The 144,179-nt window shown below is 40.5% G+C and overlaps 4 protein-coding genes, 1 long non-coding RNA gene and 1 pseudogene across 10 annotated transcripts in view; all 6 read left to right on the top strand.

Moving 5' to 3' along the window:
* The window catches only part of LOC145494683 (uncharacterized), a 34,623-nt gene extending 30,101 nt beyond the window's left edge, over nucleotides 1-4,522 (top strand). For both annotated transcript variants that reach the window (XM_081474231.1, XM_081474230.1), the window contains exons 13-14: nucleotides 677-923; nucleotides 3,841-4,522. In XM_081474231.1, coding sequence (XP_081330357.1) covers nucleotides 677-708 — 32 coding nt within the window. In that variant the 3' untranslated portion in view covers nucleotides 709-923; nucleotides 3,841-4,522. The remainder of the gene's footprint in view (nucleotides 1-676; nucleotides 924-3,840) is intronic.
* A 5,444-nt stretch (nucleotides 4,523-9,966) lies between these two features.
* Nucleotides 9,967-18,019, top strand: LOC145494172 (uncharacterized; annotated as a pseudogene). Its single transcript, XR_014050242.1, has 8 exons — nucleotides 9,967-10,059; nucleotides 10,265-11,950; nucleotides 12,945-14,622; nucleotides 15,187-15,235; nucleotides 15,462-15,684; nucleotides 16,380-16,724; nucleotides 17,189-17,413; nucleotides 18,014-18,019. The product of XR_014050242.1 is annotated as an uncharacterized LOC145494172 (transcript).
* Nucleotides 18,020-56,267: 38,248 nt separating this feature from the next.
* LOC145495100 (uncharacterized) lies at nucleotides 56,268-84,802 on the top strand. Its single transcript, XM_081474672.1, has 11 exons — nucleotides 56,268-58,083; nucleotides 59,110-60,446; nucleotides 60,605-60,668; nucleotides 61,328-61,556; nucleotides 62,603-62,940; nucleotides 63,124-63,371; nucleotides 63,647-63,939; nucleotides 64,618-64,956; nucleotides 79,293-79,452; nucleotides 80,014-81,229; nucleotides 82,427-84,802. The coding sequence occupies exons 1-11, from the start codon at nucleotides 56,385-56,387 to the stop codon at nucleotides 82,447-82,449; spliced, it is 5,946 nt and encodes a 1,981-aa protein (XP_081330798.1). The 5' UTR covers nucleotides 56,268-56,384; the 3' UTR covers nucleotides 82,450-84,802.
* A 9,221-nt stretch (nucleotides 84,803-94,023) lies between these two features.
* Nucleotides 94,024-116,669, top strand: LOC145495097 (uncharacterized). 4 transcript variants are annotated; one of them, XM_081474669.1, is made up of 14 exons: nucleotides 94,068-95,212; nucleotides 95,321-95,785; nucleotides 104,106-105,775; nucleotides 106,212-106,260; nucleotides 106,342-106,405; nucleotides 107,096-107,442; nucleotides 108,535-108,770; nucleotides 109,045-109,337; nucleotides 109,778-110,116; nucleotides 111,868-112,033; nucleotides 112,603-113,830; nucleotides 114,179-114,301; nucleotides 114,671-114,916; nucleotides 116,351-116,669. In XM_081474669.1, exons 1-12 carry the CDS (start codon nucleotides 94,126-94,128, stop codon nucleotides 114,247-114,249), a joined length of 6,015 nt encoding a protein of 2,004 aa, XP_081330795.1. In that variant the 5' UTR covers nucleotides 94,068-94,125; the 3' UTR covers nucleotides 114,250-114,301; nucleotides 114,671-114,916; nucleotides 116,351-116,669. The 4 variants fall into 4 exon arrangements, with proteins under 4 accessions (XP_081330796.1, XP_081330795.1, XP_081330793.1 ...); XM_081474670.1 differs by having other exon boundaries at nucleotides 94,024-95,785; nucleotides 116,351-116,668; XM_081474667.1 differs by lacking the exon at nucleotides 114,179-114,301 and having other exon boundaries at nucleotides 94,068-95,785; nucleotides 116,351-116,668.
* Nucleotides 98,717-102,846, top strand: LOC145495101 (uncharacterized). The gene is made up of 3 exons (XR_014050373.1): nucleotides 98,717-99,568; nucleotides 100,389-100,466; nucleotides 101,431-102,846. It is a non-coding gene; the product is annotated as an uncharacterized LOC145495101 (long non-coding RNA).
* Nucleotides 116,670-123,661: 6,992 nt separating the features above from the next.
* On the top strand, nucleotides 123,662-140,634 carry LOC145495099 (uncharacterized). Its single transcript, XM_081474671.1, has 11 exons — nucleotides 123,662-125,595; nucleotides 126,602-128,271; nucleotides 128,832-128,880; nucleotides 129,094-129,337; nucleotides 130,027-130,373; nucleotides 130,870-131,096; nucleotides 132,105-132,394; nucleotides 134,355-134,675; nucleotides 135,203-135,359; nucleotides 135,867-136,155; nucleotides 137,111-140,634. Exons 1-11 carry the CDS (start codon nucleotides 123,930-123,932, stop codon nucleotides 137,440-137,442), a joined length of 5,592 nt encoding a protein of 1,863 aa, XP_081330797.1. The 5' UTR covers nucleotides 123,662-123,929; the 3' UTR covers nucleotides 137,443-140,634.
* Nucleotides 140,635-144,179: the final 3,545 nt, after the last annotated feature.

The raw sequence follows: 144,179 nt of genomic DNA, 5'->3' as shown, positions 1-144,179 counted from the left end.
GTTGACTCCATGGGCATTTCTAATTCTTTCCTTTTCTTACCTGCGTCAATTTAAAGAAGATTTTCTTGGGCACTCTTCTACTTATACCGTGTACCGAATGTATCGCGTCGAGTCATGTGTCTTGTACTGTAAACTAAGCATACTTCAAACCCTCTGGAAACCAATGATACAAAGTTGTAAATAACTTACAGGTGGCTTTCGAAATATTCGCGTCCCGAGCAGGATTCAAACCCACGTCTCCCCGCATCCTAGTAGGGCATGATATCTGCTACCCCATCACGGGGCAACCACGTTGGATAAGTGGCAACGTATGGATGTGAGTAAATGAAGGGCGGCCAATCCAAGGGACATTTCTCCTTCTTGTCTTGAAGCCAAAATATATTGCTCTTCGGAAGAACTTTTATGACTTTCAATATTCTTTGGATGCAAAAAATTCTTAGCGGAACATTATACGCTCGTTGAAAATGAACAACAACAAAAAATAAAACACGCAAGTTGTTTTACAGTTGGTGGTTGATAGAAAAATTTAGGTGAGAATTGCTTGATGTAAGTCATTTGGTGAGTTTTTCAGCTGATAGGAACTTGAGTAGTTTATCGATTTATTAGCAGTCCCACGTAGGAAGAACCATTTGTTTCTCAAGTGACTACGTAATCATTGCTTCGTGCTCTTTCTTAGGTACAGCCACACCCCAGACCAGCCTTAGTTGATAAAGTCGCATCAACTATGTTACAGATGGACGTGTGCATGTATTTGCAGCCCTCGGCACCGTAGCAATGCACAACTAAGCACACGAATAGCGGATCACAGTAGATGCAGCCTTCTGTCCATGTGCAGCGACCACACCAGTAGAACATTAACAGACGTAACCTTGAGAAGAAGGAGAATTTTGTGTCAACGCAACAATGGAGTACCAGCAGGCAACGTAAGTGTCATGCTCGCCAATTACAACAAACGAACATTTTTGTAGGCGAATTATTTGAAAATACGTGGGAGGGGTGATGGTGGTTGAACATGCACCTTTTATGGTGTAGTCTGTGTTAAAAGCAAAGTTGGGATAATTCCTTTGAATTGCTTCACGCATCCCGGCTTGCTGTTTATGATTATAAGACTTCTCCCGTTGTTAGTTCGTCAGTGACGGATTTCCTTCAATTTAAGCTCAACAGTAAAATAAATGGTAGAACAAATATGCCGTCGCATGTCGTCGTTTTCAAAACGGTAAATTTTCGAACTTAGAACCAAAACGCACATTTAAGGTTACCGTATACCTTCAGGGGTGTCTCGCGTCCAAGCGATGCAGCGCGTCCGGTTTAAGCTGTAGATACCTAAGCCCCTATATCAAATTAAAGCTTATAGAGCTGGCTATCAAACCATACCAAAACTTTTGAAATAAAATGAATTGCCAATTTTTTCACGGCCACTAAATGCAAGCGTCCTAATCACTATTTGGAAGCTACAAGTCAAAGCGAATTTTGTTTTTCGCCAATTTATATTTTTCCTCGGTTTCAGGACAAAAAGCGCTAAAAAAGCGTGTCTGCGTTTTTCCATATTCAATTGTAGTAAAAAGTTACAGAACATTTTCGAAATAGGATTTAAAAAATGTGAAGTGATCGTACAAAAATCGCTCTCGGAGAAAAAATATTTCGAAATAAACAATTCGCAGACACGTTTTTGTTTTTTATATGTTAATCTAGCTACTGTCCAAATTTGAGGGCAAACAAACAAATTCCGTTTGAGTTGTAACTCTGTAAAGTGTCTGCTTCAAGCGAAAAAATTTATCCGAGAAAACAGCGCTAAGAAAAATATCTTGCTTCGCAAACAAACCCCGCCCACAAACGTCTTCAACTGGGTTCTCAGATCACTGAGCCAATCAGGGCTTAGAAAATTTACTACCAATTAACTCGCGGTGAAATTTACGCGTGAATCTGCAAAAAAACCTTGCCGTTTCGCAATGCGCTCAAGGCGGAGAGATAATTTTTCTGCAGCTGGGTTTTTCTTGAAGCTGGTTTGGCAAAATGGGGAAGACGAAAAAGGATACGAACGCTAGAGTAGCTGGGCGACGAGAACAAACAAAAGAAAGCGCGGCAGAGCAAATGTGCATGGATAATATTCCAGTGGATCTCGATGAGTTAGACGATTCATCGGTATCGATCTCAACAAAAGAGTCACTGTAAACATCGCTGTTATCGCTGTCGAGTTCCCAAATTTTGCACAACCTTTCTCTTCTCTTGACTCGATCTTTTTGCCCGCTTGATACGTCCGTCGCTTCACCCGCGAGGCCAACTTTCGCTTCTTCACTCATTGATGTATTTTCATTCATTCTTCGCTTTTTCGAACTGGTAAACGGAGTTTTCCGTGGTCCATGTTTACTTATAACTTAACAGAATTGCATCTAATGCGAAAAATGCTTGGATTAACAATGCTGATTAACTGAGTAGCCAGCCAATTCGTGGTATCCATATCGGTAATACTCCCGCGAAAGGTAGTCTCGGTTGATTGCATACACGTTATAGGGCTGTCAATCAAGAGGGAACTTTTACTTCCGGCCATAACGTAAAACATCCATTTCTCCGCCAATATTAGGTTTTTTTCAATTTTGTTTTCAGAAATTAGAGATTACTCTTCGACCATTAGTTTGAACCAAAAATCCAAATTTGAAGAAAATTGCCGATCTGAAGGTATACTGTAACCTTAAAGAGTTCGAAATGGTAAGAACTAAGACAGCACAAAGAGTCCACCGATGATAAAGAGGGTAATAATAATAATGACTTAGAAGCAATGATATCGTGCTTCGGGTTCATGACAACCTTTCATTCACAAGAAAGTGTGGACTTTGAGGTCCACGGTATGGAGATATCGCTTTTTCAACCGAATATATCGCTTGTTAAATTACATGTAACATCAGTCGTGTAGAAGAATTGTTTTGGTGTTATAACCTGCGGTTTCAAATTCCCAGACAGACAACAATACGAATTTGGACGGCACAGATATACTTTTAGAAAAGGCCACGCGCGTAAGACAGTAGTCTGTTATACGATTTTCAGTTCGCCTTCGTCTATATTGCAATCACTTTTTTTTACCCACTCACACGCAGGGCGCATCAGAGGGGGCACGATTTAGGTCTTTTCTCAAATTTTTTTCCCGGCAAACAATAAATGTGAGTTGTATATGTTATTCCCGGGTATTTCTTTTATTAACCAGCGAAGGTACTTTGGTTTGTTATGAGGTCTCCTCCTCCTCCTCCCGTGATGAAAAATAAAACAATAATAATAATAATAATAATAATAATAATAATAATAATAATAATAATAATGATAATAATAATAATAAATAATAATAACAAATAATAATAATAACAATAATAATAATAATAAATAATAATAATAAAAATAATGGTAATGGTACCACTCCCACTCCCACTACCATTCCCATTACCATTAGTGGCAGTGGCAGTGGTAATAATGATAATAATAATAATAATAATAATAATAATAATAATAATAATAATAATAATAATAATAAACGTTAAAGGAGCTACGTCAAAGTCTAAACTAAATATGTTCATCGTTTGTAATCCGTCTTGATCTTCTTCATCCTTGTTCATTTATGGTTCATTATCTTCTTTTTGGTGTTTTCTATTTCAGTAAACTACTATTTTCAGGTTTCCTTCAATTTGAAGGTGATTTTTTTACATGGACAAAATAATTCAAAATACCATGAGTGAGCTCCTTTAACGATGACCAGGCGTAACTATTTATTCCTTCCTGCCTGCTAGCTCTACCTTTCCCTTACTGTTTCATTTATTTATTTATTTTCAATCATTTCATTGTTTCATTCCACAGATACAGTTTTGAAAGACTGAAAGACTGTTTTTGAAAGTACCCTTGGCAACGGCAGTATGTCATTTAATGCATACGTCCAAGAAAAATCGGCTATCATGAAGTTCAACGTTTAACGTTTGAAGCTGATAAGCTGCAGTTAATATTAATTATATAGGATATAGCCCAAAGGTAGTTAAATCTAAGATGTTCATTCTTGGAAAGTAAATAGACCGAGAAATGATTCACATTGAAGCAAAATGAATAGACGATGAGAATCAAAGTATATTTCGTATTGTTTTTGTCCTATGAGTATCGCTTCTTTTGTCAGCTTATATTTGATATTATCTGTTTTTGTTATCAAGTGATTACGTGAATACATCAATAAAAAGAATGAATTAAAAATACTCTTTATTTATGGCTAGCTCTGTGAGTGGACAAGGTAAACCAAATCTTGCGTTGTGATTGGCTCCCCGTGAAGGTAACATGACGCTATCTTGATTACTCACTGTGTCCCGCAAGAAAAACTGTTCTTTTTCCCATACAATAAATCCCTTACTGACTAACTTCGCTCGGTCAACATGGCTAGATATTGGTCTCGTTCTTTTTCTTGCGTGTTTATGGATAATTAAAAAACTCATTAACAATTCATGAGCCTAACACCCTATCATGTTCTCTAAAATCACTCACGTGCAGATGTTTTATACCCCGGCAAAACACTGTCTAACTAAAAAGCCTCAGGGTGAAATTTGATTTCAGTCCCAGGGGAGAGCGGGGCTGATTGTATTTTGCGGCATTGGCATTCTTTATATTCAAATTTCATCCTCATTAGAATTCTTATTATCTTATTCTTCTTTATTTTCGCGGGACTTAAATTTCGCGAAAATTTTATGTCGGCACATTTCGGGGTTCTTTAATTTCGCGATCGAGGAGAAAAATTGTGTTTGTAGGAAATTAATGTCGCGAAAATTAAATTGACTTTTCAATGTCTATTTATTTTTCTTTTTTACAAAAATTACGTTATTCAACAGTTGCAACAAAACCCATGTGCTGTTTCTACTAGGAAACTGTACTCCTCTTAAAGTCAGTCTTACAGTAATAAAAAAGTCTTCTCGTTCTTCCGAGTCATTATCGGGTATCGAGAGTATCGTTACATGTCCGCTCGAGGAGATGTCAATAGAACCTTCAATCTCTTCAAATGGTTGCTTAGGGGGAAGACATTCAATTTCCCGACATCAAAGTTCGCGGTCGTTATTTTTCGCGCGTCTTTATATTAAGTTCGCGAAATTCAAAGACCCGCGAAAATAAAGGAAAATAAGGTATAAAGAATACTAATATAAAGTAACTGCTGTCAAATCCTTCATTTCAGCGTCTAAAACCCGTTCAAATGAGTTCAACCTGCAAAATAATACACGAACATCAGACAAAACTGCTACTAACACACCAGGAGAAAGCAAACGAAATTTAAAACGACTACCTAGCTATGTACTCATTCTTGTCCATTAGCAGTGAGTCATCACTACCATTTTTCTCTTCCAGAAAGCGCTGAATTCCACACACCATGATGTACAGAGACCGGGAAGGATACCTTTCACCATTCAGTTGTACACACGTATTTGGGGTAGCATTTTCGATTAACTTCTTCTCTTCCTCGGCATTTTCAGGTTTCCAAAAACCTCTGGAACAGGACGCCATGTTCTCTTCCGTCAGTAGAGGAAAAGTTCCAAACAAGTGTGAGATTTGATTTTCTTGCATAATGATATCCTACGTAATATTTTTTCGTATGTTTATTTTCATCGTTGTTATCATCTCTACTGGGACACGCTTTTCTAGGAATGTATTTGGAGAAGTTAAAAAAAACTCGCAGTCACGTTTTTTATCAGGTCTAGAATCACTCGCCTTCCCCTCGTGATTTTGAAACACTGCTGCTCGTTTATTAAACGTTACAAAAATATAACTTTGCAGCCATCTTAATTAATTTTACCCTTAGTCAATAATATAGGAGGAGCATTAGCAAATAGAAATGTTACGTTTCCATTCGCGTTATCGTAAACGTTTAAATCATTCTTGTCTTCTAACTTTTTTTCGTCGAATTATTTGATGAGTTCAAGTTTAATTTTCCTCGTTTCTTGGAATCTGTAGGTTGTTATTTACCTTTTTTTTCTTGGAATTGGTAACCACAAACGGCGGATACTGTGCACATCTTTTCTTGAAATTCGTCGCTTCATCTGATTGGCTGATAGCTTGGCCTGACCTCGCTATGCGCCTAAGATGACCAATCACACAATTCTACATGTACCTGTCAATCATATTTAGCTCGTTTCGAAACAATACTAAGGGCCTCTTCATATGAGCCCGGTCAACCGGGCTGGCTCGGTTTTCGAGATCTCGCCTCGCTAATCTTTCCTTCGTAAAAATTTCCATGTGTTCATATGAGAAGCCGGGCTGGCCCAGTTACCGAGATCTCGGGTTTTGCGACCAAGATCTCGGTAACCGGGATGAAAATTTTCCCATATGAACACTCCAGCTCGGGTAACCGGGACGCAACTTTTTAGACGAAATAGCTTCGCTTTCGCAACATAGCGGCCAAAATGGCGTAATTTTTGCCATGTATGTATTTCCACTTTAGGAGTAGGCAAATTAGCTTTGTTAGTAAAGTTACTAGAGTCCACAAAGCTGCGACAGCCGCGAACGATCCAAGTTTATGTTCCACCATTTTGGTTGTGTTTCTTGGATTTTATCCCGGTAGACCGGGCTGAAATTTCGCATATGAACAGACAACAAAATTCGTCCCGGTTACCGGGCTCATATGAAGAGGCCCTAAGAAATGAGCATTGAACACAACAGCAGAAAAGATGCTGCAACCCACAAAATGGCTGAAGCGTTCGATAAACAGCACCCGAAATAGACCGACCAGACAACTCTTGACTACAACCAAGCCGTAGAAAACTCGATACGCAGTCCTCTACTGGGCTATGTGGTCAACAGTCATCACGTCAAATATTTGTATCTTCCCAACGAAGAGATCAAAATTTATGATCCACTTATCGACAGCCTGGAGCGCACTTTAACCAAACCCTTGTTCCATTGTGGAGGACGTTTCGGGCCATCAGTCCTGGACAACTGCGTTGTCAAAGTAAAGCCGAGAAATTCTGAAGCAGGTCAAGATAATTGGCAAGAATTTGCTTTGTCTAATCTTAGCTTAGACGAGCTTCTAGAATACTGCACCGCACTGTTTGGACACAAAGGAAATGAAGCCAGCCCTTGATCCCGAAATTCGTCTCGCCTAAGAGATCGAATCGGCAAGGCTTGAAGTGCATAGATCTCCTGGAATGATGTTTATCAGAGCACACATCGAGGATAAACTTGTAATTACAATTACACCCGGCAGATGTGTAAAGCTGGATCGTTACAAAGACCCCCTGTCTACAAAGTCAGCTTCTAAGGTGCCGGATAATTTTTGAAGCCGTACGAAAAAAAAATCCGTCTGCATGATCACAATATGATAGGACCTCCGGTCATTTGTCTTCCTTCACCTTTCATTGAAATTTACAGGAAGGCGGACATTTATACACAGATTGTTTGTCACGCAGGTGGCAGCTGGAACGGAAACGAAGTGGGAGATTTATATTGGAGTAGACATGATTTAATTAGATTCCGCGCCATCGATGAAGTTTACAGGGAATGATTTTCACTAGTGCATAAGTACCACGACCTACTAAGTATCTTAGATCTAGAATAACTGTGCAAGTTTGTTTTTTTGTATTCTAAGGCTAATGTATTTTCACAAATGAGAACATTAACTACTCAAGCGTAATAAGCAACATTTCCGCTTAAGAACAATGTTGTTGAAAAATATATATGTGTTATTTGCCGGCTGGGAGGTCCGTATGGTCAAAAACTGTGACCGAGGTCTTGAAAATGCTGCCCGAGGTCTGCTGCCTCGGGCAGCATTTTCAGGCCCGAAGTCACAGTTTTTCACCATACGGACCGACCGTAAGCCGGCAAATAAAATGTTCATTTTTTTTCCTGCAGAAAATTGGTTTTACAGATTACAAATGGGTTTGTTTACGCAACCCTTGTCATTGAATCGGCTTCCGCGCCGTCTGCTAACGATTTGAAAAAGATCTTGGTAACGAGTAAGTATCTCAGATAGTAGACAAAGACAGACAGATTTTTTTTTCTAACTAATATATTTATGTTAGTTGCATTTATTTCACCAGTTATGTTCTCCAAAGTTGTTTTTGCGGTGTGAAATTTCGTGCGAAGTTTGAAGTTTTACTACAAAAACAATTTCTGTCAGTCGTTGCTTTTAAAATCACTTCGTCATTTTTTCTACCGTAAATTGAATAGCAGAAAGCGAGGAAATTCGTTAAGTGTATTCCACAGAAATTCTTCTAAATACAGTAACGATCAGAGGTAAACTCGACTGAAATTGACTCAAATTTTACGACGAGAGAAACACAGGATTACGCGCCATTACAGCGCCAAGCTACAAACAATTATAAAGCAAACTCTTACAACTTCAAAACACTCTACTGAATTTACTTACAGTGACTTTCCTTGCCATTTTAAAGTGAACAGAGATAAACTTGCGTTGACTAATCGTCGATGGATGCGTGAAAAAGGCAAAAGATTGACGATTGCTGCTAACTTTTAGGAGCGAAATTTAGGCAGCGGGAAAAAAATCCGGCCCGTGGGCCGTATCGTAAAAAGCTGGACCGGTCACGTGCCTAAGATTAGCCAATCTTACGCACTAACTTTTAGGAGCGAAATTTAGGCAGCGGGAAAAAAAATCCGGCACGTGGGCCGTATCGTAAAAGGCTGGACCGGTCACGTGCGTAAGATTAGCCAATCAAATTCGAGGATTTAGGATTCCGGCCCGCTCAGATGCTTGAGAAAAAAATAAATATTTTTTTACGCTTGTTATCATTTGTCGTAAATTGCAGGCTAACGTTACCTCAGGAACCTACCATGTACTTTTTAACTGTAGTTGTTGGAGTAACTAGTAGTAAGCGATTTTACTAAGGAGGGGGGTGAATAGGTTTTCGGATCGACGGATTTGGCCTTAAAAGGCGCACGGATTGTGGATTTTTGCGGTAAATCGAGCGGATTCGCGGATTTTGAAAACGCAGTGGATCGTGGATCACCTGTGAATTTTGGCGCGGATTCCGGATTGTGCGTGTATTGATGTTCGAATCTGGGTCCTAAACGAAATTTGGATCATAGATCTTTCTTCAGCCTTGGTCGGTGTGTTAATGAGTTCATCCAAATTATTTCTTTTTTCAAACGAAGTTCATTTAAACTCAGGTGTGATTCTTTAATTGGAATTGTACTGTCTTAGAGTCATCAAGCATATTGCCTTCTTTACTATTTGTGCGAAATTAACACTGGTATTCACATTTACCAGTCTACAATTGAAATTTTACACTTCTGTTTCCGGATGTGGTTGTGGTTTCGGATTTGAAAAAAAAAAAATTGGCGGATCCAGGGATTTGGTGAAAATAAGGCACGGATCGGTAAATTTGCATACCCCTATTCACCCCCTCACTAAGTCAAGACCGCTACGCAATCGTTTAATTTGGAGCGAGAAAATAAGACATTGTTCACAGAAATAATGCAAGCATTCGCCACGACAGCTGCCTTTTTGTACTGAAGTAAGTGATCAGAAACTTCCAGACCAGTTTGAAGAACGATGTGACATTGTGCTTTTGAAAGATAAACAATTAAAAAAGAATAATTGTTGTCTTCTCCAAGACCCTTGTAATAATCTGCCATATTTTGACAAAGGGGCTAATTAAATATTGTTTAATTTTGTGTTTATCAACAACACTGAGCGACTTTGGACAATTGTCATTTTGGACGGAACAGGATTCCACAATGTCCTGTTAACAATTATTAATAAATATTCTAATGTGAATAACAGAAATGATGCAAAGTCCCGAGATCAAGAGCCCTCTTTTATAGATTCGATTCCGGGGAGTTGGTCACGGATTCTAAGAAATCTTTTGTCATGCAAGCTTTCCAAGATCAAAGAAAGGGCCATTCCTTTCATTGCGACAGATTAAATTATTCATTGTCGTGACATCGTGATATTCGTCTTAATTCGATTCATTTCATTGCCAGAATACGGTCCGAATACAGTCCTACATGACACTTAAAAAAGGTTTGACGATCCGATTTGGACTGTTGAACGAACCGATAACCGTCTTGTTTACAGTCTGTTGGACTTACGGTCTGTATGTATGTATGTATGTATGTAACTTGTAGCGTCACGCAAAGCTGTATTTTCAGGCGTATCAGTATCTCTATATGGGAAGAAAATGTTTCCTATGTCAAGTTTTGAAAAGCAGCTGATCGCACTCGCCAAAAGGCGCAAGTGCAGAGGCTGCTTAACTATTTCTTCCCTCCGCCCACATGACGTTTGTTTGTCCGCTTTGCGGCTCAGGTATTTCGGTCAGCAGTACGATTAAACGTGGCGGCAGTCATCGGAAGCCCACCAGAGTTTCAAGAACTCTTTACAAACATATCTTCCAAGTTTAATCCAGCAGAATCAGAACATGTATTCCGATCACTGAAAAGGAATTATGGAGGCAAATTTAATTCGCTCGATAATCAAGACTTGTTGTCAAGTTTGCAACTTTTGTGGAAGCATGGATTTGTGTCCGACAACAAACTCACGCTGATCGAAGAGTTTGTCGCCCCGAAATCGAAACAGAAAGAACAAATCAAGGAAATGATCAAGAGTTTCAAGGACTCTCGGGAGCAAGAAGTTGATTTAAAGAAGGAATTGCCGGGGCGACAAGATGAAGTCAAGAAAATTACGAAAAAGCTTGAAACTAAAGAACAGTCGCTGGTTGTGAATTTGTTTGGATCAGCAGGAGTAGGAAAGACAACACTAGCGAGGAGCGCTTGTTCCAAATGGGAAAGAAAGTATTTCGTTTGTGATCTAAGAGAAGCTAAAACTATGAAGGACATTTACCTCAACTAGATGAGTTCCCTTGGACTAACTGTTCCCATCGACTACGTTGATCAGAATTCTGTTGTTACAAAAATTCATGAGGAACTTCAAGTGTTAAATCAGCCAGTTCTCTTCTTACTCGATAATGTAGAACAATTCATCGCTGGACAAGGGAAGGAAGGCAAGAATTTGAAAACGGCTTTTGTGCAATTTCTAGTGAGGCTTTTAGAATTTGATGAGAAAGACAATAAAATGTCATTTAAACTGCTCCTGACAACTAGGAGTCATTTGCAAGGTGCCAGACAGGTGGACAATTTTGAGGTAAAACCTCTTGAAAGTTCCTTTTCAGAGGAAATCCTGAATTCCAAGGGAATGGTTAATGTTAATGCCCACCAGAAGAATGAACTAATTAACATCTCCAAAGGAATACCACTTCTCTTGAAAGGTTTAGCAGCTATTTTGTAACAAGAAAGACAAGCTGCCGATGATCTCATTGCTGGGATTGAGAAGGGGAAAGGTGCCACTCCAAAGAAATCAAAATTGAAAGAAGATGCTAAAGAAAAGCCATTCAATTTTGAAGAAGAAGGAATAGATATAGCCAGTTTTCCACAATCAGAGAAATGTTCAATTCCCTTCTCACTGATAGGTTGAAAGTGTCTGCTGTATCAATTTCATTGTTCTGTGGTCCTTTCTCTGTTTCCACAGCTGCTAAGATCCTTGGTATAAGCCCAGAAAATCAGGCAGAGGCTCTAGCTCAGCTGGAGGGGCTGGTAACTAGTGCAATCATTTGTTTAGTTAATGAAGAAGAGAAGGAAGTGATGTATGACATTCACCCACTTTTAAGAAAATATGCTGAGAGTATCAAGGAAGAAGCAAAATTCCACATGGCTTACTTGGAAGCCAAGGAACGATTCCATCAGCACTTTATGACAAAGATGGAAAAGATTGCAAAACTGATAGGGCCTGAGTATGTTAGAGCATTCCAATTTTTTGAGACTGACAGAGCAAACTATCAGTTCACTGTTGAGATCTCCTTGCAACCACCCTATTTCAGTGTTCCAGGAGAGTTTCGTGAGAATGCCTTAATTGCATCTCTTTTCAATGCTATGCTAACTGAAGACAAACAAATCCAGCTGTTTCATTCCTGGGCTGAGATGTGTGAAGATGACGGACTGTCAGGTAGGGGCCAGTAGTCTCAAAATGAACAATATTGCTGATTCGTTATCTTTTGTTTTGGAGACCGTTTCTTGCTACGAATGTTATTTTTATTGTCATTATCATGGTGATTGTTTTTGTTTTATTGTCGTCTTAAATTACTATTTTATCATGAACAGCAAGACTCTCTTACCCTCAAGAATAATGAATTTTATAATATAGACTGGTCTTTCAAGATTCATATAGCTAAAGGTGGCAGCTGGGTGGGAGGGATTGGGGCTCCCAAATAAAAGTGGTAGTGGTCTACAGATCAGGGAATAAGCTGATGATGAAGTTAGCTGGTATGTGGCTCTTTCAGAGCGCTACATCACCGAGTGACTGCTTTACCTTTTAGTGGTTAAGCTTGTGCCTTGGTTCGAATTTTAAGCCTAAATTTCATTTTTCGTGCGCTAGTTCCTTGCTTTTGAGTTGCTGTATAGTGGTAAACATCAGGAATTGAACTTAAGAGATGGTGCTCGGTAGAATAATACATCTCTAACTTTAAAGAAGCTACAGCGCCAGTCAGAATTTAAGGTTATGGTCCCGACTCGATACTCAATCCTTGTAATAATTGAGTTTTGAGGCTCAAGTTTTCAGTTTTTAATACGCTGTATCAAGAGAAAGTTCCCTATCTATTGCAATATTTATTTATATAATTGAAATGATGTCTCGGAAATGTAATTCTTTTATAATCCTATTTATAACTGATTACCTTAAGTATCATCCTGATTTTCCTGTATAGAGCAAAAGGTGATGGGATCACCTACACAGTAAGGACTTCTATGCAGTGATCTCCAGATTCAGAAATCAGGTTTGATCAAGAGCCCTGGTTTGAGTAGTGAAGACACCAGCAAAATGTATGTGCATCTGCTCTAAATTTACCTTTTTTTGTAAAAAAGGAAAACAAATGAAATGACAAAGTCACTTTTTTTGTTTATCATGATCTCGTCTTATATGCAGTTTATTTGTTCGTGTACGGGTTCTCTATCCCAGGCGCAGTTAAAATGCTGGGAAGCTCGACAAGTTTTAGATGTTGACGGAACTGAGCAAGCATTTGAAGCGTTGAAAGAAGCATCCTGCTCATTAGAGAAAGTTCAAGGTAAATCAAGTGCATCCTTCAGGCTTAGCAAAGGACTTCTCTTGTACTCTGAGGAGGAAACCTACTGGAGGAAAAGGGACTACAAGAAAGCACTAGAAACCTTGAGGTTATCGTTACAACTCATAGAACAACTCCTTAATGCTCATACCGATCTTGTAAGGTGTTAATTACAATGCGATTGGAAACTGCCATTTCCACCTCAGCAAACCGGAGAAAGCACTTGAGTTCTACAATAAAGCATACAACATGCAAAAGGAGTTGGCTGGTTCAGAGTACCACTTTGACATGCCAATGTACGAGAATCAAATTGGCACAGTGTGTGAGGGTCAAAAAGACTATGAGAAGGCAGAGCAGTGTTACAGAGATGCACTGAGACTTTTGAACGAACTCAAACTTTCAGGGTTTCATGACGAAGCTCACTTCTGCAGAAATCTTGCCAATGCTCTCATGTTTCAAAAGAAGCATTCAGAAGCAGTTGAACCTGCAGAAAGGGTTTACAGCACAAGGATGAAGCTTCTTGAGTATCACCCACTGACCGTGCGTAGCATCTTTCAGCGAGCAGTGCTTCAGGCCAACTTTGGAGAATTCGAGAAAGCCTTGAATTTGTTCCTTGAAGCATGGAAAATGGAGAAGTCGTTATGTGTGGGAAACCATAGTGAAGTATGACGAAAGATTATCACTGGTGTTGAGGACATGTATAACGAAACGGCGAGAGGGAGAAAGATGGAACGATACATCCCATCATTTCTTTCCAAAAAGGAACAATTTAGAAAGAATGCATTGGAATTTTGCCAGCGTTTTTCGGATGAAGAGAAACGTTCTGGGCATTTTAGTTTCACCGATTACAACAGAAAGATAATTGATGCATTATCGTACTTGGTTCGTGACAAGAAAGATAAGAATGAAACTGAAAAAGAGGCCTTGTGGTTCTAGGAAGGTATGCGGAGTGCAAGCGAGGACGAGTTTCGAGAGGAGTTTGATCAGGAAACAGATAATAAATTGCTTAATGAGATGCTGAAAGAAAGAATTTTGATCTTGGACAAGGTAATTAAACTTTGCGTTAACCTTGCCGAGCATGAGAAACTCGCGAAGCACCGAAACATCAAGTTGGCGCTGTACAAAAACGTCCTTGTAAGACCAGACTTGTCGGCGAGAAAGAAGATGGCTACGACAAAGCGACGCTAAAAACCAAGGTAGAACAGCTGTACCGAAATGCTGGTGAGGAGGAATTTATTCCAGAATTCCAAGAGAGCCTGTTGCGTACTTGGTAAACGCAGTGGGAAGAACGGAAAGGTGGAGAGAGGTTGAAGGAGTTTGGTGTGGCAAGGGAAAGAACAATCACTGGAGTCCTCCGGTTATGTAAGGAACTTAAAAAAGACGAAATGTTCAGAAGATATGGAAACGAAGCACTGAGTTTTATGAGAAAGTATAGGAGGTAAAGCAGGCTATGATGGAACCCCCTCAAATGAAACAGTTCCTCTTTGACGTCAAACAGCTAGCTTCGTCTCTTGGAGACCATGAAAGAGAGAACATTTACGGCAAGGCATTACAGGTAGGTTTTTCCTTACTTTATAAAGATTGGTATACAGGCAGGCTATACTTATTCTGCTGAATCTGTAAACGGTTTTGTTTCTTAATTAGAGCATTTCTCTTAAATTATAGCTGTACTAAATGTGTTGTTTTGTTTTTCTACTGCTTGTGTACAAATGTTCATGCAGGATATGCAAGATAAACCGCCTGGAGAGTGACGTCAAGAGTACTCCGAGACTTTGCAGTGTGCTGGCCAAGAAGGCCTGGTTTAGAACTAGAAGTTGTTTTTTTGGCCATTAGAGTGACTAGGAACCAAGCTTTCAGCTACATACATGGTCAGCGTATTTTGAATTGCACCACTCTATACGTTTTCCATCTGTCGTCATTACAATAAAGCAATTTTTCACTAATTACCTAAATTCTAGTGGCTAAAAAAGTGGTGGTTCTGCGTCGTAACTGTCAACGTCTTTATTGAACCATCAGGATCAATAATAATCATGTTGGTTAAAGGAGTGAGAATAAGCAATTAAACTTTTAGTATATCTCGGAAGTTATATACCTAACCGGTTACCTTTTTTTTGTTAAGACCCTGGTAAGGACTGGGAAACATCCAGGAGCCACCTTGCGAACAAAAGGTAATTTATCTATGAATTCTAAAAAGTATGTTTTAAAACCCAATGTTTTGAGCCTTCAATACGACTTAACTTATTTTTTTCTAGTAAAATTACGCGTTTCTTTGAGTTACTTAGATGAACTCCACTTGCGTGGGCATGGATTATTCAAGGGTGGAGCATCTCACTATACTTTCCAGTTTATTGGATTTCTTATTTCTAGTGTTGTTATCATTTTGATGTTCTTTAGTCAAACAACCTACTTCTAAATCAGCTGAGGAAGAGGAAGAAGAAGAAGAGGAGGTTGTCGTAGAATCTGACGAGGAGGCCGAGGACGTATCTCAAGAAGACATTGTTGTTGACTCAGAGGAAGATGTTATCGGGCCTGGCGAGGAGAGTGAAGTCGAATCCGAGGACAAAACAAAAGTCGGAGCTAAGGCAACTGAAACAGAAGACATAAGCTTGATCCTCGAGTAAATTTCTTTTTGTCTGACAATTTTGGATAGCCTTATTTCTGTGCACAGTTCACTTGAACATGTACATGACTGCATGAGAACGACGTTTTTCTATCAGTGTCAAAAGCTACTGAGTTCTGCCTGACTTATCCCAGCAGTATTCAGGATGGTTGACGCATTTGAGACTGATTTAAGAGCTCAGCTCCTACGAATGTCCCTTTGCTCAGTGGAATAAATCTGATCGTTCTTTTAGTAATCAATTATAGATTTAACTTTGATTAAAACTGATACTACGAATAGTTTTAATATAAAAGAACTTGTAAATGGGCTAAAAGCTGCCAATTCTGAATTCCAAATGCCCAGGAACTCACGTATAGGATTATTCCCGTTTTACTAGGGTGGTTTCTGTGTGTGTGTGTACTTAACGCACTCTTATCAGCCTTGAAGAAAATTTGCTTTGATTAATTTGTATTTTAGATTCAAATTTTGGCTACCAACATGAGTTGCGAATTTGATAGAAGGTAGAGCATAAACGATTAACCTTGTAGAGGAAAAACCTTCAATTTTTGGTATTCCGGATCAGTCTGTTCTTTTGAAAAATGTATACCTTTTGAACTAACATATACATCATACATTAGGTAATGCTCGACGGTCGACGGCAGATCATTGGGAAGCCTCATTGTGAGCCTTTTTTTTTTTTTTTTTTTTTTGATAGACACTGTATCCAAACAAGGCAGCCACTGGGAGCTTAAAGAGGTGGCGGCACACGTGATATTTACCTGATGCTGTGTACGAGGATAGGCTGATGACCCTCCACAGATGGGAGTCTTCAGCAGGTTTCCCTCCTCTCCAAGAAAATGAAGCCATAGTTAGCGATGTAATTGAACTATCAGCTGGCATTTCTGAAGGACTTGCATTCAATAAGGAGGTCACTTTGGCCATCTCTCACAGTGCGGCGGACCTTAAGGGGTATGAGGTGGTAGTGAAGAAGTTGATTGACAAGGACATCAATGAGTGGGTGGAGGTCGATGAAACAGTTGATTTTCGAGCCCTGTCAGGTAAAGGCTGCCCTTGATTATCAATGCATATGCATGTAAGATCATTACCTTAGGAAAAATACCAGGCAGTATTTCCTGCAAAATGGTATTTCACAATCCATCTAAATCTTTTAATCTAATCCTTTAATTTTCGACTCCTTTTTAACCTTAGTTAACTATCATTTGCTATCACAATGGAATTAGTGAAATATCTTAGACAATTTAATACTGCACAAATTATACTAAGGAAGTAGTACCTAACACCAACCAGCTGATAAAAATCCTGAACAAGGAAGGTTTTGAGATTGGGGAGAATTGAGCAGAACTTCAAGTGACGAAGTTTAAAAGTCATATCTTTCCGACCTTTAACATACTGTAGCACAGTTTAAGGTTTATATTTGTACTGTTTTGAAAGATTCAGATACCTTAGTATGGTCATATTTGTGATGTTATTAAACTGTTCTTTTGCGCATTATTTATTTCAGACCTCCAGCAAGCATATGGCAGTAATTTCCTGACTGTCTCCTTCTGTTGCTGAGACTAAGATTACTCAGTGCTCCACATCTGTGGTGGTTTGCCGTCTCAAGTCTTACATGTTCACCGTTACCACTGAGTCGACAAGCCTTTTCTTACCCGGCTATCCACTGGTCAAGGTTATCATTCCCGAAAATGCTGTACATGCAACAGAACAACTTGAGGTTACTGTTAAGGTACGTGTGTATTTTTAATGAACAACTGTGTGGTGAAGAACTTTCAATTGGGCTTAAGTGTAGCTGAGATTTCACCGACGACCTGCTCCCATCTGAGCAGGCAAGCAGAAACGAAAAACGAAAACGTACTGAGCAAGGCGGTAGTCAGGAAAATAAATTTTATGACTAAGGCGATGCCCATGGACAAATCATCTTCCTAGGTATTTTGGGGGTGTTTATGATGACTACAATTAAAAACAACACTGATATCACGCCAGGAAAAAATAAAGACTGAGGCAAGTGCCTCGGTTTGCCTGTTACTAGCCACGGCCCTATTAAGAGCATTCAGAACTGAAATAAAGCGTTATGTACATGTAGCTAATTTTGGTCAGTTTATACCCGATGTTTAAAGTTAGAAGCACGGTTGCAATTTTGATGATTATCGGTTTCTTGACGATGCTACTGTTCAGAGAATATTAAGCTAAGTGCAGTTCCTCATTTTTTTGCTAGAGTTACCTAAGTGGACAAGAAGACGAGCTGAAATATCACCGCGCACTTACTCGTGTACTCGACAAAACCTATTTATATATAGTGATTAGTGATATTCGGTCTCTTTTACAGGGATGACCGTTGCATTACACGTACATAGAGGTGTCTTGGTATGTAGGCTGGTAAAGTCCTCGTTCGAATCGAGCAGCCCGCGCCTTTCTGTGGTTACTAAAAATCATTCTACTTCTCCTTGTCTGTCTCTCTGTCTGTCTGCCTGTCTCTCTGGTTCAATTGTCGGTATCCATTTATACACTTGCATGGATGGAGAGAGGCACTGAGAGATAAAAGGGTCTTGTTCAAAAACGCAACACAGTGAACCCGGCTAGGGCTCAAACCAAGACCGTTGTATCCGGAGTCCAGTACACTAACTATCCGGCCATTTGGTCTCCCGCGTATTTCGGATGACGTCTGTAAAAAAAAAATATGTCGCGTTTTCTGTTTTCTATCCATTTTTATTTATTTATTTTTTATTTGTTTATTTTTTTTGGGTTAGGTACAAGAGTTTCCCCGGAAAGAAATAAAAGGCAGGGAGCTATTAGCCGGGCCCATCCAATCTGTTTCAGGGACCCAATTATCTGAAATGACCCAACCACCTCAAATGAACCAATCAGACCAAATGACCCGTTTGCCTCAAGTGACCCAATCCTTTCCAGCGACCCAATTATCTCAAATAACCTAGCCACCTCAAATGACCCAATCGGGTCAAGCGACCTGACTGCCTCAAATGAACCGATCTGTTCCATCGACCCAATTATCTCAAATGACTCAACCGCCTCAAATGACCCAATTGGCTCAAGTGACCTGACTTCGTCAAATGAACAAATCTGTTCCTGCAACCCAATTATCTCCAATGGCCCAACCTCCTTAAATGACTCAATTGGCTCAAATGGCTCAACCAGCTAGTGTGACCAAATAACTTCAGAATGACCCAACGGGTTCTAGTGATCCAGTTGCCTCAAATGTACCAACCAGTTCAAGACACTCAACTACCCCAAATGACTCAATTGGCCAAGTTGTCCAAGCTACATCAAATTACCCAACCAGGTCATATGACACAATTGCCTCAAAAGATCCAAGCTGTTCCAGCAGCACGACTAGCAGGTAACCCAGTTGGCTTAAATGACTCAACTGCAGCAGCTCATGCAAATAGCACAACCCGGTAAATGGGCCAGCAACCCCAAAATCAAATCATCATAATTCAATCGCGGATGGGTTCTAGTGACCCAATAGGGACCTTACGCAAAACACGACGGCAACGGCAACGAGAACGTCACCAAACAAAAGGTTTAATGAGGAGAACAATGGCTGTGCACGTGCATTATAATTCTTGGTACATTTCTTTGCCGTCCTCTGCAAAACATAAACGTGAAAAAAACAAATTCTGCGTTGTCTGGAGAACGTGAACCACGACGGCTAATTTTTCGTATTTCTATTTGGAACTGAACGTATCTGTAGCATATTCGGCAGGGGCAAGTTTTAATACCGACAAACACACTGAATAGATCTAAATAAATGAGAAATTCCAAAGTAAAATAGAAACACATTTTTTACTAGGCGTCGTCCTCGCCGTCGCCGTCGTATATGCGTAAGGTCCCTTTTCAATTGACACGACGGTCTCAAATGTCGACCCACATGCAACTTGCTCAAATGACCTAAACGGCTCCATCGATCAATGTAAAGATTTTTAAAGAGAGTTAAAGAAGCGTAAAGACTAGCTGTGCACAAAGACCGCTCAAGGTCCGTAAAGAGCAGTGCTTAAAGATTCGTACAGAAAATTAAAGACGTCTACAAAACATGTTATCTCTCGTAAAGGCCGTTAGAGGTCCGTAAAGATCAGAGCGTAAAGATTCGTAAAGATATTTAAAGACGCGTAAAGACTGGCTGTGGGTTAAGAGAGCAAGAGGTCGTATATAACAGTGGGTAAGAACCATTAAAAGTCTGTAAAGAACAGTTCGTAAAGAATCGTTAGGAGAATTCAATACGCGTGAAGACTAGCTGTGCGTAAAGAGCGTTAAAAGTCCGTTAGTTACAGTGTGCAAAGATTCCTAAAGAAACTTAAAGAAGCGTAATGACTTTACGAAGAAACACATGTAAATCACTGATGACCGATCAGACACATTTATTTCACATCTTTTGATAATTCTCTCAATAGTAACCCGTGGACCATTACGTATACCATCCCAATCTACGCCCTTTACGCGCCTTTAATATCAATTACAGAGTCTTTGCGCAGTCCCTGCGTTAACGCATGTTTACGAAACGCCGAATTTGTCTTTTACGCAAGAAATGAATATGGGTAAATTTGGGATTTCATGCTGTGTTATAATCATAATTTTATTACTTTGCAAGTCTTACCACCAGCCGGAGTTGCTAATTCATATATAAATTTTCTCAAGACTGTTGCTCTGAAAATCGATATTAATAATTTCATTGATAACTGCAGTTTCCTGACGTTTCAATTTTGTCAAAATTAAGATGCACAAAACATAATCGGTTTGTTTTCTTTGCAAAGATTCAACAAGGATAGCAAAAATCCGTTGGCAGAAATATAACGGAAACGAGCAACATCGGAAACGCCCTAACTTAAAGTGCACCTAACCCCAAAAAGTTTTTTTCGCTGAAACGAATCCACTTGTTATTCGAAGCATTTGGGCGAAAAAAATTTTGAATTTGGTTGAATCCTCGATTTTCTATGCCCTTTCAAAGTCGCGCCTGAAATGTTACACGACCGCGTTTTAGGGAGTCTGGGGCCGCGGTTGCTGATGACGTCTACCTAGGAACCAAACACAGTGGCGCCTCAGTCAGCTCTCTGTATTTCCTTGAGAAAATGGAAAACAAAACTAATCGTTCCAATATATTTGGGACTAAAACGTCCAAATTTTGTTTCAGAATCATTTCTTTTTGGTCACTGGAGTCAGAGTTAAGTTTCCACTGGGAAGAATCCGAAATAAACTTCGATCGAGTACGTACGTTCGACAACTGTGAACTCACTGCTTAGAGCTTTGAGAGCAATTTGCAATATTTCAAGCGACGACGGGGAAGACTTCTTTGCGGACGAACTGCTTGTATATTAGGAATGGAAAGCTAGATACGAAGTGGAGGAGCAGGCAAACGAAAAGCAGGAATGAAAACTCAAGGACTGCTTTGGATGGTAATTTCGTCACCTAAACACAAGACTCCCACGCGTGTTTATAGCCCGTTTACATTTGTCCTTCGCGAGATTGTATTTTGTCAAGGTATGGTTGTTCTTTTAAATCCAGTTTGTGTTTTCCTTTCTGGAATGCTTCATGTTTGTAAGAGCGACGTAAGTGTTGCAGTTTTCGAGACTTGATGACCTCCAAAACACTGGCTTCGATCGATTGAAAATCGTAGAATTGTTTGGGCCTGTATTTTTTAAGCCGCGGAAAGCAAGGCGGAATTGGGATGGAAACATTTCATACAATTACCGATTTCACACGTTTTAAGTCGTAACTCCAAATAACCAGTGTAAATTTTTTTCAAAGTTTGCAGTGAAATTTGTCGGATAAGCGAAAAGGATGTGTTCCCTAAGCGGTCCGCAGACATGAATGTTACGCCGTCATATTTTCGACACTATTACAGAGAATGTTTGTCGCACTGCTGATTTCCAAACTTTCGAAAAACTCTGTGAGTGTAACAATTTTGTTATCATGTAATTCTAAAAGATTAATCTTCGACTTTCATCTAAATCGAAAGAGAAATAAGTGTTGGTTGGCGGCACACAGTTGCGACCTATTTACTTATCAGGATATTTGGTCGTAACGCTTCTTGATCGATCACACAACTTTGCCGGCTATGTTATAAATACTGCGGGATTGGAAGATATAGGTTGTCGGTAGTATTTCGACAAATTGCTGGTTGGCTTTAAGCAGAAAATTTTGAAAATAGCGTTTGAAAGTGTGCGGAAAAAATTCCATTGAGAGTTCTTAAATGGCTCTCACAGACTCAGTTCGCTCGTTTCGGTTCAACAAAATCAAGCATCGTTTATGTCTTTCTTGGACCGATCATCGCCAGTAAGTTGTACGGTATATCTTTTTTTAGATCTGGGATATTGCTGCAGCAGCCAACAGCACTTCTGGAAGGCATTTCTGTTCACTTTTCGAATGTGTATTGCACCAGCCTGAACGAAATGAGAGGACGTGAGATATTCGACCTTCCTGGGCAGACGTCACAGCAGCCGCTGGACCCATTCTCCTCAAACTCGGTCGTGAAACAAAATGGCGGTGTTTTGGCGCTATTTTCGAGATTTCGTTGGGGAACAGAAAATCGAGGATTTAACTGAATCCAAAATTTTTTTCGTAGAAGTATTTCAAATAACAAGTAGATTTGTTTTAGCGAAAAAAAAAATTGGGGGTTTAGGTGCACTTTAAATATGACGGAAACACGACTTAACATTTCCGTACCGGGAACATGACGGAAACTTCATAGCATTGCCAAGACTTGGTATTTCAGGTTTCCGCAAAACGTAAATGTAACGGCAACATGAAGTTCTATGTTTCCGTCGCGTTTTAAGAAATGCGGAAACGTGGGGTTTCGTCCTGTGTGAGAGAAGGGTCAGACATTCCTGTTTCTTCCTTGGTCCGTACTCGGGTCGTACTTCAACAGACTGATGGCGAAAATCGTGAATGGGCGGAAATTGCAGATAGTTTGGAGTCTCCTCCAAGTTTTGATGAAACTGTTATTAAATTCAGTGTCAGGCACTTCTCTGGGTATGTTAAAGTAGCAGTTTTGTGTGTTTTTATTGTGTGCATTTTACACTTGTTGGATGGTACAACTTTGTTCGTGCACGTTATTTGATCGAGAAATGGACAAGTCTCTCGTATGTTACTGAGGGGTATTCACTATAGACAGTCATTGGACACAATCGAAACGACTCGGGACCCGATACTCCAAGTTTTCGAGTTTCCAGGATCGAGGATCTAGTAGAGTCGTTCGAGTTTCGAGTGATTGTCAGCTTATATTTGACCGGTAGTGCAATAACACCGAGTTCTGACAATAGCTAGGAGTCAGACCTTTGTCCTTGGACACGCCATTGGGACGGTGTAGTACTCATGCAAAGGTTATGCTGCTGCTAATATTAGTTTTGTCCATATGAGAGATACATGTATCTTAGTATGTATGGAGAGATATTTACAAAAGATAAAAGAAAGAGAAATATATTTCGACGGACTGGGTAGGAAAAGACAGGGTCAATCTGCCAAATACTCTCGACGCGCGCAAAACGATTCGTCCATTCACGAACATTCCTAGCACTGCCGCTGTTTTCTGTCATCGAGTATTAACGCTCTTCATTGTTCTCGCGTATTGCTTTGTTTGTTTGTTTTCCCTGATGTTTCGAAAACAAAGAGAAATGTTCAGTGAAAGAGTAACGCGATTTTGCGTGTACATTGTGCCTTGTGCTCCCGTACGAAATTAATTTTATGCTTTTTTGTTTTTGTTTTAGCTTAGAGGTTTTGGGGCTGGCTCGAGTGGTGCGCGACATCAGTCGTTCAGTTTGTAGCCCGCGTCTAGGCACCCCACTGAGGAATTAGGCAGGGGAACGGCGTCCAAATAAGAGAAAGAGAAAGAGAGAAGGAGAAGAAGAGAGACAAGAAATAGCAGGAGGAAGGGGAGAAAGAGAAGATGGAGGGGGTGCAGAAACAGAAATTCAGGAAACAAGAGCCAGTTCACAGACTATTCAAATAGCTGGTGATTACAACACAGAGTGTGTAAGGCTCGCAGTAGTTTTTACAGCTTGTCTTCCAGCAAATGCTCGCGTTTAGTCTACACCGAAGCTTAGTCTGTTTTGCAGTCCTAATGACTAAGAGGATGACGGCAGCTAATTGACAAAGAGGATGAAGTCTTGCTAGAAGAAGAAAGTTCATGGGAAACCATGCGGGATAATGATATGGCGTATGTGTTCCCCTCAGAAGGTGTAGTAAAGCCAGCCAATCCGGATCGTTTGAAAGACCTTGTCCTCAAGTAAGGCAATAGGGAGTGGACTTTTACGGGAATTTCTTATAACACAGGTTAAATTTATTTCAGGGTCATTTTGTTCCCTGTTAATAACTTGAAGTAACTCCTATGTAAGTGTTGCAAACCTCGAGGGGTTTGTTTGGATACCTTTGACAGGGATGGTCAAAAACGGTGTATTTAATCGTAAGTACATTTCAGATGTATCGTTAATTGTTATTTTATAGTGATCATATGTAACTTATATCACCAGCAGGAATGCTGAACTTCCTTGTTGATTTCAAGAGAACTAAAATCTAAACGTAGCTTTTGCTCCCAACCTTGCAGTCGTGTTGTGGGCGTTTTCCGAAAGCTCTTTTAAAATCAAACAAGAATATTTCTTATTATTTTTGTTAAAGAAACTCGAAGGATGCCTTCCTTTGTGATGATCCGGATCATGGTCAGTCATCAAAGATCACTCATATCACGGTTTATCAAAGGAATCGATGAATCTGCTCTGGTCAAGGATTTATCAACTCATTTGATGTACTGTGATACGAGTGATCTGGTATCGTTGATTCTGCCCCGGATCATATCAAAGGAACGCACCCTTTGGCATAACTTAGGGAGCATGGCATCTCCTACAGATCCACACCAGGGATGTGGAAGTTGTCGAAAATTTGTTTTAATTTCGCAGATTTGGAGTTCCGTACGCTCACGTGTTCCTTTGAGCACTCTTTTTGTGGTATTCCAAACCTGCAGTTTAATGTTGTCATATATGTTTTGTGTTGTCACTGTTGATGTCAATTTTCGATTCTCGTTAATAGTCCAAAACTTGAATAAGTTTCTGTGCCATCCTATTTTAACTGAGGTTACTCTAACAGGTTTCAAAAGGGCGATTCTTTCAAGAGAACTCTGAAAGTGCAAGTTATCGATCACGGAGAAGTGACTATCGAGCTTTATAGTAGTCAGGCGTTGGAAACAGGAAATTTGTTGTGCAGAATAGAAATGGACCTCCCTCCCCCTACAAGAGATTCAAAGGTAAGCGTTTCGATAGGGAAGTTTTTACTTTATTCATAGCCAGGAATACCGAACCACTGTGGACGGTGCTTAACTTGTCAAGGTCCTCGCTCATGACAGCCTGTCAATAAAAATGATTTGTTTTCCTCGCATCTTATTGGTCAATCAATTGAATACTCCGTTCAGTCGAATTTAGAATTCAATATGGCGGCTCGTGATCGTCCCGCGAAAGGATTCTTTAGAGCTTCAAACGTAGTTTTTACGGGGGATGCCGAATTTCTTCAGCCTTCTTCGGTTGCTGTGAAGAGAAAAAGAAGTAGTGGACAACTTTGGGAAGTGGAGAGGTTTGTTCAAAAGCGTGAAACAATCAGAGCGGTGAGTTGTTTACGTGTGCTTAATAGACCAATTTCGATATATTAAAATTTAGCCTAAAACAATAGACCTCAGTACGAGGCTCTGGGGAATAAATACAGAGTTTGTGGGGTTTATTCCCCAGAGCCTCGTTCTGAGGTCTGTTGTGTTAGGCTGAATTTTAATATATCGAAATTGGTCTATTTCCCGCTTTACTTCGAACGCGTTTCGTGGGCTTATGTTTGACAAACATTTTGTTTAAACAGATTTATTCTTTAGCTAAAGAATTAAGAGTGAAGAGTGAGCGATCACGAAACAGGCTTGTCGGGATGAAAGTGTAGTTTTTTTCTATTTTCAATATCTATATATTTATTTATTTCATATCACTGTGACTTTGGTGTCCTTTAAGCTGGAACTAAATAATTGTTTCAAGAATATTTTGGTGAAAGAGACACCGGCTTTTTAAAAACAGTTGTAGAGAATTTATAACAGCTTTTAAGTACAAATACCATGTTTTTCACTTTTTCTCCAAGAAGCAGTTTAAAAGAGTGCTGGGCACCAGGAGCAAGGCCAGGAGTTGTGGTGATTTTCACTTGCTTATTCAGATTGGATCTGCATTGTTTAATTAGGTAGGATTTGACTGGGAAATCTTCGATCACCATAGATAATTCGTAGACAAATTCATCACTGACTCCAAATTTATCCATTAAAAACAGAATACTTTCAACTGTAGTCTTGTACTCCTCACTTAAGGATTCATATTTTCACTTCTGTGGGTCATGTTCTATTTCACTTTGGGTGGTGTCCTTAAAGTCCACCGTGAAAGTCTGTGAACTTCCTGGGTCGTTTAACTTCAAAAAATGGAGATCCAGTCCAAATATTTTGACGAACTCCAATGCCTTTTGTGCCCTGGTTTTTAATTGTTTAGTTTTCTGTTTTGAGCCTGTCTTGTTTTTAATTCGGGTATTCCAGCTCCTCTAGAAAGAATCCCCAGGTTTTCGTTTCTCGTTTTTCGATATATTTCACAAGTTGATCATTTTCTAACTCTTTTGATTGTTCTCGTTCATAATTGCGACTTGCCAAAACTTCAGACATGATTTCATCTAATAGTGCTTCCTTTTCTTTCTCTAGATCGTCATGTTTTTTTCTCCAGTCGCAAACCTCCTCCTTGGCTTCATGCAGCCTTTTTTCCAATGTATTGAGATTAGACTCTCAGTGTTCGATAGAAATGATGTTATTTTTCAGTATTGCAACTTAACAAATTCTGTTCTCATGTTCCCTCCTTTTGGCCAAAGACCCCTTCCTGTTCAGCTAATTTCTTTTGGAAACAGCAGCAGCACTGTGGCATGCTAGCCTGCGTCGCAGACAGTCGAAACCGCCGATATAGTCCGCTTGCGCAACGGCTCCCAAAAGCTTGTTCTGATATCCCGCAGTTTGTGTATCCATTTTTGATTGGCTAGTTTCTTACGCGCTTTCTGATTGGATAATTCCTGCGAAAGCGATCACGCAACCATTACGTAATGCTAAAAATAACTTTGTGCGGGTTTCCCAAAAACATGTGTACATTTGTACGTTATTAAACGTCAAATCTACTTTGAGTTGGAAATAAGATGTCTGCAATTACAGAAGAAGGTTGGCAAAAAGCGTGGTAGGTTGGGATCACCTATTTCCAATCCACATGGGTATAAACGTCTACCATATGATTTGAAGGCAATGAAAACCATCTTTCTTTGGAATCCATAGAGTTTTTTTCTTGCGTGCGGCAGCAATTTTAATTCTAAGTATCAACACCAATTGCGCACGCACGCTTCGCAGATTTCTTGGAGGTCAAAATATTTTTGTAAATTTGCCGACGGGCTACGGTAAATCTTTGATTTTCCAGTGCCTTCCGATCGCTGCCGATGCTCTGTTCGAAAAATCTCGTAGTTCCAGTGTTCTCGTTGTAACACCGCCGTTGCGATCGCTTATGGAAGACCAGAATTTTGTCTCCACTCCACAACAAATAACACAGCAACGCTGAACCAAATAAGTTTAGTGGGAGGGCCTGGCGAGAACCAGCCCGAACACTATATAACACAAACAATTTACAATTTACATGACAAATCCTTGAAAAGCAACCAAGGATAAAGCTATCTCCACACGTACAAGTCACTTGCTGGAGCCAGTAGGGCTGGTGGGCCGCAACACTTTAATTAATACACAAAATATATGGCCTACTTCTCCGAATAAGCAATCAGTCTTGGTACCAGTTAGGCTGGGGGACATCAGCTCCGTCATTACATTTGACTATAAGATAAACAGGCCATCTTGGCCTACTTCCCCAAATAAGCTCTCATTACAAGCTTTGTGCCAGTTAGGCTGCCAGTTAGGCTGGGGAACATCAACTCGGACATTACGTTAAACTATAATATAAACAGGCCATCTTGGCCTACATCCCCTTATAAGCTCTCAAGTTTTGTGCCAGTCAGGCTGCCAGTTAGGCTGGGGATCATAACTCCGACGTACAATATAAATAAAATACAATATACACCTAAAGTGCAAAAATACAAGAAGAAAACGAACAAAAGTCTTATGAAACTAGTAGAGCTGAGCAACCGCTAACAAAGCAAATGCGGTTTGAACGGAGGCCAGAAAAAAACTTGCCAGAAAAAACCCCTGTGGGGAAAAAATGTGCAGGAAATCTGGGTAGGAACCAAGGCTCAAGCTTCAAGCGATTAGAAGCCCATCCTACGAAGGCTTTACAAAAATGAAATAAGAACAGCCCATCCTACCAGACTGGATGCATGGTACCTAGAAAAAACAGAACTAAACAAAGAAAAAATTAAACGAAACGAAAGAACGCGGTTGGTTCTGAAGCCTAGATGACAACCACGTGTTATACCCGGTCTTATATACCCCTACATCCCTACCCATGATGCCCCAGCCTGGAACCCAGGCCCTTGTTGTATCTCGTGCCGACAAAATAGTTATTTCAGCCTTATTCGCTAGCTCACTCGTCCGAAATAACATTTCTCTGGCGAAGCCGGACAAAGATAAATATGACACCCGTGATAAGAAGCAGCTCAGCATAACTTGCAACAGTTAATCAAACAGCCGGGCCCGGGGTAATACTACAAAATGCAAGTAACCAACATGTTCACGGAATATTTCAAACTTTGTCCCTCCAGAACTAACATTTAGAGAGCTTAAAACATATCCTCCAGTACAAATGAGCAAAACAAAAAACTAGCATGTGGCAAAATCAGAGGTGTCAAACACTACAAAGTGCACGCGGATAACAGCGGAAACCACACAGACCTATGACCTCTAACGGCTCTACTCTGGTGAAATGTCCTCCTAAAAACACAAGATTATTGCTTAGCGAAATATTCAAAGATCCCCCTATCGTATCATACAAAAGGGGCAGATCCTTAAAGATATACTAGTTCGAGCAAAACTTTCAAAGCGACTATTTAATACACGTGGATAGGAGTTGTGTAGGCCTGTCACTCTATTGTTAGCATTGCGTGATATATTTCGCAAGAATATGACCAATCACAAGGCGCGTAAGAAACTAGCCAATCATAAATGGATACACAGATCCGTGTATCCATGCGGGATATCAGAACAAGCTTTTGGGAGCCCGTTTCGCAGACGGACTATTTCGGGGATTTTATGACACGTCCGGCTGAAACGCAGGCTATGGCATGCGAGGCGATCTTCAATTCCCTTGTTCTCGCGGTCTATTATGATAGCACTTGCAGGAATACTTCCATTCAGCATGTCGATGTACTTGAATTCTTCCGTCAATTGCTTCATTTCATACCATTTCATGAGGGCTTTTTGTTTTATGCCAAGCCACAAAACCACTTCAAATCCTGCTTCCCGCTGCTTTTTCACATAGTTTAACTGATTTTCTGTGTGATCACAGATATTCACTAAAGGATCCCTTCTAGGATAAATATCTGACATTTTTTCTTTTTCTTCTTTTTTTTTTTTTGTTTTTTGTTTTGTTTTCGTTTTTGTTTTTTTAGGTATATTTTGCGCGAAACAACTTTTTTTCCAAATTTCTCCGCCAAAGATGACTTAGTTGCCTAGCCTTTTAGTTACCAGTCTTTAACGTTTTTTTTCTTCGCAAATGGCGGTAGCTTTGAGAATGTTTTGGACGCCAAGATTAACAGTTTTTTTTATGGTGTTTTATTCCCGCGCGATGATCTTTAACGACCAGAAACAGATGTGTGCTATATATGGATGCAAGTCTATATTTTGTCTAAATTTACACGAGAAAACCGCAACGACCTCGAGGAATACAAAGCCTTTTATATCGTGAACTGGAAGTGACATCTTCAAACTTTAAACTTACGTGGGTGTTAAGATCTATGAGGTACGGATTACATTGTGCTTGACAGAGGAGGTCACTTGCTAGCTTAGGTAAGCCTAGTTTCCGCCACTATCATTATCGTTTTTATTAGCTTTGATTCCCGATTAATTCGACATAAAAACCGCAACGATTATTTACATGACTGACGTAAGGTTATGTATGACTGGTAGGTTGGGATCACCTATTTCCAATCCACATGGGTATAAACGTCTACCATATGATTTGAAGGCAATGAAAACCATCTTTCTTTGGAATCCATACAGTTTTTTTCTTGCGTGCGGCAGCAATTTTAATTCTAAGTATCAACACCCATTGCGCACGCACGTTCGAAATTCCTGGGGGAGTTATGAGTAGGTGTCGCGGTGTGGCAAAACCGAATCTACAGTGATCACTCTGGCCAATCAAAAAGGACACAGACATTCCTCGAGAGGTATGAGCCTCGTAGATACGATAGTGAGTGTCGTCGCCCATGTCTCGTCCCAATTTCCTCTAGTCTGAAACATCTCGCCTTATTTTACCTGCCCGATAGACCGCCACTAGTCTAGTCCTGTTTATATAAGCTTCTAAACTGCTAATAACATGTTTCGTTTATAGAAAACTCCTTTGGAGTTTTTTGGTGTCCCTTTAGATGACAGTGATCTCACCAAAGCCTCATTTGACGGGAATGCTAGCGGCATGCAATGGCGTCTCACAGGCAATAAACCGGGGAGATATTTATGAACGTCATAATACGAGAAGCTCCATACGGGCTGATGTAACTGATCTAATCAAGGATCTCGCAAGGCTCTCTCTAGAGGATCAATAAAGGTGTTTTAATAGCATTGTTGAATTTCTGAAAGAGGGAAGGAAGTGAGCACGTCGCGGATCGTCTCCTAGTAGGTAAACGCAATTATTTTAGCGAGTTAAAATTGAGATATGCATACAAACAATCCTGCGCGTTATTAACCTCAAGGGAACACGAGGATGAATTAGGGAAACCTGTTTGCCATTTTGTTTCCGTAATGGAGGCACGTGTTACGTGTTTCATTAAGTATTCTCATATGACGAGTCATGCTATTCCATCATGTATTAGAGTTTATAGTTTCCTCAAACCGCCATGGGAATCTCTGTCAGCCTTGGAAAACACAAAGAAAAACCGTCCAATTCTCCTGTTTTTTTTTTTTACTTTAGTTTTCGTTTTTGATAAAATCAAGGCGAGGGAAAATGAGACAAGAAGTTTTTCTGCATGTCCATAGTCTTTTTTTTCGGTCCTAACTACAAAACAGTATTTAATAGATCGTATCCGGATGTTTGTTACTTATCATATCGATCCAGGATGAGCCAGCGCTATCGTTTCGATCCGCGATGACTTGGCATTAGGAAAACAAAATAACGGCTGACTGTTACGATTTCACAGTTGCACATTGTAAAGAATATATATCTGTCTGGATTCGCAAAAACATAGCCAAAGAATTTGACTTGTCACTGATAATCTTGATACAATTCTCTCCTAGAGATAGCTATCCACAAGGCTTACGTAACTGACATAAAAGGAAATAACTGTCCTGTATGCCTTTTGAGGCCAGGAAGACTAAATTCACCGTCTTTTCGTTGAATCGTGAATTGTACAATTTAATTAAGTTCCTTTAACACAAAATTGGAGTCTAAAGTCAACACGACCGTACAAACATCAAAACCGCGGCGGAGAGCTGATCTATAGTTTTAAAACCTGCACCGTCCTAAATGGACTGAACAAGAGTTTCCTACATCGAGAATCGATTGAACTTCAAACAAACTAGGCCATAATTATGAGTTAGCGAACATTCAACATGTTGTCGTTACGTCAATTATCGCCCGGAAGCCACGCAAATAAATTTCTTCCGCGCTGACGAATCACAGACAGTTCTGATAGTTAGCTAGACCGAGAACGCCTAAAATTGATAAAACAAGGAAATTCTACTCACGATCAGCGCTTGACCTCTTCACTCTGCTCGTGGCCATGTTTTGTTCGCAAATAGCAATGTCTCGGATGTACTTGAATTTCATCAAGTGCAAAATGGCATATCCCGACTTCGACAGATTTTTTCCTAAGTCTTTAACCGCATCAAAGTTTAAAGCAAATAACGCCAACAGCAGCTAGAAATGTCTGGCCCATTACACGTCTAAGCCCTAAATTGATGTGGCTAAGGCTTTTTGCTGTCTGAAGCATGAACGAGATTATTGCCACAGTACAAACGGCCTACTGTTGCGGGGCTGAATTTAATAACGCCTCGTTTAATACATCTCAGGACCGCTTCATATACGATAATGGACGACGCTTGCTAGCAAATCGTCAGACTTGCACCCTCATTGGACTTAATGATGTCCTCGGGCGGACATCCTTTAGACAGCAGTTATAGAATGCTAATCGGTCGGCTTCTTCTCAGAGTCACCACGCGAACTGAAATTCAGACGAGTGTAGCCTGGGCTAAACTTAACACCAACTGAAAAATAATAATAATAATAATAATAATAATAATAATAATAATAATAATAATAACAGAGAGAAGCTCTCTATATTTCATGCTAGGTACGCTCTACAAGTTGCTGCCAATAGGACCCCCCCTACCCCACCCCCACCCCACTCCCCCCCCCCCAAAAAAAAGAAAAAAATCGCCGTTACATGAATGGAGGAGTTCAAATCTGCGGGCATGGTTTTGGAAAATTGGACAGATATATATAGGCAATTTTCAATCCTGAGGTAACATTCCTAGTTTATCTGAGGTTCACTACTTGTCCGTAAACTGAAGTCTGCACCACTGACCAGTTAAAGGCGATGCTAATACTACACCATCGCAGGTGGTAAGGTAAAGGTAAAAGGTAAAATCTTTATTTAGACACGGTATTTCCTTCAGGACTATACAATATTTAGTTTAAATAAATCTAACTACCTAACTAATTTAATATTGTAAATAACTACTAGAATAAGAGAAATGATAAAAACCTGCTTTACAAGGAAGCCGTGTATAAAAAGATTGCAATGTGAAGATTGCAATGTGATGACTTCTTATCTTTTGGAAACGTTATCATGGGACACGTAATTTTAAATTGTTAATTTTAACTTGAAGTTTTATTTTTCGTTATTCAGCATTGTTTGCAAAGCCTGGTGAAAAAGAGTAGGTGGATTAGCAGTAGTATTATATGTAGACCAGTGTTTTGATATGGAAAATGTTTGCTTTCTCGATTATTTAGCTCAATTATTTTCCTCTCTCTATTAAGTCTCTTCGCCAACAATTTCCGCTAACAATAAAAAAGCAACGCCCTTATCAAATGAAAGCACTTTCCTTTAACAACAATACAACGTCCTTAACAATACCTGTATCAAGAAAATGTTCTTCAAAATATGAATAGAATACTCTTTAACAAAAAAGAAACACAATTTCGTTAACAACAAGCATGACTACATCATCGTTAAATGCCCTTAAAAAGTAAGAGTACGTCCTTCAGCCATATATCAACAATGTCATTTGACACTATTTCGACAATATCCATTCAGTAAAGGCTGGTTTTCAGTGGGCATACGCAAATGCATGAGTACAAGATTTAGCATAAGCACAATACCCATAGGTATACGCTGTATACAAACTGTATACAAACTGTTTATTCTTCTTGTCGTTATGCTAGTTGCACTTGAGGACATCATAAACAGAATGAGCATCGAGTGTATTCGTTCTTACGCCCTTATACTAATCATTGTACTTATTCCCAGTGAAAAACAGCTTTAAGAGGGCAGTCCTTTTCTATGAAGACAACTGCGAAGTTTTCAGATCAGATTCCCATGGTATCCTTTACAGGCGCCTGTGACTTTCTGTTAGGTTTTCTCTCAAAGATTCTTGGATCGATATGTTTCCAGGCCGGAGAGTAGGGTGACGAGCCCGTACGCAAGACATATCAAGGTGATAATAGAAGTTCTTTTCACTCACACTTTCTCGGATATCATTAAATTCACCTTTGAATGGATACTGGTATCGTTCCTGGTGCGAGAGGCAGAGGTTAAATGGTACATTGCTTCCTTTGTTGAACGCTTTCTTGCACGTGATACACTTCTTCTGGTTTGGGGTGATGAACATCAGTTGAAATGGCAATGCTGTCGTTCCTTGAAGAGGGATTTCTCTTTCTGCTACGTGATCTTTTTGCTCCAGGTTTGTGCCCCGAACTGCTGGGAGCTCCTCTTGTAGCCTCTACGGACAAATTTGGTTGCTGTTCTTACCTTTTAAACCACTGGAGATGTTGTGCCAATTTTCCATTTTGTGCGGACACAGCGATGGAATGGCTGCACCGACGGGTTTCCTTAAACTTTTCACAGTTGCAAACAACTCCACCAGTAGGCTTCATGACCACGTAATTGGGCTTGGAGGGTCCTCCACTCGTGCTTTATTCAAAAGAATGCTTCGTGCTGGTGGGTGCCTGTGCCTTAACCTACAGTACCAACTATTTTCAACGACTGACTCTGGAAAGCTGGTACACTAACCTAGAACAAACGCCTCTTAACAGATCTCCACAACTACCGGCGCCTTACAAACGACTTATCCATGACGGAAATCAAACCGACAAACGGACTTCTAACAGACCGACTTAATTTGACTAACAATAGACGGACCAAAACCCGACCAATTTGACTAACATTAGACGGATCGAAACCGACCAATGGCTGATGACAAACTTTACACGAGTCTTTCAGCCAATACCATCATGGCTAAACTGACCATTTACGTTCAACGGACCAGACTTATAACATCACCGACCGACAAACACTATCCACTTGACTATGAAGATGACTTCCGCTCAGGTTGTCGAAACGTCAGTCACCGAAAACAGTTCTATTCAGAACTACCCTCACCCGGACAATCACATTATACGAACTACTGATACTCCTGGGTTCAAACCATTTATCATGTTTGACAATCTTCTTTACCACTTCCTCAGTACTCTTCTCAGTGTGAAGGAAGGGCTTCTGTGTTTCTTTGGATTTTCCATGTGGCACAAGGTCAATGCCATGTTCCTCGCCTTGAAGGAGTACTCCACCATTATCTTCCAAGTTGGTAGAATGTTATTTAGCTCTGAAACCACTTGAAGGCAAGGTAGATCTTCAATGAAAGTCATCCTGTATCTGTACCATTTGAATCTGCACTTTAAACCTGAGCAACAGTTAAAAGTTCCTCCATTCCAGACGATAGAGATGGCTTTAGAGATATCTTTATCTTTAATACAAACATCAACGATTGAGCCAACTTTTTTAACAATTTCATTTGTATCTTTACCCGAAGAAGTTGGAACTCCTCTGACTTCCAGGCAATCACGCCTTATGTATTGTTCTTCTTCATCATGTGCTGACTTCATTTGGTTGAGAGCATTTGATACGCGGGAGTTCTCTTGCCTGAGAAACTGACTTTTCTTAGCTAATTCGGCGTTTGTATTTTCCAGAGCAGCTATTTTCTTTTTCATTTCGTCAAAGCCATTCGAGATGCAATCCATCGAAGACCGTAAGGGTTCAAGCTTCGAATCTAGCAACGAGGACAGCTTGGTATCAAACATATCATCCAATGCAGACTTGATTGCAGCTTTCAGCGCCATCTGTTCAATCACCATAGATAAGGGTTGTCAATTTAAACTGGTACCATTCTAAATAATCAAGTAAAGAACTAGTAAATTGAAGAAAACCAAAACATTTTCGGGGCGAAGTAGAAATCCGCCATGACAGCATAACAACCGCTGACCACCTCAACGGTAGCTTAGTATTTTTCTTTAAGTTACTATCGCTCTTAATTAACCAATGCTCTGTCAATAACTGGTACTGTTACTACTTATATTTCTTTCTATATATATATATATATTTTTTTTTTTCTACCTCTTCTTCTTTTTATTTTTCCTACAACCGATTTAAAGCGTAATAATCCTTGTAACTACTCAGTATGTTTAGTTCTTACTATTTTGAGTAGTTTTTTAGCTTATTTAAGTTTAATTTAATTTTTTCCTGTACGATACTCTATGTATTAAGCAAAATAAAATGATTGTTGTTGTTGTTGCTGTTGTAGAACGAAGTACGTGGGTCGTCATTCAGGACCTCTACCTGGCTGCGAACGTAAAATTAGAAATTCATAAAACTGAAATAAATTAGTATTAATAATGCGGCTGAATTCAGCGAAGCGATAATATCATACATCCAATACCGTAAACTGCCGCTCATAAGCCCTCCTGCTTATAAGCCCCTCCGGTTATCAGCCCATCTTTCTGAAAACAAAATATTCTCTCCGATTGTAACCCCCCCCCACCCCTCCCGATATAAGCACCCCTCGTTTAAAATAGAATGACATCAATTTGTGATTATGTTTTGAAGCTTAAGGAACAACCAGTATATGGAAAACGTATTTTGATCAACACTTCCGTAGCTCATTTCGAAAAGTTTTTTTTTTTTATTCTGCTTACTGGCCACCCCCAGATAAGCCCCTCCGTATATAGACCTATCCAAAACCCCGTCCAAAGTTGTGTAAGCCCAGGGCTTATAAGCGGCAGTTTACGGTACTATATTAATAATAAATTATTCCCGTAATACTTATCTTTCAATTCCATCATTAAACAAAACTTTACAACATCTGAAAACAAGCAAGAAATGACTGCTATAAGGGATGCATGGCATAAAATGTTTATCTATCACATAGTTTATTTACTTTGCGAAATGGCTCCAAATTCAAACCTTTTTTTTATGAAAGGGTTTTCTAGAGACCATTATCACCATGCTTTAAAAACCTAGATGGTTTGTGCATAGGGCAGTTAAGATATAGATAATTATTGGGTCTAAGTTATTCATAATTCTTAGTCCAACGTTGGCTTTAATCGAAATTCGTCGAAAAAGGCTGGATTTAATGAAAAACCGCGTTTCCTTCAGCATTTAAAGAAACCGGAAGTACGCCCAATATACATTGGAATTTACCCTATCAGAGCGTGCGCAATTTACACTACCAGCGACAAAGGAGACTTCTGTCTGATTGGCTGATTTGTTACTCTGGTACTCAGACTCTTACTGAGCGCGCTGCCGAAATCTTAAAAACAAAGATGGCGTCCGAAAGAGCGATTTCATCGTTGACTTTGCTTCATCTCTTGTTTTAGAGTTTTAGGTAAATGTTGCAGTTTTTTGCTTTGTCCTCTTTTTCAGAATGGCAGGAAAATGTAAGGCGGGAAAGCTCAAACTTCTCAAAGGTTACCGTTTTCGCTTTTACTGGCGAGCAACTGTTTCCCTCTTGGCTTTGCAGGGTGGAAAAATGTTCCACAACAAGGGCAAAAATAGGAGAATGGATAGTGTGTAGAAAGTGCTACTGTTAATTAACAAGAGTGCAAGGGTGTTTATAGTAAAAAAGGAGTTTGTAATATATTGCTAATTAATTCAATACATATATCGATCTGTAAAAACTTACTTTGATTGGCTTCCTTGGAAATCAATGTGATATTATTGTAGAAATTGCACTCTCCACTCTAAATCTTTCTCTTTTTTGTTTCCTGTCCTTTTAAGAATGATAAATGGATGTGATGTAACACAATTATGTTCAAGTCCAGGTTGATAGCTTTATAAAACAGTCTGTGTGAAAAAGGTACCATGCCACAAACATCAAAACAGTTGCCACCTCTCGAGAGGTTTGTCTTTCCAATGGACTAAATCATAAAAATTGTAAATTATGCACAAGTAAATGAGTGGACTGTAGTGATGTGATTATGCTTATGTCATTTGTGTCACTTGGTTTTGAGAAAAGTGGTACAGCTAGTGGAAGCTCTCATAAGTGGACACCCTTAAGACCCAGAAAAGGTGTACGTAACTGGAGCTGCCTGCTTTCAATAATGTTTCTCATAAGGGGCCACTACGGGTGTAAGGGATGGATAAGAGATGCCCAACTAACTACAAACATTGTAAATACAATAAATACTGCAATATGAAATGATCTTTTTGTTCTATTACCTTGTGCAATGCTGCGATTATGGCGATAACCCAGTGGCGGATGTAGACCTTGAGCTAAAAAGGGCGGGTAGGGGGACGGTTCTGTTTTGTTTGCCCTGCCGGCTTTTCTTCCTACTGCAGTATTAGGACTGACCATTAGTAATAATTAAGAGCAAATCATAATTGCAGGCAACATTAACAGTCTCACTGCAACAAAATGCAGTGATACAATTTACAAATGTCTCAGTATCAGGAACGCTCCATATTGGAACCCTATTGTTTCATTTTACATTAAGAGACTTTTAGTTATTACATACAATATTTACCATGGAAATAGCATCAATCCTCTAAAGGACTTACTAGTGAAACCCGAGTCTACTTATAGCTTTAGAAAATCCTTAAATTTTGAGGTGGATAGACCAAGAACAGAAGTGGGAAGATCTTCTTTTAAACATCGTGCTGCATTATCTTGGAATTTCCTTCCCGATGACATCAAGTCTTGCTCTAACCTTGATTCTTTCAAGAAAAAACTTAAGGCAAATAAGAGTCTCTTAAATTCTATCAGTTTCACTAAAGCGTCCTGCTGCGTTACTAACAAATCACTGGACTTCAAATATTTTTGATTAATTAATTAATTTATTTTTACTGTACATTGTTATTAATTCATCTATTTTACCTATCATTATTTATTCAGCTATTGTAAATAAATTTTGGATCATGTATCATGTAGGATCTTATTGTAATTTATTATCTTAGATAGTGCAGGTCCACATCAGGACTTAACGTCTTGCCAATTGATCTGTAACCTGCTTTATCAAATAAATCATGTATGTATGTATGTATGTATGTATGTATGTATGTATCTTTGATAGTCAGGCCCAATTCCTTTCGGTTGTCTGCTGACACGAGCGTAAAACAAAGGAAAAGACTAAATCTTACTCCCTCAAAGTGTCCAGAGGCCCGTTTCTTGAAAGCCCCGGAAACCTTTCGGGCCTACAAAGCCATTTTTAACTAATCTGTTTCTAAAAACAGAAAGGTGTATACACCCGAAACCTCTTGTATGAAGTGGACCTCTGTTCATATTAAGAACAAGTGAATAGAACAGCTCTGCAATCATAAGGTTTGAGGTTTTGCTACAGCCTTCCAGGTGCGAAAACATTTCTGATCCTTCGAGAAATGGGTCCCAGGGCAGCTTATGGGAATGCCCAGTTACGGCGATGAGTTAATAAACAGCTTGTTTGGGAGTTCAAACACAGTTTTGTGAAGGCTCTCGTACATAGATAATAGATAAAATAGATAATGGTCAGCGCGCTGGACTCCTGATTGAACTATTCAAGTTTGAGCCTTGGCTGAAGTCATCATATTGTCTTGGGTAAGACACTTCACCAATGCTCTTGCAATGCTTCTCTCCGCCCAGGTGTATAAATGAGTAGCGCTGAATTTTAATGCTGGGGGTAGCCCTGCAATGGACTGGCACCTCATCCATGCTATAAAAACTAGGATATGTTCAGGCAGTATGGACCACTTGGCCTGACGCAGACTTTACTAAGTACCTTGCCATCCATTTGAGCTTTTAGCATTCTTGTGAGATTGTTAGTGAGCAATATGAGAAATAAAACTGACAATATCGTTTTGCAGAGAAAACATTACATAGCATTGAAATGGTTCTTTTCAGACCACTGAAACCACTCTTTTCAGAGCTATGAAAACAAACAAAAATTGTTAATGCAGTCAATGACCCGAAGACAAAAGTAGGAATGGCCATGTAGAGAAATCATCGTTTTGTCTGCCTCGTGAAAATTGACTGACAAAGAAATGTTTATTTTCAATACTCATTCAATTTTTCCCCACCACTTCTGGTTTCCCACATAACTTTGTAGAAGTCAACGCTTAAGGAAAACTGTTGAGGAAACCTTTATCTTTATTACCTTAGCTTGTTTGTCACAAATGAGTTTACATATGCCACGCTTAATTTAATTTTGCTGCCACTGCATATACTCTAAAACAGCTGCATCTGCAAGAAAACAATGGCAAAAGACGTTTTTCTCACTGTAAGAGCCTCTAAACTAGATATAAAGTTATGAATACCGTAAACTTTCTTGAAGTCGTAAGTTTATGTAAGATACTCGAAAATGGTTCGTGACAAACTGATGTCACGCTATGGACGAAAGAAGCGAGTCTTGGTCGAGGAAGATTCCTTTTCGAGGTGAGTTTTGAGCAACTGGAACATCGGAAACATCCTTATTTCTATACGTTAAATTGTAGCAGAGTAACTGCAGTTTCATTAGTTAAAGCCGATACCCATAGTTAGTTTAGTTAGTTAGTTTTTCGAATATTCACAAAACCGCTAGCCCCGTCAAGCTGGACTAGCCGATAAAAAAGCGTTGCTAGCGAGTACCATGAAATCAAATGCGGGGATGTTTTGTTTGTCACGGTTTATTAAAACAAGGGTTGGTTGGAGTAACTTGAATTAAATGAACACTTTTCATCAACAGTAGAGAACAGTGTCGCTCACTTTAAGAGCTTTAAAAATAAAAGCGTCACAAATTGAGGTTTGAAGACAAATTTTAATTTGCAAGTTATTAAGTTGTTTTTATTTTCCACGCTCAGGCTGACGTAAGTAACCGGAAGTGAACTTTCAACTCCTTAGCAACGTGCGCGGGCGCACGCATGAATCGGTTAATAAGCCCTTAAAACGTCTCGTGTCTCGCACTTTTGCTTTACTAACGGTAACATGAATATGATTTTTATCAATAAATTAATCAAATGGATGATGACAAGTTCCGAGTAGGTGCAGAAATGAAAACAACCGTGTATATGTCAAGCTAGGATGGTGTTACTATTTCACAATCAATTTCCGATATTATACCTCTACACAAATTTACTGCCCCGTGTAACAGACCTGGGGTCCCGTGGAGATGTAGACCTTTTAGTCCTACATCTCCATGGGATATCCAGTGGCTTACAACATTACAGTGTAATCATATCCCTGTCGGTGATCGTTTATGTTCCACAAAACGCGTCAAGTTTTGCACGAATGTGTCATAATCCTAAAGTGTGAGATTATATTTACTGTAACACAATTCCATCGTGTCAGAAAGATACAAAACATTTTAATAGTCGGCGATTCGGGAAATCGCGCGACTGACGTGAAGAATTTGAATTAAAAGAAAAATTAACGTTGAAACAGTGTGTTTTCTAGGTTGGGGCGCAACCGCCAGTTTAAAAACTTAGACGCTTTGATACATTTCTTACTCTTGTAAAGCTACCGAACACGTATAGATGAAACGTTTTCGCTAATCTCAGTTATCACTGCTATTCAGTAAGCGAAGTGACTATGCCCGGCAGCACAGAAATGTCCGAGAGTCAGAAATGTTCTCAGATTTTCCACGGAAAGCCTGATTCAAACCTGTTTAGGCGGCAGGTATATTTTGCAGGTTGCAAGTGGCAGGTTGCAGGTTGCAGGTTGAAATTTAATTATAACTGGAAAACCGCTGGCACTAAAAATAATTAATAATGTATATACTCGTCAGGGGTTCTTACATAGAGTAGTTCGCCTCTTTCACACAGTGAAAACACGATCGATCCGCTATAAGTACTTATCGATCGACACGCTGAGACCAGTGAAATCTCTTCAAAGCCATCTGGATGGCCGCTCCACAGATGTTTCCATCGATTCCAGATTTGGCTCGGGTCTTCCCTCAACAACAGAAGATTGCCATCACATATGAAGCAAATAAATAAAGAAATGAAATAATATAAGATTTTAACCGACGGAATATACTAGCACAAGCTCAGTGTGCTTTCATTTTGGTACTCACAGGGAAGAAACCAAATTCAGCAGATATCTCAGATGATATTTCAGATGTTTCTTCCAAAACAGTAATTGATTGCAGGCTTAAAATCACAGGAATATACTCTCCTCTCATTGCTTCGGCCGGTTTGGCACTAAGGTGGAACCCACCTTTCTGAGCGATTGTAAACAGCGTCATGTAACAGTCACGGTAAGTCTACCACCTGTACGTTTCTTTTAAGTGCCAGCAACCTGCAACCTGCAACCTGCAACATATACCTGCCGCTGTTTAGGGTATTCTCTGTATACGTGTTTGCTGCTTAGCGATTCCAAAAATAATATGAATTTTCTAGTTGTCGAATTCGAAGAACATGGGCACCGACACTTTGAAAATCAGTTAATGTTATGGGCAGTCAGGAGATTACCTCAAAAGTTATGACAAAGCTCTCAAGAGCGATCGAAATCTCAAGTACATAATGTAATTGTTGAGAAATGCCAAGCGATTCTTGAAACAGCACGACGGAAAAATCACTATCACGATTTTGTTACATATCCCGAAGCACTCAGCAACTGTATTGCATGGACTTCAGCCTGGGTGAACCAGAAAAGGATATGTAACATGTTCTTATAATGTCGCGCACAACGGAAAAATAATTATAAGGATTTTGTTACATATCCTGAAGCACTCAGCAACTGTATTGCATGGACTTCAGCCTGGATGAACCAGGAAAGGATATGTAACATGGTCCTATAATGTCACGCACGACGGATAAATAACTATGACGATTTAGTTACATATCCCGAAGCACTCAGCAACTGTATTGCATGGACTTCAGCCTGGATGAACCAGGAAAGGATATGTAACATGGTCCTATAATGTCACGCACGACGGATAAATAACTATGACGATTTAGTTACATATCCCGAAGCACTCAGCAACTGTATTGCATGGACTTCAACCTGGATGAACCAGAAAAGGATATGTAACATGTTCCTATAATGTCACGCACAACGGAAATATAACTATAAAGATTTTGTGACATATCCCGAAGCACTCAGCAACTGTATTGCATGGACTTCAGCCTGGATGAACCAGAAAGGATATGTAACATGTTCCTGTAATATCACGCATTACCGAAAAATTAGGTGGCTTTTGTAAAATATCATGTAGCACTCGGCAACGTAGAAATACTGCGAGGATAATATGTCAGGAGTGCTCACCGGAGCCGATATACAAAATATCCGCTCCGCAGGGCTTAGTGCGCTGGCTGGGATTCTTAAGCATTGGCATGGAACTTGCTGGGAAGCCCGCTTCAAAACAAATTGCTTGCTTACTGGTTTAAACTCGGAAGCTTATCCTAGCTGGAAAATGCGCATTTTTGGCATGAATCTAGCTGGTAAATTTTAATGTGAGGTTTTCCCTGGCAGACTAGCTCCATTACCAGCCGCCACTCTGGAAAATTAGCCCCGGGAAATTAGCATGCAAAAACCGAACGCATTTCGCGCGAAGAATGGACTCAGGGTGCCGCCTAGTGATATGGTCACTTACGATTCGTCTATCCAGGCATGCGCTACGTCATATTACACAGCTGTTATATAACCCCTGTGTGACAGTTGAGCTGTCAACTTGGAAAGCGAAAACGTTGCTACTGCAGGCGCGGTCACGTCCCAGCAAAAGCTTTTGGTTACAGCGCTCTACAGAGTCGGGAACTCAATAAGAGAGTTGATTTTATTTCAACAAGGTAAGTTTCTTGTGCTTTCTCTTGTCTGTTAGCTGTGTAGTTTTAGACCCATTCTACTATTCTGTATTTGCCGTTATTGTTCCGACCAAGTTGGATAACAATTAATTTTATGTGCATTATCTTCTTGGTGCGCTTTCCGTTTAGACAACCAGATCTTCTTTGTTGTTTAACACATTTCGAAAATTCTTGATTTACTTATTTAGATGTTTACAATTTTGTTTCAGCAATCGTCAGAATCGGTTTGTGTGACGCTACGGCAGCTAAAGACCATTTACTGAGGTATGCCAGTCTTGCATGCTGTTTTATGTCTTTGCAATAGTACCGGGAATAATGTCGTCTTTGACAAATGCTTATGCGCGCCGTCTACTTTTGATGCAACATGTTTACTAGTGCAACTAGTAAGCTTATATACACTGAGTATTTAAATTTAAATCAAATTCTAGACACAAGTATTCTCATCATATCGCGAACAGTTCATCTTGAGTGCGTGCTTACAATACATCGACAGACAGACAGACAGACAGACAGACCGGGACATTTAAGCAAAAGTCGCGGATTGTAGTTGTTTTGTTTTTCGCTATATCGTTTTTAAGCTATTGATACTGTTATATTTATGATACTGCTATATTTATGGAAAACGGAACAGTTCGTTCTGCTCGGATTTTTTAGAATATTGGTAATGTGGCACAAACTTTAAGAGAACGAAATCTTATTAGCTGAACTTATGAGCTGTCGTTCCCTTTGATTTTACAATTCTTCCGAAAAGATATTCCACCGTTCCCTTGGGTGTTCCTGATGTTTTGCTACAAAATTTTCGTCTTGAAGTCTGAAGGGTGGAATTCTCTGAGCGACTTTCGTGCTTCATTTCTATGATTTCCAATCAGGTTAGTCTTAGCTTAATAGCGCGCGCATATATATAGTTTATTTGTATGAGTTTGGTTTGAACGCGTCCCAAGCAGGGAGAGAAACAAGATTTTATACGTAGCTTAACATTCCGTTGTTTCTACATTTACAAAGCTTGTTTTAAGAAAAAGGTAGCTTGGATTTCAAGGGTAGCAAACGATGCAATTTTTTGGCTTTTGTATTTTTTCCCAATTTTGGCGCAAATCCCGAAAGAACTACATCGCGATGCAAAGCAGCGAGATTTTATCGCGTTTCTTGAGCGGCACGTGACCCCAGAATAACAGTTCTTTTTTTCAGGCTTGCCATAAGTCTACTCCTTCTCGAAGCGGAACAAGGGCAACTGCGAGAAGTACTCTTGTTCTGCCAGCACGCACGGGTTGAAAATTAATTTATTTAACATTGGCGCGAAAATATCGTTGCACACCGATGACCAGATAGGATGACCTTAACTTGGAAAAAAAACTCTCTCAGGTCACTTCTTCTCTAAATACGAAATAACTGAAGAATGTTTGATTAACATGATACCGGGTTAGCTTTCATACCAGTACAAACGAAGGGCGCTTAAAAATGGTCAAATTTTGAATTATTGTAGCTGTAAAAGTCTTGCAAATGTTTATAAAACATATAAGTCGGCTTGGGTTCCGGTCTTAATTTGGCCTTGCCGACACCTAATAACAGACTTTTTTTTACACTAAGCAAGGATCGCACTAGGCATAACCTGCGATCAGGCGTTCTTTTTACAGCAAAAATAAAAACACGAAAAAAAAAAAGCCTGATGGCAGGTAACCTTAGGCTGTTTGGGAAGAAATCAGCAAGTCGTGGGAAAAGAAACTGCGGTTTTTTTAATTTTGAAAGCGTCGCAGAAGGCAGTCTTCAGAAGGCAGCTCCGAATGACAAGGAATACTTTTCAAGATCTTTTTGAGAATTCTGGGACATGGCATGCCGAGATTGAGACAATGTATTAAACTCGAAAAAGTTTTGGTTATATGGACATTGTAGATAAATTATAATCGGGCGCGTCTGCTTTTGGCAGTACGTTAATAGCGACTGTTTCGATCCAACATTTTAAAACATGCATTGGTTTATTTGACAGTTTAATGGCTAAAAAAATCATGTTTGTTTGATTTTCATAAGTGCTCCGAGTTAGCACTTCGGTTTCTTTTGACGTTTTTCTCAAGGCGCTATTTTATACGTCCACCAGTTTATGGCAAAGAGGGGTCGCATTGATATCCAGTAACAAATGACAGCCTCTTGACGTTACATAACATCTTGTTTAACCGGCTCAACGAGTGGTCGGAAATATCAAAAAACTAATTATACTAGAAATGTAAATAGCATATAGTAGCTGGTAGAAGCAGAGCTCTCCATTTTCTAAGGAATGTATATACGACTTCTTCAAAGTTCTCCTTTGATTTTTTACTTATTTTTCCCCTACTGATAACAAACCCCATCCTTCGCATCAGCAGCGCTTTAGCTGTCTTTGACATGCCGCCTGCGCTTGCATTTTGATGTTCTTTTATTCCGAAACCCAAATTTTTCAAATTTGACAAATCTTCTGACGCAGCAATGACAAAATTCAGGTAATATGAGGACGAGTGTTTTGTTGCTAAAAGCATCTCCTTCAGCGCACGACAATATCCACTGAATCTATTTTCTAAAGGCGTCAAGGTGTCAAAGATCAAACCTTTTGTTGGTTGCGGTACACACCTTTTGCCCGAGGTTTCCCAATGGGATCAGCTTGGGTTTCCGGTCAGGTCATATTTTCTGGTTACATTGCAAACAATCCAAATAGATACCCGAGGTCAACTTTTGACCTGGCAGTGTTTACGGGGAAATTTCATTCTTCGAGGAAATCGCTAACCGCGAAACGTATGGTTTACTTGCAGACGTTTTTTTCGGTTGATTCAGCGATCTAAATATTCCTTTTTAAAAGAAGAATGCGTAGAAGGCTTCTGCAATTACCATTAAATACTAGGGATGTGGAGCGTTTCCGGCCGGTGCTGGATTTTGATAACTCTGCTCTCGATTTCGCTGGAATAAACGGCCGTTGTATAACGCCGCATCTTGTTTGCATATTCTGGTCTAAAGTTGCAATGAAAAGAAAACGTTGTACAAAACTATGCGCCACTGAAAGTAATCAAGTAATCAAAATTAACCACGAATGCTGGCCATACTTTGCGCAATTACAGCGCAACACCACAAAAATTTGCCCAGCGTGTGCCGCGGTTTCCTGTTTTTACCATTTCCTTCCCCCCGATTGGTTAATCAACCCTTGTGGTTAGATAAACCATAGAGAAACCCTAGTGATTTCCCATGGGGAGTTTCACTGTGGGAATAAAGGTCACACGCAAAACACATACTCCCCTCGGATAAGGACCTTCTTTCCTGTGGGCAAAAAGTCTAGTGGAACAGCAACTATAACGTCTTGCACCGTTTGACTGATTGTCCACAACACAAAATAATTCGTGCAGCGCGTCAATGCAGTTTTATTGTTAAAATCATTACTATCAATGTTTTGTGTAAGTGTTAAGATGAAGAATAAAATCTTTTAGCCTTCCAAAAGGCTCCCGGCGAGGACAGAAAACAAAATTGGCGAGCGCGAAACAGAATAATTCGGAGAGCGAAGCTATCGGGGCGCGACAGATCCGCCGTTTGTCATTAGCCTGCAACAAATCAATCAATGAGGTAATTCAGTAGACCTGTCGAGAAGCTACATTTTCTGTACATGTACCGGCAAACAGATGTAATCGACCTAATCATTCAGCCAGGCCAGGCGTTATAGTATTGAGTGCAAGGCATGGGTCGCACTAAAGCGAATTCTGTTTGTCTAACCAAAAATTGGGTCAAAATTGGAGTTTTTCCTAATGCGACCCCTACAAGCAAAATTTGGAAAAATTTGTCAGTGGACCAAAAAGATCAAAGGCGCCGTAGTGTATGGGTGGGGCAGGCAGATTTTTCCAGAATCGCCCAAAGAAAACAGAAATTCATTAAACATGTCAACTGCGTGTTTATTTAAGAAAATTGATGGGCAGTATGCCTTCACGGGAAAGCATCATTGTTTACAAAAACGTTTTATCAGTGTTAACACAAGAATTTAGCCTTGTCGTGTGGCTTCATGTGCGACCGGAAAACGAACCCCCCAAAAATGAACAATGCCGATATTTTTGGGTCTTTTCGGACCGACCAAAAAAAAAAACGCTCTAGTGCGACCCATGCCCAAGTAAGTAACATGTTCACGGAATATTTCAAACTTTGTCCCTCCAGAGCCAATATTTAGAGAGTTTAAAATATATTTTGCAATACTGAAATGAGTCTAAAGAAATTATAAGCAAATGTTAGAGGCGTCGAATTCTGCGAAGCGACATGTAGATAACAGCGGAAAGTCCGGGAACCACGCCTTTGAACTCAAAAAATTTTTCTATAGCACAGTCAGACGGCTCCACTCTACTTAAAATTCCTCCTCATAACAGAGCTTAAAGTACCCTTTAGAATCACCTGTGAAATAATGAAAGGTCAAGAGGCCGAATATTAAAAGAGAACGGCAAAGTCTTTAACCGTAGAAGTAGTGTGAGGTCAACCGTATTTAATAAAGATCTGTGAAATATTTATCTCTAAGATGTCAACAATCAGCGATTTAACCAATCATATCATGATACCGGGGGCTGGTATCATAGAACGACGGCATCAGTAGACTGTCTACAGGCTCCCTCGCTTCTTTTGGGCTCACAGACATAATTTGTGCTGAGGGTTACATAGTCTTCTTTAATATCTTCCTTTTTACGTAAATACCCTGGGTGACAGAGGGGTTCCGGTAATATGTGTGCAGCGAAGGCTCCGTGCCACGCTTTCGTGGTGCTGCGCTACTCACGAAAGAAAACCATGGAAGCATGTTTTTTTTTTTAGTTATGGTTTAGCTTGCTGATCTGTTGCCTTTGCTTAAATTAACAATAGGCGGCCAACGTCAATGGAATTCTCAGCAGGCGAGTACACACATAAAGGCTGTCAAATCGGTAAAAGAACACGCGTTCTACTTTTGTGCCTCGTCAAGTAAAAGGAAAATGATTATGCGTGCTTTTTCTGTCACTTTCGTCATTATTTCATTCGTTTGCTTGAAATTACTTAGGAATTCAGTTTGCATACTCGTCGTATTACCCGCAAACCTATACTTTAACCTAAAGTCATCATTTTGATAGGCAAAACACAAAATGGCATTTTTCTAAAATAGAAAAAGCATGCACTAATGAAGTAACACACAATCACAATCAGCGCAACCAGAGACAACATGTAATTACGGAAGTAATCGTTTCGTAGTCCAGCGTTTCATAATCCATAATTAACTTTCAAAACAGTCTAAAATTCAAAACTTTGCCAGCTTTCCTTCACTATACCCCGTAAGCCCATGAGAACTTGCTTGCAGAAAAAAAATATAGATCGGTGAACATCACACTTTTCAAATAATTCCGATGACACGCTGTCCGTGACGTACCTCCTTTACAGAATTTGTTTTACTGCTGTTGTTTATATATGTCTGGATTATCTTGATTGACATTAAAAGGTACTTTCAAAAGAAAATTATTTTAAGTCGAAGCTTTTTGTCTGGGTCAGATATCAACAACTGTCACGGTCAAGAAACCCTCGTAGAACCATGACAGACAAATTTATAACGGTAGAGATTAAAGAGAAAGTAGACGCCTTACCAGGAAAACGTGTCCGAGCTGTGGGAATGTGTTTCTATAAGCCTTCGAAAGACCTAGTCGTTGGCCAAACCTATAGACTGTTTCGCAACCCCCAAAACCCGAGAGACGGTTTATGTATTGAAGTGCGAGACCGACAACGCGTGAGAGCGTCATTGAACAGAGATGTTTCGACGTTGCTTGCTCCATTTGTGGACGAGGACACAACCAAGGAGCCAAAGTGGTAAGCAATTTAAAACTAGTTTGAATTATTTTGCGTTTTTGTTCATCTGATAACATTTAAATTTATTAATTGTTAATAAATCGCTGTTTTTATTTCTTATCAAAAGCCTCGTTCTAGAAGAAGCAACATGGAGTCGCGGGAACACCGGAAGACCAGCGAAAGCACACAAGATAGCTGTGTCGTTCCACGTCGTTGACTTAAAGTTGGGTCTAATTAAAACTGCCTTTCAGTCATACGACGTTTCTGCTACATAGATAAGGTTTTCTCAAGTGTAAAAAATCTAGAACACGTGCTGAGCCTTCTTTTTTAAATTCATCTTGTTAATAGCTGAAAGTTTGTTTGTATCAATTCATCTCCATATAGACACACCACGTCCGACTTTTGTACAGCAGGTTGATTTTCAGAGGGAAAACTAACACTTCGCATACGCTCTTTTCCACATAACTATTTTAAATTGCTAAATATTTTAATCAATCATTTTCGTGTTATAGCCAGTACATGTACAACTTGCCTAGATCAAATTTTGTTCTTGCTAGACAGCACACTCAGTTTCAAACTTGCTACTCAACTGTTATCTTTTATTTTCATGAAACGTAGTCTTATCCAATTGCGAAATGTCCTTAAAATAAAGACGTTTTGATCGTAATATCAGTCTCAATGCGTTTAGTTAATTTCAATGTGATGTTCTATAAAAAAAAGGCGTTAACAGAAAAAGAGACTCTAGCTTTCCATATTTTTCGACTCCGTTTGAACTGGCCTCTTTGGTGCATTCTTTGTCTCTCTAGGGAATCGTGAATTGATGCCGCCTCGGACAACCGTGGTGTTGTAGGAACCATGAGAGGCGCACCACTGGCTACCGAGCTCCAGTTCACAGCACGATGAAAAGGGTTTGCAAAAAATAATGAGCTAGCTACTTCTAACCATATCTTTGTTAATTAATAGAGAAAAAAACGTTACTGGACTATTTAGTGATCGTTCAATGCTTAAAGACCACATGCTGAATAGTATACAGGAAGTGAGTTAACCGCTTTCTCACTAACCGAAAGTGTCCTGTGACAGAACCTCCCAACAACAAAAATGAAGTTACCTCTGAAACGGCTCATCGTACGCTAATTTTAAGTGATCTCGTTGGAGGCTCCAACACATGGAAGGTTGTGCCGCGGAAGTATTTGTTATCTCTGAAAGGAAGGTTTCGAAACACCAAAAGTTTATTTTACTTGTAGACAACTGTTGTTAATGTTCACAAATGATCCCAGAATCCTCAAATCTTTTCGAGAAATTCAGAGGTATTTCCACTTAGTCCTAACACGGTTATGAACATGTGTTTGATCTCAAAAGACTTTTCCAAACTGGCGAAAACACGTCAGTTAATTAGGAGAAAAGTGTTCACGATCTCTTAAGTGATTTCAAAATGCAATAAAGTAAGCTTATGGGAGATAAGCTGTGCTTGAAACATGTAAACCTAACTTAATATTTAGAGATGTGTTTGTGACCTCGCAAGGGATTCCAAAACTTCGTAACATTTTAACTTACTTCAGAAAAGTGTTTGTGATCTCGCAAGGCATTCCAAAACTTCTTCTAAACATCTTAACTTACTTTAGAGAAGTGTTTGTGATCTCACAAGGGATTCCAAAACTTCATAACATTTTAACTTACTTTAGAAAAGTGTTTGTGATCTCGCAAGGGATTCCAAAACTTCTTCTAAACATCTTAACTTACTTTAGAGAAGTGTTTGTGATCTCACAAGGGATTCCAAAACTTCGTAACATCTTAACTTACTTCAGAAAAGTGTTTGTGATCTCGCAAGGGATTCCAAAACTTCTTCTAAACATCTTAACTTATTTTAGAGAAGTGTTTGTGATCTCGCAAGGGATTCCAAAACTTCGTAACATCTTAACTTACTTTAGAAAAGTGTTTGTGATCTCGCAAGGGATTCCAAAACTTCTTCTAAACATCTTAACTTACTTTAGAAAAGTGTTTGTGATCTCGCAAGGGATTCCAAAACTTCGTAACATCTTAACTTACTTTAGAAAAGTGTTTGTGATCTCGCAAGGGATTCCAAAACTTCTTCTAAACATCTTAACTTACTTTAGAAAAGTGTTTGTGATCTCGCAAGGGATTCCAAAACTTCGTAACATTTTAACTTACTTTAGAAAAGTGTTTGTGATCTCGCAAGGGATTCCAAAACTTCTTCTAAACATCTTAACTTATTTTAGAGAAGTGTTTGTGATCTCGCAAGGGATTCCAAAACTTCGTAACATCTTAACTTACTTTAGAAAAGTGTTTGTGATCTCGCAAGGGATTCCAAAACTTCTTCTAAACATCTTAACTTACTTTAGAAAAGTGTTTGTGATCTCGCAAGGGATTCCAAAACTTCGTAACATCTTAACTTACTTTAGAAAAGTGTTTGTGATCTCGCAAGGGATTCCAAAACTTCTTCTAAACATCTTAACTTACTTTAGAAAAGTGTTTGTGATCTCGCAAGGGATTCCAAAACTTCGTAACATCTTAACTTACTTTAGAAAAGTGTTTGTGATCTCGCAAGGGATTCCAAAACTTCTTGTAAACATCTTAACTTATTTTAGAGAAGTTTTTGTGATCTCGCAAGAGATTCCAAAACTTCGTAACATCTTAACTTACTTTAGAAAAGTGTTTGTGATCTCGCAAGGGATTCCTAATCTTCTTCTGAACATCTTAACTTATTTTAGAGAAGTGTTTGTGATCTCGCAAGGGATTCCAAAACCTCGTAACATCTTAACTTACTTTAGAAGAGTGTTTGTGATCTCGCAAGGGATTCCAAAACTTCTTCTAAACATCTTAACTTACTTTAGAGAAGTGTTTGTGATCTCACAAGGGATTCCAAAACTTCGTAACATTTTAACTTACTTTAGAAAAGTGTTTGTGATCTCGCAAGGGATTCCAAAACTTCTTCTAAACATCTTAACTTACTTTAGAGAAGTGTTTTTTGATCTCACAAGGGATTCCAAAACTTCGTAACATTTTAACTTACTTTAGAAAAGTGTTTGTGATCTCGCAAGGGATTCCAAAACTTCGTAACATCTTAACGTACTTTAGAAAAGTGTTTGTGATCTCGCAAGGGATTCCAAAACTTCTTCTAAACATCTCAACTTATTTTAGAGAAGTGTTTGTGATCTCGCAAGGGATTCCAAAACTTCGTAACATCTTTACTTACTTTAGAAAAGTGTTTGTGATCTCGCAAGGGATTCCAAAACTTCTTCTAAACATCTTAACTTATTTTAGAGAAGTGTTTGTGATCTCGCAAGGGATTCCAAAACTTCGTAACATCTTAACTTACTTTAGAAAAGTGTTTGTGATCTCGTAAGGGATTCCTAATCTTCTTCTAAACATCTTAACTTATTTTAGAGAAGTGTTTGTGATCTCGCAAGGGATTCCAAAACCTCGTAACATCTTAACTTACTTTAGAAAAGTGTTTGTGATCTCGCAAGGGATTCCAAAACTTCTTTTGAACATCTTAACTTATATTAGAGAAGTGTTTGTGATCTCGCAAGGGATTCCAAAACTCCTACAGTTTATTTAACTAGATGAATGCTGTAACAAGGTTTTCGAAAACTGCAGAAAAAAAAAAAAAAATTCACTACCTATACTAAGAGAAATACTTCAAAACTCTCTTTGGTTCTCCTGAAGGTTCCTTGAACATCGTAGTTTGTTATTCAACTGTATGAGTGTTTTTTAATTTATGAAAGTTTCCTAATCATTGAAGGGTTTACAAAGATTTTACTTAGAAGAAGTGCAGTTACACATAGGTTATTTTAAACAATTATACCCATTTACGTGAAGTGTTATTATTTACGACTGTTCTTCGCGATTGTATTTTATTGTGTTCACATGATGTAAGTTTCTCCGCAGGTTCTAGAGTGGAACGTGGAGTACTTCGTTGGCGTTTTGCTGAACAAATTGCATTTCAGGTATGATATAGGCTTTCCTGCAATTTGAAAAGGGAAAAAAAGGGACTCGCGTCCATATAGAGGTGTTTTTTTAACAGTTAGACACGAGTTTTTTTATGAAGGAAAGAGTGCTTTGTTTAGTTTTATTAGGCAATTTCAAAGATAAAGGTACAAAACTGTCAATTTTTCCTTTTGAAGGTCAAAAAAGTCAATACCATTTTTCAAGATAAAGATCAACGCGCGCATGCTAAATGTTGTTCCTTTCCTTTTTACACAGGTTGAAAGAGAGAGTTGACTGTGAGACCATTTTGCGTCAACACTGTAATTCAGGTAGGTAATTCACCTCATATAATAACGTTAAGGACTGTAAAAAGATTCTAAGGAAAGCTCTTTTTAACAGCTCAGTTTCACGAAAATAAGTAGACATATGGTCAGCTGCATATTACTAATTTCTGGTAGAAATGCTAGCGTCGGACGTGGTGATGGTTGTTGAGCATCTGACATAAGCAGTTAGAAGAAGTGTTATGCAAATGGAAACTGGAATTATGCAGTTTACAGGCTTCGAGGTCAAGATAGTGCCTTCCTGGCAAACGTTTTGTTTAGTAAGGCATATTAAATAATTAGTAGCGTTTAAATCAGATATAATTAATCAGTAGCAAGATTCAGTTTTCTGTCAGAAACTCGAAAGCCTCCAGTAGAAAAGATCCAATGCAAAAATAGCAGCCTAAATGTATGTCGCCCAGAAGAAACACTTCCCTAAAGGAATTAAAACTATTTACCTTGAAGATTAGGACAAACTAAATCACTGTGTCGAGTTTTAAGGCTATCTTCTTCTCTAATTGGAGATCACAATTACATATACGTTATCAAAAAAGTGAAAACGAGGCTATGTAGGCCAGAGTCGTTTTATTCCCTTATAATCCGTTAAATAAGTCTCTACTTTGTAACCTTTAAACCAAAAAACGCCAAAGCGTTTTTAGTATTTTGTTCCATTTGCTTTTTTAGTGTGATCACGTTATAAGAAACGTGACCAGACAACAGAAGGCAATGGTAGCCATTTTTGCATATGGTCAGTTAGAAAAATAGATCGTTAGATGATGTTGTAGCTTCCTAGAGGGACGCTGTTTGGGCAAGAATGCACTTTCTTTAGTGCATCTGCTAACGAGGATTAGGATGTTTTGGATTATAGATTCTGGGTACGATTTCTCACAAGTGCCGCCAACACTTGACTCGGAGCTGCAGTTGGGATTATAAGAAGATATATGGTCTTTCATATATTCACTTGTCGTTGGGACTATGGTTGAAGGGGCAGGTGCACCAGAGCAGTTTTGTTTTCTCACAATTCTTTCAAAATTTGCAAACGAATAAACTATTAATATTGCTCTGGCCCGAGAATGAAAACTAGTTCAAAATGTCTGTTGGTTTTTCTCAATGTTGAGTTTTTCTATTTGTAGCTAGCAATGGGGTTATTAATACAGTCTGGATTATAGATTCTGAGGAACAGGTACGATTTCTCATAAGTGCCACCAATACTTAAAGATATACTCGGGGCTGTCAAAAAGTTATGTCGTTACGTTTGAAGGGGGCAGGTACACCAGAGCAGTTTAAAAACTGGAATGTGTGAGCTCGAGGTTCATTTCCAGCCCTTGTTCCTCCCATTATGGACTGAGAGGAAAAATTCACTTACAATTTGTAAATTAGTAGAGCTAACTCTAAGTATGGAACATATCCGAGCATAAAATCCACTATAGTACATTTGAAATTATCTGCCAGTTTCAAAAGGTAACTAAGGCAGTCTGAACCTGGGTCCGTTGCGGTATTGGTTTCCTAAAAACGCTGACAACCCTAAACAGCAGTGGCAATTAAGCAATTAATTTATCGTAAGTTTTCATTTTCTAGGTATTGCTCATTTTATGGCAAAATAAATGGTTTCTATAGATTTTTTTACAACAAACATCTAATTCTATTGGATTTTACTTTTTTTTATGCATGCTACATCTCCATTGAAGCCTGTATACATTTGGAAGAAAAATGCAATCTACTTTGCATTTTTCATTAACAGCTGAATGGAGCAATGAGTTCTTGTAGTCTTTGTGGCCTTGGACACAGTTCAATTATGATACATTCAGCGACAATTGTTTTGCGGAGGGCTATAAATTACCGCTAGATGAATTATTGCATGGTTGGAGAACTGTCCTAATCTTACTGCCATTCAATGATAATTGTAGTGTTTCCTTTTTGAGGTAAGTAAAATTTTTGTTTTTTCATGTTCACTAGTTAATTTAGTCATAATTGATTAATTAATTATAATTAATTGATTAATTATAACTGAGTCAAATTAATTAATTGATTAATTAATTAGATTCAACGGAATTTTAATTTAATTAACTCAATTAATTAAATTAAAATTGAATTAAAAAAGTTATTTATACTCTTCCTGGCTGGCGCAAAAAGTAATGTAAAAATTGCTGGGAAAACCAGCGTTTCTTAAGTTGTGCTGGCTGGGAAAAAGCATCCCCCAAACGGTTCCTGGCTGGCAACTTCATTTAGCTATCTTCTACTAGCTGGCAGTGCGGAGCGGATATTATTTTCCCACGGTTGTTAATTATTAACTATTTATCTCTTATTGGATGTCAGTTAATACTTTCGAGCAACAACAAGTCAATTTTAAAATTTTTCTCGTTGAGCACTCCTGATATGTGGCTATATGGTGATTTTTGTCTCTTAGAAAACTGGTGTACCAGGGACTTCAGTCTAGGGTCTAACCCACGAATAAAAATAGTGATTTAACATTTTAGTAGCTATCTAGTCCCCATAAAATCTAAAAGCATGACAATACGTGTAAGTTGTGATATAAATAAAGGATTAATCGGATGACTTAACTTGGTGCGTTCGGCTTGTTGAGTTTTGAAGCTGTTGTCTTGATTCGATGCTCTAGGAGGTTGGTCACGGACAGCGCTAGCTGAAGACAATTTCTCGGTTCTCTCCGTCGTTCGTGTTTGGCGGTTTCATTTGCCTTTCAACAACTGTTTTATGGTTTAAGCGACAACCGATCCATATGTACAGGCAGGGCGCTTCTTTGTTGCCTTTCCCGTGAAAAGAAAAGCCTCGCATCTTCTGTAACTCCTCGAGGCAAAGCCGATTGGAAACTGGCTCAATTTCGTACAAATGCGTCAGCAGAAATACCATATCTTCTAACTCAGAGACAAATCTCGTTTTGTGTCCGTTTTCAACGACCGATGACGGGTTCATTCGAAGTCGAAGTCTTTAGTATATATGACCGTGCAAAATTCCCACGTTGTGAAAATTTATTATAAAATATCAATTGTGTGGCCAGATCATATCTGAAAATAACCAGGTTACTTTTGTACACAATTAATTTCTCTCATTGAAAGCAATTATCGCAAAACCACAATAGAACCGAAAAATTCTTGCAATGACAGCAACATAATAGATAAATGACGTCACCCCATAGCAACCAAACCTGGCAAATATTTGAGCTTCCGGTTAGCTCTGGCTCGTGATGTGACGGTTAAGATGGCGTCGCTCGAAACAGTTTCGGCGACTGAAGAGATTTCTTCGACTTTTGACAAACTTTTAAAAGACGTTTCAAGTGAACTCAGCCCCGAAGAACTTAAGCAGGCTGTATCTTCTATCAAAAGCAATTTTAAAGGAAAATTTGAGGACCAACAAGAACAGGATTTGTATTCATGTTTGCATTTACTTGCTAATCAAGGTGTCGTGTCCGAAGACAATCTTACTTTGTTAGAGATGTTTGTTGCTGCTAAAACATCCAAGAAGGAGAGAATCAAAGAAAAGATTCAAGGTTTCAAAATTGTCCGCCAGCGAGAGACAAAGACAAGGGAGGAACTGACTGGAAGAGACAACGACTTGAAGCAAGTGATGACAAAGCTAACGACAGGGAGTTCGAGAGTTGTCAATTTGCACGGATCGAGTGGCGTAGGCAAGACAAGGCTTGCCATAGAAACGTTCTCCAAATGGCCAGGGAGAAACTTTAAAGTCGACTTTAGAGGAATAAATGAAATGAAAAGCGTTCACTTCCACTTCCTGAATGAATTAACCTTATCGCAGCAAACCGTCTTAATCTACGAAGCAAATCCAGTCATTGCTCGAATGGAACAACTGAAGCGAGACAGCCAAAGCGACATCTTGTTACTGCTGGACAATGCTGATCAATTTGCGGGAGGAAATGGAGAGGCTTCGGCTGACCTGAACGCGAACTTTGTGACGTTTCTCACGAGACTTCTTGGTCCCAAGACTGATGGAGGAAAATCAAAGTTGAAGATTTTGTTGACTTCGAGAACGATACTTAGTCACGACGACATTCTCGATGTGGATAATTACGAGGTAAAGGCTTTGGAGAGCGCTTTCTCAAGCTCACTCCTTCAAACCCTCGGAAATCGTAACCTTGAAGACGATCAAATGGACAAGTTGGTAGGAATGTGCCGTGGGAATCCCCTCATCCTGAACGGGATGGCCGCTATCTTAAGGCAGAAGATAGCAGATGATAAAAAGCTCCTTGAAACCATAGAGCAAGAGATAGTGACCGAGTCGTCAGAAACGGGATTACCACTTGCAGAAAAGGTTACACCGGTTACCCAGGAGAGAGAAATATTTGACTACAAGAAGGAAGGGATTGAAAAAGATCAAGAAACCTGCTTGAGAAAAATGTTTTTCTTCCTGCCGAGTAAAAGGCTAAAAGAGAGTGCCGTTTCTGTGTCGTTATTCTGTCGTTCTTTCTCCGCCGAAGCAGCTGCTACCATCCTCGGTGTGGACCCTTCGGAGGCTGTTATACAGCTGGAGGGCTTGCGAAACAGCAAAGTCGTATCGGTTGATCCAGAGGCGAAGGTCCTTTCTTACGACATTCATCCACTGATGCGAAAGTTTCTACGAAGCATCGGTAACAGTAACGTTTTCATCAAAGTTTACGAGAAAGCAAGTGACCGTTTTTGTAGACTTTTCATGTCCGACATGAAGGACATTTCAGCTATTTTGGACGAAAACTACATCGACGCTTTCAACAGATTTGACCTTGACAAGCCAAACTTTGAGCTTGCCTTGAACATCTCACTGAACTCAGACCACCTTCTTATTCCAGAGGAGCACCATGAAAGTATTATGATTTGTTATCTTTTTGAGGCCATGCTTGATGAAAAACAGAGGAGAAGCATTTTCAACTCTTGGGCTAAAAAGGCCGAGGATGACGGAAAGAAGGGTGAGCAAAATTTTATTGTTTTATTGATTTATCGAGGTGGCCCTGTTTCTTTTCTGGCTTATAACACAGCTGTAATTCTTACAACCTGAAAGGAAAGCGGAAACATAAATCATCTCACCGACATTAAACAAAAACAAACCAACATAGAAACAAACAAACAGTTCTGGTTTGAAGAATGAACGAAGGAGTTGGGTTGTTTGTTTGTCTTGTACTGCTTTGTATATTTTATTGATAAATTTGTTCATAGTTAGTGGAGGTGTCGCCTCTATTAACTATGATTTCTTTATTGATTTATTGTTAGTAAACTTTCTTTTATGAATTGATTGGCTTTCTTTCTTGGGCCATACTACTCAGTATGAAATTGATTTTAGAAATCATTTACAGGAAATTAAGAAAAGTAGATCAACGCGAGAGAGGATTTACCTACATGCATGTGTTAAGGGCCAAAAACACCTTTGACCGTCTACATTTTGAAGGATATTTGTCTGGTCGAGCTGGAAGGCGTGGGCTTTTCCAGACCAATGCTGGTCTGTTACAGATGAACAAGCAACTGGCCGTTACATTTTTGTTTTGTGAAAATGATTAATCAAATGGCCTTGCTTCTTTTCTTAATGACTTATTGTATCTTTGACTATGATAAACAAACAAACAAACAAACAAATAAATAGTGGCGTGTTAAAGGAGCCACAAGAAGGCCATGAAAATTCAATCCCTTTAACGGGTGTAGAGAGAAATTGAGTACTAGCTTATTTGCTTGTTGGTTTGCTTTTGTTTCGCTTCATTGATTGCTTGAGTTATGATCAAAAGATATTTGCTAACCCAAAGACATGCAAAAATTGAAGAAAATACTATTGCTTGACATTTGATCGATTGATCGATCGACTGAGTGATTGATTGATCCCGATTGGTCGATATTTGTCCTTTGCCTGGGCCTGACTGCATAGGTCGTGGTAATTTCTCCTTGAGTATGTAGTTAATTAGTGGTTGTTTATCTATCCATTTATTTATTTTTTTTTATTTTGTTAGGCTCCTTACTTCGGGCAGAACTAAAATGCAGAGAAGCTTTGCAGGTTCTGCAGCTGGAAGGATGGCAAAGAGCTTTGGAAGTCCTAAAGATGGCGAATGAGTCACTGAAAACAGTACAGAAAGAAACCAAACGCAGTGAATTCTTCAAGCTTACTCGGAGCTCTTACCTCTTTGTCCAGGGTGAAGTGTACCACAGAGCAGGGAATATGGCAAAGGCGCTAAGAATCTTGCATCGGTCTCTGAAGATAATGGAAGACATCCTACAAAGTCACACCAGTACTACCAGATGCCTGAACGCCATCGGCAATTGCCACAGCAAGCTGGACCAACCAGATGAGGCGATAAAGTTCTATACTAGAGCTTATGAAATGAGGCAGGAGCTGTCTGGCTCAATGAATCACTTTGACATGCCAGCTTTTAAAGGTCAGATCGGTACAGTCTATGAAGGAAAAGCTCAAATCTATCGAAAAGATGGACAGGACGACGAAGCAAGCAAACAATTTCGCAAGGCAAACGAATGCTATCAAGAGGCCTTAGAACTCGCTAAGGAACTCAAAATACCAGGAATGTTAAACACAGCGATATTGAACAGAAACATTGCAAACACGTACGCATGGCTAAGAGAGTTTGAAGAAGCCTGCCAACCTGCAAAGAACGCGTACGAAATCAGTAAGGACATTCTAGGAAATCATCCTGACACTGCACGAAGTGCCTTCCAAATGGCAGAACTTTGTCGAGGTTTAGAGGACTATGATGAAGCGGAAGATTACTACGAACAAGCTTGGAAGATTGAAAAATCTCTGGGACAAGGAAACCACAGTGAAGTTATGGTCAGAATCATTGAAGCTTACGAAGCGTCGCTTACAGGCTTGAGGAAGGAAGAATTTCAAAAGGAAACGTTTGAGTTTTATCAACGTTGCTGGAACGAAGAAAGAGAATTCGAAGGATTTGAATTTTCTTTGGCCAACAGGAAAGTCATTGATTCGATTAACAGACGGCTTGGTGGCTTGGCTGACAGGCAGACGCAGAAGAAATACCAAAGAGAAGCTCTTTGGTTCTACGAAGGGGCATGGAATTCTCCAGACACAAAACAGCGACCGGATCGTCACAGAGAAGAAATTCTTCAAGACCTTTTGCGCTTGTGTACCATTCTCCGTGAGAAGGATCTGCTCAAAAAGTACGAAGCCGAGGCATTCAGATTTTATGAAAAGCTGTGGAAAAACAACAAGGGAAAGATGGAAAAGCAAGATAGAATAGACATTCTCACCAAGCTTGAAAACTACGCGTCATCACTTAAGGACGAGAAGAAGGCTCAGCAGTATGGGATCTTGTTAAAGGTATTTATTGAAGTATTAAACTCTTGTACACGTAAGCGTGTAGCATAATCGAAGAATGGCCGTTCTGGACGAGGCCAAACTATCTGCAGCTTTCCTTCGCCAGATATTTATTATTTGTCTTTTTTTTAAGTGCGCTTTTTTTTTCAATCTATCAACAGTCAAACAAACGGAGCGCTACACTTGAAGGATCCCTTAAATCTCTTTTCTCATTTGGATCAGCAGGTATTTTGGTATCACTGACTATTTTGTAAACTATGTATAGCGATGTAATCATTTCTTGATCGATCTTAGGTGGAAAATTGCTTGGCATAGGAATTGCTTTAATTCGACCTCATTCACGTTGGCAAACAATAAAAATAACTTTGAAGAAGGTTTTGAGCACTTGCCAAGTTGTAATGGAGGGGAAATTATCGTTAGTGCTGATATTGAAACCAACTTTAAACAGCAAATGTTAAATCATTGTGGTCAACAAACTTATTCCTTAACTCCTTCCCCCCCTCCAACCGTAGAAACGTTTAAGATTAGACTCTGGAGATCGCAAGATGATGTCGTAGCTTAAATACGTGTAGTTTGTTAAAGATGTGTTACTTTAAGTTGAAAATAAATAAATAAATAAATAAAAAATAAAAAAAATACACAGAGAAAAAAAAATGTCGTAGCTAAAAAAAGTCAATGAAGAGTGTTATTTTTTTCTCTCGCGGAAGGATTAACCAATATGAGAATCTTTACGGACTTATGCAGAGTTATGGCAGAATAACTTAGTTTTATAATAATTCAGTTGTTGGTAATTTTCCTGCGTTTATTAGCAAAGTGTTGTATTATTGGTAAAACATCACTAAAAATCTTGAGTAGCTGAATTTCGGTTTCCTCGGTTAAATTAGCTGAAAAGCTGTCTAGCGATGACGATGATGATTCTGATAAAGAGGTCGATGATCAAGACGATGATGACGATGATGACAATGATGACGATGATGATGATGATGACGATGATGGTAGTAATGGTAGCCAAGACCTCACTGAACAGTTATCACAACTTGCAGTTGAACAGCAGGAGCTGGAGGAGCTAGAGAATCCAGATGATCAAGAACCAGACAAGATAAAAATACACGAGTGAGTATTACAAACCGAAGGCATACTGATGTTGCATAGGAGTATTGACCAAAAAATACTCTTTTGACCCAAACTATAATTTGATGTCTGCAGGTGATGGTTCGTTATCTTATATTCTGATTTGCCAGTTCCCTCTATGAGACGTACTTGCAGGGAATCATGGTAGTTGTATTCATCAACTTGGACAGGATATCTCATAGAAGGAATTGGCCATTCGTTTGCTCTTGCTTTTTTTCATGCGTATCACCAGGTTTGTTAGTCAATGATTATGACAACAACGCGTCATAGTGCGTTTTGAAAAGGCAAAATGGCGTGAATTTAGTGATTTTTGTGTACTTCTGATCCTTCTTAAGCTTATTCAAGCTTAATATGTACCGTTATGCCGCGAAATCATCTTTCTTAGACTCCATATTTAAATTTCCGACAACGCAACGTCGATTGACACAAATTACCATAGAGTAACATGGTGGCAAGCTGGTTATTAAAAATGAAAACCAAACCCTTCGTATTGGACCCAGCTGAGGAGCTATCTTCTTGAAAGTAAGGAGAACCCATAAATATACTTTATAGTTTACTCTGATGTTCATCCGAGATTCCTTCTAAAGTTTGGTTAAACTGCCTCCTCCTCCTTCTATTCAAATTTGTTTGAAACAGTGTTATTAATTTGAATATTAATCATATTAATGTAAATCTAGACATCCAGAATTGTTATTATTACTTAGGGCTGGGCAGGGTCAAATTGTAGTCCTTGGTATTGCCCTTGTGCAGCATGCAGGTCACAATATTTGTTAGTACCTATAAGATTCTAGCATCTCAAGAAGTTCTGCCTTATCTTTCATATGTATTGTCCGACTACAGAAATCCGTGTGCAATTGAGACATCGTATCAATTTGACCAGAGCAATAGCAATAAGTAGCGATCAAGTTAGGTAGTTTTTAGCTTTTTTCTAATATACTTACTCTCAGGTATTTGAATCAGTGCGCATATTCATGTTTTCAGAAAGCATTTCATTTACATGTAACCTGCACGACTGTCTTCCCTTTCAGAGGAACAATAACTAGTGAAGGCACCCACTGGGATTTGGAAAAGTGCGCTCTACACATGACATTCCCTCGTGGTGCTGTATCTGAGCCCACCGTGATAGAGGTCCACAAATGGAAACCCACTGCTTGTTCACCCCAACTCCAAGAACATGAAGCTGTTTTCAGCAACGTAATTGAAATCTCGACGAGGAGTGATGAAGTTCTGGAATTCGAAGCCGAGGTGAAACTGACACTCTCTCACAGTGCGGCTGACCTACATGGCTATGAACTGGTGATATTCAAGTTAACTAACAAGGAGACAAATGAATGGGAGGACGTACTTGGAACTGTAAAGTTTCAGAGTCTGTTAGGTTAGCAAGCTTCCTTTTTACTTTCCACACGCCTTTATCTTAGATTAACGATGTGGAAGTACGTTGGTAGAATGGTTAATCCATTGTAATTGGGATTCCTCCACCATGAAGATGCAGATACTGCCAAGCTATTGGCCAATTTGGGAAGATGCCCTTAGTTATTTTGCCGCTGAGCTTGCACCCACCCACTTGAAGACGAATATCCGTCGGGCAAAGATATTCCTGACTTTCACTTCCCCATTGTGCAAGCTGAGATAACAGAATGCTCAACATACGCGGTAGTCTGTCGACTCAAGCCATCTCCATCTTATGAAATTACATCTAACGGTGGTTCCTTTAACCTGCCTGAATATCCAAATGTATGCGTTACCATCCCTAAGAAGGCTGTTGCGCCAAAAGCAAAGATTCCGCTGCAAATAAAGGTAGGCGTACTTTTACGGGGTAGTGCATTGGTGATCGACCATGTAATCTCCTTTCACTACGCTAGAAATACTACCGCCAGTTACGAGTTTGGGCTAAATGTGTATAATTCTACATATCTGTGCAGTGAAACTATTACGATGTGACCACCTAGCCCACTATCGCGGTTGCTTTGGCCAGAAGAGAACTTAGTCAGTCTCTAGCTATATAGTCTTTCAAGCATTTGTTAGGTATGTCTTGAGATCATGGCTCTTTGTTTGCGTCCTCGCGCTTCTAGGTGCACGAAATTCCTCGTGAGGAATTTAAAGGCCAAGAGGTTGTGGTCGGACCTATTTTGCGAGTCTCCTGCAGTGAAGTCGTCGAGTTCTTGAAGCCCGTCACGATCCAGTTACCAGTTTCTCTAGGAGACGAACAGCTCGACATTCCTGACGTGTCAAAATGCCATGTTAGAGTACTGTTTCTGAGGTCCGAGGAAGAACGAAAGGAATGGGTTGAAATCACTGAAGATGTAAGGAACTCGACTAGATTTGACGGCAAGACGGTCAGATTCCAGGTCCAGCGTTTCTCTGGGTGCGAACGTAACTCAACTTTGTTTACAATTCACTCAGTACAATCTGTGGAGTGATTTATCTTTCAATAATTTCAAAGATGACACCATCACTCTTGAAACTTGCTCTATCTGAGAGGTGAAGCCGTCGGCAACCGAAAGTTTGTTTTCTCTTTGATTTGCACAAACGAAGTGGAAAGCTTTGGTTTTAGAATTGTAACTGGACGGGTTTGTTAAAAGAAATTGACAATACACATAATCATTTGGCTTGTTCTTGTAGATGATATAACGCGCGCTCTGATTGGCTAGGGCATTATTCTCTCGTAATGCCCACGTGCCGATTACGAGTTTGCAAAAGCAAAGCAAAAAACATATAATAAACAAGTTATTATCCTCGAACGTTTGGTTCTTACAGAAAAATCTCAAAGCTCGGCCTTTCCGTATTGACCGAGCGTTAGCAATTTCTCGGTTTGAGATTTTCCCGTAAATCTTAATAAGTAGTTAGTTAGGAGAGAATCGTTGAATTTCTGTGGAGAAAAAGACTCTTTTTTGCTTCCCTTTTCCCGCGCTATTAACTGTCGAATTGAAAATTTACTTCAAAGTCTTAATCTTGATTATTGTATGTTATGTCTAAGGGCTACATTCTCTCAACCTTCTGCTTTCAAGTCTTAAAATACTTCAATCTTTTTTATTTCTTTCAGATACGCGTGTCTTCTTGACTGGCGCGTAAAAGATTTGAGCGTTGCTGGAGTTATTAGGTATCTGTCGAGCCTTATTTTGTGCCCTCCACAGCTAGCAGTGTTCTTCGCTTACTTTCCTCCAGAGGAACGACCTGATTCGCAAGATATTTTGTTCCTCATTTGTTGTGCCTCTCACCTAAGACGGCAAGTGACAAAAGAGTTACAAGAGAAGAACATTAACTTCCCAAGCTACGTCGAATCGAAGAAAACGATGATATCGGGACACGATAAGGCATATGTTTCTCTCTCAGGGGGGATCAGGGCACTTGACGAAGATGACATGGAAAACGTCCATCTCAGGTAACTAGGTTATGGATACATACCAACAACAACCTAGCCATTTTGTCAAGTTTTATAACATGAGAAAAAAAAAATGTCAATAATCAATTGGTAGTTCAAAATGACTTTATTTCTTTTTCAAAACACTTATAACAGCTCCAAACTTGATTTAGAAAAAAAGAAAACAAAAAGAAAAAACAAAAACAAAAACGAAAAAAAGCAAAAAAAAAGCAAAAATAGATTCAAGAAATGTGAAGAATTTGGAACCAAATTCACCTTAAGTTCATATTCGCACTAAAACAGCGTTAGCAGTGAGTGAAGAGGCGAACAAATGCCGGCTGGGCCTACTCGGCTCGGCTCGGCTCGCTTTGCTCGCCTCGCGAGTAGGCCCAGCCAGTGTTTGTTCGCCTCTTCACTCACTACTGAAAGGCGCCCCCTCGCCGGCCTCGCGCCGGTGGCGGCGGGACCCTCATTTGCACAGAGAGCCTAACTCTGTATATGATGGTGGAACAGGCGCCAAAAGGGGGCCTTATCGATCTCGCTAAACCGCCAAGCGCCATCTCAAGTTTTTTGCGGAAGTGCTTTGGTAATAAAGTTGGCGAAGAATACATCGCAATCAACGGGGTTTCAATGAAAAAATCGCCAAAACCGTGGTCTTTGCGAGATTATCTTTGCAATGCATGCGGTAAAACATTTACACAATGCCACACGCTTCACGAGCATCGCAAATTTCACTGCCCAAATTTAGTAACAGAAAAAAAAGCCGAAAACCCCATGCCCAAACTGTGACAAAATTTTGCAAAAACTCGGCATGGTAGCGAGACATGCAAAAAACGGGTGCCCAAAGCCAAAGCCTATTAAAAATACGTTAGAGTCTGATATAAGATGTCCGACGATTGCGAACAAAAACATATCGATCAACTAACAAGCGAGTTCGTCGTGTTTGAAGCCAAGACAGAAAAAGGGGGCTTCGAAGTCGATGAAGTCAATGAAAATTTTGTTTTCAGGGCGCGCAGGAATGCACCGTTGTTAAGGCGCACAGGTATGTGATCTATTGTTTTACACGTGCACACTTATTGTACTATGGCAACCAAAAAGACAGGGGGTTCCCCATCTAATTTGCCTCAAGCATGGCAATGACGACCTCGCGTGAAATATCACGCACGTGTCTCTGCCACTCTGGCGTGAAATATTCATTCACAAGAAACGCAATCAAGTGGAAACTGCCAATCATGTTCTCATAATATGCAAATAAAACTTTGTGTTTTCAAATGTTAATTCGAAGCGGCGGCAAGGTCGGTTATTACTTTTGTAAATTCGGCTTCAACTTTGCCGCCGATATCTTTCTCCATTTTTTCAACATGAACAAGCTTTTCGCTTGACAGTTGGCGAATCAGCTTGGCTCGGACTTGTTCCTTCAGGGAGTTGTTCTGCTCAAACTCGGAAAGAATGATGTCAAACTCGTGGGCAGACACGGTGTTGTTATTCAAAGCTTTGGATAATAATCTGTTGACTGTGTCACGTTTGGCGACGGCAAGCGTGGTAATCTCTTGATCCTTTTTAATTTCTGCCTCAAGTTTCCTGCTGGCGATTATTAGCCCTGAAGAAACGAGAGTGAAACAGCCGCCAACACCACGTAATGGAATTGTGGCTGGCAGGCCAGCCACAGACCGGCGTTGACAAAATCTGGATCGGACCGGATCACGGATCGGATCAAGGAAAAAAAATTCAAAATTCAAAATTTTGTTAAGCAAATTACACTAGAGTGACTACTGTGAGCAGAACGTTTTATTTAATTCAGGTATGATATTCCTTTATTCGTTTATAATATCAAGCCAACTGGGAGCTGGTCACAGATGAATTTTTTTCAGGCTGTTGGGTTTTGATTGCGATGATCAATCATGTCTTCGTATCTTTCTCCGCAGTTCAACTATATGATATTTCGTATATTCACTTGTACTCTTCACCATCTACAAGTATATTACGAACTCACAATGTGACCAACTCCCAGGTGGCTTGATAGCTCAGTTGGTAGAGCACTGCACCGGTATCGCAGAGGTCATGGGTTCGAGTCCCGTTCAGGCCTGAATTTTTTTTCAGGCTTTAATTTCACGACTGCTTAAGTTGTGTGTATAATTGCCATGATCAATCATGTCTTCATATCTTTCTCCACAGTTCAGATAAATGATATTTCGTATATTCACTGGCATCAAAGGTAAACTGTCATAAAACGGGTCAGCATGGTAATAATAGGACGAACGTATGGATCGAAACGCAAAAACTAAAAACACTAAAAAATTAAACACCTGATGATTTCAAACAATTTGCGTTTTTGAGACAAGTCTATACTTTTAAAAGATGTGAGTTTGGAATAAGATATTTCGCACTGGAATAAAACGAAACAAACTATTTGTATTTCAAGGAAATATAGCTGTTTTACAAAAAATTATAGGAATAACATCGATAGTGTGAACGATAACGCAAGCCGAGAATAAACAACATTTTAGGAGTTACGTCACGATATTTAGAGTCATTTCTAGGATCTTAAAGAGTTGCCTTTAAATAGAAGAAAACCTTAAAATGATCGTGTTTTAGGATAGAAAACTTTTAAGAGGCAAGAACAAATCAAAATGGAATGAGGATCGTTAAGGATGGCAAAGATTAACGAGGACTGCAAATGACGAACTTGAAAAACTAGGCTAGTGGTTTTCAAGGCGCGCAAATCGTGACTTAGAACCTTTGAAGCAAGCCATGTCCATAAGTTTTCGTACGTAAGTTTTCTCATTAACTGTAACGCCAACTGCAATGCTCACATCTGACACGAAAATGTAGCCGAGAATTAGCTACTGATACGAACAACAATTTCAAAAACGAGAATGGGAGGTTCACGCAAGCTTCGAGCCAACTAACGTTCAAATATATCTACATCTGCCCGTTCATTACAATTTAAATTCGTCGTAAATTAAGCGGTTATGTGGCTTTTAAATGACCTCCTGTCATTCTCTGTAATTAACATGTCATTGCGTCAAATTCGGGGTTCTTATTTTCATTTAACAAATTTTAGTCTTCCACTTTTATTTTTTATTTATTATTATCTTATAAACGATTTGATTTTTTGGGGGGATTTTTTTTTTAAAACTTTGTTTGTTTGTTTGTTTGTTTTTCTGTGATCCGATCCGTGATCCGATCCGTGATCCGGTCCGGTCCGATCCTGGTTTTGTCGACGCCGGCCACAGACAGAGCCGAACCAAAGCTCGCGCTAGGAAACGCTGCTGAGAGAGCACTAGAGCCCGCAGCACTCCAATTAACGAATTTTTCGCCCGTTTGTATTTTTTCGCAACGAGGCGGTTGTGGTTGACTTCTTGGCTAAAGCGTTGGCTATCTCGTTGATTTTTTGCCAACGGACATTTTCAGCCTGTGCCTGCGGCGAGTCCGAAGCAGACAGATTGGGATAGAGGGTCTGATCAGGAGGAGCGGACGGCTGCGGCGGGGTTGCAGCAAATGGCAGAACGTTCGCAGACGATATTGTATAAAAAGCATTTAATCAATGTCTAATTCAAATTCCAGAGGCAAGCCTTTCAAATCAAAGAGCTCGCCATTTTAATCTTTGACGCTGACAGTTATGTTATTTACATGGGCAAAACCCGTTGCAGGTGGCATCGTAGCTTATTTTTGCATAAGGCAAGCCTTTTATATCAAACTTGGCCAAAACATCCGAGCGCTTCCCGTTTAAAAAGTTTTTGGTTCTGTCGAGCACATCACAATGAACGAAGTATGCCGTTTAGAGATGTAAGCCGTTTTACGTATGTTATAAGTTTTGAATTCCGCCGAATACCAAGCAAATGGGCTAAATCACGGTTAAGGGTTATTTGTTTTCCTCCAAAATTTGTGATTACAAGCTGGCCGAAAGGTTGAGTTGTTTCTGTTTTTAATTGGCGGTATTTATGTTTTTCGAACAGACCGTCTATTCGTTTTTTGACAAGTTCTCTAAAGTTTAATGCCCTGGGGGGATTTTATCAACTGATAAACCTTGAGTGCTATCGGGGTCACCCAAGGCCGCGCTTCCTTCTTTTTCGAGAGTATGCTAGTTGTTGTACTAGCTGCAAGAGAGGAGCCTTGTGAAATGTACGTTCGGGATCGGCTCCTCGAAGTACACAGTTTCTCCGTTATTTTGCGCGGCAATCGTAAGCACAAACGTTTCTCTTCTTCGAAGAAGATATATTGTACAAATATAACATATTCAAAATGGACGCGTTCAAGGACTTCGAAAAATGGGCGCAAAGGCCAGATACGAAAGCCAAAGAAGCCGCGGCCAAAAAAAAAAGCGCATGGGCAGCATTCACAAAACAGTTCCTGAATGCTGATAAAACCCAATTCGTTGCACGTGTTTGGTTCAGACAAAAAATACTGGAGACAGCCAATGAAAGCTGCGCTTGGTGTGACAGGTGTGGCAGACTTTCCCTATCAATTGTCGCTAATGAAAACCAAAACAGCACTGCCAATCCCAGCCGTAGACTTTTTTACAAAAGTGGCACCAAGCCTGAGAAAAATATTCAACCAAACTATAAACATCTACATGACACCAGACACCTTCTTGGCGACAAAATTCAGAGAAATATTCTAACAAACAAAACTCAGGCACAACACTGCGACCGAATCCAAGCAGTGGCTAGGCGGTCCCAACATAGCGTATTGGCCACAAAAACTCAATTTTGCTGTATTCTGTGCGACACAAGGTTGTGGAATTTCTCGAGAAATCTTTCACAACGGCCTGGCACTACCGCCGCAAATAAGAGCTTCTTATAAATTCCACATGTATTTCGCGGTTAGGCGAATTTTGTACCAGCTTGGCGGTATTCAGAGCATCAGCCTTTTGCCAGGTGATCCAACATTTAATAAATCCGATAATCATTATGACGTGGCTTCATACGAAAGAATATGCAACGAGCTCGGCCTAAATTCCTCGAGTGATTTTCGCTTTACACACGGGGCAAACCACGGGCTGGGAAGCATATACTTTTATGTGTCAGGACGCGCAATGAAAACAGAAAATGCTTATCCAGGATTTAATAAATTTAGTGATGAAGGCGGGAAAGCAATCAAAGGAAACCTGATTTATTACATTGAGCCTGATGCCGTGACCCAGTATGACTGGTTCGCTACAAACACAGCCTCTGGTTTGACGTAGGCGGGCCTTTCGCGCATCAATCAGTCAATCGAAGCCTTTGTTTACTGCGTCTTGGGCACGCAAGTCAACGTGCGCAGCAGTATTCTTGGAGAAGGAGGTCGAGCGAAAGAAGCCCAGAGCGAGTTTCTGGTTTCGATGGAAGACGCGATCAGACAGCCAGACTTGGCACAGAGCGTGCAAAGATATCAACTGGCTGGGGATCAAGCGAAGGTCAGGCTCAACCTTGCTGTGTGTCCTGGGGCGTGGTTGATGTCCACGAGAATGATAATCAACACAGAAAGCATAGTCGGCTACAACAACCAGCTGAAAGAGGCTGTTGCTGAAATGAAACTGGGGCTGAACAATGAGGTGAATCCAGGCACAAAAAAACATCTGGGCTAAAAACGATGGAAATCAACCCCCCAAACAGCCACCGTTCTTACCAGATTCACAAAGCTGAATAAAAAAAGCCCATGGCCTCTACTTCCACAAGTGGAAACGCGGCACAAAAAATAGAGCCCACGCCCTCAGACAAAACACTTACGGTTCCGCCGAAGCCAGCGGCGCTACCACAAGTGGAAGCTTCCCAACATGAAATCGACAAAACAGCTGTCATCATGGGGGTGGTAGGCCTCACGGCGTTGCTATTCATGGCAGTGCGTTAACGGCGCTTCTTAATGTATTTTTCGAACAAAGAAGACCACCGCGGCAAGAGTCAGCAGCCAGGTGTGCTCGGCGAGATAGCTTACCACCCGCCCCGCTGTTTTGAAAAGGAAGCTCACAATCGAGCCAATCAGCTAGGCAGCATGGAACCAAGTGACGCCCCTATATCTTGAAGACCTTTCCCCAAAGCTTTGCCGGTGCTTTTCAAAGCCTTAGTCATTGAGCCGACGGCGCGCAGCCCCGATTGTGACTCCCGCGGCGAGAAGAACAGGGGTCGCTGTTACGCCATATCTTTTGAAGACCTCTTTGATTTTTTTCTGAGAGAGGCCTCGCCCTTTCTATTTCCTCAATCTGAGGTTTAAGACGCGCGAGTTCCTCGTCTGTTTCTGCCACTCTGACTTCTGCCTCTTCTTGGTCGGAGAGCGGGGAGTCTTCAGAGTCGATGATCTGCTAAAGTTCAACTTTTACACTCTGCAGCTCGCTTTCTCGCTCTTTCAGGTCATTTAACTTTTTTGTGCTGTTTAGCCTTTTTTCCATCGCATTTATTTTACTTTCCTCTTCTGCAATACTTGATTCAAGGGGTCTTGTTCTTTTCCTTGGTCTTTTACTTTTTTTCAAGGTCTTTTCTTTCTTTTGTCTTGTTTTCTAAAGCGGTTTTTTAATTCGTTATCAGTTTTGTCTTCCTTTTAATTTCTGATTCATATTTTGGCTTTTGTTCTTTGATTTGATCAAGCTTAGCTTGCTCTTTATTTAACCGTGTGTTTAAGGCCATTATCACTTCATTTTTATCTTCTGAACTTTGTTTCGCGATTAACTCATTCTCGCGGCTTTCTTTTAGTAACGTTTGACTTTTTTTTGATCACAGCAGTGTTTTGAATGATGATAGTTTCAGTACTAGGCCCCAGAATTTTTTGGACGAATGTTATGTTTAAGAAGTCTTTCCGGAAACTGCTGCCATCATCTAAAGCAATTTTGGTCTCTCCACCCTTCCGGCCCAAAACTACAACATCCATCGTGGTTTTATTGGAAAATGTGATCACCAGTTTATCAATTTTTGCGTTTGGATACCTTGCTTTGATTAAAGCTCTTACTCTTTGGACTTCTTTTGCTTTATCCTCCTCGCTTAAAAGGTTTTCACTAGGATCGATTTTTGTTATATGAAGCAACCCTGTTGCTGGATTTGTCAAAGCTCTCAGCCTTCTTTCAATCTCTTCCGTGGATACATCTCTTCTTCCGCTAAAATATGTCTCAACCTAAGAAGTGTCAGGCAGCCCGCTCTTTTCTTTTTGCATTGTTTTCATTGGAATTTCTTCACTAGAAGGGCCTGGCGTAGATGCAGAGGTTGGAACAAAAGGTGTGGTTGCGTTGCCAGCATCATCGCCCTCGTCATCGTCATCGTCCTAGGGTTCATAGCCAGGGTTCTCGTAGCCGCTTTCTGCCATTTTTGCTTGTTGCGTATATCTGAATTATGTTTTTTAAATCAGAAAATAACCCCGGTTTGTTATACAGCTCTTATCTTCTTCGAAAAAGAAATGTCCGTGCCAGAGACTCTTCGCCCAGCTCACGCCGCAAAGAGCTTACTCGCCATGAAGACCCCGGCGCGGTCAAGCGCATCACCTTTGGCCGCGATGAAGCCAACCCCCGCGATACGCTGTATGTTTCAATGCCCAAGCTGAATGAGAACGAGGTTCTGGTGCCTGGCTCGCTGGCACTTCGCTTTGACATCGACCTTTCTGGCGCGCACGCCAACTACTTCCTTGTTCAAAACGTCACGCGGGCGCTCGTTGCTAAGCTGGTCGTGAAATTTGCGGGCAGCACCCTGAAAGACACCGCAGATTACAACATCTACAAAACCTTTGAAGACCTGTTCCTTCCAGGGGAAAAGCGTGACAACATGGTGCCTGAGGGACCACAGAGCGCAGGCGCAGGCGCAGGCGACGAGAAAACCTCGGGCGTTTTCGCTGAAAACAAGGTGAACGAAATCTACGGAACCAAGTATCGCATCAGGCTCGACCATCAGATGCTAACCGACCATGGCGTTTTCTATCTCCAGGCCCTTTACAATGATCTCGTGTTTCAAGTGACTCTTGCCCCAGCCTCACAGGTGTTCAAAGGCTCTGACCCAACCAAGCTCATATACAAGCTGACCAACATCCAGCTTGAGTATGAAATGATCCGCAGCCAGACGCTCGCAGATGAGGCGCAAAGCGTTTACACCAGCGGCAGGTAGTTTGCCTATGACCACGTGATGCGCCATAAAGTGGTCCTGCTCGTGAAAGGCACTGATTCGAGGCTGAATATCAAAGTCGATGCCCAAAGAAGGTCAATGAAAGGCATACTCCTTCTGTTCGTAGAGCCGTATAACGCGAGCACAAGAGACTCGAAAAAATACATCTTGCCAGACCTGACAAAAGTCAGCGTTACCATCAACGGCTCGCCCAACATGCTGTACAACAAGGGCATCGACGGCAAAGACGTGTGGGAAGAGGCCATCATGGGTATACAGCTAGAATCTGTGCAGTATTAATTGAAAGATCTGAACTTTGAGTAAATGGACCCCGGCGACACCCCCTTCAACGCGCTCATCGTGGGGCCTACTAACTTAGGGAAAACGCAGTTCCTCGTGAACCAGCTCTGCGGCCCCTTCTGTGACGTTTGATTACGTCGTGCTCATCTGCCCGACATTCGCTTATAACAAGACCCTTAACCGCTTTGCTGAGAGAGACCCGTGGTTTTATGCCATCATCCGCAAGCAGTATGAAGTGGAACTTTGGTTGAAAGTGGCAAGCTTGTATTTTGAAGGCGCCAACACCCTCATAGTCCTGCGCGGCCTCCAAAGACGTGAAAGGGCGGACTGGTGAGCTTGTGAAACTCGGCTTTTCTGCCCGCCGCACGAACATCAGCATGTGGGTGCTGACTCAGCAGCTCTCTAGCATCGCGAAGCCTTTCCGTGAAAATGTGGCAGCGATCGTGCTGTTTTACACCTCTTCGGCTAAGACCACGAAGGCCATTTTTGAGGATTACGTGGGTGATCTCTCACACGACCGCACCAAGCTTCTTGATTGCATCGAAACCAACAGAGAAATCAAAGAACAAGCTAAGTAGAACTTCACGAACACCGATTACGCTTTCAACCTCTATAACCAGGCCCACCCAGACAAGCAAATAAAACCACCCAAAGAACCACAATTCGCTACCTTATATCAACCCAGTGAGTAGCAGAAACAAGCGAGTTGCTTTTTGCGGGCGGCAGCGCACCCGCTCTCGGCTATGCGGCTTTTCGTTTTCTTTGAATTGCTTCTTTTTCAAGAGGCGACGCGGTGTTAAAACGTATGGACACCAAGCTCTTGCCGCTAGAAAAGCGGCTCGTCAAAGTCTAATACAGCCGCAAGGGCTACTGGAAAGGCATCGCTGCCATCAAAAAATTAGCAGACGCTGCTAAAGCCCCTGAAGAAATATCTAAGCAGTAATTTATAAAACAAACACTTTGGCAGATCTATCTACCCGCGCCGCGCTACATTCCTCGCCCAAAATTTGACGTATCGGTGCCTAACTCGGTCCACCACGCGGACCTTCTTTTTCTGCCTCACGACAAGCTTCCGCGTGGCCGCAAAGTTTACAAATACGCGCTAACCGTTGTCGATGTCGCCAGCCGTTACAAAGAAACTGAGCGTCTGACCTCGAAAGACTCTGCAGAGGTTGCGAAAGCTTTTCAGTCGTTTTACAAGCGCAGCCCTTTGACGTGGCCTCAGCTGCTGCAGGTGGACCCTGGGTGGGAGTTCATGGGAAGCGTCATCAAAGAAATGGAAAACCGCAAAACATGTATTCGCCGTCGGCGCCCTTAAATTCACAGAGACCAAGCTATGGTGGAGCGTATCAACCGCACGCTCGCCGAGCGCTTATTTTGGTCATCAGTATGCTGTAGAAATGCTCTTGCCTACGGGCCAGCGGTGGAACGCGTGGGTCAAAAGGTTCTCCGACGTTGTTGCCGCTCTGAACAAAGAGGTCACTGCCCTGACTGGCAAAAAGCCTGCTGATGCTATCAAAGAGAAGTCTGTCACCTCCAAACCCTCCACTCCTTACTCAAGGCGTGTTGGTGTGAACGAAAAATAGCCCCCCTCCAACGTGAAGGTTCGCTGTCTCTACCAGCCCGGTAAACTCGAAGGTGAAACTAAAATTAAAGAGCTACAGATCCAATCTGGTCTTTGAAAGTCCACACGTTTGAAAGAGCTGTGACCCGGCCAGACGAGCCTGTGTTTTATTATTTGCATGATGGTGCTAAGCGGGGTTTTGTACGTGAAGAGCTCTTGGTTGTCCCGCCAAACACACAGCTTACGCCTGCTTATGCCATGTGAAACTCGATCGGCTCAGTGTGTATCCCGTCTGGCAGCACCCAGTGTTTGTAATAAGCACTCAACCCCAGCTTCTGCTGCTCATAAGTGGCCACCCGCTTTGCTCCCCCAGAGCAAACCATACGAAAGCCTCTATTTTCGGCTCTATCGATGCTGCCGTTCAACGCAGCCTTGAAACGCTACAAAGTGATGGCGTTCTGCCTCTTCGACATGCCGTTCCTGCTGAACTTCTTTTTTTCGCTGTGTTGTTCATCAACATAGTAGCATTTCAGGCAGAGCGCAATCATCCGGCTGCCTTCACATTCGAGTTTTGAACTGGTCCTGCGTGCGCCCACTCCACTTGTCCCACGCCAGCCACTCGTTCTTTTTTGCCTCGAATTCTGCACGCAGTTCTGGGCGCACGATGTCCTCAAGCCGCTTGGCGAAGATGGCGAGGAAGTTGCTGTCTGTGCCCATCTGAATCAGCTCCAAGTCGCGGCGATGGAAATAGTGATCTAAGAAATCGTAATAAAACTCCAGCATCCTCAGCTTGGCCAGCTGATATACCGCGATGCCTATATGGAAAGGGCGGTTGATCGTGATGCGTGCCTTCCTGCTTTCTAGCTCATAGGTTTGCCCGACCTCTTCCAGATCGCTGAAATACGCGCTTCGCAGCGCTCTGTCAACCACCTTTTCATCCTTTGTGTAGACCACGCAGGTTTGCCGCTCTAGCGCTTCGATGAGCTTGGCGTACGCGCTGTTGCCGAGTAGCTTGAACACCTCGGCCAGCAGAGCCTTGCTCTTGTCTACATCTCCAGTGTGCCGTGCCGCCGTTACCTGCTCCACGAACCAGGTGAAGATTTTCGTCGCCTGATAGTCGATCGTGCGATGCACGGCTGTAATGACTGCGCCATGAGCAACATACCAGCGCAATAGCGGCGCATACAGCAGCTGCTTTTGCGCTGACAGCCCCCTACCAGCTTTTTCCCGTCGCCTCATGTTCTGCGGGTGCGGGCCATGTAATCTTTCATGTGTTGGGGTACCGCTTCGTCGGGAATCTGTTTGGTGAAGAAAAAGGGCGCATTTCTTCAAACTTCATCCACAGCTTTTTTGGGATTTCAATGTCTACTTCCGCGAATCCAAACCAAGTTCCAGCTTTCATGCATTCTGTGAATGCGGGCGCGGCTTTTGCCGGATAGTCGTAGTGCAGTACCCTTTTTACTTTTCACAGGGCATGTCTTTCAACATTGTCGACAGATAGAGCGTGTTGGCGTCATAGCCGATGACGGGCTTGCAGAGTTTCGGCTGTTTAAAGCGGTGCGGTATGATGCGCGTCACGCCGGCTTCGTGATACCACGTGAAGACTAGGATTACCCACCCATCACGGCGTCTTTCAACATTCCATAGGCTTATTTACAAGGGCTGTACAGTTAAGCGCCGCACTCTATCGTGCCTCTCAGGAGGTAATGCAAGCTCACTCCTGGCAGGCTGACCGCGTCTTTCAAGATGTCGATGCCTTTGACCGTGTAGAAGGCGTACATCTTTTCCAAGGCTTCTAACCCCGGCGCCACATCGCGGTGGCTGTAACATCGCAGCCAGTCTGCGAAGGTTTGCATCCCTTTTTACTTTAAAGATTTCTTTGCACTCTTGCATTCTGCGAGGGTGAGGGCATAGCCGCCATTCAAGCGCGAATACCACGTCGTGTAATCAGGCAACCCGGGATAATCCAGCCAGTCAGGGCTATCAAAGCACTCGTAAGGCATGCATTACTTCAGATCAGAACCGCCGTACGCTTTTACCCAGTTATCGTAGCTGGTGCCTGGCCCGAGGTAGTTGACGATGTCCACAAAGCGAAAGCCGCTGGTCTTAATGAACGTCGTCCTGTTCGCCTTTTTTCCCACCTGCACCTTAGCTCTTGTGTCGAATAGCAGCTCGACAAAATGTTCTTTGTTCAGGTTCAGGTCATAACGCCTGTCGTTAAAACCGAGCAGGGAGACCTGGTCGCACCATTCCGCCATCGCCATGCGCGCCTTTCCTGGCAGCAGGGCGCTGTCTTCCGGCATGAACTATGCTCAGACCCGGGCTCGAATGTTTGCCCTGCGCCTCTCTAGCTCTGTCATGAACTTCTTAATGAGCTCTTTTTTGTTTGCATTGCAAATGTGCGTGGGCTCGCGTTCCAGCGTGTCGCCCTCTGAAATCGGAACATGCGCGTTTTTATATGTGAGCGCCTCCGTGACCTCCTGTTTTTGAGCTTTGTCAAAATAATACAAGAAAGCGTGCTGATAGGCTCTCGTTTCCCGATCTGGCAGTACCTCGCGGGTTTTTTGGTCGCCGCACTCCCATTTTTCGATGATGCGGCATCCTGCTTCTCTCAAGGCGCTGGTCCTTGCCGCTGTGTAAAGGAAGCGGTTTTCTCGGGTTTGGCCGTGATTGATAATTTGTTTCCGGGTGTTTGGAAAACAGCGGCGGAAGCCATTCCAATGGCAGCCGTGGTATTGGAACACCGTCTTTGTTTTCGGGTCATAACTGTCAACCGGATCCCCCTCAATCCACCGCTCGCCTCCGTGGCCGTATAACGCGTGGTGAATATTCTGGCCCAGCTGCTTGCTTGCGCGCTCCAGTCAGAGGACTGATGACGCCGAAGCTTGGGGTTAGCCGTAGAAAACTCCTGCATATGCCGTCTGCGGGGCTTCGACTCTCATGTTGGGGCAATCGATAACTGTTCTCCCTTGCGCGCATGTTTTGCTGTGTCTTTGAAGATTCCAGGCTTGTGTAAAGCGTGCTTGGCAATCTGTGCATGCATACAACCTTGCTAGCTTCTTGATGTCTTTGATCAAAAACGCATGCCCTTCGTAAATGCCGATCTTCGTTATGCTTTTCATCTTGTCTGAAGGGTTCCTTCTGAGATGCCACAGAATTTCACCGTTTTCCTGGCGCTGACGCTCATAGACTCTGATCCCAAGCCAAGCCGAAAACTGTTTCACTTGATTGAGGTGCGTCTCGACCTTGTCCAATTCATCGAGAGAAGTTTTTGAGATATTGTTTGGCGCTGTTCTAAGTTTCAAGAAACTCTGCGCTAGCTCTTCCGCCACCTGTGTGCACCTATAGGGGCCCGCCACCTAATACACGGCAATGCAGCGCCACAGACACAAGTTGTTGTCAGAAGCGTCCAGCGCCACCATTTGGCGGCCGGGAGCAACATTGCGCAGCCAGTCTGACAAAGCGCCTGTGCCTAACATTGGCTGCCTGTCAAGCACGACCTTCATTTGAATGTTAGAAAACTGTACAGACGACCATTTAGTATTACGGCGCTCGATATTGTCAGGGTTTAAACGTTCATTTTCCTACGCATTCAACAATCTTTCCGCTTCAGCAAAGCTGTTTATCCAAGGCGAACCCTTGCGCTGTTTATAATAAACCATTTTTAAATTCGTTTCGGTGTTTGCTATTACATACGAATAGGTTTAACGAATATAGAAAGCCGAGTTGATGCGTTGCCGAAACTTTGCAATGATAGAATGCGTCTGATTTGCGCCCAACCTCCTATCAAAGGTCCATCTGATGAACCTTCTGCATCTGTTTTTGTTTTCTACCCCCGCTTCTTCCCACTCGCGCGCGACATACATCTGAACGATCCCATTCTGAAAGTGAATAATCGGCGCCTTTTTAGCGGGCGCCTTTCGCCCAGTCTTAATAAACTTTTTGCTGTGACGCGCGACGTACATCATATACAGAGGTAGGCTCTCTTTTCAAATGGGGATGCCACCGCCATCGGCGCGAGGCCGGCGAGGGGGCGCCTTTCAGTAGTCAGTGAAGAGGCGAACAAATACTGGCTGGGCCTGCTCGCGAGGCAAGGCGAGCAAAGCGAGCCTAAACGAGCCGAGTAGGCCAAGCCAGTATTTGTTCGCCTCTTCACTCACTACTGCATTTTAAGCTTAAAGAACATCAAATTTCGGTAAAACATCCTTTGAAAATATGGTTCATCGACTATAGCTTAGAGCGTTTAGCATTCCCACCCTTTCCCTCTGCCCCACACCACTAGATTAAACAGGGTTGATGACCTCGTGAAGTTGTCATCTCCTTTCATAGTCATCCGTTTGACTACAGACCAAATTAGACTCGACTCAGTCCTTTTACTATCCTCTTGGATTATTTGCCACTAAATGAACTTTTTTATATATATCCATTTGAAACAGGTTTGAAGGTCATGATCCACACCAAGCTCAAGTTGAAGTTCGGGTGATCAATGATAAGGGATTGTCTGGGGTGACGTTTTACAGCAGCCCCAAACTCGAGAAAGAAACCTTACTGTGCAAATTACACTTTAGATTGTCACCCCTCAAGAATGATTTTAAGGTAAGACCAATCCAAAGGATGCCTAGGACTTTCTAACACGGTCAAAGCATTGCTTTTGAAACCCTACGGCTACAAACCACATATTCACCAATTGATATGTTGGTATTTTCTCCGAATTGGGTTGATTACGGTTCCTATCAACTATACAATTTCTGTTACACATTGAATAAACTTTCGAGAAATTCTTATTCTATTGCTTTTAATTAACACAGTAAGGCTCACATTACATGTAATGTGTATTTATCTTCTGTGATGTCAATACCTTCCTTCAGAAATATGCATGTACCGTGATGTTTAATAGTCAAAAAGATATTTCCCAGAATCTTCTTTTTCCATATGGTGAAGAGATAAACAAATAGACTAAAAGCAATATGTAATATATGAAATACATTTAACTTGTTTTTCACAGCAACTGCAATATACTGCCCAGTGATTAGGAGCCAACAATCCAAACTTGACTAAATTATACATGTACTTGGCTAAATGAATGACAACGTAATAGTAATGCAGGTACTGGTGCTGAGTCGCAACTTCTGAGACATTAGGTTCTTCTTTTTGCAGATATTTCACTCAGATGTGATTGTGAGTTGTGCAGAACAAGTAAACAAAAAAAGCAATGGAAGTTATTCCTCAGATGGTCCACTGGAAGTTACTATCCTGGGATCCAGTTGGGGTTCTCCACGTTTTGATTCTTCATTCTTTTCCCAAGAGCTGGCTATTCAATTGGCAAAATTTCCTGAGGTTAAAGTCACATTCCTAGTCCCACAAAATCCATGCAGCGACACTGATAAGAGAGCAGCTGACAGTAATGGTGTTACCATTGCTGAAGTAGAGGAACAACCAGGTTTTGATGACCCTACTGAGTGGTTGTTTTGTCCTCCTCGAGACCTCACTACTGACATTGTAGTTGGTGCAGGTGAAAAGCTTGGCAAGATTGCGCACGTTTTCAAGGTACAACGCCATTGCAAAAACATTTATGTTGTCACTGACTCTTTCGAGGAGAGGCAACGTGAATTAGTTTACGGCGCGTCATGGGAAAATAACAGAAATGTTACACTTAGTCGAACGGCTGATCTTGCTGTTGCCTCTGGACCTAGGATTTCTGACAATCTTTCTGCTTCCCTACGTGGCCACGAGAAACATGTTTTCAAACTCACTCCTGGTATACTTAGTGAATTTTCTGATGTTAAACAAGCTACTGCTGAGCAAACAAAATTTCGTATCTTAATGCTTGGCAGTGGAAACCCTGACAATTTTGAACAAGAGAGTCTTAACACTGCCGCGCAAGCAGTGGCAGAGTTGAATGACAAATCTTATCACCTTTTGTTTGCTGGTGCCGCAGAAGGGGAACATGAACGATTTGCTGAAAAATTTTCTCAGTGTGGTGTTTCAAAAAGTCAGCGAACCATTCGAAGCCTTCCCAAAAGCAGAGAAGGGTTGAAAAACTTGTTCTGCGAGGTAGACCTGGCCATTATGCCCTCAAGTGAACAGGGATTTGGAATGATGGGTCTCGCAGCATTAACGTCTGGTCTGCCTGTCCTGGTACATGGGGATTCAGGATTTGGTGAAGCCTTGAAAGAGGTCAGCTTTGGAACATCATCCGTAGTGGATTCTGAAGATGCCAATGTCTGGGCCAAAGCAATCAAGAGGGTGCGAAACACAGAGAGGAAGATCAGGCTTCAGGAGGCTGCATCACTGCGTTCACATTATGATGAAAAGTACAGCTGGGAGATACAGTGTAAAGATTTGGTTCAAAAGATGTTGACCATAGTCACTGGTATGAATTTCTTTGATGCTTTCTATCTTTTTAGTAGTTACAATTTTCAATCAATTATTTGAATTATGATGTCAATTGATATACATATGTTTTGCATTCAAGACTGGTAATCAGATGTAAAACCATGTAAATGTGTTATAACTAATCTTTTTACCATAATATTAATCTTTTGTAAGCTATGAAAACACTTTTGTCTGCTTGAGAAAAAGAATATAAAACTTAGGCTTGGAGATACATGTATCACCTGAAAATTACATTAAATTCACGTCTTTGCATTGCCATGTTTATATTTTACATGATGACTTTAAATATCAATGATAGTTTTAAGTCCCCAAGTCTCGTAAAGGCAGGGAAAAGATGAAACAACCTCAAGTGAATTAAGAACGAAGATTGTCCCAGGCCACCCGTTAAACAAAGATTAGGGAATGCAAGCAACATCCAAATTGCAGTCTGTTCCAGGCATTGGGTTTGTCAGGGAGCTGTGCAAAAAACGCCGAGAGAAAAAAGGAGAGAAACTTGGGAAAGGAGTGTAAAAAATCATTTTCCTGTTCAACAGTCCCCTCCCTCTCCCCCCACCTGTTTTACCCCTCATTGTTGATTGCGCCACTCTCTAGCTAACCTAACACTTGGAACATGCTTATCATGCATGGAAAGAATTTCAAGATAAAGAAGACATGAGACATTGCCTACTAAAAGATAAGAAATGTGCCTTGGAATTTCAAATGTGCAAAATTTGGTCTTTCATCTTACGTGTACGCTAAAGTAGTAGCATGGTGGGTACATAGTTAATGGAGGGAAATGGTTATGAAACTCGAACACGTTTTTTGTTGCACGTTTCTGTTCGCTCTTTTAGCCTTGACTGTGCGCAAAATACAATAGTTGTTTGCTCCGTACTGACGAACTAAGCAATAGAAACGTGTTGGTTACGTAATTCATTCATAATGTATGAGCACAAAACAAGAGATTGTGCACGGTCGTCGACCTACCAAGATAAATCTTGGCATCTTTGTTTGCTCCTTTGATGTTTGCCGGGCTTTATAACCGGTCCCCTCTATTAACTATGGTTGATAGACATTGCCCACCACCCTTATCACTAAAATCAACTTAATAACTTAAGTAATCTTTTAGTCTGTTAACATTTATTCAATGAGCCTTGTGTGACCTTTTCCCTATTTATGTCTTTTATCTTTGTTTCAGCCCAACCAGACCAGACTTCGTGAAAGGACAACTGGATGAATTAATACCCAGAGTGGCCGGTCAATTACATTTTCGATAATCTCAAATGAAAATTGATGTCTAACAATAAAGTACTAATGGAGACTGTGATGTAGCTAGTCAAACCTAAAGCTGCAAAGTTGTCCAAAAAGCAAGTAACTGTCGTTTGCACGTTCGCCTTATCGCCTTGGTAGCGAAAGAAGTAAGGTAGTCACGCAAATGTCAGTCACGTACTCAGCGCTCGTTTCGCAAAATACAAATCTGTAATTTGCAAAGCGGGGCACTTCTGACCTTTTGGCTTTAAATCTTTGTTAAGTCACCACTGCATCGAGTTGTATCTACGAAAAGTGTTAAAGAATCGGAAGAAATAAGTTACCATATCGTTACAGTCAGTCGAAGAGCTCGTTTCGCAAAATACAGATCTTCGAATTTACAAATTCTACACTTCCGCTGTTTTATTCCTTGTTTAGGCTATTGCACGAAGGAACCTGACTTTTATGATACTTGATTTTACTTGATATGTTCATTTTAGTACAGGTTTATTCCTTTCGTTTTGTTTCGTTTCGTTTCGAAAACTACAATAAGCCGCTTTTCTGCTAAAAGACAATCAGGGTGGCAAAGCAGGGGGTCACGTAGGGAAAAAAAATATCAACCTTACAATTCTTTGTTTTTCATGCTTGGCTTGCAAGTACAACATCTCTTCATAAAATCACTTAAATTTGCGTCTTTCTTCAGATATATGCCTAGCCAATTTCTGGGTTATGGACACTAAAAATGTAGAAAATGAATGAGCAAACCATAATATTTTTTTAAACCAATTTTATGTCTTTGCCCTGCTGACTCCATTTCTCAACCCTTCTCGTTACTAAGCTCGGAGCTTGGTAACCAGGCAAAAATGGAGGCTTATGGGTATCTCTAGTAGTTATTAGATACCAGTAAGGCATCCAGTAACTGAAATTACAGAATCTTGGTGGAAATGTTACAGTATAATATTTTGAGATAAAAAAAAGCCTGCTTGTGTCTCAAATTGCACTTGAAGGCACAGGGGCTATGGACACTACAAGGAGGTATGGACACTATATTCTGGTTATTGTGCCCATTTTTTTTTACAACAATGAAAAACAAAAAATCTCCACAAGTACCATATTTGTATACCGTAAAATCTCACTTTAAAGCCTCGCCCGGTTATAAGCTCCCCCCAGATATAAGCTCATCTCTTTGCTAACAAAAATATTTTTCCGGATATAAGCCCCCCTGGATATAAGTCAGCCCCCCCAGATATAAGCCCATCTAATGTATAAGTGTGTTCCTTTTGCGTTTCTTTACATTAAAGATCAAACATTTTTAAATTTATCGAAAATTGTAGGCAAATAGGGTAATAGGGTAATAGCTCCAAATGTAATGGTATGTTAGCCTTAATTCATTTCTCAGATACGTTTTACTTCGTCGTTCCGAGACATTTCTTTTACTCCGCTTATAGGCTCCCCGGATATAAGCCCCCCTCCCCCCCGTCTATAAGCCCACTCAAAGCCCCTTATGAAGTTATCAGAGAAGTTATGTAAGCCCAGGGCTTTAAAGTGGGATTTTACGGTATTACCCAACCACAATGAAAAACAAGTAGTCAGTTATTTTATATTTAGTCAAGTGGTTCTAGTAAATCATATGGGGGTTCGGACACTACAGGATTTTGGCGACCATTTAAGTCTCAACTTTTAAGTGCCTAGATTTTTTTTTCTAACATGCGTATGACCAAAACTTTAAATATCAAGAATATTATAGGTTTCAAATGCATTCCGAGAGATATTTCTAGTGATATATAAATGCTTAACTTTTCCCACAAAAACTCATGTTTTGGAGCTAAAGGTTCTAAAATACCATTTTGCATAATGTGGTATGGTTAAGCAATTGGGCCACAGGTCAAATGTATAAGTGCTCCATCATTTTTTTTTTTTTTTTCTTGTTTTCTTGTTTTTTTTTTTTTTGATTTCACATTTACACATATTTAAGTATTCAAGTAATTCATCCTTATTTCCAAACAACAGAGAGTCAAGTTACAATAAAAGAACCAAAAATAGAAAATCTCAAGTAACTATTGTAGTGTACTACTATATACTGTGTACTGCATTGTAAATACAGAACAATGCCTAGTGGCGTGACATGCAGAGATGTGATTGGTAAAGCTAAGCGAGCACGGTCTTTAACAGGAATTTCTTAGAATGTCTACAATTAGATATCAGTTCGTTGCTGTTGTTCAGTGTTGACATTTCGGGTTTACAGATAATAAAATATTCTTCCCATAAACATAAATTACATCTCTTGCTAACATTGGAATATGATCGGGCCTGTTTTACCTTCCGCCATTTGATGCTTTAGGCTCCAAACATATTTACTTAATTCCGTAGCATGCTTATACCGCTCGTTCTTAAATGAGCATACATGGTTTCTGTATCTCAACTTAAAAGATGTATCGCAAAAACCAATGTATGTCTCTCTTGAGGTTGTGTCGTGACTTCGGCTTGGTAAATCAGGTTTTGGTCGTTACATTTTCCGTCCATGGGGCACATGCTTTAGTTTCGTCAGTTACAATTGCTATCATTGGTGGGATCAGATTTATTAATTTGAGTTTTGTTGTGGTTGGATATAATGGTTTTGATAGTACTCATGCAGCTATAGCTCAATTTAAGGTATCATGGTCAATGGATTTTTCCGAAAAATGCGAAAAATCTTTTTTGGCTGTTCAAATTGAGAAGACTGAGATAAATATTTTGCAAAAAGAATGGGGGAAAGGGCTTTTTTATTTTTTAAGTTTAATTAAAAAAATATTTTTGAATATTATTAAGCCCTTACAACGCGTTGACACCTCTAATTAAAATTCACCGCCAGTTGTCACAAGTAACGCGAATTGCGGTGTGATATTTCATTTGTGCTCGTGAACTTTTCTTGATCCGGTTGTTTCATCCCAAGTTGGCTTTCGTTCTTGTCAAATTTTCTTTATGTCAGGACGAAAAGTTCTTGCCCATTTTCGTCTTCGAAGAGGCCGAAGAGGCGAAAATCTGGTGGAACCCACAGGTTCAGCGTCGAACAAGATCTTTGGCTCTGAGCGACCGTGGGTCGCACTGTAACCAAGAAGAATGGTTGAAGGAACTCGAGGACACTAGTCCCGCCAATGAAGCTAAAGAACAAAATACAACAAGTGCTAGTCGCACGAAATTGTTGTAGAACGGACGCGATACCGAAATTTCCACAACGAGAGAGTCAAGCGCAGATGTAGAGGTTGACAATGTAGACCTCGAGATTTCCTCTTTTTCATGCTTTTTGGCTTCACGAGGCATGGTTTCAAAAAAAATGTCTGGAGAACGAAGGAGCCTAAACTTAAGCAACATAATACCAATGCCGCCGACGAAATCTTTTAAGTAAAAGATCACGGCAGTTTAACTTGTAGTTTGTCCCTTCTCGGACGACTTCACTGCGACGCGGGTTTCCGCGCCGGAATATTAGTCGTCTGTTTATTTCAAGTTGTCATAACCCATTGTTGTGGTAAACTGACCCATGCCGACATCTGTCAGTGCGGAGGGGATTTTTAACACCTATTCATACAAATCTCATAAAAGGTTTTTCGTGTTTTTCTCGATAAAATAAAACTGCATATAAGGATGAACATTTTTAGTTCGTTTACGCGCGTCTTCCGATGGAATTGGCTGAAAATCGGCAGGTATGTTCTAGGATACCTCCTTCGAAAAACCGTGTCGGGCTTTGTTTAATTTCGCTTCCGTTTCAAAGTTATGGCCTCTTTTGTAGAAGGAAACGTCCGCATTAAAAATGTCAAAGTTTAGGAGGGTGTAGAAAAAAAAAAACCAAACCACATCTGGAAAGTCGCAGACACGATTTTTGAGGGTGATGTGTGAGAAAACATGTCCGATGGAAATCGCGCCGCTCCCATAATTCACGCGCGGAAGCGAACCAGTTTAAGCGAAGCAGTGTTTCTGAGTATTGCTTTTAATATCATTGCGACAATAACTTTTAAGAAAATTTCAAAGATATGATCGTATTCTATAAGTATTAAGCTTTCAGAAAATGTATAGGTTGATGGGGTTTTCTTTCATAGCGCCAGCGTAAGATCGCGATTTCCAAACACTGTCAATCCACCTACCATGTTACCTTAAGCGTGTTTCGGTTGAAAATTTTGTGAAGTGGGTTTGATTTAGGGAAGTGTTGATCAATGAGAGGAAAGAAGCACTTTCCTACATTCGTTTTGACATTCTTGCTGAAAGGTGGATTGCACCAAAGAATGGTTCTTGGGCGGTTCCTCCGTGACAGCTGTGTCTCGTTGTGACACTCTCTTTGTAAGACAGGTTATAATTGAAACCGCTTTTATTGAGGGCTTCTTGGTACACAGTTTGTGTGTTGTCAAAGCATTCTAGGTCCGAAGATATTTCTGAAAGCCGTTTGTTGATGGAATCCGTGATGTTTTCCAGGATAGATGGTGGATGATTGGATTTCTTGTGCACGTACATTGGGACGTTACCTTCCTTAGTGTATGGATAGTAGTTGCCGCTCTGCAGGTCAAGCGTGACGTCTAGAAAATTTATGATGGTTTTGTTTGCTTCTATCGTTATCGTTATCTTTAAGTCATTTTCACGGAAAATCTTGCACAGTTCTTTTTTGAACTTTTCAATTTCTTCTGGCATTTTGTTAAAGGCCGCTAGACCATCGTCGCGATAGAGACCGATGTTTTGGCCATACTTTTCAGTGAGAATGGATAATAGGTAGCAGCCGACCAGTTCGCACGTTTCAGCACCATCAAAAGAACCCATGGTGACATCGAAAAGATCATTTGAAGATCTTTTCTCCTATGAGGAATCGTTGCTGAACATTTCTCTTAGTCACTCACTCTCTTCCCTACCCATTAATAGGGAATCCCGGAGTTGCATTTACCTCGATTTAAAACGACACCTGTTGCGAAACTTTTCAATTGAGAATGAGATTGATTTGCACCAAAATGAACGTGTGGATGTAACAAATTTTAACTTGAAGGCCTCCTACGAAAACTCGTTTCCATGCTGGTGCAAGGGGCATCTAATATTGAAGTTATATAAACTCATGCTTCATACACTTTTGTTCTAATCCAAATATGTAATTTTCTCTCTCCCTTTGTTACAGAGCCTTTCCTCACATGCGACGTTTACCGGACTACAAGCAATCCTATGCCTTACGTGAGCAAAATAAGCTAATGTTAGAATTGATACCATAGACTAACTTTTTTGCCTGCTTCTTATTTTGATTCAATCTTTTCAGCTCAAGCATTAGTCAACGCTTCGCCCGATGAAAGTTTGCGTTCTTTGGTTGCTAAAAAAGTTGGTCGTCTATGGAGAAAACTTGCAATTAAGTTGAAAGTCAGGGAGGATAGCATTAAAACAAAAAGAGGTGATTACGAGGATTGTTGTCGCATGGCAGTCAAGAGTTGGCATGAGTCCAATGGATCCCGGGCCACCGTCAGAGAACTCATGTGGTGTTTAACGGACATGGGCTATAGTATCATCAACTGGCATATAATGAAAGAACTTAACCTTCTCACATTAGAGAAAATGCAACAGTTGACAGATGAAAATGTGTTTAACTGACATAGTAGATAATCAGAGTAAATTGGCTTAACATGGGGGAACTGGACCTTTTAACAAAAGAAAATATGTCACAGTCAGAGAGATCGTAATTTATTTTATTAACGTTGGTTGTGATGATACGTCAGGCATTTCGAAAGGAAAGGCCTTGATTAGTCTAGTTACATGTGTGCAACCCTTTCTCGTGGTATACCGTGATATATCCCACGAGTCACTTGTATTTTCTTTGTAAGTTTTCGAAAGCCGGTAAATGCGAAATGATAAATTACGTGCCAACCTAACTTACTCGAGTCGTAGTGGGAAATATGGATCGTAGTGGAAAATATTGCACGGACCTGGGAAGATCTCAGGCCAATATTCCCCAGCACGGCCCTCCCGGTTGGTTAGTAAGAGGTTATTAAACTACGGGAAAGCGCTGTATAACTGTTTTATACCATGCCATTGGAAATACAGTGGCCAACACTATCATTGCGACACACGCGCAGCGCACCATGGGCCGGTCGGGGATGATACCGTCGAGTAACGTCCTTCCTGTATTCTGATTGGTTGTATTTCAAGTACCTTGGTTGGAGGAACGTTTTCTAATTCTCCTTCCCAACTAAGCTTCTTTAAAACATGAAATGACATTTTATCCTCACCTTTCTTTAGGATATGTTTGTTCGCTCACTCTAACAAATCGTCTTTATATATCGGTTAGCTTTTTCTCTATTCGAATTCTTGTTGCATGTAGGGTCATCGTTCGTGACACTTACCTACAAGACCGTCTTTGAAGTACACTGACTGAATTTGCATTCGCCACTTCAGAAACCAGAAGAAAAGAAAAAAACCTGAGGCGAGCTTCATCTGGCAGTCGCTTGTGGGACGGTTACTGGGAACAATATATTGTTTTTATTTTTTGTCTCTCCATATGGTAACTGTCCACAAACGACTGAGACATGAGACTCGCTCCTGATTTCCGCTCGTTTCCAAAATGGCAAATATCGGAGAGGTCCAAGTCCGACGCGTCAATTAGCTATTTTGCGCCAATTTTAGACATTTTTAAACACCTACGAAGTTCAGTCCAAAATTAGATTAAAATATATTTTGTTTTATTGTATTTTATTTATTTTAATATTTGTAAAGTTACATCAAATTATTATATGGTTTTATTCTACGTCGACAAATTGTGTACATTAATAGAACGTATTTTTGCTATACGAAAAATGTTTATGAAGAAGTATAGTATTAATTAAATTAATTGAACTAGTCAAAAAGTTAATTTAAACGTAAGCACTTAGGGTCGTTTCTGCCGGAACATATGCAAATATGTAGAATGTTATTTAGTTAAATGATACTATTCACAAAGTGAAATAAACCTAGAAGCTATCTTATAAACCCCGTAGTATAAGAGGTATTTTTTCTAATTCAATTTTAAATTGGAACGAAACGTTCAAAGTCTAAAGCTTTGATTCCCCTAAGACTTGGAGCGAAATCAGGATTTCTTTGTATCGAAATGAGGTTATTTTTTAGGATTATTTGTTGTTATTTTCGCAATTCACCGAAGACGTACCTGTACAGAAGATCAAGGAGATCGATTCAAAGTTGTTTGACCGTAAAAATCATTTAACCTCGAAAGGCTCTCTGGAATGGGAGCTTTGAACTATGGTTTAGTCACGATATGATAGGAATTCTGGTCATTTGTCTTCGTTCACCTCAAAGACGGTGAGTTGCTCGTCAACTATAATGGCTTGCAGCATGTCTTCGACTTTTCGCAGCACTCTGGAAATACGAACAGAATTCAGCGAGCTGCATTTGACAGCGAGTGTATTCATGCAGTCAAACCTATTCACGAGGGCCACAGAGTTACAGTTCCCTATAACATCGTCACTTCAGAATGTCCACCAAGCTATCGTCAGACTACGAGCCGTGCGTCATAAGCTCGGAGATCCTGTTACCTTTTTTAAAGCATCTTGAATGCAAGGTGGAAAAGTCCCTCCTTAACCTCGCTGAAAGCTCTTGCAAATGTGAAAATTGAGCTTGAAAAGATTCAAAGCCAGGCCAAAAGATCGCCTTGTAAGGTAGGATTTCTTTTAAACGCAAGTACAGAAGGGTCACCGACCGCATTTGCTTAAAGGAGAAGATAAAGGATTGTATGAATACTTGGTTGACAAGGAGCGGAAGTGCGAATTAATGCGTGTACTGACAAGGTATCAGGATGATGTGATCCGTCCATGTGGTTTTTGGCGAAGAAAGCAAATTCGACGAAAGGCACGAAGTCTACGGATTCAAGTCTTTGAAATCTAACAAAAACCTTCTGCCTCGGTGTGTAGTGCTCTTGAAAGAAAATGGCGGGCACAAGCAAATTTTTATCTTTGGCGTGCTGTTATCCGTTCATTGAAATTTGCAGGAAGGTTGAAAATTCTGCGCACTGTGCAGAATAGTTCGCAATAATGGAGGAGGTGGCAGCTGGATCGAAAGCGAAGTGGAAGATATCGGAGTAGACAGTATTTATTTAGACTCCGCATTCATTGTGGAACTTTGTAGGAAGTCATAAAGAATGATTTTCACCAGTGCATCAGTTCTGAATTTCTTAGGCCACTTCCAAACGTCGTGCCACTGTCGTGCCGAACTCAAATGAATTTGGCCCGACAGTGGCGTGACAAAAGAACGGCAGTGGTTTAAAACGTCGAATTTAATACAGTCGCGAGGGAGATCCGGAGAAGTTTGCTCAGCTGAAGACCATTTTAAATGCTCGAAAGCAATGGCAGCTGATGCAGCGGGGTATGAATTCAGATCGGCACAACAAGAGCACGCCGTTTGAAGCCAAGTCGCGCTACTGGCGCGCGGCACGGTAAGGTCTGTCGTGCTAAGTAGTCACGACAGTAGTCACGACTTTAGTCACGACAATAGCACGACGTTTGAAAGAGGCCTTGGGTGTGAATATTTTGTGATCTACTGAGTAAGTTTGTTCTTTGTATCCTAAGGCTATTGTTGAATTTTCACAAATCAGAATATATAAACCACTCAAGCGTAATGAGCAACACGTCTGCATACGAACAATGTTGTCCTAAAAACTTAATTTTTATCTTAAAACTTAATTTTTTAAGTGGTCAGAAATCTCTAAAGAGCGATGTGACATTGTGGTTTAGAAGACTAAACATAATTAAAAAGAATAATTGTTGTCTTCTCCAAGACCCTCTTAATAATCTGCCATATTTTGACAAAGAGGCTAATTAAATATTGTTTAATTTTGCCTCTATTAACAAGACTTAGCGACTTTGCACAATTATCACTTTGGACGGAACAGGATTTCACAATGTCCTGTTACCAAATATTCATAAATATGCTAATTTGAATAACAGAAATCATGGGCACCCAGACCGTTTTCTCTCGAATGCTTTTAAACGCTGCTTTATGCTATCTGGAGTTCTTTTAATACTCTGTTGGTTAATTTTAGGTTGCGCTACAAAAAGTTTTATCTGTTCGGTTATTCTAGGGGAACTTGAGTATTCGCGAATTGATTAGGGCTTTTTTGTCCTTTTCCCAAAAACCTTAGGTCTTATCGCCTTTCTTAGATGACCTTTTTCCGGTACCCAAAACGACATTTTTAACAATCCGAAAACAACAGACATTAAATTTCTTATATCACGAAAGTTCGAGGTGACAATTCGCTTTAGAAAATCAGAGAGGATTAAAGGTCTTCCGAACAGATAATTTGCCGAAACGATCCGTTGGGTGCCCCTGAGAAATGATGCAAAGTCCCGAGATCAAGAGCTCTCTTTTATCGTTCCGACATTCCGGGAAGGTGGTCACGGATTCCGAGAAATCTTTGGTTATTCGAGCGATCCGAGAACAAAGAAAAGGGAAATTATACTTCTTTGCATTCCTTTCATTGCGACAGATTAAATTATTCATTGTTGTCACATTTTGATGTTCGTTTTTTAACCCGGTACAAACAGCCTCCTGATCCGTATGGTTTGATAGACCCTTAACTCGGTTCTTTTTCTTTGTCGAATACGGTCCGAAAACTTTCCAACATGACACTTTGAAACGGTTTGTCCGTCCGATTTGGATTTGGCCCTGCGCCTAAGAAACGACCGATGATTTCCGGCTAAAAAATAAAATCGGCCGATTTTTATCTCCCAAGCAGAGGTTACCGAATACTATGTAAAAAGGAATTTCTTTTGTTTCACTTTCGCTTTAAACCAAAAATATCGAGCCGCAAACTTTTTCCGTCTGATAGCAGCAAAATCAGGCCGAAAATAAGCCCCCGCAAAAAACTGTTCAGAAATTACTATCGCTAACGCAAAATAATGAGAAAACTACACAGTGTTGAAGAAAAAGGCCTTTTAATGCAATATCATTCGATAAACATCAAAAAATAAAGTTTCAAATAAAGCATACTAAATTAGATGGAGCGTTGGAGCTGATTTTAAAATAATTATTTCTCAAAAGTTCAACGCTTTTGAAAGCAATCACAGTGATGAATCAGACATTGGAGGGATATGCATCACGTTTCTGGAAAAACATTTTTCGGCCAAAGTATATTGACTTTGTACAAAGCGTTCAAAGTTACCGTGTTTACCGTTATCCTGCTACTTCGGCGAAACACTTCTCTTTTGCCAATACGGCCGTGGATAGCGTTGTAAACGCCACTTTAAACCTTGCTAGGCATTCAAAGACCATCCTAAGTAGAAGGACGTAGAATTAAAAGAGAAAGGAAGATGAAAAATACGCAGAAAAAGGAAATAAAAACTCGAAATTACCATCGATATCTGCTAACGAAAGTTGAATCTGGAAATGTCGTGGCGTGACAGCGGCCATTGACGTCATTTGTATAAATAGCGGCGGAATCCAAACGAATGCACAAATAGGAAAACAATTTTTCCCGGCCAGAAAACGTTTAGTGGAACAATGTTATGTTATTTTTCACAAATGATGGTCACTGAAAAAGAAATACTTCCCCAACCACCACACCGTTTTGGCCGCAGCGTGATCTGAGTTATGGGGTCCATAAGGACATTGCAGACTCGTTTTCCCACGCTCTTGCGACTTGACGTGACAAACGACGTCAATGGCCGCTGTCACGCCACGACATTTTCCAGATTCAACTTTCGTTAGCAGATGGTAATTTCGAGTTATTTTCTTTTTCTGCGTATTTTTCATCTTCCTTTCTCTTTTAATTCTACGTTCTTCTACTCAGGATGGTCTTTGAATGCCTAGCAAGGTTTAAAGTGGCGTTTACAACGCTATCCACGGCCGTATTGGCAAAAGAGAAGTGTTTCGCCGAAGTAGCAGGATAACGGTAAACACGGTAACTTTGAACGCTTTGTACAAAGTCAATATACTTTGGCCGAAAAATGTTTTTCCAGAAACGTGATGTATATCCCTCCAATGTCTAATTCATCACTGTGATTGCTTTCAAAAGCGTTGAACTTTTGAGAAATAGTTATTTTAAAATCAGCTCCAACACTCCATTTAATTTAATATGCAATATTTGAAACTTTATTTGTTAATCGCTTCGGCAGTTTTTTGATGTTTATCGAATGATATTGCATTAAAAGGCCTTTTTCTTCAACACTGTGTAGTTTTCTCATTATTTTGCGTTGCGATAGTAATTTCTGAACAGTTTTTTGCCGGGGCTTATTTTCGGCCTGATTTTGCTGCTATCAGACGGAAAAAGTTTGCGGCTCAATACCTTTGGTTTAAAGCGAAACTGAAACAAAAGAAATTCATTTTTAAATAGTATTCGGTAACTTCTGCTTGGGAGAGAAAAATCGGCCGATTTTATTTTTTAGCCGGAAATCATCGGTCGTTTCTTAGGCGCAGGGCCTCTTAAACGAACCGATAACCGTCTTGTTTACAGTCTGTCAGACCATATAGGTCATAAAGCTACTTTTCGGGCGTATTAATACGTTCATATGGGAAGAGGAAGTTTGCTGTGTTAAGTCTTGAAAAGCAGCTGGTTGCAATCGCCTAACGGTGCGTGTGCAGAGCTTGCGTGACTCTTTCTCCATACCCGCTCACGTGACGTTTATTTTTCCGGTTTACGGCTCAGTATTTCGGTCAGCAGTACGATTAAAGATGGCGGCAGTTATCGGAAGCCCGCCAGGGTTTCAAGAACTCTTTACAAATATATCTTCCAAGTTTAACCCAACAGAATCAGAAGATGTTGTGCAATCACTGAAAAGGAATTATGGAGGCAAATTTAACTCGCTCGATAGTCAAGACTTGCTGTCAAGTTTGCACCTTTTATTGAAGCATGGATTTGTGTCTGACAGCAAACTCACGCTGATCGAAGAGTTTGTCGCCCCGAAATCGACGAAACAGAAAGAACAGATCAAGGAAATGATCAAGAGCTTCAAGGACTCTCGGGAGCAAGAAGTTGATTCAGAGAAGGAATTGCCAGGGCGACAAGATGAAATCAAGAAAATTACGAAAAAGCTTGAAACTAAAGGACAGTCGCTGGTTGTGAATTTGTTTGGATCGGCTGGAGTGGGAAAGACAACACTAGCAAAGAAAGTTTGTTCCAAATGGCAAGGAAAGCGTTTTGTTTGTGATCTAAGAGAAGCTAAAGATATGAGGGCCATTTATCTCAACATGATGAGTTCCCTTGGACTAACTGTTCCCATCGGCTACGTTGATCAGAATTCTATTGTTTCAAAAATTCATGAGAGCATTCATGTGTTAAATCAGCCAGTTCTCTTCCTACTCGATAATGTTGAACAGTTCACCACTGGACAAGGGAAGGAAGGCAAGAACTTGAAAACAGCTTTTGTGCAATTTCTAGGAAGGCTTTCAGAATTTGATGGGAAAGACAAGAAAACATCCTTAAAACTGCTCCTGACATCCAGGACTCAATTGCAAGATTGCAAAAAAGTAGACAATTTTGAGGTTAAGTCTCTTGAAAGTTCCTTTTCAGAGGAAATACTGATTTGCAAGGGAATAGTAAATGTTAACGCCCACCAAAAGAATGAATTAATTAGTATTTCCAAAGGGATACCACTTCTTTTGAAAGGTCTGGCTGCTATTTTGCGACAAGAAAGAAAATCTCCCAATGATCTCATTGCTGGAGTTGAGAAAGGGAAAAGTGTCACTTTAAAGAAATCAAAATTGGGAGACGATGCCAAAGAAAAGCCATTCAATTTTGAAGAAGAAGGGATGGATAAAGGTCAGCTGTCTGTAATTATGGAAATGTTCAATACACTTCCTACTGATAGCTTGAAAGTGTCTGCTGTATCAGTTTCATTGTTCTGTGGTCCTTTCTCTGCTTCCACAGCTGCTGAGATCCTTGGCCTCAGCCCAACAGAGGCGCTGGCTCAGCTGGAGGGACTGGTAACAAATGCAATCATTTCTGTGGTTAATGAAGAAGCAAAAGGAGTGATGTATGACATTCACCCACTTTTAAGAAAATATGCTGACAGTATCAAGGATGATGAAAAATTCTGCATGGCTCACCTTGAAGCCAAGGGACGTTTCCATCAGCACTTTATGGCAAAGATGAAAAAGATCGCAAAACGGATTGAGCCTGACTATGTTAGAGCATTCCAGTTGTTCGAGACTGACAGAGCAAACTATGAGTTCACTGTTGAGATCTCCTTGCACTCAGACTATTTCAGTGTTCCCGGAGAGTTTCGTGAGAATGCTTTGATTGCATCACTTTTCAATGCTATGCTGACTGAGGACAAACAGATCAAGTTGTTTCATTCCTGGGCCAAGATGTGTGAAGAGGATGGGCGATCAGGTAAGGGCTAGCAGTTATACATGTGTCCTTTAATATGTGGAACTCTGTTGAAATATTATTTAATTATTGTGGTGTTGTCAATCATTCATGTAAATTAACATCATCTTCTGAATTATGAGAAGCTGAAAGAATTTTGTCAAGTTTTAATATTGTTTCCACCTGCTGCTACAGTTAAACATTAGGGATCTTAAAATGGAAAATCTTGCTGATTCATTATCTATCATTTCTGGAGGGCATTTCTCACTTCAATTATTGTTATTCTTAATTTTCTATGTTCAGTAAGGCCCTTTTACCCCCCAAAATGATTTCTAATATATATCCAATTTGTGAGATTCAGATACCTGGAAGTTGGTGGGAGGTGTAAGGGTTTCTTCTGGCTGTCCCAAACAAAGGTAGCAAACGTCTACTAGAGTGATCATACCAATCAATATTAAGGCTGAATGGTACCCTCAAACATAGACATTTTTGTATTAAAGGAGAAGGTCACTCTAAAATTCGTGTATTTTTTTCATCAGCAATAAGAAGTTCACATTGATTTAGTTATTCGCCCTTGTTTTAGCTTCTGAGGTTGATGCGATCCCAATGAAAAAGTACCTTCAAGGGGACAGCTGGACCCATGGCTTTTTCTTGAAATTCGAGCCCTGTAGTCTAGCAAGGAGCTTCAATTTCTTGCGCAGAAATAAAGTTTACCAAATTGAGTCAACGACAGTTTTGCTGGACAAATATATTGTTAAAACATGAAAAGTATAACTGATAGTTACTTCTTTTCGTTCCTTCCTTGCGATGTGCCGTTGGCTTGCAATGCGTACCTTTACAAGGGCCTTCCGTTGAAAAATTGTCGGGAAAGCATTTTTCTTCGATGACCTCCTTGTGTTTCTACCCACAAGCTCAAATCGATATTCAGTTTTAAAACAAATGTCTGTGAAATGCTCGTTGCTTGCATACACATTTTCAAGTTTTTTTGGCATGAATCTCTCACCCCGACGTGGCTGTTCGAGCCACTTCTTTGGCAATGTTTTGTTCTTTGCAGGCAAATTAAGGAAAGTCACTCCTCTTTCCCTATCCTTTCCGGTTTGGGTTTTACAGCCCGGGTCGAACACGATAGCATTTTCAGTTCACAACTGAATAAACGAGTTAAACACAGAAAAGAAGAGCTTCAGCCTTTGAGCTTTGTGCCAGTTCGGACAGAATGACACCACGGATATGCAGCCTGGCCTTCAAGGTACTGTTCAAAATTGTGGCTTCCGTTGTCGAGCTTTTCACTTCTTTTTCATTGGGATCACGTCTACTTCAAAAGCTTAAGCAACGGTGAGTAATTTAACTCAATGTGGACTTTTTAATGCTGACAGAAAAAAAATACAGGGTTTTTGGAGTAACCTTCTCCTTTATGTTTTAACAAGTTATCCTTAATGCCATGTTATTAAGTTTAACAAGTAAAATTGTTTGACACCAATTACAACATAAATAGTTACCATGGAAACCATGTCATGCCCTCAAAACATTTGTTTCATAGCCTTCACGCCAACAGCTATATCTCTTTGCCAAAGAAACATTTGATTCTGAAATTTTCAGAATATGTTTAACATACATAGAGCTGTGATATGAACCTAAAACCTCAACCTTTTTGCCCTTAATTTACAATGTGAAAGGGAATGTAATTAATTCATGACCACACCTATTGACAAGATTGGTCGAACAATGTGTGACAAATAAAGGGCATGACTTAATGCGGGTTCATACACGGCACAAAAAATTGGATTTACTCTAAATTTGATCCTGATCAAAGTCGAGGTCAAATATGATCATAGCTTTGATCCAAACTTTGACGTGCGTCAAATGTATGTCAAAACTGTCATGGCTTTGCCGATACATTTGATCCATGACAAAGACGAGGGCAAATGTGATGTTAACTTTGACTCCACCTTTGACCCACGTCAAAGGAGGAATCAAATATCGTATGGATTTGCTATACATTTGATCCCTGTCAAAGGTGAGGTCAAACATGTTGATAACTTTGACTTAAGTTTTGACGCGCGTTAAAGGCATTCAAAGACACCACGGCCTTGCGTACCTTTGATCTTTTATGTCAAAGGCGTTCAAAGACACCACGGGTTTGCATACCTTTGATCTCTTATGTCAAAGGCGTTCAAAGGCACCATGGCTTTGTACAACTTTGATCCTACGTCATGTCATGTCAAAGGCGAGGTCAAATATGGCCATATCCTGCGACTCCTCTTTTTACGCCTTAATAGCCTGCGTTTTCATATTTTTTCTGTTTTAACGATTAACTGAAAGCTGATGAAAGCTTGCTTTCTTGCCAATGTGTATTTTTTTAATAAAAAAGTTTTCACTTGACCTGGAGGTGGCACAAGAAAACAGCTCGAAAACAGCGGGAAAAACGCGGTTGCCAGCAGCTTCCCGCATTTTTCTGGCCAATCAGAGAGGAGACTAAAGGTCAACGAAGTCGGCTGGGAGGAAAGCAGACATTTTTATTATTTGGCTTCATTATGGCGGCTCTGGTGAGATTTTCATCGTGTTTTGGACCAGGAAAGGTAAGTCTTTGAATTTCGTTCATTTTTTTCAATGTTCAGAGAATAACGGAGTTGAAAAAGTAAACTAAACGCAGCAATGGCTACATAAAGGAATAAAGAGCTATGAATGAGAATTGTGTATATTCATAGCAGGACAGATCCTCGGCGAAAACATTTTGGTCGAAGGTTAATTGCACTTGACTGAATCTCAGTTGATCGGCAAAGCTCTTCGTTAAGGAAAGGCAAGGCTTAATTTTCAATTCATATATACCTATTTACAAAAGTTGACAAAGATAATATTTGTTCCTTACTCAGTCAAGTCTAGTGCATTAAATTGCTCAGTCAAGTCTTGTGCATTAAATTGAAGTGTCTTGTTCATTGATGTTGAATGAATGAATGTGGTTTAGCGTGGTCTGTACTCTTATTGACAATGATACTCACCATCACAGTGGTCAAAATGTTGTGGACTCATGAAACACAACCAAGTGAGTCCACAACAAATTTTGACCACTGCAAAGCCGTGGTGTCAGTAGCAACTGTAGTAAAAATATGTTTTGATATTTGTTGTATCAGGCTTTTGGATCAGTCATTTGGAACTCCACTATCTCCTGGCCAACCCCCTCCCCCCCCCCCCCCCCCCCCGAACCTGCCAGGCATTTGACATTTTGAACTGTCTCCTGGGCTAAGAATGGTGTCATACCAGGTGATCAAATGCACCTACCCTGTGACATTTGCAAAACTGAGTAATAGAAATATAGATTGAGTGTCAGTGGAGTGTTGATTGAGTATCGATCAGGTGTTGATCGAGTGACGATTGAGAGTATCAATCAAGGGTATCCATCGACACTTGACCATGGATGTCTTTAGTACACATAATCCAGCTTATCTTTAGTGGGTGAAATTGTTACAATGTTTGATAAAAATCAAACTTGCCATCAGTTGCAAATTAAAAAGCTGACCTCATAATAATATTATTATGTGACCTCTCTGGACAGTACCAATAGTTTTAGAGTTTCATGTCTTGGTCTTTTAAGCAGTAGACAATTAAATGCCAATTAAAAACTGACTAGTGGAAATTTGCTCATGAATGTTGTTTTTATCCTTCAGCTAGCCATTCTAGGAGAACTGAAGATATTAACAGAATAAATTGGGAGAGGATACAATATACATGTACAACTCTGTAGTTCATAGTCAACTCAGATGCTGTTTAATCATGCAGTGCTCCAAAGTGTGCAAACATCACAACATTTTGGTAAGCAAAAGGCTGGAATATTCATTTGTTATTTCTATATTTTGCAGCATAGACCATCTTATAACTCTTCAGCCACAACTTTTTATATCTTTTTCCAGCAAAGAAAGTATATAAATAGATTTTAAAAACCTGGCTATAATTTATTAATATTATTTTAATTGATCATTTTTATTATAGTCTCATCACTCTGTGAAAAAAAGTTGTTTCTTTTTGGTTCATTTAAAGACATTGAGTGAGGAAATGTTGTCTTTCTTGTCTTATGGGACAAATACATCAACCGGCTCACCTGGACGAAAATTAAGAAATTAAAATGTTATTGAAAACATGCAAGGGATGGGAATCTTTTTGGTAAATGAATCAAAGTTGCAGAATGTTGCAACCCAGTCTCAGGAAATGTTGGTTTTTGATTGGTAAAAGCTGAGTTTTGAATCTAAATTTTGAGTGGTTGTCTGCGGTATCAACTGTTTTGGTTTGGCCATCAGGTTTCGGGGATTTGATAATAACTTAGTAAAAGTAAATTGACAAAGACCTTTATTTGATTTACTCAATCAAAAATTTTGGCAGCAAATTTGTCTGGATAATGGCCATTTCCCTCTATGAGATGTGGCTGCTGGGAATCATAGTGGTTGTATTCATCATCTTGCACTGGATTTTTGTTTCAATGAATGCAACAGCTATGCGATTCCATGCAGGCATGTCTCATGTTAAATTATTTAATTTCAGGAATTTTTTTCAGTGGAAAAAAAAGTGTACAAGTAGTTGCTAACTGTTTACTAATCAAATGTGCAATTATTTTTACTTTTCACATATGATCTACAAGTAAAATAAGGAAAAAGATAACACTACTGATCATGAAGAGATCTGTGGAAATTACACAGGCACAGCAATATTCCCAAAGGTGTGTGTACATGTATTCCTCATTTGTTGTCACAGTTTATGTCAGATTTGTTGGTTTTTTAGATTGCTATTTTGCAACCATAAAAGATCTTTGTTGTGAGATGTCTGTAAGAGACAGGCAGACAGATGGACTGGTAAACTGGCTTTAGGCTTTTTGTTTATTTGTGCCAAGCTGTGCACTTTTAAAATGACCCCAAGTCTTTGTTCTCTTATGAAATTGTAACTGGGGATAAGCCCTTGTTCAGCTGGCGAAATTAGCTTGTTAAACTGGCTCTTAATGACATACCTGTGTGACCAAATCTCTAAGTAGAATGGAGAGAAATACAAAAAAAGACTACCAATTGAGTCCCCTCTTCTATCCTTGACTCATGCGTGTCTCTGAAAAGTGTTATGCACTCTGATGAAAATATTTGTCCACAGACAGTACCAGTTCCCAGATTACCAAACAGTTTTCTTAATAGAGCAAAGCTCAAGGAAAACCGTGAGCTTTGAGGAGCACATAATGCCAAAGACATATATCCTTACATATTTTTAAAATCAAAATATAGAGCTATTGTGTTAATTATCCTCAGTCAAGTATATTATGCAACACACTGGATCTTTTGAAAATGAGGAATATTACTCATATTTTGCCCTGTTTTACCTGGGGCATATTCGGTCACGTGATGCGTTTAGACCAACCACGTGAGCGAAAATATGTTTATGGACTACAGACAAGACTATTTTCACCGTTCTTTTGTTAGTGGACTGAGTTTAAGATTAAAATTCCAAATCTGCGGTAAAATTAAATACATATTTGCTATTGACAGAAGCACAAACTATTCGAAGGAGGAGTAATGATCTGATTGGTCACGTTTTATTAATGTGATATTGGCAAAAACCATGGGTCAACTTTAAGGAATAGAATGCCAAGATTCACCCTTAATATTCATTTCCAACGTTTTTGTCTGTTTGCTTCTGTTTAGACAAATGCGGACAAGCAATGGTTGACAGGATGGACTTATCCGGTGAAGATGCATTGATTAATTTCGTCAACGCCTTAGACTTTGTCAAAATGTGTCTTCCCTAGAAAGCATGGGGATTCAGTTGGCATTGACCCCAAAAAGGCAGTTTAACCACTTTGATGAGAAAGAGGTGGAAAACACTGTATTCCATTCCACTGATAATGCAAGAATTAGCAAGTGCAAGCAACAGAAAGGGGGAATTGCCAAAACATTAGGAGTTCCATACAACGGACTGTACATGCCATCTGGAAAGGACGCTTTTACACTAGTTGACTTTTGTGCAAAGTTTGCCATATCTTTCCCGAAATTTTGCGGTTATCCTCTCTATTGTCTAGTCTGGTCTAGTAAATTAGAGGAACTGAGAATTTAGCCATAGTACTTCAATGTTAGATAAATGCGCTTTATACCATGGAAGATTTGTTGACTGTTGTTTTCACGATAGATAGAACAATGTTTTCCTCATGATCAGTCGCATTACGTGTAGTTTGAAACCAAGCCTGTAACGTGCCTTTTTGAAATATGAAGCCTAAAACAATTATGTAAGGTACTTGAAGGTATTTACTCTCGATAGAAACGGGAAAAAATAAAATTAAAACAGATGAATTAAGTTGAGTATATTTATTTTCCTAAAATCAGGTGCAATGATCTTTCCGGGCCGCTTTTCCGTTAACATTTGTCAAGAGTTTTGGTACAAAATAACCTTATTAAAGCTCATATAATTTTCAAAACTTGTCAGACACAAAACAAGAGTACGGATATGATTGCATCCTTCGTACGCGGTGCTAAAAAGCTAGTGTAGCAAGCAGAAAAATGCGTATAAGATGTGGATCGCGCGAAACGTGATCAACGGTCGCGAATCGCGAAAGAGGAGCGCGAGCGAGAAGTTCGGGCAGACGCGCGAGCGCGGAACGCGTGGAGCACCTTTGACAAACCTTTGGTCTGCGTCACAGCCATCTTCGACCACGTCTTTAGCAAACCTCTGACTTGTGTCGCAGACAAATTTGATTACACTTTTGACCCACCTTTGACAATGCGTAAAGGCGTATCAAAGGATCACCTTTAACCCTAAAAACAAAGGCGTTCAGAGGTGAGTAAAAACGGCCTTTCACGCCTTTGATTTGGTTGTAAAGGTTTATTCAAAGATGATCTTTGATTCGCGTCACAGATCGTCAAAAGCGTACAAAGGAGGCCTTTACAAAACCTTTAACCACACATTTTTCGTGCCGTGATATTACAGAAGTACTATAGCAACCAAGCGTGGTGTCTTACAAACATGCTAAAAAGGGTGAACGTTTACTCTTTTTGCAAAAAGGTATCATTCATAATGATTAACAATGATTCAAGGTACGAAAACTACCTAAAAGCGTTATTTCACAATTTCACCAAATTTGACGAAAATTGAAGTGCCATTCCACCTTAATTAATCCATTGATATCGATGATCGACGACTATTCAATGAAGAGGATTTTTATGACCTTTTATCGATTGGTTATTTCATTTGTGTATTTGTGTGGCTTACTAGCCACACTAAAATTTGACATCCGAGAGGTTTGCAGTTTGCGAGAACATATGTCGCATATTTGTTACCGAATTCGCATATTTGCTGGCAAATTTGAGATAAGGCTGAAGTGCTCAGAGCAAGGTTTCTTGCGTATTACAGTAGTTAACACTCGCGTTCCAATCTAGTGGACCCGAGTTCGATTCCAGGATCCGTCGGATATTTCTTCCTTCCTCCCTCCCTCCCTCCCTCCCTCCCTCCCTCCCTTCCTTCCTTTTCTTTTTAGCCACTGGTCTTTTTTTTTTCTTGTTTAGCTCTTTTTTTCAGTGAAGAACACCCATGAATTGCATCCGATGGCTTACATGCTGTGTGTTTCTAATTCATAGAAAATCTTCGATTTCTCTAAAGATCTTTCACATCTACCCTGCGAGTAGACGCTTCGATCTTATTCGCAGCCTATTGTGATTTGTTGTCCAAACAGCCGCGCACTCGAAGTAGCGGCGCTGAGTCGCGCGTAATGCAGACTAGCTGTCTTCAGGCGTCATGAAAAACATGTTGGGCAACATTTATCGGTTTCAATTAGGCGACGAGAAGTGTACAAGGTAAAGTGGCTTAATCGAGAATGAGTAAATCCATCTGAGCGATGCAGTTCATTTCGTGCAGCTGTTCGTGTACGTCATGTAGTATCCATGAAAAGTCATTCGAGACTGAAATACAAAAGAGCTAAAAATAACGAGCTTGGTTTTCATCTTTTTTGTCCGCAATGCGGAGTTATTTTTTATGAAAAATTTCTTCCATTTTACGCAAAGCGTAGCTCATGTCAATCATCATTCACTGGGAAATCTACAGATTTGCTTATAGAGCACTTTGATTGTCTAGTCTTAAGTATCTCCCTGATTTCCCTGTGCACAGTGTACCCTTACCTTTTCTTTTGTTTGGGAAGGAGCCCTGGTTTACGTAGTGAAGACACCAGCAGGCTATTTTAGGGAAACCTCAGACACTGTTAGGAATTGGAGGGATGTGTGTTACATTTATGTGTACACGCTCTAGGGTTACTTTAAGGAGAAAAAAACAGACAAAGTCAGTTTTTCGTTTATCATTATCTCGTCTCACTTGTAGTTTATTTGGTCGTGTACAGGGTCTCTATGCCGGGCGCAATTAAAATGCTGGGAAGCTCGACAAGTTTCAGATGTTGATGGAACTGAGAAAGCATTTGAAGTGTTGAAAGAAGCGTCCTCTTCATTAGAAAATGTTCAAGACAAATCAAGTGAATCCTACAGGCTCAGCAAAGGACTTCTCCTGTATTCTCAGGGGGAGATCTACTGGAGGAAAAGAGACTACAAAAAAGCACTACAAACCTTGGAGTTATCATTACAATTCACAGAGGAACTCCTTAAAGCTCATACCGATGTTGCAAGGTGTTACAATGCGATTGGAAACTGCCATTTCCACCTCCAGAAACTGGAGAAAGCACTTGCGTTCTACAATATAGCATACAAAATGCAAGAGGAGTTGGCTGGTTCAGACTACCACCTCGACATGCCAATGTACAAGAATCAAATCGGCACAGTGTATGAGGATCAGGGAGACTATGAGAAGGCAGTGAAGTATTACAAGGATGCACTGAAACTTTTGGAAGAACTCAAACTCTCAGGTTTTCATGATGAAGCTCACTTCTGTAGAAATCTTGCCAATTCTCTCATGTTCCAAGAGAAGTATCCCGAAGCAGTTGAACCTGCAGACAGGGCCTACAAAATAAGAATGAAGCTTCTTGGGAATCACCCACTGACCGTGCGGAGCATTTTCCAGCGAGCAGTGATTCAGGCCAACTTTGGAGAATTCGCCAAAGCCTTGCAATTGTTCCTTGAAGCGTGGAAAATGGAGAAGTCGCTTGGTACAGGAAACCATAGTGAAGTGTGGCGAAAGATTATCACTGGTGTTGAGGACATGTATGAAAAGTCAGCGAAAAGAACGATGTCACAATATCTCGCAGTAATATTTGGTAAGAAAGGGCAATTTAGGAAAGATGCACTGAAGTTTTGCCAGCGCTTCTGGGATGAAGAGAAACGTTCGGCGCAGTTTAACTTCACCAAGTACAACAAAGAGATAATTGATGCCTTACTGTACCTGGTTCGTGACAAGAAAGACAAGGATGAAGTTGCAAAGGAGGCCCTATGGTTCTATGAAGGGATGCAGAGTGCTACTAACGAAGAGTTTCAAGAAGAGTTTGATAAGGAAACAGATAACAGTGTGCTTAATAAGATGTTGAAAGAAAGAGATGAATTATTGGACAAGGTAATTGAGTTTTGCCGTACCCTTGCCGAGCGTGAAAAACTTACGAGGCACAAAAACATCAAGTTGGCGCTCTACAAAAAGGTTCTTGTGAGACCAGACTTTGTCGGCGAGAAGGAAGATGGCTACGACAAAGCGACGCTAAAAATAAAGGTAGAACAGCTGTACCGAGATGCTGGTAAGGAGGAATATATTCCACAATTCCAAGAGAGCCTATTGAATACTTGGCAAACGCAGTGGGAAGAAGGGAAAGGTGGAGAAAAGATGAAGGAGTTTGGTTTGGCAAGGAAGAGAACGATCACTGGAATCCTCCAGTTATGTAAGGAACTTGAGAAGGAAGAAATGTTCAGAAGATATGGAAAAGAAGCACTGAGTTTTTATGAGAACTTATGGGAGGTGAAGCAGGCTACGATGGAACCTACGGAAGAAATGGAAAAGTTCCTCCTTGACGCCAAACGGTTAGCTTCGTCTATTGGAGACCATGGAAGGGAGAACATTTACGACAAGGCATTACAGGTATGTTTGTAAACCTCACTTGAGCTGCAATTTGTCCCTGTTTCAATTTCGACGATTTAAAACACGCTATGCGCGTATGAAGTTACACTGTACCGGGTTTCTTACTCTACTGATTTAGAAAGCCTGTTTTACAGTTACATGAAGCCTTTTTTAGCCACTAGAGTGAGGGCCCTCAGAATGCTTAACATAGTTTGAAGTGTGCAACTCCTGAGGTTTTCATCATGTCCACATTGAAATAAAGCTATCTTCGCTAATACATCTGTAAGCTAGATTGTGGGAGCTAAAAAGTGATATTTCGACCTTGTTACTGTCGAATTCATAATTGCAGTGGGATCGATAACTTCCATAAAAGTTGATTTGTTGCCCCGAGTGACAATGACAATTTAAACGTGTCGTGTATCATTTTGTCTAACAACTTACTTTTTGTATTGCTTAGACCCTGAAAAGAACTGGAAAACATCCAGGGGCCTTATTGGGACTAAAAGGTAATACTTGCTTCAAGTAGTTTATTTTTAGTCTTCAAAACGTATATTTCTAGTAAATTTCCTTATTTTTTGTAATTGAAGAGCAAGAGCTGGAGGAGCTAGAGAGTCCGGATGAGCAAGATCCTGACAAGATAAAAATACACGAGTGAGTATTAGTAAGGTCCTGAAGGCAGAGTCGTTTTGCCTGAGAATATCGGCGAAACAAAATACAGTCTTGATCCAGCGTACAATTTAATGTCTCTATACACGGAGTTAGAGGTCTGGCCCCGATTGTTCGAAGGCTGGATAACGCTATCCGTTAGATAAATCGGCGTCCACTGGATAAGTGTAAACAAAACAAACCACACTACCTGCTGGATAGTGTTTTATCCGGTGGATAGCGTTGTCCACCGTTTGAACGACCCGGGCCTGAACTCGATAATTCTAGCTGACTTGTATGTTAAGTGCTTTGCTTCTGCCTGTTTTCTCACGCATCGCCAGGTTTGTTGTTGCAAAGCTTGATGATTATGACGTCAGTGCGTGGCAGTGCGGAGATACCTTCTTCAAATCTGGGAATGGTAAAAGATCTAGAGAACTACATTAACTACTTTGAAGCTCACACTTATGTTCAGCGGGAGATTTCCGTTAACGTTTGAGGCAAAACTGACAATACTTGGAAAAAAAAAACTGATAAAATCCCTCCTCCCCTCCCTAATCAATTTGTGTTTGAAAAGTGTTATTAACATTGCTTTATTTTATGTTTATTACCTGTGAAGTGTATGAATTAAAGTTTGGTTTCATGTTTTCACAAATAATTTCATTTACATGAAACCTGAAAGAATGCCTTCTCTTTCAGAGGGACCGTAACTAATGAAGGCACTAACTGGGACCTGAAAGAATGGGCAGTACACGTGACATTCCCTCATGATGCTGTACCTGAGGCCACCGTGATAGATGTCTATAGATGGAAATCCACAGCGTGTTCACCCCAACTCCAAGAACACGAAGCTGTTGTAAGCAACGTGATTGAAATCTCGACGAACAGTGATGAAGCTCTGAAATTCAAAGCTGGGGTGAAGTTGGCACTCTCCCACAGTGCGGCTGACCTACATGGCTATGAACTAGTGGTATTTAAGTTGACTAACAAGAAGACAAATGAATGGGAGGACGTACGGGAAACTGAAAAGTTTCAGAGTCTGTCAGGTTAGCAGGCTTCCTTTTTACTTTTCCTTATCGTTGGTGGAATGGTCAATTCCATCGGACTTAGATTTGGAGTTCAAGAGAGTATGAGATGGTAGAATGATAAAGATGGACCGTTTTGAGGAAAACGCTTTAGCTTTCTTTTATCCTGGCTTTGAAACTTTGAATTTTCAATTTCCTTGCTACCGTTTTGTTTTGTTTTGTTTTGTTGTTTTTTTTTAACCAACAAACCCCTCAAACTTGACAGAAGCGACAACTTACCTGTGGGACCACTTGGGACCTAGATCCCTATGCAATCGTGCAGTTGATTTATATTATCTGGCCTAGCTTAAACCTTCCATACAGACGTGGTTAATGGTTCAAAAGAAACTAAAGGAAACAAGTAATAGTTTAAAGACTCCCTGTCAACGGAAATGCTTTGCGAGCGTTTGTTTTTGTTTTGATTCTGTCGTTGAAGAAAAGCATCAGAAAAATCAGAAGGATTTGGGGCATTTGGTGGTCTAAAATATAGTTTACAGATAAAACTGATATAAGATGTTTGCTCTAGTCACCATTTGGCTTAGAACTACTGTATTTTGAAATTCTGACTTCGCGTCGCGAGGTGACAACTGTCAGCTACAAGTTCCTGCCGCCGAACGGGTCCTGCAGAGACTTAAAACAATTCCATGTAAAAACATTGCTTTTAGTTCGCTTTTAGAAGCATGTATACAGAATGTACAGTACTTAATATTCTTAGCATGCTCTCTTGGTCATGATGTAGAATAAGAATAACGGTTATACAATCCAGATTGATGCCTCGGATTCCAGATTCTCTGCATTCCTTTTAGTCATCTTCACAGATCGTAATCTCTCATCGGTTTCGACTTGTGAACATGCACTCTAGATCTACAGAGTGCTCACTTTATTTCATCAGCCAATCAGATTTGACGAAATAAACTCTGGATCAGTGCAGAACGACTGGAAGTCTGTGAATAAGCAGCGTTCAAATTGGAACCGGTCAGTGGTTGTAATTCTTGGTCCTGCCAAAAAGTACCGTGATCTCTGTTGAAAAAAGTTGCTTATCATATGTATTTTTTTCCATCATACTGACAACAGACATTGAAGACAAAGATCCGTCGGCCAAAGATGTTCGTGACTTTCTGTTCCCCATTGTGCAAGCTGAGATAACAGAATGCTCAACCTACGCAGTAGTCTGTCGTCTAAAGTCATCCACACCTTACATCATCACATCTAACGGTGGTTCTTTCAACCTGCCTGAATATCCATATGTTTGCGTTACCATCCCTATGAAAGCTGTTGCGCCGGAAGCACAGATCCCTCTGCAAATAAAGGTAGGCCTGCTTGTACGAGGGAGTGGATTTGAAGGTTTAGTCACCTATTCCCAGTACACCAGAAATAACGCCACTGTTCAGGTTTCGGGTCATGTTTGTATCATTTTGTCTGTGTATTGGAATCCCTACGACGCGACTGTCTCGGTATATCGTATCGGCATTTTTGACCAGAAGAAAGCTTAGTCAGCTTTCTATGTAGCAGCCTCGTTGATAGTACCACCAGCTGGGTATGTCTTGAAATCACGTCACTTTTTTCTTGTCCCCTCTCGTCTAGGTGCAAGAAGTTCCTCGTGATGAATTTAAAGGCAAAGAGGTTGTGGTTGGACCCATATTGCGAATCTCCTGCCGTGAAGTCGTCGACTTCCTGAAGCCCGTCACGATCCAGTTGCCAGTGTCTCTAAGAACTGAACAGCTCGGCATTCCCGATGTGTCAAAATTTCGTGTTAGAGTACTATTTCTGAGGTCCGAGGATGAGCAAAGAGAATGGATTGAAATCACTGAAGATGTGAAGAACTCGATTAGATTTGACGGCAAGACAGTTAGATTCCAAGTCCAGCGTTTCTCTGGGTAGGAATGTGGTTCAAAGTTGTGTAGCAGTCTGTGAAGTAGTTAATCTCTCAGCGGGTTATACGAATAGCCGATGAATGCCAGGAGACATATAATCCTGTGAGGCTAAGCGCGGTTCAAAAGTCGTGGTCCAAAGGGCAATGTATGTTTTTGTTTTAGCGCGCTTTGACTCTCACCAATGAAGTGGAAAGCTTTTTTTAAGTATCATCAGCTGTTGACGCTTAATTTAACAAAAATTTAATGATACGTACTAAAGAAGAGAATAGTCGACTTCCGGTTGCTGTCCGTGACTCAAAAACTTATGTCAGTTATTCACTTCCCGTTTACCGCGCTATTATCGCGTTGAAGGCTTACTATATGTTAAGTCTTGTAGCTGTATGAGTGTCAGGTTTCTACTATCGAATCTTAAATTGTTTCACGTTTGTTTTCATTTGTTCCAGATATACGTTTCTTCTTGTAGGGCGCACAATAGCCTTCAGTGTTGCGAGCGTTACTGGCTATCTCTCAAGCCTCATCAGGTGCCCTCCACAGCTGCCAGTGTTCATTGCTTACTTTCCTCCAGGAGACCGGCCTGGCTCTCAGGATGCTTTACATCTCATTTGTTGTCCCTCTCACTTGAGACAAAAGGTGACAGAAGAGCTGAAAGATAAGAACATTACCTTCCCAAGTGAGGCTGATTCGCAGAAAGGAATGATACCAGGACATGACAAGGCATATGTTTCTCTCTCAGGGGGGATCAAGGCACTTGACAAAAATGTCATGGAAAACGTTTATCTCAGGTAGCTACATATACATCTATAAATTATGCGTGTACATATTTTTGAATGACGAAGAAACCCTAGTTTGTAAGATGTTGTAACGGCATTGACAATATTTCATCGTGAATTGATTGGCATTTGGATATTTTATTTCAATTTTATTAAAGTCAGAACAGCTCCAAAACTGAGTTAAAAAAAAAAAATACAAAAAATACATAAGAAATGTGAACAATTTGGAGCTAGATCCGCTAAAAATCATCCAAACTCGCAAAACGTAAAGTCACTTGACAAAAAAAAATTGAAAACTTGCACTTATATGCTGATTAAATGACAAAATATTGAAATCTGCCCAGCAACTGTTAGCGCCCCTCTTACCAGACTGAGTTTAACAACAGCAACAACGACAACAACAACAACAACAACAGCAACAACAACAACAACAACATAAAAGCTTTGCATGAGGGGTCGTGTAGTTTAGTAAAAGTTGAAGAAAACATAAATGTGTGTACTAATTATTTTGTGGGGGGGGGGGGGGGACAAGGGGGCGGAAGCCTGGGAGAAGAGGGGGCGGAAGGGTACGGGAGGCGGGAGAGGAAAGGGCAGGAAGCGGGAGTTCTAAGAGGGCGGGAAGTGGGAGAGAAATGCGAAACGCTATTTTTTTTTTTAAATTCAACAATGCGTTAGAACACTTTCAAAAACAAGAACCCAAAATATATTTGACTTGCATTTAACTTCTTCTCAGTCACTTCTGAGACTTCTGAGCAAACGAGCAAACGAAAATTTGCGCTTGGGCTGAAAAACAGGCCTACTTCCAATGAAATAGTAAACCCGTTTACAGTGGTTACGCCATAGGTGATGAAATGTCAAGCGGTATTAGTGTACATATGTTGCGTAAGCTGTCAAATTGCGAAAAGGTGAGACGAGCAGGCGATCTCAAATCAATGTCGTCCAAGACAATTTTATTACGTCTCGGTGTTTTGTATTCTTCGGTGCGGCAGTGAAAGGTCCGTGCATGGAAGACCTTCTTGGGAGCTTGCTCCTTACGACCATGCATGAGAACGGACCAAACATTTCACCGCGTGGTGTAGAGATGCCTCAACTGAATGCTGCTTTAATGAGCGCGCTGCAGAGTGTGGAGTGGTTCGTTTTACGTCCCGGTTTTTTTTTGTTTTAGACAAGTCCTACTTCCATGATTTAGTTGTCTGATCCCAATAAACGCCGGACTGGTTACTGGAAATACGTATACTTTATCAGAACACGAGACAAATTAGAATTAACTTTTGAGACCGTCGTCACTGAAAATGGATTTCAGAAACAAATCAGAAGAGCCGATGAAAATGGACTGTAATGGTAAAACTCAAAGAAGATAAACAAGTAGGTCAAAACTTCATTGAATTGAAACATATGGCAGTGGTAATCTTATTAAATTATTTAAAAACAAAGGAAATGCTTAAGAATTGCGAAGCTAAATGACTAGGATGTGTTTTGACTCTGCCAATTTACAGGGGACGGGAGCAGCACGGAAAAGGGCGGGAGGCGGGAGATAAAGGTACGGGAAGCGGGAGAGCAGGGTACGGGAGGCGGGAGGTTCTGGCCCCCCTGTCCCCTCCCTCCCTCCCTCCCCCCCCCCCCCCCACTATACTTTTTATAATGACCTCCTGGCGCTACTATCTCTTTTTTTATTCACCCAAATGATTACAGCTTATTACTATTACCTGCGTGTATTTGTCAGTAAACACATTCTGATATACTATGTATATTATTTAAAACAGGTTTGAAGGTGATAAACGAATTCAACGTCAAGTTGCAGTTCGTGTGATCAGTGACAAGGAATTGTGTGATGTGAAGTTTTACAGCAGCCCCAAACTTGAGGAAAACAACTTTGTGTGTGAATTATGCTTACAAGTACGAATGTCACCCCTGAAAGGAGAATTTAAGGTAAGACTAATCCGTAAGTTGCATTAGAATTGATGTATCACTGTGATAGGATGCCTTTAAGAAGAAGAGAGATACAAATCTACGCACATGTTTCCCTCCTTGAGAAATGTACTCGACAAATGCATACTTGGAAAGACTTTTCACCTTTTGGATAATTATTGAAAAACTCGCAGTTATGATTTGATCAATGCCTCTTTAAACCTGGTGTTATATCCAGCGAAGAATTTCAACTATTGCATTTTAGTTGTAAGGATAGATAGTATAACTTGAGGAAGAAATATGAAGAAAATCTCTCTTGGGAGTCCGAAATAAAGTGGAGCGTTCTTAGTGACATGGCCTCTTAACTGATCATTACACTGAGATACTCAGTGGCCCCACAAAAAAAAAAAAAAAAAAAAAAATCAAAATTGAACAACAGCCAAGTAACGACGCTACATTAATGTGTCATCCATATGCGACCATACTCAAGTTAATGGAGGAATCTCAAACAATTCCCGGCTCAAGGACTACGCTGCCGCTCATTATTGTTATAAGAATGCTTTTATTGATTCACTGTCACCTTGTTGCAGGTTTGTTCTGAAGTTGGCGTCGCTTCTACATCACAGATGGCATCTCTGCGACAGGATCCCATACACATCTTGAAAATTACTCTCCTCGCTGACGAGTGGGCCTCGTCAGCCGGTGGTTTGTCAACGTTAAACAGAGAGCTGGCAATTAATTTGGCAGCGCAACCTAATGTGGAAGTCACTCTCTTAGTTCCTGAGAAGGCTCAGATTACAGAAAAGCACAAGAAGGAGGCTAAGAGATCTGGCATAACTATTGCTAAGGCAAAGGAACGCCCGGGCTATGAAGATTCTCTTGATTGGTTAAGCTGGCCGCCGCATGACGTCACTATGGATGTTGTCATTGGTCATGGCATGAAGCTTGGTCGTCAAGGACAAGTTTTACGAGAATCTAAATCCTGTCAGTGGGTTCAATTGGTGCACACTGCTCAAGAACAACTAGGCATACACAAAAGTCATACTAATGCTGTATCTGAGGCTGCAAGAAAACATCAGATCGAAGTTAATCTCTGTAAACTGGCTGATCTTGTTGTACCGGTAGGACCGAAACTGGCAGAAGCTTATTCTTCATGTCTGCGATCTGAGGAAGGCAAGGATATTTTTGTCCTCACTCCAGGCCTTTTCAAGGAATTTGTACATTTAAAGCAACATCGTAATGAAAGCTCCGAGTTCAAAGTGTTGTTATGTGGCCGCAGTGATTCTAAGATTTTCGAGCTGAAGGGGTATGACATTGGTGCTAAAGCCTTTGCTGATCAGGAACTGAACGGGAGACCTTATCGTCTTCTATTTGTTGGTGCACCTGATGGAGAGGAAGACGAGGTAGCAAGTGAATTACTGAAATATGGTATTGCTAAAGAGCAGCTGACTGTTAGAAAATTTGTAGATAGCAGAGACAAAATGAAAGAGTTGTTCTCTGAAGTTGACCTAGTCATTATGCCGTCAAGAACCGAAGGCTTTGGTCTGATTGCTCTTGAAGCGTTATCTGCAGGTCTGCCCATTCTTGTGAGCGGCAATTCAGGCTTTGCTAAGGCATTGGGGGACTCCGAAATTGGCAATTTCTGTATTGTTGATTCCAAAGAGCCCAAAGACTGGGCGAAGAAAATCAAGGCTGTCCGGGAAAAACATGGAGAATGGCTGCAAGATATCCAAGCGTTACGGGAATCCTATGGAAAGGAGTACAGCTGGGAGAAACAGTGTATAGATCTTGTGAAAAAGTTACGAAAAATGGTTCACGGTATGAATTAATTGGTACTAGTAATTGTTATCGTAAGCGATACTGTAAATGTATGTAGTCATGAAAGTAAAAGACTACTTTGGTGTATTACATGTGTGTCAAGCTTCGAGTTATGATAGTCATATTAATTGATTTTAAAATATAGCAAGCAGGCTCCCAGTAGACTTGACTCCTTGAATATTTTTAAGTCTTTCCTTTTCTTACCTCCGTCAATTTAAAGAAGAAGTCTTGAACACTCTTCTATTTATACTGCGTACCGAATGCATCGCGTTCGAGTCATGTGTCTTGTACTGTAAACTAAAACAACTCTGTGGAAACCAATGATACAAAGTTGTAAATAACTTACAGGTGGCTTTCGAAATATTCGCGTCCCGAGCAGGATTCAAACCCACGTCTCCCCGCATCCTAGTAGGGCGTGATATCTGCTACACCATCGGGAAAACCACGTTGGATAAGTGGCAACGTATGGATGTGAGTAGATGAAGGGCGGCCAATCCAAGGGACATTTCTCCTTGTTGTCTTGAAGCCAAAATATATTGCTCTTCGGAAGAGCTTTTATGACGTTCAATATTCTTTGGATGCAATTGCTTGAGCGAAAAATTCTTAACGGAACATTATACGCTCGTTAAAAAAGAACAACGAAAAATAAAACACGCAAGTTGTTTTACAGTTGGTTGTTGATAGAAAAATTTAGGTGAGAATTGCTTGATGCAAGTCATTTGATGAGGTTGTCAGCTGATAGGAACTTGAGTAGTTTATCGATTTATTAGCAGTCCCACGTAGGAAGAACCATTTCTTTCTCAAGTGACTACGTAATGATTGCTTCGTGTTCTTTCTTAGGTACTGCCACGCCCCTGACCAGCCTTAGTTGATGAAAACGCATCAACTATGTTACAGATGGACGTGTTCATGTATTTGCAGCCCTCGGCACCGTAGCAATGCACAACTAAGCACAGGAATAGTGGATCACAGTAGATGCAGCCTTCTGTCCATGGGCAGTGACCAGACCAGTAGAACATTAGCACAAGTAGCCTTGAGAAGAAGGAAAATTTCTGTCAACCCAACAATGGAGTACCAGCAGGAAACGTAAGTGTCATGCTCGCCAATTAAAAGAAACGAACATATTTGTACGCGAAGTATTTGAAATTACGTGGGAGGTGTGATCGATGGTGGTCGAACATGCACCTTAATCGTGTAGTCTGTGGTAAAAACAAATTTGCGATGATTCCTGTCAATTGCTTCACGCATCCCGGCTTGCTGTTTATAATTATAAGACTTCTCCCGTTATTAGTTCGTCAGTAACGGATTTCCTTCAATCTAAGCTCAACAGTAAAATAAATGGTAGAACAAATATGCCGTTGTATATCGTCGTTTTCAAAACGGTAAATTTCCGAACTTGGAGCCAAAACATACCTTAAAAGAGTTCAAAATGGTAAGGACTAAAACATCAAGAAGAATCGACCGATGATAAAGAGGGTATTAATAATGGCTTAAGAACAATGATATCATACTTCGGGTTTACAACAGCCCTTCTTTCACAAGAAAGTCTGGACTTTCAGGTCCACGGTATGTAAATATCGCTATTTCAACGTAACCGAATTCATCGCTTATTACATTACATGTAACATTATCGAGTATTGAATTGTTTTGGTGTTAGAAACTAATGCGTTTTGGAATACCCTGAAAGACAACAACACGAATTTGGATGGCACAAATACTCTTTTAGAGAAGTCCACGCGCGTAAGACAGTAGTCTGTTATGCCATTTCCAATTCGCCTTCCTCTATATTGCAGTCACTTTGTTTTTACCTACCCACACGGAGGCCGCATTGGAAGGGGGACGATTTCGGTCTTTGGTCAACTTTTTTTTCCGGCAAACAGTAAAGATGAGTTGTATATGTTATTCCCGAGTATTTCTTTTATTAACGAGCGAAGGATTATCACTTTGATTACTTTTGTTTGTTATGAGGTCTCCTCCTCCTCCTCACATGATAAAAATATAAACAACAACAACAACAATAATGATAATGATAATGATAACGATAACGACAATGACGACGACGACGACGACGACAACGACAACGGCAACGGCAATGACAATGACAATGACAATGACAATGACAATGGCAATGACAATGACAATGACAATGACAGTGACAATGATATTGATAACAAACGTTCAAGGAGCTACGTCAAAGTCTAGCCTAAATAGTTTAAGTTCATCGTTTGTAATCCGTCTTTAACCTCTCCATCCTTAACCATCCTTGTGCATTTATGATTAATTATCTTCTTTTGGTGTTTTTCTATGTCAGTAAACTATTATTTTCAGGTTTCCTTCAATTTAAAGGTGATTTTCTAGATGGACAAAATAATTCAAAATACCATGTGTGAGCTCCTTTAAAGATGACGAGACGCAGCTATTTATTCCTTCCTGCCTGCCAGCTCTACCCTTCCTTTACTGTTTCGTTTATTTATTTATCTTCAATCATTTGGTTATTCGTTTGATTATTTTATCCCACAGATGCAGTTTTGAAAGACTGAGACTGTTGCTGAAAGTGCTGTTGGCAACGGCAGTATGTCATTTAATGCATACGCCCGAGTAAAAGTTGAGAAAAATCGGCTATCATGAAGTTCAACGTTTACCTTTTGAAGCTGATAAGCCGCAGTTAATATCAATTATATAGGATACCCAAACGAAGTTGAATCTAAGGTGTTCATTCTTGGAAAGTGAATATTCGCACAAATAAATTATTCACACTGAAACAAAATGAATGGACGATGAGAATGAAAGTATATTTCGCACTGTTTTTGTCTTATGAGTATCGTTTCTTTTGTCAGATAAATTTGATATTAGTTGTTTTTGTTATCAAGTGATTGCGTGAATGCATCAATAAAAAGAATGAGTTAATAATACTCTTTATTTTATGGCTAGCTCTGTGAGTGGGCAAGATGAACCAAATCCTGCGTTGTGATTGGCTACCCGAGCGTGAAAGATAGGAGTAGCAGTAGCAGCAGTAGCAGTAGTAGCAGCAGTAGTAGTAGCGGCAGTAACAGCAGGAGCAGCAGTAGCAGCAGGAGCAGTAGCAGTAGCAGCAGCAGCAGCAGCAGTAGTAGCAGCAGCAGCAACAGCAGTAGCAGCAGCAGTAGCGGCAGCAGTAGCGGCAGCAGTAGCGGCAGCAGTAGCGGCAGCAGTAGCGGCAGCAGTAGCGGCAGCAGTAGCGGTAGCAGTAGCGGTAGCAGTAGCAGTAACAGTAGCAGTAGTGAGAGTATCGTTATATGTCCGCTCTAGGAGATCTCAATAGAACCTTCAATCTCTTCAAATGGTTCTTTAGGGAGAAGACATTCAATTTCGCGACATCAAAGTTCGCGGTCGTTATTTTTCGCGAGTCTTTAAGTTCGCGAAATTTAAAGACCCGCGAAAATAACGGAAAATAAGGTATAAAGAATTACTAATATAAAGTAAGTGCTGTCAAATCCTTAATTTCAGCGTCTAAAACCCGTCCAAATGAGTTCAACCTGCAAAATAATACCAAAGGCCTTCTCGACTGGATTGTGACCAACTCGCAAATACCCGCGGAAGACAAGAAGAACCTCGAGTACACAGTTTTAAATCAATGATTTGAAAAAGCTTCTGATATATATAAACATGGCGAGCATCGCGATTATGGTTGGTGGGGTTGTGTTGAACGCCACGGTTTTTATCGGAGGTAATTATCTGGCGAGGACGCTTGGCAGGGGCGACAAAGCTGCACTTGAAGAAAAAAAGCGCCATGACAAAGCTCTCGAGGTGTACCAAGCGGCTTACGCCAAATACACGCGCGACCGCACCAAACTTCTCGACTGGATTGCGACTAACGCTGAAACAAAGGTGGAGGCCAAACAGAACTTCACCAACACTGACTATGCCTTCAAACTCTACAACCAGGCGCATCCTGACGAACGAATGATACCCCCCAAAGAGCCCAAGTTCTCAGATTTCTGCAAGCAACAGAAAAATGGTGAACTCATGTTCGTGGGCGCCGGGGCGCTCGCTCTGGGCTACGCAGCCTTCCGGTTCCTTTAAACTTTTTTACGCCTTACTTATAGTAGCGCAATGGACGACAAACTCGCAAAGATATACTACGGCCCCGGGGGCTACTGCAAAGGTATCGCCGCGATAAAAGAATTAGCCGAAGCCGCCAAGGTACCCGAAGAAACCGCAAAAAGGTGGCTGATCAAGCAAGCGCTCTGGCAGATATTCCTCCCCGCGCCGAGGCGAATTCCTCGGCCGAAATTCGACGTTCCCACACCCAATGCGGTCCACCAGGCGGACCTTCTTTTTCTGCCGCACGACAAGCTCCCTCGTGGCCGCAAAGTTTTCAAATACGCGCTGACCGTTGTTGACGTGGCCAACCGCTACAAAGAGGCCGAACCCCTGATGAGGTCGCCCAGGCCTTTCAGAAGATTTACAAACGCTCGCCTCTGAAATGGCCTGAAATGCTGCAGGTTGACCCCGGGCGCGAATTCATGGGTGCTGTCACAAAAGAGATGGAAAAGCACAAAGCATATATCCGGCGCGGACGCGTTGACATTCACCGCGACCAGGCCATTGTTGAACGTTTCAACCGCACCCTGGCTGAGCGCTTGCTCGGGCACCAGTACGCCGTGGAAATGCGACTCCCTGAGGGCCAGCGGTCCACTGCCTGGACCAAAAGACTCCCAGAAGTTGTTTCGGCTTTGAACAACGAGGTAACAAGCCTTATCAGCAAGAAACCCGCCGTTGCCATCAAAGAAAAAGCTGTTTATGCAAGGCCATCGACATCTTATTCAAGGCCTGTTGGAAAAAGCGAAAAAAATACTCCCCTCCCTTGTCCAAGTTCGTTATCTCTACCAGCCCGGAGAGCTTGAAGGCGGTGTAAAAAGAGCTACAGGTCCAATCTGGTCTTTGAAAGTTTTCAGCATTGAAAGATCTTTCACCAAACCGGATCAACCCGTTCTCTACTATTTGCACGACGGTCCCAAGCGCGGCTTCGTGCGTGAAGAACTGCTCGTTGTCCCTCCAAACACACAGTTACCCCCTGAGCAACTATGAAACTTCGGCTTCTAACTTTCTAAGTTCATCATCCGTTAATGTTGGCAATATATGCATGCTGGTGTGCCCGTAAGCTTTTGTATGGATACCATCGTCACCTATCCATCGCTTTGAATCAAATGGCGAAAGCGAAATTTTGTTTAGATGCATGCCGTAGATCTCGTGTCCCTCGCTTCGAAGAATGTTCATTCCATGCCTTAGCTACTTCGCACCAAAAAGCGTTTCCTTGTACTGTTCATGCATTATTTGTTTCTTGACAACGTTCTTTTTTACGCCCTTTGCTTTTTTGATATTTATTTCGTCCGCCTTCAGGATAGAGTACATTTTCGGTCTCAGACACACACACTCTGCTATGGGGTTCCGGCACATTCGTCTTTCATTTTGCCCAAGACCTTTTTGTTGATGTTTGAGTGGAGTGGATGCTCCTTTCGATGTCTTTGAAGACGTCATCCGTTTCGATCTCAAGCAGAAGGCTGTCGGTGTCTGTGTACAAGAGCTCGCACCTTGAGCCGTATTGTTTTTTTAGCTCGTTGTAAAAGAAGTCGTACATCAGGATCTTGCTGTTGTCAAGGATCGTCATCTCCGTGTAGACCGCCTTGTTGAGAAGCAGCTTGCTTTTTCGCATGTCGATTCCGACCAGGTCGTTTGAGAAGAAAACGTGCCTTGAGAACAAAGGGCTGGCAACCAGTTTCCTTATTTTCTTCGTCTCATTGGTGCGCACTATTTTTATGTCAACACGGTTGCGCAGGTTTTCCATGGTTTTGCCGAAAACAGAGTTATTCATGAGCTTGTAAAAGTTCTTTTCAAAGTCGCTCTTTGCGTTTTTCCTGAATTCCGTGTTCATCCGGATGTACGGCTCCATCCAGCATTCTTGTTCGAACTCCAACACCCTGTGCACGCGCTTCAGTTTCATGCCCTGCTTCAGATAAAACTGCAAGTTTCTGTACTGCACGACGTAGTTCTTTTTGTCCTAAAGCGTCAGCAGCAGCTTCTTGCTGTCCGGGGGTTTCAGCTCCAGGTCTTCCATCAACCTCTTTTGGTAGGCCGACATCCACTCCTTTTTCACGGCCTTTTTCTCCGGCGCCAGGGGATAGCTGTTGTGCTCCTCATGCAGTTCTGCTGGATATTCAAGATCAACCTCAAGAATCCAACCATTCTTTGCATTTTCTTTTTTCTTCAGGATCTCCTCCTCTGTGGGCATAACACGTTTCCATTTGAAATCTCTTTTCGGGAGGGGCTTGCTCATTGCCCATCCGTGAAGGTTGTTTGCGTCGAGATACATGATGTATTTTTTTGGCTTGCTTGGGTCATAGTCCGGTACTTGCGGGTTGTTTGCCTTAGTGTATCTCTTGCTTACCATGGAGATTCCGCACCGCATTCCCCTTTCCACGAATAGATGCATTTCAAGATCTGTGAATAACTCAAGCTCGACCCCCGTCTTTTTCAAGAGCGCGTCCCAGCTCAGGCCTGGCGACGTGAAATAATGCGCCGGATCTAACTCGTACTGCTCTTGGCACAGGTTTCGGAAGTTCTCAAAAACATCCGCCAGCAGCGCGACATCCGTTTTCACGTAAAGATCGTGATAATCGCCCAGCGTTTTGCATTCGAAAGCCCCCCAGACGGTCTGCGCGTGCGCGTACTCTTCGTCTGTTATGTGCTCGTCGTTCAGCTTGCTGTAAAACTTCTCTTTGTCCGGAAGCCTTGTCTCGCCGAATCTTCCCCATAAGTCCATGTACTCGTAAGGGTAGATCCCTTTTTTGTAAAGCAGGTCGCTGCCTTTTGAAATCGTTGATGTTATTTTGAATGACTCCTTCGGTGTTGTGCTTACAAGTGAATCAAGGCTTCCTTGCAAAAAGTTCAAGCTGTCGATGAAACGCAGACCTCCGACTGAAAATGTGATGTATTTCTCCATGTTGTTGGCGATGCATTTCACCTCTTTCTGCGGCTGCGACATCGCTTGCATTAAATGGTGTGCGTCGTAGCCCCTACAGTTGTGGAATACAACTGGCATTTGGTCCGTCTTGGGATTTATTCGCAATTTCTTATTGCATTCGCTGTGCGCGGCTCCGCGGTACCTGTTCGTTATGTGACAATGGTCCTTTACTGCGTCTCTGAAGTTTTTCTGAAGTAAAGGGTTTCCACAGTACTTACAATTTTCCTGTGATTTTGCTTCCAACTGCTCTTTTTTGTCTGCCAGTCTTTTTAGCCTTTGAACACCCCATTTCTGCTCTTTTTGTGCCATGTAAAAACATTTTTTGTGGCCTTGACCCCAATAACTGCATTTTTCACTGCCTTCTTCACCGGCTTCTTCAATGTTCCAAACAGGTAAAGAATCTAAGAATTCGTCTTTTATCAGACTTTTGTTACAAATGTGGCAATCAGTTGCTTTTTTGAATTTTTCCCAGTCTTCAGCCGTCATCACAATCGGCTTTGGTGCGGCCAAACTCTCTCTTATTTTCTCCTCTTCCTGCAGAATGTCACTTAGAAAAGTTCCCACCGCGTTTTCGCCCCTGTAAACCTTTGACCCTGAAACCTCTCCGTCGCTTCTCACAACCATGTAAGAATAGCCGCATGCCTCATGCCTTTGGGTCTTCTCTGTGTAGCTTGTTTGCTCTCTCTCTGGCCCACGCTCACAGCCCGGAATCTTCCTGACTAAAGCCTCGAAGTCCGCATAAATAACGTAGGGCATCTTCATCTCTTTGTGATGGTTTTGAAAGGAAAGGGTGTTTTTCCCCTCCTCTGGCATTTCAATCCTTGTCGGCCTGCCGTTCGCACCAATGCAATATTTTTTGTGGTCCTCGAGCAAGTTAGCTTTTGTGAAACGCGATAAGGACATCAAGCAATAGTGGGTTCTATTATTCAATGACTTATCAAACAACAGAGCGCTCACCCGTTTTACAAAACAATAGTGTTTTGTTTCCCCTGACTCAATTAATATCAGGTTTACCTGTTTCACATTCTTTTCTTCTCTTCTGCCGCTAAACCTGAGCAGGAACACATTGTTGTTTTCATAGCCAAATACGGTTATTGCGAGGTTTTTGTTTTGTGCCTCAAGCTTGTCTATCTGCTTTACCGGTGTTGGGAAATCGATTCCTTGGTAGTTAATACCGTCGTTAACCGGATAGCTGCTTGGTCTATATGGGTTCTTCCCTTTCGGTGCAGGAGATAAAGCAGCTCTGAGAGCCCACTTCAGGCATTGGTTGTCTCTGTTTTTCACGTTGATTATTGCCTTCTTATTTGCCAGCCAAGCTGGAAGAGGCAAATAGGTTCCTCCGGGAATTGGATGATAGATTTCGACATCTACGTATGCAATCGTTATTCTTTCAACTTCCCATCCTGATCCCTTCTCTGACCAGTGCTCTATTTTTCCTTTTGTGTTTTCAATAAATTCGTCAAATTTTTGCTCTATCTGGGCCTTATCAGGCCTCATGAAAAGGTGCGGTTGGTTATTTTTGTCACGAAAAAAGTGCCTTATGTCTTGCGTTTTTCCGTGTCTTTCTCTTGAAAACTTTACTTCTAACGCAAAACTTACTTTTGCGCTTTTTAACCTTTGGACTTCTTGTTCAGCCAAATCGGTGAACTTTTCTTTATTTTCTCTTGCGAACATCAAGAGATCTTTTTTGTTTGGATTTCTTTCGGATACATCCATTCTCCATGTACGAAGTTAAGATCTGGGGAATTATATTGATATGTTTGGAATCCGTCATATGATGGATGTTTTTCTGGTTCTAATGGTTCACGTTGGTTTCAGTTTTCCCTCATGGGTATTGGGCCGTAAAACATTTGCAGAACATCGGACGAATATCTTGCGGCTGCCATCTCGGCGTATATACTTGTGCAGATACTTCTTCAATAGGAAATATTTCTGTGACACTTCTTGTTACACGCGTGACCCTTCTTATCGCATGACGCCGATGCTTCGGAATCGGAACAATACCCTGCTGACCCTGCATATCCGATCCGCCCTTTTTTTCATGTTGTGTTACACACACACACATAGAGACTACTGGTTCTGTGCACAGCATGTGTAAACAGAACTGTTTTCAGCTGCTGAAACGACTCCCACCGTTAAAACCGGGTGGGGTGGGTGGGATTTACACATGCTGTCACAGAATCAGTAGTCTCTATGTGTGTGAATTAATGCAAGCATTCGCCAAGACAGCTACCTTTTTGTATTGGAGTAAGTGATCAGAAATTTCTAGAACAGTTTGAAGAACGATGTGACATTGTGCTTTTGAAAGATAAACAATTAAAAAAGAATAATTGTTGTCTTCTCCAAGACCCTTGTAATAATCTGCCATATTTTGACAAAGGGGCTAATTAAATATTGTTTAATTTTGTCTTTGTCAACAAGACTGAGCGACTTTGGACAATTATCATTTTGGACGGAACAGGATTTCACAATGTCCTGTTAACAATTATTAATAAATATTCTAATTTGAATAACAGAAATGATGCAAAGTTCCGAGATCAAGAGCTCTCTTTTATAGATTCGATTCTCGGAAGTTGGTTACGGATTCTAAGAAATCTTTTGTTACGCAAGCTTTCCGAGAACAAAGAAAGGGTAATCCTTTTCATTGCGACAGATTAAATTATTCGCCGTTGTAACATTTTGCTATTCGTTTTTTAATCCGGTATAAACAGCCTCGTGGTTCTTACGGTTTGACAGACCGTTAATTGGGTTCATTTCATTGTCAGAATACGGTCCTATATGACACTTTAAAAACGGTTTGACAATTCGATTTGGACTGTTAAACGAACTGATAACCGTCTTGTTTACAGTCTGTCAGACTTACGGTCTGTATATATGTATGTACCATGTAGCGTTACGGAAAACTTTCTTTTCAAGCGTAACAGTATGTCCATATGGGAAGAGAATGTTTCCTATGTCAAGTCTTGAAAAGCAGCTGATTGCACTCGCCTAAAGGCGCGAGTGCAGAGGCTGTCTGACTCTTTCTTCCCTCCGCTCAAGTGACGTCTATTTTTCCGGTTTGCGGCTCAGATATTTCGGTCAGCAGCACGATTAAACATGGCGGCAGTTATCGGTAGTCCACGACGGTTTCAAGAACTTTTTACAAACATATCTTTGAAGTTTAATCGAGCAGAATCAGAAGATGTTGTGCAGTCGTTGAAAAGGAATTATGGAGGGAAATTTGATTTGCTCGATAATCAAGACTTGTTGTCAAGTTTGCAACTTTTATTGAAGCATGGATTTGTGTCTGACAACAAACTCACCCTGATCGAAAAGTTTGTTGCGCCGAAATCGAACCAGGAAGAACAGATCAAGGAAATTATCAAGAGTTTCAAGGAGTCTCGGGAGCAAGAAGTTGATTCAGAGAGGGAATTGCCAGGGCGACAAGATGAAATCAAGAAAATTACGAAAAAGCTTGAAACTAAAGGACAGTCGCTGGTTGTGAATTTGTTTGGATCGGCTGGAGTTGGTAAGACAACACTAGCAAGGAGAGTTTGTTCCGAATGGCAAGGAAAGTATTTTGTTTGTGATCTAAGAGAAGCTAAAGATATGAGGGCCATTTATCTCAACATGATGAGTTCCCTTGGACTAACTGTTCCCATCGGTTACGTTGATCAGAATTCTGTTGTTACAAAAATTCATGAGAACATTCAAGTGTTAAATCAGCCAGTTCTCTTCTTACTCGATAATGTTGAACAATTCACCGCTGGCCAAGGGAAGGAAGGCAAGAACTTGAAAACGGCTTTCGTGCAATTTCTAGTGAGTCTTTTAGAATTTGATGAGAAAGACAAGAAATTATCATTTAAACTGCTCTTAACATCCAGGACTCATTTGCAAGATGCCACAAAGGTGGACAATTTTGAAGTGAAGCCTCTTGAAAGTTCCTTTTCAGAGGAAATCCTGATTTCCAAGGGAATGGTTAATGTTAATACCCAGCAGAAGAATGAACTACTTAACATCTCCAAAGGAATACCACTTCTTTTGAAAGGTTTAGCAGCTATTTTGCGACAAGAAAGACAAGCTGCTGATGATCTCATTGCTGGGATTGAGAAAGGGAAAGGTGCCACTCCAAAGAAATCAAAATTGAGAGAAGATGCTAAGGGAAAGCCATTCAATTTTGAAGATGAAGGACTGGATATAGGCCAGTTTTCCACAATCAAAGAAATGTTCAATTCCCTTCCCACTGATAGCTTGAAAGTGTCTGCTGTATCAATTTCACTCTTCTGTGGTCCTTTCTCTGTTTCCACAGCTGCTAAGATCCTTGGCATCAGCCCAGAAAATCAGGCAGAGGCTCTAGCTCAGCTGGAGGGGCTGGTAACTAGTCAAATTATTTCTGTGGTCAATGAAGAAGCAAAGGAAGTGATGTATGACATTCACCCACTTTTAAGAAAATATGCTGTCAGTATCAAGGAAGAAGCAGAATTCCACATGGCGTACTTGGAAGCCAAGGAACGATTCCATCAGCACTTTATGACAAAGATGGAAAAGATTGCAAAACTGATAGAGCCTGAGTATGTTAGAGCATTCCAACTTTTTCAGACTGACAGAGCAAACTATGAGTTTACTGTTGAGATCTCCTTGGAGCCAGAATATTTCAGTGTTCCAGGAGAGTTTCGTGAGAATGCCTTGATTGCATGTCTTTTCAATGATATGCTGACTGAAGACAAACAAATCCAGCTGTTTCATTCCTGGGCTGAGATGTGTGAAGATGATGGACGGTCAGGTAGGGGCAAGCAGTCATACCTTTATGTCGTTATGTCTCAAAATGAACAATATTGGTGATTCAATAACTTTTATTTTTAGAGACCGTTTCTAGCTACAACTATTATTTTTATTGTCATTGTGGTTGTGATTGTCATTGTTTTATTGCCATTTTAAATTATTATTTTATCATGAACAGCAAGGCATTCTTATCCCCAAGAAAAATTTATTTTACAATATAGATTGGTCTTACAAGATTCGTATAGCTAGAAGGGGTTGGTAGGTGGGAGGGATTGGGGCTCTTAAATAAAAGTGGTAGGGATCGACAGATCAGGGAATAAATTGTTTTTTACCTGATGAAATTAGCTGGTACTTGGCTCTTGCAGAGTGCTACATCCTTGAATGACTGCTTTACCTTTTAGTGGTTACGCCTGTGGCTTGTTTCGAATTTTATGCCCTAATTTCAAGTTCATCCGCTAGTTCCTTTCTTTTGATATGCTGTCTACTGATTGACATCTAGAATTGAACTTAAGAGATGGTGCTCGGTAGAATAATATTTAATATTTGTAAAGGTGACGGTCTCGACTCGATACTCAATCTTTGATGGTTCCAAGAATTAATAATTGAGTTTTGAGGATCAAGTTTTCAGTTTTTAATACTTTGTATCAAGATAAACTTCCCTATCTATTGCAATATTTATATATGTTTGAACTGATGTCTTGGAAATGTAATTTTTGTATAATCCGATTTGTATCACCCTGATTACTTTAAGTATCTCCCTGATTTTCCTGTATATAGCAAAAGGTGACGGGATCACCTACATAGTAACGTCTTGTATGCAGTGATCTCCAGATTCAGAAATCAGGTTTGATCAGGAGCCCTGGTTTGAGTAGTAAAGACACCAGCAAATGTATGTGTACCTGCTCTAGGTTGACCTTCTTTTGAAAAAAAAGGAAAAGAAATGAAATGACTAAGTCACTGTTTTGTTTATCATTATCTCGTCTTACATGTGTTTGGTTTGTGTACAGGATCTCTATCCCGGGCGCAGTTAAAATGCTGGGAAGCTCGACAAGTGTTAGATGTTGATGGAACTGAGCAAGCATTTAAAGTGTTGAAGGAAGCGTCCTGTTCATTAGAGAAAGTTCAGGACAAATCAAGTGCATTCTTCAGGCTTAGCAAAGGACTTCTCTTGTATTCTGAGGGGGAAACCCACTGGAGGAAAAGAGACTACAAGAAAGCACTAGAAACGTTGGAGTTATCGTTACAATTCACAGAACAACTCCTTAATGCTCATACCGATCTTGTAAGGTGTTACAATGCGATTGGAAACTGCCATTTCCACCTGCGCAAACCGGAGACAGCTCTTGACTTCTACGAAATAGCATACAACATGCAAAAGGAGTTGGCTGGTTCAGAGTACCACTTTGAAATTCCAATGTGCAAGAATCAAATCGGCACAGCGCATGAGGGTCAAGGAGACTATGAGAAGGCAGAGCAGTGGTACAGACAGGCACTGGAACTTTTGAAAGAACTCAAACTTTCAGGGTTTCATGACGAAGCTCACTTCTGTAGAAATCTTGCCAATGTTCTCATGTTTCAGAAGAAGTATCCAGAAGCAGTTGAACCTGCAGAAAGGGCTTACAACATAAGGATGAAGCTTTATGGGAATCACCCACTGACCGTGCGTAGCATTTTCCAGCGAGCAGTACTTCAGGCCAACTTTGGAAAATTCGAGAAAGCCTTGGAATTGTTCCTTGAAGCGTGGAAAATGGAGAAGTCGCTTGGTGCAGGAAACCATAGTGAAGTATGGCGAAAGATTATTACTGGTGTTGAGGACATGTATGACGAAACGGCGAAAGGAAGAAAGATGGAACGATTCATCCCATCATTTCTTTCCAAAAAGGAACAATTTAGAAAGGATGCATTGGAATTTTGCCAGCGTTTTTGGAATGAAGAAAAACGTTCTGGGCTTTTTAGTTTCACCGATTACAACAGAGAGATAATTGATGCATTATTGTACTTGGTTCGTGACAAGAAAGATAAGAATGAAACAGAAAAAGAGGCCTTGTGGTTCTATGAAGAGATGCAGGGTGCAAGTGAGGCAGAATTTCAAGAGGAGTTTGATCAGCAAACAGATTTGAGTGTGCTTAATGAGATGCTGAAAGAAAGAAGTTTGATCTTGGACAAAGTAATTCAACTTTGCGTTAACCTTACCGAGCATGAGAAACTCATGAAGCACCGAAACATCAAGTTGGCGCTGTACAAAAAAGTTCTTGTGAGACCAGACTTTGTCGGCGAGAAAGACGATGGATACGACAAAGCGGCAATAAAAATCAAGGTAGAACAGCTGTACCGAAATTCTGGGGAGGAGGAATATATTCCAGAATTCCAAGAGAGCCTGTTGAGTACTTGGCAAACGCAGTGGGAAGAAGGGAAAGGTGGAGAGAAGTTGAAAGAGTTTGGTGTGGCAAGGGAAAGAACAATCACTGGAATCCTCCAGTTATGCAAGGACCTTGAGAAAGAGGAAATGTTCAGACGATATGGAAACGAAGCACTGAGCTTTTATGAGGACTTATGGGAGGTGAAGCAGGCTATGATGGAACCCTCTCAAATGAAACATTTCCTCTCAAACGGCAAAAAGGTAGCTTCGTCTATTGGAGACCATGAAAGAGAGAACGTTTACGACAAGGCCTTACAGGTAGGTTTTCCTTACTTTATAAAGTTTGGTATATATGCAGGCTACATTTTATTCCGCTGAATCTGTAAACGGTTTTGTTTCTTAATTAGAGCATTTCTCTTGAATTATAGCTGTGCCAAGTGTGATGTTTTGTTATCTACTGCTTCTGTACAAATGTACATGTAGGATATGCAAGATAAACCGTCTGAAGAGCGACGTTCAGACTACTCCGAGACTTTGCAATGTGCTGGTCAAGAAGGCAGGGTTTAAGACTAAAAGTTGTTTTCTTGGTCATTAGAATGACTAGGGACCTAGCTTTCAGCTAAATACATGGCTAGTGTATTTTGAATTGCACCACTCTTTACTTTTTTCTTTTGTCGTCGTTGCAATAAAGCAACCGTCACTAATTAGCTAAATTCTGTAAGCTAAAAAGTGGTGTTTCTACGTAGTACCTGTCAAGGTCTTTATTGATGAATCAGGATCAATATAAACATGCTGTTTAACGAGTGAGAATGAAAAATTAAACGTTTAGTGTATTCCGCAAGTTACATACCTAACCAGTTACTTTTTGTTTTGTTCAGACCCTGAAAAGGACTGGGAAACATCCAGGGGCCACCTTGCGAACAAAAGGTAATTTATTTATGAATTCTAAAAAGTACGTTTTAGAGCCCAATATTTTGAGCCTTCAATACGACTTCTTTTCTTTAGTAAAATTATTTACTTGTTTGAGTCATTTAGATTAAATTCCCTTGCGTGGGCATGGATTATTCAAGGGTGGAGCATCTCACTATACTTTCAAGTTTATTGGATTTCTTATTTCTAGTGCTTTTTGATATTCCTTAGCCAAACAACCTACTTCTAAATCAGCTGAGGAAGAGGAAGAAGAAGAGGAGGTTGTGGTAGAATCTGAAGAGGAGATTACAGTTGGATCTGAGGAGGAGGCTGAAGACGCATCTCAAGGGGACATTGTGGTTGACTCTGGGGAAGATGTTATCGGGTCTGGAGAGGAGAGTGAATTCGAATCTGAGGACGCACCAGACGTCGGAGCTGAGGCAACTGAAACAGAAGACATTAGCTTGATCCTCGAGTAAGTTTCTTTTTGTCTGACAATATTGGATAGCCTTATTTCTGTGCACAGTTTACTTGTATATGTACGTAACTGTGCGAGAAGGATGTTTTTCTATCAGTGCCAAAAGCTACTGAGTTCTGCCGGACTTATCCTGGCAGTATTCGGGATGGTTGACGTATTTGAGACTAATTTAACAGCTCAGCTCCTACGAATGTCCTGTAGCTCAGTGAAATAACTCTGATCGTTCTTTGAGTAATCAATAATACATTTAACTTTGATTACAACTGATATGACGAATAGTATCGTATAAAAGAACTTGTAAATGGGCTTAAAGCTAACAATTCCGAATTTCAAATGCCCAAGAACTCACGGATAGGAATATTTTCGCTTTACTGTGGTATTTTTTGTGCAGTTAACACACTCTTGTCAGTCTTGGAGAAAATTTACTTTGATTAATTTGTATTTTAGATTCAAATTTTAACTACCAACTACGTTTTGACATGATTTTCTAATTTAATAGTAGGTAGAGCAAAAACGTTCAACCTTGTAAAGAAGAAACCTTCAGTTTTTGGTATTTCCGATCCGTAGATCAGCGGTTCTGTTTAAAAATGTGCACCTTTCCAACTGACATATATATTGTAAAGAGCAATGCTCGACTGCAGATCATTGGCAAGACTCATTGTCAAGTTTGTTGTTGTTTTTTCCAGAGACACTGTATCTAAACAAGGCAGCCACTGGGAGCCCAAAAAGGTGGCGGCACACGTGATATTTCCACCTTATGCTGTGTCTCAGGACAGGCTGATGGCCCTCCATAAATGGAAGTCTTCAGCGTGTTCCCCTTCTCTCCAAGAAAATGAAGCCATAGTTAGCGATGTGGTTGAACTATCAACTGGCATTTCTGAAGGACTTGCATTCAATAAGGAAGTCACCTTGGCCATCTCTCACAGTGCGTCTGACCTTAAGGGATATGAGGTGGTAGTGAAGAAGTTGATCGACAAGGACACCAATGAGTGGGTGGACGTCGATGAAACAGTTGATTTTCGATCTCTGTCAGGTAAAGGCTGCTCTTGAGTAACAAGGCATGTGCCTGTAAGATTAGCACCGTAGGAAAAGTAGCAGGCAGTATTTCCTGCAAAATGTTGTTTCCTAATCCATCTAAATCTTTAATCTAATTCCCTTTCGACACCTTTTCAACCTTAGTTAACTATCATTTGCTTTCATAATAGAATTAGTGAAATATCTCAGACAATTTAATACTGCACAAATTATATTTAGATAGGCAGAACGTTTTAAAAGAATTGTTTACTAAGAAAGCAGTACTTAACACCAACCAGGTGATAAGACCTGAAGCACGAAGGTTATGAGGGGGAAAATTGAGCAGAACGTGTAGTGACGAACTTTCAAAGTCATATCTTTGCGACCTTTACCATATTGTAGCTTCTTAAGACAGTTGAAAGTTTATATTTGTACTGTTTTGAAAGATTCTGATATCTTAGTATGGTCATATTTGTGGCGTTACTAAGTGTTCGTTTACACATTATTTGTTTCAGACCTCGAGCAAACTTATGGCAGTAATTTTCCTGACTATCTCCTTCCTGTTGCTGAGACTAAGATTACTCAGTGCTCCACTTTTGTGGTGGTTTGCCGTCTCAAGTCTTACATGTTCACCGTTACCTCTGAGTCAACAAGCCTTTCCTTGCCCGACTATCCCCTAGTCAAGGTTATCATTCCCGAAAATGCTGTTCATGCAAAAGAACAACTCCAGGTTACTGTCAAGGTACGTGTTTGTTTTTAATAAACAACTCGTGGTGAAGAACTTTCAATTGGGCTTAAGTGCAGACAGGATTTCACCGACGACCAGCTCCCGTCTGAGAAGGCAAACGGGAACGAAAAACGCAAACATGTTTATCAGGGTCGTAGCCAGAAGAAAAAATATATGACGGAGGCGATGTCCATGGATAAATTCGCTTCCTAGGTATTAAGGGGACGTTTATGATGACTACAATTAAACACAAAACAGGTATCATGCAAGGAAAAAGAGACTGAGGCAATTGCCTCGGTTCGCCTGTTACTACCCACGGCCCTATTGAGCGCTTTTACAACTGAAACAAAGCGTTGCGTATATGTGAGGTGATATTTGTGCTCGTCCTCTTGCACACTTAGCAACTTTAGAAAAAAATGAGGAACTGCACGTAGCGTAATATTTTCTGAACAGTGGCATCGTCAAGAAACCGACAATCTCTAAAGTTGCAAACTTGTTCCTAACTTTGAACAAAGGGTATAAACTGGCGAAAATTAGCTACATGTACTCGTCCACTCGACTAAACCTATTGTATTTAGTGATATTCAGTCTATCTTACAGCGGTGACCGTTGCATTACTGTACATATATTATAGGTGTCTCGGTGAGCAGGCTGGCAAACAAAGTCCGCGTTTGAACCCAGCAGTCCGCGCCCTTCTGTGGTTACTAAAAATCATTCTACTGCTCCTTGTCTGTCTGTCTGTCTGCCTATCCGCCTGTCTACCTGTCTGTCTGGTTCAATTTTCGGTATCCATTTATACGCTTGCATGGATGGAGAGAGGCACTGTGAGCTGAAAATGTCTTGTCCAAAAACGCAACTCAGTGAACCTAGCCAGGGCTCGAATCCAGACCGTTGTATCCAGAGTCCAGCACACTAACTATCCGGCCATTTGGTCTCCCGCGTATTTCGAATGACGTCTGTTAAGTAATTTGTTGCGTTTCCTGTTTTCTATCTATTTTTATTTTTACTTATTTTTTGCGTTAGGTACAAGAGTTTCCCAGCAAAGAAATAAAACGAAAGGAAGTGTTGGCTGGGCCCATCCTTAGAATTTCGTGTGACAGAGAAGTTGAGTTTCAGGAACCGGTAACTCTTCAGCTACCTTTGTCTTTGAGAGAAAGGTCAGACTTCCCTGATTCGTCGTTGGTCCTCGCTAGGGTCTTATTTCAACAGTCTGATGGCGAACATCGTCAGTGGACTGAAATTACAGATAGCCTGGAACTTCCTCCAAGTTTTGATGGAACTGTCATTAAATTCAGTATCAGACACTTCTCAGGGTATGCTAAAGCTGCAGTTTTGTGTGTGTTATTGTGTTTATTTTACACGTGTTGGATGGTACAACTTTGTTCCCGTACCATATTTTATCGAGTAAAGGGCAAGCCTTTCTTGTGTTACTTAGGGTTACTCACTAAATACAGTCATTCGAAACTCAAACGATACGACTCGAAACGCGATACTCGACGTTTTCCAGTTTCGAGGATCGAGGATCGAGTAGAGTCGTTCGAGTTGCGAGTGATTACCAGCTTATATTAGACGGTACTGCAATAATAGTGAGTTCTGACAATGGCTTGGAGTCCGACACATGTCCTATACACACATCATTGGGACGGTGTAGTACTCATGCAAAGATTATGCTCCATATGTGAGATAGATATATGAGAGTGGCAAAGGGGTGGGGGAGGGGGGTACCAACTGAATCACGCATTACGCTGAATTTTTCTATAGAACCACGCATTATGGATAATTTAATCACCAATAATTAATCACTAATCATGTTCACGTAAAAAAAAAAGGTGAGCACATCGTCAATTTTACTTTCTCGACCCTAAAAGCGTCGCTAAAAAGAGAACCCTGCCGATTCAACCACAGGAAGATATTGACAAATTTTCAAACTTTTTCCCTCCGAAAATGACAATTATTGGCTAAAATAAAAGTGGTGACCCGTACAGGGAGGTTAGCCGGTGGGAATTTTCCCTCTCCAGACCACTTTCGGCAATCTCCACGCGCCTGTTTTTTCCTTTCCCTATAACACAATCGGGAACCTGTTCACAAGCCAAGTTGGCAGAGATGTTGTATACGAATGGATAAGACGTCTACGTCACTTTTGTCATGCTTTAATACACAGGCAGTATTTGTGTCAAAACTTTATCCCGTCAAATCTTCTTCTGAACGGCAGCATTCTTAGGTCTGTGAATGACATAACATGGCGTTTGAATTCAGTTAGGTCTTTATGCCGACGTTCATTAAGCGGTACAAAAACGTTTTTCCTTGTTTTGTCTTCACATTGCTTACACAGCTGTCTTCTTGCGAGGCATAAAATGACACCAAACTCTAACGTCTCTCATCGTTTCAGCTCTTTGGGACAACATTCTTTCAGACCTTTCATACGAAAGTCGGATTCGGATATGGTCTGATACACTGCCAAAAATGGTCAGTCGACAAAACGAACAAAAATTACACTGAAGCTCATAGTCCTTGTGCAAAGTTTAACTATTTTCAATTGACTTATTCCTATTGTGTCACAACTGTTTGGACCAATAGTACCACAAAGATCCACGGAGATAAAAGATATATAAAGTCAAGAAAAGGACGAAAAAGATCAGAAAATGGTGTCACGTCTGCCACTTGTTTTAAGACTCTAATTACTATTTACTTTGAATGAATGGAATCCTTCCAGTTCAAAAAACGTTTACTTATCATGGAAATCTAGTTGGTAAATCACGTTTCACGTACTAGTAAAATAGGAAATCACACATTACGTTATGATGTTTTATCCCACGTCACGCGGCTAATTTGGTCTCAATCACGCGTCGCGCTACTAATTCGGGGGCGATGACGCGTCACGCAAAAACCCTTTACCACCCTCACATATCATAGTACGTATGAAGAGATATTTATGCCAGGCTTCGCAGAACACAAAGAGAAATGCATTTATCAGTCTCGCGCTTTACTCGAAGATGCATCAAGTAGATTGGATAGGAATTAGACGTGCTCAATCTGCCAAGTTCTCACAGTGCACTCAAAACGATTCGTCCGTTCAACATTCCATTTCTCTGTTTCCTGTCATCCATTGCTAACATTCTTCATTGTTCTCGCGCATTGCTTTGTTTCTCTTACGTTTCGAAAAATAAAGAGAAAATGTTCACTGGAAGAGGGTGTAGCACCATTTTTGCATTACGTGGTGCCTTTTGCTCCCATACAAAATAATTTTTTCCTTATTTTTGTTTATGTTTACAGATTTTGGAGCTGGCTCGAGTGGTGCGCAACATCAGTCGTTCAGTTTGTAGCTGGTGATTACAACACAGAATGTGTCAGACACGCAGTAGTTTTTACTGCCTCTCTTCCAGTAGACACTCGCATTGGGTCTAAAACAGAGCTGAGCCTTTATTGCAGTCCTAATGACAAGAGAAGGGAGCTAATTGACAATGAGGATGGGCTCTTGCTGCAAGAGGAAAGTGCATGGGAATTCATGCAGCCGAATGATAAAGCCTATGTATTCCTCTCAGAAGGTGTTGTCAGACCAGTCAAACTGGAAAATGTCAGAGACTTTTTCGTCAGGTGAGGCACTGGAGCGTGAATGTCTATGGAGCGTCGGAAGATGTTGACTAAAGCTAAATGTATTCAGGAGGCAGAAGTATTTGATTATGGAAACTAAACTGTATACGCTATCTGTTATTCCACAAACTTTTCCATTGTGTTGGATCAGTGTTGTAATCGCTGTTGTAAATCCAAAACGAAAACATTTGCTGTTCGGTTAATGAAACTCGATAGAGCGACCTTTAAAACTCCTCCTAGTGATCAAACAAATCAATATTTGTTAAGCTTAGTGGGTTTAGAGTTCCGTACGCTAGCATGCTTCTTTGACTAATTTTTTTCTTCTTTTTTTTTTCTTGATCTTTCCAACCTTCAGCTTAGCGTTGGCAAGGTAATGGATAGTGACCTCCATGTATGTTTCTTATTGCCACTGTTGATATTAATATTCGATTATAAAAAATGGTCCAATAATACGGAACAACCTTTAAAGAACACCGCAACAGTTAAACAGTTTCTAAGCTGTCCTATTTTGACTGACGTTACTCTAACAGGTTTCAAGAACGCGGTTCCATGAAGAGAACTCTTAAAGTGTTCGTTGTCGCCCACGGAGACCTAACAGTAGAGTTTCGTAGTAGCCAACAACTGGAAGAAGAACATTTGTTGTGTAGACTGGAAATGGAACTACCTCCCCCTGCAAGAGATACAGAGGTAAAATCTCGAGAGGGTTTTTTAATGATTAACTGATCGATTGATTGATTGATGGATTGTCATGTTATATTACTATAGATCACCGATGGCGTCAAAATGTGGTAGGAACATCAGTCGCACGGTTGCCTAATACCTCGTGTGCCACCTTTTTTTTCACTCCTACCACATTTCGACCTCATCTGTGATCTATTACTGAACAGACGCAAGGAAAAATGGAATTTATTTGTTAAAAATAAATACGTTTTTTAGCTAATCAGCGAGCGTTTTTTTTTTTTTCTCTGGGCCTATTTTCCAATTAGTTATAACTGAAGGGAGAGAGCTTGTCTCTGAGCAGTGATGACAATTTAGACATTAAACGATCATAAACTCTCCAATGTCTGCAGCCCAATTCAATTCAAGTTGATGCAATAGTTTCAGTTGGCGACCAGTACCAGTTTATGAAACATTTAACTATTGTCCTGTTAGTAAAAAGCTTTTAAACTACTGATGGCATACCTTGTTTTACAGAAAACGCCTGTAGAGTTCTTTGGTGTGCCTTTAGATGATAGTGACCTTACCGACGCCCCTTTGACGGATATGCTAGCGGCATGCAAGGGTGTCTTACAGGAAATAAACCGGGGCGACATTTATGAACGCCATAGTACAGGAAGCTCCGACCGCGCTTCGGTAACGCGTTTCTTCGAGGCTCTTGCAAGACTGCCGCCGGAGGATCAATCAAAGTGTTTCAATACAATTGTCGAATTTCTGAAAGGGAGAGGTTTAGGGTTGGAGCATGTCGCAGATCGTCTCCTTAAAGGTAAACGCAATTATTTTAGCGTGTTAAAATTGAGATGAAGATAGAAAATGCACGCAAACAATTTCGCGCGTTATTTAACCTCAAGGGAACACGAGGATGAATTAGAGAAACTTTCTTGCCATTGCGTTTCCGTGAAGGTAACACATGTTTCGGTAAGTATTCCCATTTAAGGATTCTTGTTAATCCGTCATGTATGAGGGTTTCGAGTTTTCTTTAATCGGTACATGTCTCTCACGGTCAGTAAAACATGTAAAACACAAAGTACTACTGTCACATTTTCCTCTTTGCAAAATGATTGCAAGAATGTGTGAAGTGATTACCGCATGCCGATCGTTTCAAAAGTTCGTGTCACGGCCTAACTATTTATTCCGCCTTGGCATTTTAAAACCATGACTCTATTGTATATAAAGCAAGAAAAATGCATATACCACACTATTTTACAGCTGTAGAGGTGTAGTTTGCATAGTGGACGTCACATCTCCATATACTTATGTAATATGCGCTGTTGTTGGCTGATATTTTACCGTGACTACATTTGCACATTCAAAAGGCTTCTTTTCCCAAACCTTAATGCCATAAACTTATTATCTGGTCAGACTGGTTCAGATTACTACCAACACTACCTCTTTTACTCTTTCCTCCACCATCCCCCACTTCACTTGCTCTACCTTCCCTGTGACATTCTTCCTTCTCTCTTGTTCACATCGTTCCACCGGACCTTGTCCACTTTCTCTAACATTTCCATCACTAGTTACTTCCTTGCTACCTTCCACGCTCCCGACTGCACTCTCCTTATCTCCCTCGGTCACAAACTCCCTTCTCCGCCTCTCAGTTGACTCCAGCTACTTACACTTTAGCTCTAATCCAAAATATATTTTCACCAGGCTATCACGCCTAGACCTCACGTGAACAAATTAACTTATGTTGGCTGTTAATTAGCATTTTCTCTCATCAGCGGAAGCATTGGTAAGCATTTCACCCGATGAAAACGTGTGCTCTTTGGTTGCTGAGAAATTGAAGATGGGTTCTCTATGGAAGAAACTTGCTAGCAAGTTAAAAGTCGCATGGGCTATCATGGAAAACATTCAAGAGGAAGAAAGAGGAGATGGCGAGGAATGTTGTCGTAAGTCGCTTAAACGATGGCGCGAAACCAATGGTTCACGGGCCACTGTTAGAGAACTCATGAGGTGTCTAACGGACATGGGCTATGGTATCATCAACTGGCATATAATGAAAGAACTTAACCTTGTCGTAAGAGAAAATATGCCTCAGTCAGTGAGATTATGACATCTAGATCTTCAAAAGGTATTGGTGATGGAGTTCTAATGGCACATAGTTAGAGAACGTATTCTTGGGGCAAAAAAATATACAGATATATCTATGCCTCATTCAGAAAGAGCGGGATGTGTTTAACCCTTTTAGCTCTAAATTGCAGGCTTTTCTTTTTTTCAGTTTAATGAATGGATCCCTGTATGCCATTTGATGGCTATCGATCTGTCTATCTCAAAAATCGCATCAGCAAGTAACCGCTGAGAAATTGATACTTTTGACAAACGATGGTTTGAAGGAAAAGTTCAAACCTTCCATGGTTGGTGAACTATATCATATACAGGGGGAAGGTTTCCCAAGTTTATGCTTTCAATGAATAGATCAATACCGGATCATTTTGGTGCTAACAGTTTCATCAAAATCGACCAAACGTGAAGCAGAAAGTGACGTCACACTTACTCAGACCCTCACTAGATCATCTTCGTGTTCTTGGGCACATAGGGCCATGCATGGTGGGCCATGCATGGTGACGTTACAAGTTCACAGGTATTTTTTTTTTGTGGCGAAAGGGTTAAGCAACATGGGCTTCGCTAAGAGTGAAGTGGCTTATCATGAGAGTACCTAATCTTTTCGTGACAGAAAATTTGCCAAGGTGAGATATGATACGACAGGCCTTTTGATAAACAAGCTCATGACTATACTTGTAATGCAAAGCTTTCCCAGGGTATACCGTGTAATATCTTACGAGTCACTTATATTTTCGCTGTATACTCACGAAACTTTCTATTTTATGACCTGCCATAGAAAACACAGTTGTCAAAACAATTAATGCGACACACGCGCAGCGTACGATGGGAACGTCGAGTGTAATAACGTGGACAATATCATGGGTGACAAATTACTCCTTAATTTTGGCTCGAAATTTCTGCGATAATTTATTGTGTCACATGTGAAATTGCAAAATTGCCATGGCAACATTTGGGGCGAAATTGCTCGATACAATTAACAAGTCAAAAAACAGCGGCTGTAGGCGTAATTTGTCTCCTATGATAGTCAAAGGTAGTCAAATGGTATACTCGTGAAAACAGGAAATAATTTCACATGCGTTTTGTCAAAGTTCTCATAAAAATTTTGACAAAACGCGCGTGAAATTTTTTCCTAATTTCACCGTCACCATTATGTTATCATTAACAAGTATCCTGTATTCTGATTAGCTGTATTTTCCGGTATAAAGAAGCATATTTTAATATTCCTTCGAAACTAAGTTTCTTTAAACCTCGGATTCATACCCCCACCGTGGTACAAGATGGTGGGGTAGAGGGAACCCCTCTCGAGTTTTGTTCTGTTAGGGCAGAGTCAAATAAAATTTACATTGATTAGATAGCCCTGAACCTGCTCTACAAGATGATACCATTTTTGTTGGTTATAACGCCATATGACGTCAAATGACGTCATTTGGCCCGCCATCCTGGGTCCGCCATCTTGGATTTCGTCATTTTCTTTTTAAGTCAAGAAATAAAGGGAATTAACCCAAATTAAAGCCACAATGCTTATGAAATTCATGAATTTCTGCAATTTGATGAAGAAAGCTGGAAAAAATACAGTTGATTTTTGGCCAGACCGACATGAAATTTGCTGGTTGCCATGGCAATGTCAAAAATGATAGACACGATTTACATAGCAAAATTTTCTCGGAGAATGAAGGAACAGCTACTGACAGTCTCAGCTTCTGAGGCCCGGTTCAGACGTCGAATTTTACCTGTGCCGAACCTACTACCTATTTGGGTGGACCCAAATAATAAAATTCGGCAGTTGAGTCAAACGTCGAACCTAATTTAGTCGGACCTAATTGCAAAAATAAAAGAGGCACTATTTCAAGCGACGGTTATTGCTGACCAAAATGACAGGAAAAATGCGAGAAAGACAAATTGTGGAAATGAAGAGCTTGTTTTTCTTGCGAGTGCGATCAAGGAGGGCAGAAGAAGGCGACTCCAGATGCAGTTAGCATTAAACTACTTATTTTCTCTCAAAAACATGACTGTTAACTGCCTGCTTTCCAACCAGCTACACTTACATTGTTTTTCATGAAATACGGCTGACACCGCATACAGAAGTGGTTTATGCACTTCAAGCAAGTACATTTCGTGCTCTCGAAGCAAGAGGAAGACACATCTTCTAGATCTTCCCGCCATTTTGTTCCAAAGAGATCACAACAAGCTGTGTGCGCATGAAAAAAATAGGAAACGTGAATAACTCTGGGTAAAAATTGATTTATTTAATGTATTTGTCATGTATGCATTAGATTCGGCACATGCAAAAGTTCGACGTATGAACTGAAGTCGATCTTTTGCCGTTCTTTTCGAAAAGCCCGGTTGAATAGAACGGTAGGTCGACCCAAACACAAATCTGTCGAACCTAATAGATTCTAATTGTGCCGAATCTAATTATTAGATTCGGCACATGTAAGGTTCGACGTTTGTACTCCTTGTACGTCCGGGGGTTAAAGTACTTAAATAAATTCTAGTTTCTTTGGAATATATTTGCTCCTTTATTTTTGAATATTTGCTCGCTCATTTTAACAAACCGTCTTTAGAAGTCTGTTAGCTTTTTCACATTTCAAATATTTTATTTCTCTAAATTGTTGCATGAAAGTTCATCGTTCGAGATGCTTACCTGCAAGACCGTCTTTAAAGTAGGCTGACTAAATTTGCATTCTCTATTTCAGAAACGAGCGAAAAATCTGGGGCGAGTTTCATCTCGCAGTTGCTTGTGGGGTGGCTACCAGGGAACAAAATTTTTGTTTTTTAACTTTTTGTCTCTACATAGTAACAGTTCACAAGCGACTAAGACATAAGACTCGCTCCTGATTTCCGCTCGGTTCTAAAGTGGCGAATGTTGGAGAGGTCTGAGTCCGACGCGCCAATTTATTTTGCGCCCAATAAAATATGCCAAGAAATCTTCGACAGATTTTAAAACACCTACAAAGTCCAGTCCCAAAACTGGATTAGAATATTTTTGTTTCGTTGTGTTTTTTAATAGTTTTGAATTTATATTAAATTATCATATGATTTTATTCTCCACATCAGGACTTAGCGTCTTGCCAATTTTGATCTGCAACCTGCTTTATCAAATAAATTATGTAGGTAGGTAGGTAGGTAGGTAGGTAGGTATGTTTAAAAAACAAAAAAAAACAAAACAAAAAAACAAAAAGGTAAATTGTGTATATTAACAGAATGTTGTATTTTTGCCGTAGGAAAAAAAGTTATGAGGAGTTACTAATTTAGTTTTAATTTAATTATTCACTCGAACGAAAACTTTCAAGTCCAAAGTGAGTTTTTATTCTCCTAAGAGTTGAAATGTTGGCGTAGTTTAATATTCAGCTCTATAAGCTTTAATTTGATATAGGGGTTTAGGTATCGACAATTTAAACCGGGAGCGCTACATTGCTTGGACGCGACACACCTCTAAAAATTAAAGGTATATAAAAACTTAAGAGAGGTTTACCAAATGTTCTTTTATTGTGGAGCTTGTGAGTTAAAAAAAGGTTAATTAGTTTCCAGCACGACAGACAGATTTCAAGTACAACAGTGGACGTTCGTCGATCAATATTCGTGGGTAGCCGTCAGGTTTTACTCTCCGACACCATAGATTTTTAATACTTGCCAGCTCATAGAGTTTTGGCGGCAATCAGTTTCAGCGTTTGCTGCTATGTAACCTCGAAGTGAGCAATAACAGCACGTTTTGCTGAGTTTAGGTAGTTCAAGTTCCCTAATATATATTGGCACAGAATGTCCTAAACTGCTCAGGGAATTCCCTAATTTGACTCTAAATGCTTTAGAAAGATCGACAGAAATTAGGCACGCTCGTTTTTCGACCTTTCTGGGTCATGCAGTCTTGTTCTCTTGAAATATATGTCTGGATTTATGGAAACGGTGTTAAAGGCAGCATCAAGTGTTTCTTGATTTATTTGTTTTTTTAATGTTTTTTTTTTTTTCTGCTTTTGCTATGACAGCAGCTTGTAAATCTTACCTAGCATGAAATGTAGAATCTCCTTGCCGCATGTTTCATTTATTTAGGTATTTTTTTCATTATTTATCAACCCCCCCCCCCCCCCTTTTTCAATTTGCGTTAAGTTTAGCCCAGGCTACACTCGTCTGAATTCAGTTCGCGCGGTGACTCTGACAAGGAGCGACCGATTAGCGTTCTGTATTTGCTGTCTAAAGGAAGTCTGCCCGAGGACATCATTAAGTCCAATGAAGGTCCAAGTCCAACGATTTGCTAGTAAGCGTCGTGCATTATCGTAGGTGAGGTGGGCCTGAGGCGATGTGTAAACTGTACGAATCACATTTAGTCCCGTAACAGTAGGCCGTTTGCCCTGTGGCGATAATGTTGTGCTTGCTTTAGACAGCAAAAATCTTTGGCCACATCAATTTAGGGCTCAGACGTGCAATGGACTAGACATTTCTAGCTGCTGTTGGCGTCATTTACTCTGAACTTTGATGTAGCTAAAGACTTTTGTATTTGGTCTGGAAGTGTGACTTCCGCGCTTGACAAAATTGAAGTACATCCAGGACATTGCTATTCGCGAGCAAAACATGGCCACGAGGAGAGAGAAGAACATGAGTTCAAGCGCTGATCGTGAGTAGAATTTCCTTGTTTTATCGATTTTAGGCGTTCTCGGCTTAGCTAAGTATCAGAACTGTCTGTGATTCGCTAGCGCGGAAGAAATTTATTTGCGTGGTTTCCGGGCGATAATTGACGTAACGACAACATGTTGAGTGTTCGCTTACTGCTAACTATCCAGGTGATCTGGTGACGTCATTGCGCGAGACTGGAGAGAAAATTTTATTGCCGTATCCCATAAGGCAGCCCGCGCGTAGTCGTGAGTTTGTATTGGAATGATGGCGGTCACTGCCAGAGCGAGTGTTGATGCTTTTCAGAATTATTTTGTCTTGTCTTATACCGCGCTTGGAACTCGGAATTGTGCTGTTAATATGAGAAGTGTTGATTTGGACAGTTGGGAAGTGTCTTTCGACGATGAATCTTTTCTACACTTGGATGGAAGCGATTTGAGTACTTGAATCGCACAACATGCAGCGCTGACCGCATCGCATTGTAGCTTGAAAATCACTTGGTGTTTTACTACAATTTGCTTTTAATAGTGTTCTTTCTATACCGTATTAAAGGAACTGCATTCTATCGATCTCTCGTTTGCTTTTATTTAGTCATTCATTTTATTATTGTCGTATGTCGTCCACAGCACTAGTTCGGTCGACCATTCGATCAAACGCCCTCCAACTCAGTAAAGAAAAAAATTTAATAGTCTGAATGGCACACGCCAGGAATTGCTAGAAAAGATTGGCCTGACCTTTAATAAATTTGGAGAGGTAGTTGTAGGCTTTGTTGACATTGAGAATTACATTACACTATTTCTAAGTCAGTCAGGTGTACAGAGTACAGTTACAACACCAATCAACAGCATCATGATCATGATGGTTTCCCATGGCTGAAATGGTCACTCCATTTCACAGGGGAGAAAAGTGTCAGAGTGAAAATCATTCAGCCTTATAATTTACTGAGCACAGTGCAACAGTTGCTCTTTGGTTGGGAAATGATGACTATGACACTGTCCAAAAATGCGCAGGGGCAGTTTATGAACAGCTTACACAACTTCAAACAATCAAACATGCACTAACCCATCGACGTCTGAATGAAATTTCCCGCGACCCACCCCTAAACCATATGCGGAGTAACCACAGACACAAGATCAGGTTTCAAGACATCGTTTATTTAAAGTTCAATAAATGAAGGGTCGAAATATTAAAAAATATTAACAAAAAGAACTCAACCTGATGTACAAAACTGGTGAGAAAACAAGAAATTATATTATTTCCTTACCGCAGGACAAAATATCCCACAGAAGCAGAGAAAATTGACTTTGCGAAAATGAATTAATTATTGACTTTGGGGGACAAAACGAAACCAAATACAACCGAATTTCATTCTTGTAACGACTAACATTTGAGAAAACAACGAAAAATAAAAGCGAAGAACTCTTGTAAAATCAATCTGAAAACCAGAAATCGAGCAATTTCTTCGCCGCGCGACGAAATATGACGGCACTGGAAAGAAAGATGAAAGTCGTAAATCAAAAAGGCGACAAAAACAAGCCAATTATTTTGAGATCAGTCGTATTTCAACTGTGTTAATTAGTGGCCATTTTGCTTCTTTTCCTAGCGGTTCTGTAGTAGCTTAATAAGACGCGGAAATATTTGAACGAAGCGAACAAAGAAAATAAACAAAGCGCCTGGAGGTCGCCGTAAATTAAATATGCAGAAATCCAGCGTGCAAGTTACTGTTCACTTTTAAAACCTAAAATTCCCAAATACAGGGAACCAAATGAAAGAAATGCGAAAGGAAGGTCAATAACAATAGATTTTCATTCACGCTGAGGCGAAAAAACATATTTAAAAGCAAAAAATTGTTCAAAATTTTGCACACGTGCTTCGCTGCATGACCACATGTTCAAATTATTCTTTACGCTAACGCAAAAGCTTGAGTTTTTACCGAGCGCTTTTCCAGACATTTTAACGCCTGTGGCTTTACCAATCGTTTCAAAAGTTGAATTCAACTTCGAAGTAATAATGTACATTACCATTTTTGTTTCTTAAGTCCGAAAAGCTGCTTTAAATCTGCGATCTGAAAGCGCTCTGATCTTCATGTTTTCGCGGCGGTTGTAGGAAGAAAACCTTCTT

The sequence above is a fragment of the Orbicella franksi genome, chromosome 8 (assembly GCF_964199315.1).
Source record: "Orbicella franksi chromosome 8, jaOrbFran1.1, whole genome shotgun sequence".
Classification (NCBI taxonomy): Eukaryota; Metazoa; Cnidaria; class Anthozoa; order Scleractinia; family Merulinidae; genus Orbicella; species Orbicella franksi.
This window is presented reverse-complemented; position numbering and strand designations above follow the sequence as displayed.

Coding starts and splice junctions, on each gene's coding strand:
- LOC145495100 (XM_081474672.1), top strand. CDS start 56,385: ATGGCGTCGCTCGAAACAGTTTCGGCGACTGAAGAGATTTCTTCGACT. Junction 60,447..60,604: donor AGTATGGGATCTTGTTAAAG/GTATTTATTGAA, acceptor ATCTATCAACAG/TCAAACAAACGGAGCGCTAC. Junction 62,941..63,123: donor TGGAACTGTAAAGTTTCAGA/GTCTGTTAGGTT, acceptor TTTGCCGCTGAG/CTTGCACCCACCCACTTGAA.
- LOC145495097 (XM_081474670.1), top strand. CDS start 94,126: ATGGCGGCAGTTATCGGAAGCCCGCCAGGGTTTCAAGAACTCTTTACA. Junction 105,776..106,211: donor TTTACGACAAGGCATTACAG/GTATGTTTGTAA, acceptor TGTATTGCTTAG/ACCCTGAAAAGAACTGGAAA. Junction 113,831..114,178: donor GTTACGAAAAATGGTTCACG/GTATGAATTAAT, acceptor AATAACTTACAG/GTGGCTTTCGAAATATTCGC.
- LOC145495099 (XM_081474671.1), top strand. CDS start 123,930: ATGGCGGCAGTTATCGGTAGTCCACGACGGTTTCAAGAACTTTTTACA. Junction 130,374..130,869: donor TGATTTTCGATCTCTGTCAG/GTAAAGGCTGCT, acceptor TATTTGTTTCAG/ACCTCGAGCAAACTTATGGC. Junction 131,097..132,104: donor AACTCCAGGTTACTGTCAAG/GTACGTGTTTGT, acceptor TTTTTGCGTTAG/GTACAAGAGTTTCCCAGCAA.